Source organism: Cottoperca gobio, chromosome 1, assembly GCF_900634415.1.
Source record: "Cottoperca gobio chromosome 1, fCotGob3.1, whole genome shotgun sequence".
In the NCBI taxonomy this organism is placed as follows: domain Eukaryota; kingdom Metazoa; phylum Chordata; class Actinopteri; order Perciformes; family Bovichtidae; genus Cottoperca; species Cottoperca gobio.
The window spans coordinates 1,013,612-1,157,790 of record NC_041355.1 but is presented as its reverse complement, the minus strand read 5'-3'; the positions used below and the strand labels follow the sequence as shown (position 1 = coordinate 1,157,790).

Here is a 144,179-nt window from a genome sequence, read left to right as displayed (position 1 = left end):
TTACAAGCGCGATCAGTAAAGACGGGAACAATAAGGCACGCACAGTAGACTCTGGTTTCTGCAACACGTGAGGGAAGAAAAACAACAATCTGTGAATCGATAGCGTAACCACAATCTTCAGACATTCCCAAGCTCATAAACTTTATTCTTGTTTCATGGCTTGAAAAAGCACCACATAAATCATGTTCTGCATCTTAGCATAGCCGCAGCCAAACCAAACTGACCTTATCTCGCATGACAGAAGTTATTTTCACCTTTAGCTGATGACTTTCTACTTCACACGGGGCATCCCTGGCTTGTACTGCAGCCAATCTTTAACTCTAATCGTAGGAGATTACATGGGGACTCTGTAGCAGCAGCATTCCTGCATGATAGAAATGCATTGCAGCGCTGGGACAAGGCCTGGGAATAGAGCCAAAGATGTTGGGTGGGGTGGGGTGCTGGCAATGATCCCAACAAAACAATTCTCATTCATTTTAACATGTTCAATCTCCTCCAACAGAGCCCAGAGCGAATCCCTCCCATAACTTTATACAGCTGTATTACAGGCACAATGACAAAGCACCGCTGTCAGACACAGTATGTTCGGAGTACAATCTGCAAAGAATGAAGGATGCAATACTTATTTTCTCATTGACTTTTAATGTATTTTGAAATCATCATGCAATGGGACTTTAAGACATTCCAAGGGCCCAATAAGTGTCATGCAACTCAGTCAACACATCAATGATCATGTCAGCTTTTATTTTGAGGAGGGAAAATGTGAAACCACAATATTGCAGTTTGGTGTTTTTTTTCCACGACAACAGCAAACAGTGTAATGACAGAGGGTTGGTCCTGGCATCATAACACCGGTCCCCGGAGAGGAGAATAGAGCCGTTATTGTCTGAGGAGACTTTAAATTATTCAGCAGGCTGCAAAGACCCCCGCCCCGTTCCTCATTGTCTCACTGTTTGTTTCTTTTCTTTCTGTGCTTTTTATTTGACTTTTTTAATTGTCAAATAAAAAAAGCCGCTCAGTTGGACACTTGAACCATATTCTACTGGCTCAATTTCCATCAGGTTTCCTGTGAATATTCATGGTTTCCAGGGGATGAATCTTGAAAGGAAAAGGTCGACAATTTGGGAAATGGGCTTATTATATTTCATTCTAGTTCTTGGCCAGATATAGTTACTTCCTGGAGTCCAAACTGCCACAGCACCAAGACATAATCTGGATATAAATACCAATATATAACATGTTAATCAGGTGCTTGTAAGGGGATGTTGTTACCTTTGGACAGAGCCATACTGGGGACTAAAAGTCAGGATACCTCAAACTCTGCTTCTTCAGTTTTGACGATTGTTTTTTAATCTGTCTCTGTGCAACACTGCATTTATCATTTAAGCAATACCTCTCTGCCTCTTCATCAAATGGAAACATTCACTCTTTCTTGCTACTTTCACTTTTTACACCTGTCTGAATAGAGCCTATAGAGGATTATTGTTCTGTAGTTGTCTAAAAGTACAAATGCAGGATGGAGATAAATGTCACAATCACATTATTTCCAACAGATTGTTGATCTGAGACTCCAGACAACAACAGCATCAAGTCATAACTGTACACAATGAGGATGGTTGAATACTTCCTTCATCTGATTTATATTATTTCTATATGGCATTAATATCAACCAGTTCTATTCAAACCTTCACAATAAAAGTCTTTGCAGCAGCATAAAGTTGCATTCTGAAAAGGTCAAAGATCCTCAGGGGACGTCACGTCAACGGACTGGAAGACGACTCACTTTGACCCACTTTTAAAGAGTTTACCCAGGGGAATTCTGGGATCAGCCGCCTCCTGCCCATAAAAAACGTCATTGTAGTCAGCGTCTTGGTTCAAAACATAGATAACATCCCTCGTCTCAGCATGTTGGTCTCGGGGTATGATTCTCAGCCTTCACATCCCCTGAGCAATCGGAGATTTTGTACACACTAGAATGAAGCAAGGGACCATTAGTTCTGTGTGTGAGAGGTCCGGGGTTCAAAAACAGCCACACAGGTGAGCTAAGGCCCGATGTTCCACTTTTTTAGTATAAATAAAGAACCTCAGATAACAGTTTATTTTTTAATTGAACCCCTCAGCTGTAACACGTACCGTCTGCTTTGTCTCATCCCCTGCCTGGATGACTGTCATTTCAGAGCAAAAACCCATAAAACTATGCAGCTGAAGTTTACAGTCCTCTCATGATGCCGTGGGGGGAACAATAAGGAGCATAACGGACCGCGGGGCTTCAAAGAGCTACCAGCACAACCAGCAATGTAATTACAAAGTGCTGCTGCTTTTAAAAGCTGTTTGATCGCTGCAGATAGCTGACGGCAAAATCAACGGAAAGCTCTCCTCCTCCACATGATGCAACGAGAGTCTGCAGTCACACTAGCAGCTTGGAGCTAAATGCTAATGGCAACATAGCATTGCAAATTCAAACGTTTCAGTCCTGACACGTGTCTGGACGTTGGACATTATTTAAAACATTGTGTTTCAGTAAACTAATAACATGAGTTTGTACCTGTGATGAACTCTTGGGCAGCAGCAACCAAGTAGTTTTGTTGCTGAATTAATTAGTTGTCAGACCAACGTGTTCATAAAGTCATTGGAGAACACTTTCTCTGGACTGTTGGATCTGTTGCTATAAGGGCAAAAAAGATTCCCCCAGTTGGTATTTAAGTATTTCTGTTCTCCCGTCAGAGGAGCCTCAACAAATCTGTGACACATTATGAGATTTAAACCAAAGCTCGCTCACCTCGGGGCTTTCAGACTGAGAGGATTTGTGTTGGTGAACCAGGGAGGTCGAGGAAACAGCACCGAGGTTTATCAGAGGGAAGTGTACGGAGGTCACGGAGAGGATGACGGGGTCGGGGGGGGGTGGGGTAGTACGACTGTCTGTCGTACTGCAAGACGATGTGTATATGTGTGTGTTTAATAACTGAGAAAATGTGATGTTGTGTACAACAGAGGTTTCCTTGGTAACCTCTGACAAGATGATGTCAGAGCAGACAGCTTTTTTTCTGCTGAAGAGGAAATTGAAGTTTTGGATCTTTTTAAAGTTTTCCTCTCCTCTGAGCTGTTGACAGGAAGGCCCAGAAGGTGAGACACTTAGTCTGTTTGGTAACCGCAGAGTCACAGGTTTGAGCCCCAAAACACTCCATCTGTATATTTCTCATAGTCATTAAATCTCATGTGCAGAGGCCAAACCAACAACGTGTTAGTCCGTCTCTCAATACCGTCAGACTTCCTGTTTGGGGCTCTCAGCTCCAAGCTCATTGGTTCCTACTGAAGACGTAAATCATTAAAAACATAAATATATAGTTTAATTTCTTTTTAAAGGCTCCGTAATTTCACAAAACAGCTGCTCACTGTAGTTTTTATACAACAAACAGGAGGAAATTGTGCGTTTGTTGGGGACTATTTTCAGTGGCGGATTAATCCACATTTGGTGCTCTGGTGAGTATTTGGTGCAGCAGGACAGTGTGTGTGGGATTGAGTCTGTAACGATACGACCAGAACACAGGGAAAGGGACTCAAACGCACAACTCAGAGACAGATCTAATATCGGCAAAATAGTCTTTACTAACAGCAAAAACAGGTGCTGTACACCGGAAGGCAGTCAGATAACAAACAAAACAGACAAGGAGTAGGTAGTCAGGTCACAGAAACAAGATCGAGGAAACCTAGAAGTCGATGGCAGGAAACACAAGGGGAAACCGCTGAATATCAACGAAGGTACGAAGGCGAACTGGCAACGAGAGACAAACAAAACCCAGACTAAATACACCAGGAAGTGTGAGGAACCAACGAGACACAGGTGGAGACACTAACGAACAGATTGGGAACACCTGGGGGCAGGAAGTAGCAACAACTGAAACTAGAGAAAACAGGTAAGTAACAAAATAAAATAGGAAGTACAAACAACAATAAACATTTAACGGAGAGCAGGAACCCTTACAGAGTGTAAATAAACTGCCATTAAAGGATAGTTCATTTACAAACAGCCGTCAGTGAAGAGAGCTTTGGTTTTTTTTAGGAAAAGCTGCTGACCACAGAGCAGCTCGATGAAAAGCAGCAGACGAGCTGGTTATTGATTTCTGAAGGTGGCAACTGTGATGTGATGGAAGTCCATCAGAGGACGCTGTCAACTATTCATAAGCTCTGGTGAGCCCACAGGCCTGAAACCTGTTCACTCTGTTTGTTTAATGACCGATTCCTTTGATTCCTAAACCTAACAAAATCCTTAGAAATTATTGATCCGAAAAGGTTTAATGAATCAGGTTCACATCACTCATGTTTGAGGGCACTGATAAATGAGCATGCACACGCACACGCACACGCACACGCACACGCACACGCACACGCACACGCACACGCACACGCACACGCACACGCACACGCACACACACACACAGTGTAGTAGTGTGGCGCCTGGTGTGTTGTGGTTATCACAGTTCAGATACAGAGGTGTGAATGACTGACAAGTGGAAGTAAGAGGCAGTTGGAAGACAAACTCCTGTGTCAGCTGTCAACATGTTTCTGCACCAACACACACACACACACACACACACACACACACACACACACACACACACACACACACACATGTCAAAACACATTTACTAACTTACAAAGATCAAGAAAATGCAAATTGCTTATTTAGATGGAATAAATAGTTTTCCAGGGAAACCAGAAACTTGTGATTGCGTCTTTAAATATTAATACGTCAATCAAATGAATAGAGTTTTACTACCAAATGTACATTTTTGGAAAACTATGCTGGCAAAGAATGGTAAAAATGTTTTAATAATGTTGTAAGATATTCTTAATTCATATTTATATCTGTTTCACCTGCACCGTAAGGACTGAATAAGTGATTTGTGGGTCGTCGAACTAACTTTTGAAAACAGTAGTCTTATGTTGTTATTTAGCCTGTCTGAGGCTTTAGCATAGTTAAATGCATTTTATATCACATATATCACATCAGAAATATAGGCCTATGTCTGTTTTAATGCATGTGGCCCTTACCTCCTCCGCCTGAAAAAAATGTTCTTTTAATACTTCTAATCTTGAGCAGTGGCTCCCAAACTGAGGCAGGCCAGTTTGGGGGGGGGGAAGGTGGTGCTGAGGCTTGGCAGGGCGGGCATGTGAGCACAGGGGGGACAGACAGACGGATTCATTTGGGGAACAATTAAGAAAAATAATAATTCAGCTTCATGACAGGAAACGTTTAGCAGCCACTGATGTGGAGAATAAGTGGACGTGTGCAGCGACTCTGCGCAGGCTGCGGAGCGTAAACACAGACTGTAACCTGCAGACTGTATCTCAAACAGTGACGGCAGCGTCAGACGATCACTGCTGCTCTGACTCACTCTCACCTCGACTCAGGCGGCTGCAGATAAGAAGAAGAGGGTTGTTTTTATTTTTTATTTAAAGCAAGACATGGGAACACAGCAGCAGACGCCTGAGTCAGGAGCGTCAAAAGCTTCTCCCTGGACTCATTCAGCCCTTTAATGAGTCTGCAGACCACAGTCTCCCACGCTGTCTCATCAGGGCATTCGGCTCACGTCATGTCTGTGAGATGTTCTTTACATCCTTCGCTTCTGTCTGGACTGTCGAGGATGCTTTTGTCTGTCAGGTGCAGCTTCACTCCAAAAATCCTCATCCAGAGAAATAAAAAGCCTTCTGGGGGTCAGTGTGTCTAAACGTTCTTTAGCCTCAACACCCTCTCACCTCAGGATCTGACTTTGTATGAAGCTATATTAGAAACAGACATTTCTTTCTTATTGTTATTCTTATGTGATTATGAATATGTTTTGTGTGTCTCTTTTGTTTGTGTGGATTTCCCTGTTGTGGGTCTTAATACAGATTCTGATCCCTTGATGTTTAAACCCTTTTGGGCGAGTAATATATTGTTATTTATATTTTGTATTTGTATATGTATTTTTGATTTGTGTGGTTTATACTTTTTATTATACTGAATATTTGATGTATTAGATTTAATATGTTCTTGTACAATAGTTGTTAAATTTTTGCCCTTTTCATAGAAACATGCTTTGTCCCCTATATATTTCTTTCTGTTAAACGTTGCTTTGTTAAATTCCATTCCATGGGAGTACAGTACATCAGTACAGTGTGTTGATCTTTTGTCTCACTTCGGGAATAAAACATAATGGGTGTTAAACTAAAATAACTATCCTACAACGATAACATACTGTACATAGTAATAATGTTTCCTTTTCACAGCTATAATTTCATCAGTATAAAAATAGAACCATGTCGTACTAACCCCTTTTATTCGCAACAGAAATATTAGTTTCATTATTATTTTTTTGTGATCAATGTCAAGTTACCGTCAATAAACTTGATATTAAAGCCAATAAAGGACTTTTAATGAAGGAAAATGTGTGATGAAAAAACATAAAAACATTATTTTGTTTATTAAAACTAAGGCTGTCCAATTAGCGCGTTAATTTCGATTAATTAATCACAGAAAAAATAATGCGACAAAAAAATTAACGCAGATTAATCGCGCTCTTCGCGATTTTGCCAACTTTGCAGCTCCGACAGCACCCCCCCTCGTACCGGAACGCCGACAGCAAATATTGATATATAGCATGTAATTAATTAGATTTTCTTTTTTTTATTGTTTGACAGCCCTAATTAAAACCAAACAATGCAACATGCAACCACACAATGTAACAGGGGATACAGTTACAGGTAGAGCTGTGCACATCAGTCTACGTCACTTCAAAGCTGCCAGCTCACTCACTGAGAACTCACTGAGGAAAATATTCAGTTATACTGAGAGTCTGCGTGACCTTCAACAGACCGACTGGCTGCTGCATCACAGCTCATCAGTTACATCTGTGACTCACACTGTGAATGTCAACCAGAACCTGAGACGGATTAGAAAAGGACTTTTATTCTTTAAGAGGAGAATTCGAGATTTTGCAAATCTATTTGCGTATAGGAGAGGGACAAGTCGTTATTTCGCAAGTTAGACAGTGTGTTAGACAATTTCTAACCTTCTATTAGACATTTTCAATTATTTTGTCACAGTTGCTACTGGAGATTTTGATATACAAACACTGGTACAGTTTACTTATAAAAGTTCAGTTGTTAATGTTTTAGGCATCACAGTAGAAAGACTTAAAACCACAGATACCATGATTCACACGTTTGAAATGTTTCTGCCCTTAACAGTCGCACCAGAAAGTGCCAAAGCAAAGTTGATCTGCACATCCCTATGAAATACAATGGGCTTTTTTACATGTGAATTATTTTTGTGCGTTCTTCTACACTACAGGCAGAGGAAATCGAGGTCGCCTGTCTGGGAGACTCTATCGACAGCGGTTTCTCTCAGAGCTTCAGCTCTCCAGATCCATATAAAGAACAACATTTATGACGACTGGAGGGAGACAAGGGGTTTCCCATGACTCTGTCAAGGTCCAGTAATGTCTTTCACACTCAATGCTGCCAAACACAGAACCTTCACTTCCATGTAATAAAGACACACCCAGTTTACACTCGACATGCAGTGCACTCCTGTTGAAGTGAAACACTGTGTTAGATATGGGAGAGGAAAGTGTCGATGCTGATAAGAAGGAAAAAGAGATGAACTGCGTCTCTTCCTTGCTGATGTCCTGCTGTGGTTACAATCCCACGATAACATGACTGTGGTCTCTCAGTGGTTAGAGCGAGGCAACACAGCCAGAGGTCAGGAGGTTCATTCCCACAGTGCTGTAAGACGCTGTGGAGGAAACCTTTCATCTAAATGGCCGTTGTTTGGGCCAGTTTGTAGCTGGAAAGTAACTTAAGCTACCCGCTGGACTGGAGGCATCTGCATCTGAAGAGTTTACAGTCCATTTTATGAAGTGGGAAAAGAGTCCAGTCTGTCCAAAAAGCTTTGAGTTTTCCTTGTTATATTTATCTTGTAGAAACCAAACCTTATCATAAACAGAAGTATCTTCCTTTGGAGTCGAGTTTTTAGCTATAAAGACAGAGTTTAAGCGGACTAGATGCAAACCACTTGTAAAAGAAGAAAGTGAGATGTGGCTTAAAAAACATAGAAAAAAAGACTCAAAGATTCTTGGATTGAGACAAAGGAGGGTAGGGTATGATTCTCACTTTGGGTGTGAGAAGTCCAGGGTTCAAATCCTGAACAAATCCCTGACATGTGCTCTTTGTCTCAAAATAACCCTTTAAATTTGGTTTAACAATAAGATATTTGTTGAACTGTAACTAACACAGTCTAGAGCAATTATAAGTGTTTTTGCAAATCTTTTTAACCCTTTTTTATAAAAATGCATCTAATCTAAAGTAAATGCTAAAGCTTCACAACCTGTGAACCTTCAAATAAACTGATTTTAATAAAGCAAGATACATAAACTATTCCCACATTTCAGACATGGACTATTAAAGCGAGTCTGAGCAGTCTGACTCTGCTCCTACTCCACAAATAAGATAAGCTACCATCAAAGATAAACTTTGTCTTTTCCAAACTGAAGTAAGAGTCGACACATTTCTCTAAACCTTTCTATAGAACTTATACAAAATGTCCAGGAGCTTAGCACAAAGACTGGAAGCAGGGGGAAACTATTAGCATTGTTCATCCAAACCGATGGCAAAAGGAGCACTACTGAACATTTTTCATTTGCTGCTTTTTCTACTGTGATAGTAATTAAAACAGAGACTTAATCTGAAGCAGTGAAGGACCTTAGTGGCTCGTTGGTCTAGGAGTGTGATTCTTGCTTAGGGTGAGAGAGGTCTGGGGTTCAAATCCCAGACGAGCCCAGTTACATTCCTTAAAATTGGTCTATTACCAAGAATTCCCTTCTGTCATTCTCCTACCTGATCCTGGGAGATGAACCAAACAACAGTTTCTAGGTCTCTGGGTTTAAATCTGCTGGCAGGCTCTCTGTTTAGAGTTTGTCTCACTGTCACCAAAACATGCAGGTTTAGGTGAACTGCAGACTATACATTGTAATCAGTATCTTGCCTCTTTCTTTATCTTGTGTTTTCTCTCCTTATTTTAGATGCCATGTTGCGACGCTAGCAAGACGCTCAAAGGAGGTTTCAGCGCTCTAATGAACCATCTGGACCGTTTCTCTCTCGTTTATGGAGTTGTGAACAATTATGGCTACAAGATGGGATCCATAAAAACAACTATAGAGCTTTATTACGACGCGTTAAAGTCTTTTCCCAAGGCTAAGTGTGTGTGTGTGTGTGTGTGTGTGTTAAGCCTTTTGGGTTTATTTTAGACACTCTCATTTGAGACAAAGAAATTGCCTCATACTCTCATAAACTAGAATGCAACATAAACTCTTTCGTCTTTCTCATCTTCTGCTTCATCTTTTCCTCAAATATAAATATTCTATGTACAAATTTTTTGGGGATCTCCATATAAACTTCTTCCAAAGATTCAGCCTGACAGAGATGTGACCAAACCTCCGGGGAGTGGCATTCATTTTGGGGCCCCCCAGAATTCCCACAGGGGACCCTGAGAGTCCCTTGAGTACAATTTGAGACAATTTTGCTTCAGTTTTTATGCATAGCACTTTGTGTCTTTTACACGCCGTTTACAGTTGGTTTTATTTAGTTGGTTTCCAGGGTTCTGAATAAACTCTGAATCTCAATTATTAAGCCAACATGGATGAAAGAAAGGAAACGATCAAAGTTGGAAGAGAAGAAAAGAAAGTTCCCAGAAAATGTAAATTTGAACGTCTACAATTTCTTGACAATCTGAGCAAACTCAGGCAATATGATATGATCAAAAGCTGCAGAACAGATACAAAATGGCACATGAGAATCAGGCTCCACTCTAGGGGTATGATTCTCGCTTCGGGTGTGAGAGGATCCCTGATTCAAATCCTGGACGAGCCCTTTGCAAGAACATATATCTCTGGCAATGTGTTTGACCAAAAAAGTACTAATACCATAAGTCATGATACCTGATTTGGTACACAATTGTCAATGAACTACATGACATACTTTACATAAATATAGTTATTAGGAGTCTGTTTGTGTCCCCCCTACTGAATGAATGTCCAATATTCTCTGTTTTAGCTCTTTGTTTGGTCTCTTCCACCTCCTGAAGCTTCTTTAGCTGCTAAATGCTTCACTTTGTTCACCAGCCAGTCGTGTGTCTGTTTGCTGCTGAGCAGGTACGGCGGCCTTTTTACAGCTTTTTCTCTTAAAACAATGCAATGAGATTGTTGAGAGTGAACCAGAACAGTGAAACTGTGCTGCACAGATAAACGATGAGCTGAAACACTTTATAAAGCCGAAGGCACATTCACTACCAGAGACACCCAACAAACTGTTATTATGAAATAACAGAAATACAGATTATAGTTTCAGTGAACTCAATTTAAATCTTATGTTAAAATGTATGTAAGTATTACATATTATTGATATGTTTTACAGTGTTTCAGTGCTGTGTCTCAGATTAAACCTGTTAGATTCATATCAGTCACGGCTCACGCGGCACTAATGGGGATTAAACCAGCAGCTTTTCATCAGTAGTGACAGGATCGACACCGTTGGCATTTAGTCTGTTTTCACAGTTCCTCTGCATACAGACCTCCTCCGGCCTGCATGTGCCTGACCGACTGCCTCTCTATTCAACCCTCCTCTAATTAATTGTAACACTGCAGTGAAAAGGCAGCTCATAATCTGATGAACAATGGCCGACAAATAGAGTGGGGAGCTCGTTCACGCTGCCAGCAGCCGCCGCGTTCAGCGGTTCGCTGCCAGCTGCAGCGACACTCAGCTTTTCAAACATCAACTCTTCTTATGAGGTGTTGAAGGACTCACACTGCCATCCGTCTGCATTGTTTCCCCTCCCTCTTCCCAAAGAAAACAGTCACTAAAGTCTCATTTGTTGCAACTTGTCCATGGCGGGCGTGGCGTTCGATGGAGCCCTTGTGTGTCGGTAAAAGGATTATGAGGACTTAATTGAGTGTGCTAATTGATGGGACAGTGAATGAGGCTGAATGGAGCTGAGGGGCAGATGTGGTGTGAAACCCCTGGCTCTTTCTAAAGAATACAAATCAGCAGCAGAGGGATCTATTCTCTTCTCTCTATAACACTCAATTATCCCTTTCACACGGCGAGCAGGGGGCCGAGCGAACAGATGGTTTGCATGCTGAGAGCTGTATGGAGGCCATCACTGCCTCTCCGGGCACCTTTTCTTAAGGAGCTCTGGGCTTTTTATTGGCTATTCATGACGCTGAAGGGTCTCAGTAGGAACAATGGACGACTTGAGCGGCCATGAATCGGAAAGAGAGCCAAGGTTTGGGTTCTGGCCCGACGAGGCGTCCGTTACGCTTGAAGCTGAAGAGAAAGGAGAATGAGGGCGGGTTCACCTGGGGAGGAGGGGGAGAGTCGGCGCACCGTCTGTCGACGATGGCCACTTGGCCACTTCAAGTCGACAACAACGATATCTTTCATCTCCAACTCCGCTCAAAGATAAAGTCCATCCTGTGTGAGCAGAAGAACTGTCTGTCTCAAGGAACTTGTAGTGCAGCATTGAACATCACTTCCCATAATACATTGCTGCAGCTAATAGTCAGCCTCAGGTGAAAGCTCTGTCCTGATTGGTTGAAGGATTTTTCCTGCAGCTGATGAAACAAAGTGCAGAGCGACCTGCAGGATTCAGGTTTTATCTTTTAGTGACGAGTGCAGATATTTGTGTTCTTTACTAAACAAATGTTTCATTTCATTCTCGGTATATATCCTACTGAACTTACATATTGTTATATATGGAAGCCCAGAGTTCATAATGTTAAAATTAAATTGTGCAATCTAATTGGTGTGTTTGCCAATTTGAAAATAAATATTTAACATTCAATGTGAATATTTAGGTGTTATGTTTTGGAGTACAGCTTCAATTATTTTGTCAATTATGTTTTCATTTCATTTTGCATTCTGCCACTCATTAAAATGTTTTCATAAATCATTTAAATTTAGTTTTATGCATGTGCACCTGCAAATTAAAAATGAAATGTCCTGCATGCTGTAGAGATAGAGAATAAAAACGACTTGGCTTGAACTTTCTGTCACTTTTACAGATCTTTTTACTGAAGTGTGGAATTAAAATCGTTATAGTTGTTTTATTGTTTTTAACTTTTAGACTTTTTGTCTGTGTGGTAAATGTAACATCCTTTTCTTTAATGATTTGATTTTAGAATGATCATTATGTAAAACAGAAACATTAAATCAACTAAATCACAAGAAGATCCTCTAGAACTGCTGACACACACACATACACACACACACACACACACACACACACGCACACGCACACACGCACACACACACACACACACACACACACACACAAGCAGCAACACTGAAGAGTCTTTTATAACTTTTATAACAGCAGCGACACAAAGGAGAGGTAGGAGGGCGCTGGACGGGTTGCGGGGTGTTTTGGGGTTGAATGGGTTGTATCAGCTCATGAATATAAGACCCTGTATTATTGCAGCCCCCCCCCCTCTACGTGCGGGCCCCCACGTTGTCCTGCATTGTTCGACAGAGGGGATTGTGAGGCGAGCTGATGGGATAAATGCCACCTGTCAGAGAGCAGAGAAAACAGGATTCAGTCAGCGTGGAGAAATGTTTAAAAGCTCTGTGTTCTCGTTATAAACCGCTAATTGACTTTTAGAGTCCGGAGGGGCCTCGAGGTGCGAGAGAGAAACAAAGAATGAAAGTCTAAAAGAAAGACAGCAGAGCTGATGAAACCTGTTGCGGGAGAAATCAGACAACAGTTAGTTATGAGCTGTTGTTTGAATGAAACATTTCTTTTTAAACTTGCAGGTTTAACATGTTAAACAGATTCAAATGAACGTGATGTCTTGTGGATGTAGTTCACATCAAGTTGAAGCACAGAAAAGATCTGAAGTGTCGGTTAAAGTAAAAGCATTGAAAGCAGCTGGAAGTAGTTGAAGAGTCAGTCGATGTGAAAGCGATGAGAGCAGTTGACATTTTAGTTGAAGTGCAAGTGCTGGAGATAGTTGAAGTTGATCTCCTGTAAGCAGTTGAAGTGGCTGTAGTTATGTCCACACTTAAAACAGTTGAAGTGTAATGCCTCTGCTACAGGATGTCTCACCTGCTCGTGGTATTTTTTATTCAATTTCTACTTTTTTTTAAATGTGATTTGAACTATTAGAGATATATATATATATATATATATATATATATATATATATATATATATATATATATATATATATATATATATATAACCGACATATTTCTACATTTTTATTTTTGGAAGATTTCTATGAAATGATGATGCTGTGTGTCGACACTGCAGAACTTTGTGGGCTGTTTTGTTTCCTTGTGTGTTCGTGGAGTAATATACTGCGGGTTTGTTTTCAGAAACTACGACTGTGGTTGGAGGCGAATTAGACCGATTAGAATTTGGTGGACAAAGGTCAAAGGTCACTGTGACCTCACAAGAACCCAAGAAGTCACATGTTGATTCTGACAATTTCACACAGAAGTCTAATTGGACAAATTAAAGAAGTTATAACATTTTGCACGGACATGGATGATGTCCGTGTTGACGGCGAGGCGGTTATTTTAATGTCTTTATGTTTAAGTGACAACAAGCCATCTGCAGTTTGTCACATCAAGGAAGACGTAAGTCATGCCACTCTAGTTATTTTTTATTAAGCTGTTTTTGTTGCACCAACAGCAGCTTTCACTGAACTCCGAGAGGAAACTTCATGAATCGTCTGAACGTTGAGCACGCTGGCACTTCTCACTGTGTTAAAGACATTTTCTATTGTTGTCATTTGTGGTCGGGTTGTTTCTGCTCAGAGGAGCCGTAACGACAGTAACAGCTCTGGACCGCAGCGTCTCTCTGTGAACTCCTTTTGTTTTAAAGGCTTGTTTTCTATTTCTGTCGCTTTTACTTCTTTTACTGTGAAAATGTGGCTTTCCTGTTTCTGTACACTACAGGCCACCGTACAGAATTAAACTGCTGGATTTATAGACACACACACACACACACACACACACACACACACACACCTTTAGTTTAGCATGCTAAAATGCAAAACTAAGATGGTGAACATGGTAAATATCATCCCTGCTAAACATCAGCATGTTAACATTGTCCTTGTTAGCATGTTAGCATTTAGCTCAAAGCTCAGTCCAAAGCAGGATTGGTTAGAGCAGTAGTTCCCAAACTTTTTCTGAAGGGCCCCCCTTTTGTAGATAAGAATATTTTCGAGCCTCCGCCCCCTGGGAGCCCTGTCACAAACTTGTCCATGTTATGCTAGCAGGGCTCAAGCCTTGCCGTGCCCCCCCTGCAATAGCTCTGCGCTCTTCCTAGGAGCCGTGCGCCCTTCCTAGGGGCCGTGCGCCCTTCCTAGGGGCCGGGGCCGTGCGCCCTTCCTAGGGGGCGTGCGCCCTTCCTAGGGGCCGTGCCCCCCACTTTGAGGATTGTTATCACTTCAGGTCAATTAGTTCTGCCAAGATATTGCTGCCTTGTCGACCTTCTCCCTCCAGGTGTGTATGGACCAAACTGTCTTTTTTTACATCTAACCTTTATTTAGAAAGGTAATCTCATCGACATCGAGTCTCAGTCTCAACAGAGGACTGGTGAAAAAACACACCAGCAATACAACAACAAGTTACAGACAGACAGGACACCCCTAGGAAGGCAAAATGTGACACAAATCATAAAAGTGATGAGTGCAAAAGTTTAAAAAACCTCGGCTAAGATCATTGTTTCATTTATTTATTTATCTATGTATTTATTTGTTTTGCAGTTTTATTTATTGTAATTATTATTTATTTAGCCTCTATTCATTATTATCACTGATACTTTACTATGTAAGCAGCATTTTCATGTATCATATTTCATAAAAGAGTAAAAGCTGAATCTGCAAAGTCACAATAACCTTAATCATAATCCTAAAGCAGCATAAACTTAAATACAGTAGCCTACATATTCTCACCTCTGACATAGATTATAGTCTTTATCAATTACCAAAGAGCGGACATTAGTGTCGGGAAAGTAAAAAACAGAAGTGTCATCATTGGTAGTTGAGTGTCCTGACACGAGGAGCTGAACCGAGCTGCAGCAGATAAAGTTATTTATAAGACTCATTAATGACACGAGCTGATGTGTTGCTACTAATTTAAATAGAATGACAAGTGTCCTCTTTATTTTTCACCGTTTCACTGACTGACATGTGGTTCACTTATTCAGAATTCACGTTGTCATGTAGCAGTTTGAGTGCTCTGTCCTTTAGCGCCCCCTGCTGTTGAACCACTGCACTTCAGACTTCACAAAGTGTCAGCTGCAGGAATCTGTTAATTTATAAAGCACATCTCAACAACAAGGCAACTCAAAGTGATTTACAAAAAGAAAACATTAAAAGCTTTAAGAAACAGATTATAAAATGACGTTTTAATTTGGCTACATTTAAAAACAGTAAAGAGCCAAGAAAACAAACAAAAACCAGCTCAAATAGAATTAGACAGGCGTGATACAGGCGCTGAGTGAGATATGAATAATTATTCAGCTCTTCATTGATTTAAAAGAAGTGAGAGATGCTACGGACCTGCAGGTTTCTCTGAGGTTGATTAGTTTGGTCTCCGGGGACAGAGAGCAGATCTCAGACCACCTGAGAGTTGCGGCTCATCATGTAGAAGATCAGAAATGAGCAGCAGCGTTCTGAATCAGCTGCAGCCGTCTCTCTCTCTTTGCATTCTGCTCGTTTGTTTACCACATAAACAAACTGCTGCTCCTCCGCTCTGTGACATTTACACATTGAATTGCTCCTGCAGCATGTGAAGTCGTCACATCACACTGGAGGCTGGATGCATAACTCTGGAGCTGCAGGATCATTTATCCAATGAGTGTTTAAATGAATCCGTCAACATTGTGTAAATGTAAATGAGATATTTCTATTGGTTGAATACTTTTCTCCAAGTAGAAATCCAAACATTCTGTAAACAGCATTTGTGTGTATGTATATAAAGTTACATTAATCCTAAAATATTTATTCCAGCACCCTTTTGCACCGTTGGCGATGATGTCACGTTACTTTTTTAAGCGCATCAAATGCAAACACACACACACACACACACACACAAAAAAACACAACATACATTTAAAGATTTATTAAAAATAAAAGAGTAGCAGATGTCATTCATGACCCAACCAACCCGACCGTAACGTATCTGCAGGGAAACAACCATCAGTACAGTTTGTTCCTTCATCTCAGTCAAATTTCTGTTACTTGATCAAAGTTACATTTTCTTCTAACTGCATCTCAGAGACTGAACGTCTCACTCGTGGTGCATTCAGGGACTCTCCAACAACTGAAACTTCAGTATTTGTTTGCAAAAACAACCCGAGTTCCACACTTTACAGTTACGCAACTGAGCAAACACCTCCCACTTATGAAGACCGTGAGAGAAAAGTCTCTGACACCAGAGATGAAGCTTCATCCAACATCAAGAACAATGGCAGCTCCACCGGCGGGCGGAGACGCTTCATGACGGTCCTTTTATCTCTCCGCAGGTTCTTCTTCAGGTGTTTTTGTGTCACTGAAAGTTCTAGTTCTGCAGCTGTCTGGGCAGCTTCCTGCGGTCCTTCCCAGCGTTCCTCTTCCTCTTCTTGCTCAGGAAGTTCTCCAGTTTGCCGCTCTTCTTAAGCTCCTGGTATTTTTCAGCCAGCTGCAGCTTCTTCTTGTCAGCTGGAAAAGAACAACAAAAGAAGAGTTGAACTGAATTCAGCTTCTGCAGATCTGACACTTGAAATTCAATCATTTGATCAAATACGCAAGATTTAAACAATCATAAGAAGTTTTCACAGATTGCATTGATGTACTTGTAAACACATTTTGACTTTGTATCAACACATGTGACACGTCCTGACACATTATCCCCCTTAACTCACATTGTTTATGTAAAATTATTCCTTTTATTTCACTACATTCTGTATATTAAAAAGGCAGGACTGCAAATTATTATTATTTTCATTTTATGATTATTCATATTAATCTTTTCGTATATAAAATGTATATAAACGTATAAAGATTCTTCTTGTTTTGTCCGACCAACATCCCAGAACCCAAATACATTCAGTTTACAATGATTGGATTCGTTGCAACCAGAGAAGGTTATAAATTACTCAAAACATTAAATATTATACAATTTTACTAAAATTGACTCCAATCCATTCTAATGGGAATTATAACTTTAAATACATTTTTCAATAACAAAAAAACTAAACGTATTCTGGATCTTAAAGCTGACAATAAAGAGTAAATAGAAAGTTTGTTCTAAGTCGTTCTTACAGTTCTTGAGGAAGAAGGGCCGGTCGCCCTGAGTGGCTCTCTCTCTCTGCTGCCTCTTGAACTGCAGCTCTCTCTCTCGCTCCTCCTCTCGGCTCTTCCTCGCTCGCTCCTGGTTCTCCTGCAGAGAGAAGTCACGGGTCAAACATGGCAATTAAGGCAATTAACAAGACGTCGTACCCGAGCAGCACTGAAGGCTGCAGGTTGTCCTCAGATACTTTACATTATGAAGAACATCAAGCTGAGAGATGTTCACAGATATAAGAAACATTTGCTGCATTTTCTCCCTTTGTAGAAGATAAATAAATACTAACAGAGAGATAAGAGTCGACTCCATGGCAACAGAAGAGACTGAAATGTGACTACGGATGGGAGTCGGTAAGATTTTAATGATATCGATTCGATTTTTTATCGATTCCTGATAAAAGCTTTTTCTCTCTCCGCCATGAAACATTATACAGCGTGCGTGTAGCGTCATTGCACATGTGTCGTAAAGCATCGATAAGAACAATCGGATCTCAACAGGAACCGATTTCCATCGATACATTTGACATATTTGTGTTTTAAGCAGCTCTGCAGGTGAAGAGAAGGTGTTTACTTAACATAAATGTACTTTATAACAGATTATTGAACTGGGTTTAAGAGGTTTAAAGTAACAGTCAGGGCATTTTATATGAGGCATCAGACTCACCATCCTCTTCAAGAGGAACTGTAGTTTCTCCTTCCTCTGGATGTTGTTGTTGTTGTTCGTCTTAGTCTTCTTCAGCTGCTTCTGGACAATCTGCAGACAAACAACACGATTACGTTCTTTTTCAGTCCAACACAGACACAGAAGTTCTAGGTTTGAACCAGCTTCTGTTCACACTGAAGCAGAACATTGTGAAGATGCAGCTCTCTCACCTCCTTCTCTCTGTGTTTGATGTCGTTAATGAATTTATACGTCATCTCAAAAATCTCCGGTTTGTATTCTCCAGACAGGTCGTCAAATCGAGGATCTCTCAACGTCTGAGTAAAAACAGAATCATTAAAGTATTTATAAGAACACAGACTCGTGTGAATCTGCAGGTTTCTTTCACTCACTGGTTTCTTGACGGAGACGACCTGACGGAGGAACGGAGCCCGTCTCTTGGCTGAAATCTCCATCGGCCTGAAAACACAAACAAACGCACTCTAAAACCCCACAAGGAGTAAATGAAAGGCGAAGCAGCCGTCTGTAGCTGAAGGCGAAGCAGCCGTCTGTAGCTGAAGGCGAAGCAGCCGTCTGTAGCTAAAGGCGAAGCAGCCGTCTGTAGCTAAAGGCGAAGCAGCCGTCTGTAGCTGAAGGCGAAGCAGCCGTCTGTAGCTAAAGGCGAAGCAGCCGTCTGTAGCTAAAGGCGAAGCAGCCGTCTGTAGCTGAAGGCGAAGCAGCCGTCTGTAGCTGAAGGCGGCGGCTGCTCACCTGTTCTTGTTCAGGCGTTTCTTTTTGCTCGACCCCTGACTCCTGTTGCTGCCGTACGCGATCTCGTTGTACACTTTGGTTCCCACTTTGTTCTGAAGCTTCATGATGTCCTCGAAGGACATGTTGGAGAGTTCTGGGAGGGGTGGAGAACAGAGGGTGTAACTTTAGTCGTGGTTACTATACGTCATTCAACGTTCCCTGCTGTGAAGTCACCGTTTCAATGTAACCAAGTACATTTACAAAAGTATTGTAGTAAAGTTCTTGTTCTTTAATAACAGTAACTTCTGCTCATCGACTTTTGTCTGACAGCTTTAGTGACTTTGCAGATTTAAATTATTCACACAAATATGAATCTACTAATCTTTTATATTATTATAGATGAAACTACGCAGCAGCATATAAAAGTAGTTTAAACGAGCTCCACCTTTACCAGCTGCAACGTTAATGCATCAATAATTATCATCATCAAGTGAACCCTCAATACTTAAATTAACAGCTGGTGTAATGTTTACTGCACGAGGTCACCGTATTAGTGTCCGACTTTCTGTGTATTAGCAGCTTTAAAGTTAATATTCTGCAGACAAACTGACCTTTCTTAACGTCGTCTCTTGTCTGGATCTCACTGCTTCCACCAGCCTCCTCTGGATCTTCATCATCCTCCTCAGAGGCTTCACTGTCACCGTCCTCCTCTTCATCCTCCTCAACCGCCCCCTCTTCTTCACCAGCCTCTGATCCCTCCTCGCCTTCCTGTTCTTTGGTACCACCATCAGACCCTTCTTCGTCTTCATCACTGAATTCTTCCTCTCCTCCGAGGTACGGCTCTCCCTCCTCTGCTCCTCCTCTCTCAGTGAGAAGAGCGAAGTTCCTCTCCACGTCGGAGTCTTCATCATCACTGCTGCTCGCCGCCATATTCTTCTTCTTTGAGACTGCCGGCTCCCGACGCTGCTTCTCTTTCCCCTTCATCTCGGTTTCTGTGGTTCTGGAAGATGCAGACAGCTGTGGGAAACAAGGGAAGAATTAATGGTGGTTTAGGACGGGAAATGCTCTTGAGCAAGATGCTTAGCTCCAGTGGTGAAATGTAACAAAGTACTTGATCAGCAGGAAGTTGACTTTTTAGAGACACGTGGTTCTCACAGGACAGAGACGCTACAAACATATGATGATCTTATAGAATATGATGCATTGATGGAGATTACACTACCAACAGGATGTAAAGGAGGGAACATTAGAACAACCTTAAACATGTACAGCAGTAACACACAACACACACATTAATGCAGCAGGAATATTAATCCAGAAGCATCACATGTACTGAACCTCACAGGGAACATCTCACTGCACAATGACTACTTTGCTAATAGGCCTACAGATGTTTACTGAAGTAATGTTTTAAATTCACCTGTTGTGTAATAATAGTACTTTTACTGGAGGTAAACGATCTGATTACTTCTTCCATGGATGTTGGCAGGTGAGTTTCTTAGCATAAATCCATGGGAATTCATGTATAAGTTAGTTAAGTTAGGTGGGTAGGCAGGTAAAAATCAACACCATGTAAATCTAAATAGAAACGACACTCATGTAGGCGTATAAACTGAGCATAAACAGAGGATCTGCGATATAGGCTACTTGTTGGCTAGTCGGCTAACTAGATTAGCTATTACTGCTAATAGCACTCCCTTTAAAAAAACACAGCATTTTGTGACTTCTTGTTGTTTCGGATGTGTAGAAACGTTTCACGTTTCAGTTTAGATACGTTAGGGTATCGACAAGAGTTACACTTGGATTCGGGCTAATTTTTTCCCAATGTTAAGGCAGATAATGTTTGGAAATATTCATGTTTTGATTTGTTAGCTTGTTCTCGCTAACGTTGTTTACCCTCATCAAGCGGTATCAACTCATGTAAAATACACGTTGTAATATAGTCACTACGTCACAAATGTACGTGCCGAATTAACAACTAGATTGCTAGGGAACGTATGAACTCCAAATTACTATTTTTATTCACAAAAAGCCTTCACTGAAAAGGAATTATTTTTTAAACCGGCAGATTGTCAATTCAGTTTGTCATGACGCCTCGCATCAGTACAGTAGCGAGAGTCCAGAAAGCGTACCGGAATGTCCTCAACATCAGGGACAGGCGACTTCATTATTATTCTACGGTGTTTGATATCAAATAAAGGTTTAATTACCTGGTTAACACGTTTGTATTAAATCCCTGTTTTGCTGAGCTCCATTATCCACGTGTGTGCACGTCAGATGCAAGTATCACTCCGGTAAGAGCCACTAAGAATTTCCGGTTTCAAAATAAATGTTTCAACGGTTTTGGACAAGATTACTGAGCAAATGTGCTGCCATTTTATCCAGACACATTTATGACACCAGTGTCTGTTGAGGTTTATTGTTATCCTATTTTCAGTTAGATATTATTTCTACACCATATATTTTTTCTACACTATTATTTTGTAGGCATAAATACTAACTTCCTGCGCGGTGCTGCCCTCTGCTGGGCAGACACAGCGATCACCGCATTAATGAACGCGGACCCGGAAGTATGTCCGGGCGTCGTAAAACGTGGGTACGTCATCATTTATCAATTACATTATATTTAGTATTATTAATATGAATCTGCAAACTAAGCTGCGACATAAATGTAGTTGAGTAAAAAGTACAATATTGGCATCCAAAATGTAGTAGAGTAGAAGTATAAAGTAGCATAAAAAGGAAATACTACCTCACAAATGTAGGCCTACTTAATAATAATATCAATAATATTAATAATAATATTACAAACTTTTCACTTTAAAAAAAAAAGCTTACAAATGGCCTTACAGACATAATAACAGAAAACACACAGTGCAATTACAAACTTAAATGCAGTCAAGAAATAGAAACATGCATAAAAGACAATGAATAGAAATCTTAACAATAGCCTAAATAAATGAATAAAAGCATACAACAAAAAGAACCTCTTACAAGTCTTTAAAATATATATATATATATATATATATATATATATATATATATATATATATATATATATATATATATTTAATGGTTTTAAAAGAGAACTCTGAGGTAGCTTTTCTGATTCCCAATTTACTTTAAATTCAAAGATGCTTTTTTGGCATGAAAGTTTCCCAATGGAAGGTTATTTCACAATTGTGGAGCACTTACAGCAAATGCCCAGTTTAAGTGCAGTATTTCAGTTATTGTATCCCACCTACATACCAACACTGGGAGGGAGTAGATAAAAAACACCTATTGATTTTTAAATAATCAATAATTCATTTGGAATATTCACCAGTTCCTGCAGAGGTCGCTGTTAGCAACAGAACAAGACACACACGCACACACACACACACACACACACACACACACACACACACACACACACACACACACACACACACACACACACACACACACACACTTAGAAATGAGGAGGAGTTTATTCCCGTTGCCAGGAGATCCTGGTCACGAGCTGCATCAAATTGGACATATTAAAACCGGAATATGGATAACAAGTCCTTCAAAATAAAAGCGGCCAAACCATGATATTTTTAAAGTAATAATACAAGTATGATAGTGGTAAAAACTAACAGACAAACAAGTAAAGCCACACTGGTGAACTCGGAAACCTGTCCAGGAATGCCAAATACATGTTCAGACTGGGGACTGGGGTGTGTGTGAATGGCTTTGCTTATAAGAGTATTTTTTAACACTTTTTTTACTTAAGTAAAATAATTGAATGCTTCTTCCACCACTGCTGTAGTTATTATTAATATTCTAAAGATAATAATGTTGTTTATAATAATAATAATAATAATAATAATAATAATAATACAATTGTATCTATGTTTTTATTATTATTGATCAGTTTGAATCACCAAATCAGAGATATATTTGGTGATTCAAAGATCTGGAATTGGGCTGAGCAATATATTGATATTATATCGATGTCGTGATATGAAACTAGATATCGTCTTAGATTTTGGTTATGAGAATATCGTAATAATATTATTGTCTTTTCCTGGTTTTAAAGGCTGCATTACAGTAAAGTGATGTAATTTTCTGAAATGTGTTTTATTATTAAGTCATTATATCCACACTAGTAATGATTATTGATCAAAAATATCCTTGTGTAAACAGTCAACCCTACTACATCGTTGCAATATCGATGGAGGTGTATGGTCAAAAATGACCCTAATCTGGAACCAAGCTACTTTGGTCCTACAAATGATGCTTTTATTCTGACATCTCGTACCGGAAGTGTTGTTTCCCTCGCCAGCGGAGCCCCGGCTGGTTACCGGTCTGCGTTGATTGAATGGTTGTGATCCAAACACGCTCACACAGTCAGACGGATCTTGGATGTTGAGCATGATTACCGCTCAGCAGGAGAGCTGCTCCAGCCCGCTGCGCTTTGTGTTCCTGCTCCCTGCAGAGAAACTACCACAGATTTATTTCTAGACGGTGTTTCCTGCAGCCTCATGCCAAGCTTCTCCGAAAGCATCCTTTTTTCTTCCTCTTCCTCTTCTTCCTCTTCTCTCCAGAGGGATTGGACCTGCAGACAAGAGAGGAAAGGCCCGCTGGGTCACTGCAACAGGTCGAGGAGGAGCTGAAATCTAAAAAAAAATAAAAAAAAATAATAATAATAATAATAATAATAATAATAACAATAATAATAATAATAATAATGATAATAATAATAATGATAAATGTGGTGTGACTGAGGGGCAGAGGAGACACAGAGCGCAGAGGAGCGGGATGCTTTAATGGTTTCAGCTGCAGTCTGGATGCGACAGAGAGGAAAACTGCCAGCATGATGCCGGTGAGTGTAACAACTCAATTTAACATTTGTATTTATCCACTCATGTGTTTTTTCATCTGTAACTATGGCTATAGAAACTGGCACCATCCTCATTAATACCATGCACGTGCAGTAACCTATTTATATATTGAGATTTCCTCTGTGCAAAGCAGAATCCCTTTATTTTACAAGGTGAAACGTCTTTTAATGGGTCAAATACATGAATACAGTCCTGTAAAGGCTTTCTAGTGATTTAAGAGGTTTAATCCCTGACTGAAGTGAACTAATGAACGCTTTAGTGATAATGTTGTGTGGTCATTTACATTATCTGCATATAATTGTAATGGGGCAATATTGTGTTATCAAAGTGTTCATGTGTGTAGCTGCCCTTTAGAGCACTGAGGTCATGTCCTCTGATTAATGTTCACATGGTGGTGATTTATAGGCTGATTTCAGGGGTTTTAGACTCAGTTTACTGAACATTAAACCTTTTTTATTGAAATAAAATAAAACAGAAAATATAGTTGGACATTAGAATAACTAATAATAATAATAATAATAATAATAATAATAATAATAATAATAATAATAATATATTTAGCTGTATCTCTGTTTTATGGGCATTATAAGGCGCTTATATATATATATATATATATATATATATATATATATATATATATATATATATATATATATATATATATATATATATATATAATTAAAGTTAAAGTTATCCACAACTACCAAATGTGTTTCATTGTTTTCACTTTTCCCCATAAAAACTGAAGGTCACAAAAAACACCAACATAAAAATAAGAAAAACTGACAAACTACGTACTAAACTTCACAGAAACTGCAACAAGTAAAGACAAATAACTTTCTGTCTGAGACACAACATGAACAACTCATCTTCCCAGAGTCCCGAGCAGCCAGAGAGGAACATTTCAGATGTTCAATGACAGATTTAATGTGACGTGCACAAAGAATGGAGCTTCCTTTTACTTCATTTCATCCCAAAGCACTTCTCTATCGTGCAGTTAAACGGGGGATAAACATGTCGTCCTGGATCAATAACTTGAGAGTGATCGCAGCAGTTGGCACGAGATAAAGACCTGAGAGGGAAACGGCTTTGTGCCGGTGACCTGCAGGGACTGAAACCTCGTCGTCAGACTAACACATGTCACGAGCAGACGCTCTGAGATCAGCTGCGTGTTTATCAGCACTAATAATAGAACGGCAGCATCGGGCCATTGTCTTCACTTTGTGTGGAGGTGCTCGTCTGGTTTAAAGGGGAAAGCATGAGTTTGACCTTTTCATCCGCAGTGCTGCCAAATCCACCGTTTTACTGCGTGTGAACAGTTTGACCTTTTAGTTTAAGTCTTCGTCACACTCTTCTCTCTGCCCGGGTCTCTAATGATGCCAAAACATGGCTACAGAATAATTTCTCTTTTTTTACAATAATCCTCACTGGAACAACAACGAGGCGTAAAGAAGTCTTGAGCTAAAGTTGTAAATGAGAACAAACTCAAGTAAAACTTCCCGTAAAAACTCCACTTAAAGTTTTTTCCTGTTGATTTTTGTTTCCTCTTTGCACGACTTCCACCTGAACCCCGACCAGTCGTCTCTGCACAGGCCTGTCGCGATAACTTGTTTTTGTTTGACGATATATTGTCCCAGAAATAAATGCGAAAAAACAATATTATTGTCTATAACAGAAAGCAGAAGGCTGGTGTTATTCAAAGTATTATTCCGTCTCTAAATACCGTCTAACTTCCTGTCTGTGGCTCTACGCCTCAAGCTCATTGGTTCCTACTGAAGACGTAAAGCTTTAACACAAATATATAGTTATAACAGGAAATACTGCATTTGTTGGGGACTATATTCAGCGGCGGATTAATCCACACTCTAGTGAGTGTTTGGTGAAGCAGGACTGTGTGTGTGTGTGTGTGTGTGTGTGTGTGTGTGTGTGTGTGTGTGTGTGTGTGTGTGTGTGTGTGTGTGTGTGTGTGTGTGTGTGTGTGTGTGTGTGTGTGTGTGTGTGTGTGTGTGTGGGAACATGTCAGAGCAGCAGTGGAGCTCACTGATGTGTTTTAATAGTTTCTGGTGCTTTAAGTCTCAGAGGAAATAAATCAGCTGTGATACACACTCAGTACTTATTAGTGGATACATTCAATGTTGGTTTCAGTCTGAACATGGGATTAGTTGACAAGAAGAAAAATATTGAATACCCTCAGACTTATCCTTTAAGCTCTGACCCCAGTCACGGAGGGCAGAGCTCCAGAGGAAACGCTGTTCAAACATCTTAGCGTCCAGTCCAGTGATTTGTATTCAGCTGTCTTCAGAGGTTTTTTAAAAGATAATCATACGACTGTACTTTATAAACGCTTTGTCCAGACCGAACGTTAAAAGGTCTGGCTTCAACTTTTGGTCAGAATAAGTGTTTAGAAGTACGAATGTGCGGATTCTTGTGACTGAAACCACACGGTCACTGTGTAAAACAGAGACCGGTCACATCGCCGCAACACAGCATGTAAAGAGTTTGGTCACACCAACACCTATAACGCCACACTTACACCCCAAAGTCGTTGCAGCAAATTGAATCTGTCTGAAGAGGCTTAAACATGTGAAACACTTAAAGTCAGTGTCAGATACCTGGGGCTGTAACGATCCATCGATCCCGATGTATCGATACAAAGTGAAAACCTCGATACACATCATCTTTAAGATACGCTTTTATTTTGAAATTCCCATGGCAATCCTATTGTAGTTGCTTTTTGCGAGTTGATATGAAGTGATTGTGTTAACTTGGCACATGATGCCGTCTCGTATCGATCGCAGGCCCCTCAATTCAATCAAATGGAAATCGTATCTTGGCAGAAAATATCGTATTGTTATCCAAAGAATGGAAACCTGTGACTGACATGCTTACAGAGAACACTTAAACGTGTGTTATTCAGCTGCATGTATCATCAGTTATCTTTCCTGTGCGTGTCAAACGATAAAAGAGGAACATGATGAGATGTAGGAGGAAGGTCTGTTTGAGGAAGCTGAGCGCTGAGCTTCTCTTCCCAGCATTCACCTTATTGTTATTCAGACAGTAGTGTGTGACATCCACACAATGACTGACATTCAGAGGGCTGTGAGAAGCTCTGACAATAGATTTCATTTTAATTCCCACCTTAAATGTGTCTAAAAATGAAGGTGAAAGTGGTGCAGATCGTTCAGCCTGTGTCTCCAACAGCTAATCGATCCCTAAATGTTCCATCCGAGCTTCCTTTAAAACGTGGCGCACCCTGATCATTATTCTACATCCTCATCATCTTGCAGGCAGTGGAGCTCGCCTTGCTGCTTGGTAACTGTTGCCACAGTGACCAGAAACGCACACACACACACACACACACACACACACTCACACACACACGCTGTTCAAGGTCATGTGGGAACAGGAATTTGTCAGTACTCCTCAGGAATAAGGAACGTGTTTCGTGTTCTTTTACATTATCAGCCTGATGCTGACATTTATGTCTCAACACTGACGTCAAAATCAGATGTTTTGTTCCGGTGTTCGGGATGTTTGTGAGGACGTTGTACTCGGCAGAAAACGCAGGGCAGTGTCCTGGATCCTGACCCCTGGTGGGGCGTCACAAAGTGCTGTCACACCGTAACCTGTGCTGGTTTGATTCAAAGGAGCTCTGGTGTGTTTCCTGTTTGGTGTTCAGCATGTTGTGAGAGCTGAGGTTCAAACTGTGGTGTCGACCAAACGACATGGATTGTCCCGGTCATTTTTACTGTACATGAAGCGCCTTTGTTTTGTGATTATTCAAGATATACACAAGGTCCATTCAGCCGTAATCTATTGTCACCTCTCAGTCTGTGTATCTGCACGTTAACGGCTCTGAGTTAACGTGTTAAGGAGCCGGTGTAAATATAAAACGCACCAGAGCAAAAGAACCAAACTCCAGGTGTGAAGGCGACCTCGGCTCGGCTTGACAGGCTCCACTATACTTACGCATGTTAGCGTGGTAACGTGTTATGTTGTCAGACGGCTGGCGTCTCCCTTAGAGATAGGGTGAGAAGCTCAGCCATCAGGAGAGACTCGGAGTAGAGCCGCTGCTCCTTTACGTTGAAAGGAGCCAGTTGAGGTGGTTCATCTAGTAAGGAGCCACCTGGGCGCCTCCCTAGGGAGGTGTTCCAGGCACGTCCAGCTGGGAGGAGACCCCGGGGAAGACCCAGGACTCGGTGGAGAGATTATATCTCCTCACTGGGAACGCCTCGGGATCCCCCAGTCGGAGCTGGAGGATGTGGCCCGGAGAAGGGAAGTTTGTTCCTTACTGGAGCTGCTGCCCCCGCGACCCGATCCCGGATAAGCGGTAGACGATGGATGGATGGATGGAACTGGTTGTAATTAACAAACTACTGCAGTTATGTAACAAGAGCAAAGAAGGTAAATTAAGGGATTATTTCTGTGGTGTGGTTGAAAGGCTGGCAGTGTGAAACCAGATTGGATTAATTTGTGAAATGCTTCTAAATCGTCCCGTTCTGCAGCTTTAATCTGTTTAGCAGTAACATCTAACACGTCAGTGGGATGTGGTCGTGATGACGGGAACTTGTCCGCTTGGTTTAAATGTCATGAGAAAAGACGGCGGGGGAAGCTGGCTGTTGGTCAGTTGGTTAATTGGTTTTCATCGGTGGCCTCTTAGTGAACCCTGAAGAGTTTGTTCCACAATGACGACTCGGGGCTAATTAGCGACGAGGAAAATATGCGTGAATGGTCCCAACATGCAATTTTAACACCCGTCAATCAATCGATCAGAAAAGGTTTCGGAGCTCAGTGTCAACAGTAGACCCATCCTGTGTTGATGTTGTTGACTGTGGTAGTATCCTGAGCAGCAGGCAGGGTTTGGGCTGTGTGTGTGTGTGTGTGTGTGTGTGTGTGTGTGTGTGTGTGTGTGTGTGTGTGTGTGTGTGTGTGTGTGGTGTGTGTGTGTGTGTGTGTGTGTGTGTGTGTGTGTGTGGTGTGTGTGTGTGTGTGTGTGTGTGTGTGTGTGTCGTTAATCCAATATTGGTGTGTCACGTGATGCTGTCGGCCATATGGCTCCAGCCGTCCACGCCGCCCTACTAAACATTTGGGCTGTGACCTACAGCGTGCCAGCTGCCACCACGTTTCCCCCCCGAGCAGAAATAGAACCAGACACACCAGGACTGAATGAAAACATTTATTATTTATTTTATAAACAATATAATTCATATTTTTAGCCAATTAATTTGTGTTGCCTTCTTTTCACATTAGTTCTTATTGTTTTTCTCAAGTCTGATTTAAGTCTTCAGTTTAATAATTTAAATAAGATGAAATAGAAAAAGTAGTAAAGTCACAGTAAAGTTATTAATAGCAACAGAGCGTACACCGGACTGATGATGCAATTAAGAAATTCAAATATCACTATTACGGATTCTAATAACGTTCTAAATCTTTTCCTCCTGATTACTGATTGTTCTGAAACTTTGTCGTTGTAACTCTAAAATGACATTAGAGCGATATAGTTTCAATACTCGTGTTGATACAAAACCTAAAATTAATTTCCGATACCAAAACAATAAAATAAATTCGACATCCTACTTTGAATAATATAAAAACATATTTGTCTACTGAATTATTATTATTATATTATATATATATATATATATATATATATAATTATTAATTGTATTATTATATATATATATATATATATATATATATATATTAATTGTTATTATATTATTTATTTTTATATATATATAATTTTCTATAACTGTCAGAACAGCACTTTGAATGGTAAATAAAAAAAGTGCTATATAAATGCTACAAAGATTACAAACAATAATAAAACGCCAGATAATTAAATCGTGCCCCTAAAAAGAGGCATCGACCAGTTTAAACTGCTGGTGTTTGTCTGATTAGGAAGCGGCTCCATGTTGATGAAACCCTCGTTGTTTTGAAGACGCTGTTGATGTTTTTCAGACAGAAGAAGGTTCATTAATTTCCTCCCTCACAGTAGAGGGGTGTTGTCGGCTGGTTGATGGTATTAAGCTGCGTGATGCTGCGCTAATTCCTGACTGGATTAAGAGCCGCAGGAGTTTAACGAGGCCTCGGCCTGTTGACTGACAGACAGAGAGACAGAGAGACAGACAGAGAGACAGACAGAGAGACAGACAGAGAGACAGACAGACAGACACGCACGCAGACACACAGACACAGACAGACTGACTGACTCTCAGGTGTGCAGTCATGACTTTTATTGCAGCTTCCTGTTGTTGTTGTTATTAAAGCAAAGTTAAAGGGCCACTCTGTAGGCTGGATTAAGAATGTGCACGTCATCTCCCTTTACAGTGAGCCAGATACCTGCTGTACGGAGGCCTCTGCACGATATCGTTATTATATCAATATCGTGATAATGTTGGCACCATAAATGTATATAGTATACATGGTTGGCACATTAACATTATAATATTAGCACATGGTAATGTATCATGTTAGTAGTTTAGCTATTTTGCTCTAATTCCCTCAAAGCCAAGTTCAAAAATGTTACATAGTCATAAAAGAATAGTCCACAACTGTCTTGTATAAGTTTCTGATATTGACCTTCATGGTTTTACTTTTATCGGCCTAAATTCATTTGTGTTTTACGTTTTTAATGAACAAGATTGAAGGTTTTTAAATATTATTTTTGTAGTCCAAAGAACCATCTCAAGGTTATTTGCTGATCCTGGCTTGAGCCCGACGAGGTGTCACTAAAGGGTGTCGACCTCATGACTTGAACTATGACCTCTGACCCCAACATTTACACCGTGTGTACAATTAGCACATTAGCCTGTAGCTAGCTGTTTCTGTATGATAATGTCTTATATCGGACATTCAACGCGATATTTTACGTTCAGACTTTGGACGTTTTAGCTTTCTGAATTTAGAGACGGTTTCAGTTTAGCGTCAGAAGAGGAAGATATTGTGATCCTAAGTGTTCACTCAGTTGTGTCATCTCAGCTTTGTGAAAAACAAAATACGGCTGTTTTTTGGTGCCACGTTGACATTCTGTCCCCTCTTTCCTGAGTATAAACACTTTTTAGTTTTTTACACCACAGACACCTTCAGACATATTTTGGTTCTGAAACCAGCCTCACTGACGACAGGAGGCCTCACTCCCCCTCCCTGTCGTCGTCCTGAGGGACAGACAGCCTCCCCTCTCCGGGCTCTGATTGGCTGCGGTGTTTCCTGGTCGACCTCGGTTCGGTGACTGACGGCAGTGACCCACTTCATCCTCATGAACCTGAAGGAAGATAGCGTTGCTCTAATTTTCCTTCAGAGCTGCATGTAGGACGGCTCATTAATCTCTCTCACTTAGAGTCTCTATTCATTCATTTATTTTTAATGGAGGAGACACTAAAGAGATTTCTTCATCGCTGATTTTCTGTTGAACTACATTTATTAAGTTCTGCTGTCCGCTGTGGCTGCCTGACGCAGTGACTATTACCTTCATAAACCTCCCAGAGTAACACAAGCATTTATTCTGCTGTTTCAGCTTCTATGATGGCGTCTCTGTGTTCTCCATCCCAAATTCTCTCTGCCAGGTTCACACTCTATCTGCTGCCTCCAGGTGAGGGAATATATTCCCAGAAATACAACAAATCATCTCCAATTCTTCCTCCGCCATTATTCTGTCGAGCACGAGAGTTAAATATATCAATGGATGGATTCCCTGCAGGATTACTTTAAATAACTTTGGTCTTTGGTCGTCTGACTTTTCATTTGTCACCGTCATGAGACTCTTTTTGAGTTGGTATTTAAATTAAATGCACAGTAACTTGATTACTTGTTCGGAGAGGGTTAATATGTGGTTTTAAGTTGCTCTTTAATTTAGTTGTTGCCCTGGAATTCTTTCCACACTATAAACGTTTTGTAGATACTTAGTTTTCTGACAATGTATTCATTGTGGTGGAATGAAAATAGATTGTTAGTTTTTGGGCTGGTAGATGGAAGCACCTCAAAGACTTGATTGAGAACAGAAGGAGCCGAATGCACAAAATAAAATCCAACGAGTCACTTTCACATCTTTAGAAGCCATGAAGGACATTTTACACGACCCTGTGGAACACCAGCGTTTGTCTCGTGATGGCAGGAAGCATTTTGATCTGTTTTCTACCACAAATCCTTGTATTTATTCACCAATGCATAGGAAGTACCTGCTTTGTGTTTGACTCCAAACAGATCTTTTATACACGAGCTTCGTTCCAACCTGAGCCGGCAACATCTGCATTTACATTAAGCTGTCAGTTTCAGAAAGGTCAAAGAAAGCTGCTTATTTTTTCACATTAGACCACGTGGAACGAAGTGAAGGCGGAGACGAGGGCTGAGTCCAGCTCAGGACTCTCGGGTTGACGTTTAAGAGAGCATGTACGTGCAGCTCAACTTCCTCCGACGAGCCTTTGAGCAGATCATCGCTCAGCGCCTCCCTCCCCGGATAAATAGAATATACAAAGGCTGGAAAACACTGAGCGCTGCCTCCATGCAGGTTGGTGGGCTGTGGGAGGCGATCTGGCTCTGGGCCTGACGGCAGACACCCTGCTGGAGTAACAGATGGCCCAATGCATCATGGGAGTTATGTCCACAAATATCTATTATAGTCTTAAATGGCACAGGAAGCTGCCATAAAGGTGAAGAAGGCCGGTTGAGCGTGTCACATCACACACGGGTTTAACTCTCGTGTGTGTGTGTGTGTGTGTGTGTGTGTGTGTGTGTGTGTGTGTGTGTGTGTGTGTGTGTGTGTGTGTGTGTGTGTGTGTGTGTGTGTGTGTGTGTGTGTGTGTGTGTGTGGTATTTTACTGACTGACATAACAGGAGAAAATCAACTTTTTTCGAGCTCAATTTGTTTGATTCGTCTGTCTCAGCAACACACTCTTGCGAGATCTGGCAACACAGAGCGCTAACGTTAGCCAAACTGTCATAATGTTAAGCTAATGCTTGTGAACGTCCTAGCAAACTAATTGTCATAATGCTAATTAGACCCCGCCCACTTAGAAGACAGAAAGTGTAAACCATTTCATATCATTAGTGCCGCTTGTAATACGTCATCTTTTGAGAAAATGCTGAGGACATGACGTCAGTGTTGGAAATACTCGAACAGACATTCCCCTGAAGTTATCCAATGAATATATATTCTCACTCTTTGTCTTTGTAGATGTTCCTCACCGTGTACCTCAGCAACAACGACCAGCACTTCAGCGAGGTTCCCATCATGCCGGAGACGCTGTGCAGAGATGTGGTGGAGCTCTGCAAGGAGCCGGGCGAGGCCGACTGCTACCTGGCCGAGATATGGAGAGGCTCTGGTGAGTTTCCCAAAATAAATCCTCCAACTCTAAAACAGTGAGCGCTGAAGACGAAATACATGTTTGTACCTGAAGCCATAAGTACACATACATCAAGATCACAACTTATTGCGTCTATGTTGTGTTTTTTAACGAATCAGAACATGCCGTTGGAGAAGGGGAGCGGATGTTGGAGATGTTGCAGCGATGGGGGCAGCAGAGGGGGGAGGTCCGCTACCTCCTGCGTCACCAGAGGGCTCCAGGACGAGAGTCAGGTAAGAAACACCTGCTCCAACACCGCCGGGGTTCAACACTCGCAGCGGGATGTCATGTCGATGTATTTTCTCCTCACACATGAAAAGAAGCAGCTGGTGACTCCATGTGTGTCCGTGAAGGGACGTCTACATTCCTCCACAGGACAACAGTGGGTAGTTCACAGAGATAAACTCTGCAGTGCAGGGGAGCCGGGCCGTCCAGAGACACGGTGAAGGGAGGAAAGAGGAAAGAGACACATACTGTACTGTTGAAAAGTTTGTAATCTCGTGACACAACAGCTTGATTGTGTACAGTCAGATGTCTGAGAGGACTTCTCTATATATGTAGTCTTTCATGCTTTAGGTTGTTGAATGTCCTCTTTACAGATAGATGTTGTTTTGTACATGGAGAACAAAACGCTGTGCGATGGTTCCACCTGACTGACACTGAAGGACAGAGAGAGACAAAGATCCCTCTGAGCAACAGTTCAGTAAGAAGAAACTGGAAGCTGAACATCAACATGTGTGCAGATTCACACAGGAACTACTTCCTGTTTCAGTGTCAGGATCACAGTAAAGCCTCTAACAAGCAGGAACTAACAGGCAACGTGTTGCTTTATCAACATGTTCTTCAACCTTCACAATAAAAGGTTAGTCTAGTGTCAGCACTGCTGGAGCTGCATCAGGGAGCATCAGCTGAACTCTGGACGGACACGTCACAGTTCAAACCTTCAGTCTCACACTGAGTCGACTGCAGAGAAGAGAAACACACAGACTGAACATTTAGAGCCTGAACGCACCGTCGTGGTTCAGTAATGATCCAGGGTCTCCTACACTTTCATCAACTGGAAAACTGATTTCAAATCCAAGTTCAACAGCATCCTCCTCTGTCGTGCAGCGCTGTGGGGACGTCCACTAAATGGACTAATTTGAGTCATTGAATTCTTCTTTTGGGGCCAAAACTAATTTCAAATGCAAATATTACATTTATTGTCTGACTTCTGCAGTTTTTATCTCTGTTAGAAGAGCCGTTATTGAAGGAAAGAACATCAATACGACAGACGATTCTAACATTTTGAACGGTTGTATGTACATCGACAGCACACAGTAACGCTCATCATCAACCTACAATCATATGAACAGTCTCCAGTTATGCGGAGATCAGATTTACGCAATATCAGCCTCATAATACCCCGACGTGACAGACATGTGGCATCAAGAGGTGCGGCTGTTGTAGTTGAAGACAAACAAAGCAGCATCTGGCCCACCTCACAACGTCCTTCGGCAACATCTTCAGTGACTGTATGGAGCGTTCACTGCACAAGTTTAAACGCAGCAAAGTAAAGGAGGGTTTGTGTTGGTGCTGTCTGGGAGCTGGCAGCTCCTCTCACAACACCTCTGTAAGTCCTGGACGTTGTGATAAACGACCAGCTGTGATTGGTCGAGGTCAAACGCGTAATCTTCCTTTTCTCTCGGCCAAGTCGCAAGCAAGACTTCCTGACTGTGATCTCCGTCTCTCACTCCGTGTTGTGCAGCTTTGGAGAGATGCACCAGTTCATCTGGCTGTAATGAATTCCTGCTTGCACTGTGATCTGAGTGTAATTGCTCTTTTATAGTTTCTTATTTGTATATACGTTCTTCTGTGTATCTGTGCTTATTTATGTCCTTGTGCTGCTGCAACTACTTCATTTATCCTCTGGGGCGTCCTCTTATGTTCAATAGGTGAAGATGTTACAGTCTCTCAGCTACAAATTTAACAAGATAAGACACTGCAGCTCCTAACAGGAAATGCATTAAAGCCACAACTTAACCTTTTTAAGTAACTTTAAAAGGGATTCCATAATAATATAGTACCTTCATCTCTCCTTATGTGTAGAGATTTGGTAGCTGCAAAACTGTGTGACATATTTATCTTAAGTTGTTGCTGAGAAACTGCAAACTAATCTTTTTTAAAAGTGCTTGTTATGAGTTATGAGTTATGAGTCATCATTTAGAGGAAAGTGAGACATTTTTACAAACACAGAGACAACAAACATAGTTATGAAATGTGACAGACTGGGAAAATCACTGAGAACACTTAGTATAAATACTTCAGTCTACCGCCTTCAATAATCCAGGAGTTCTTTCTGTGCATGTCAAGGTATTGTTGCCATATGGTGCAGATCAACAGCAGGATTGTCTGTCCAGTAATGGAGGAGTTTGAGTGTGTTAGTACAGTAGATGACGAACTGTAATCAGCTTAAGGGGGACTGGAATTGTTATTTTGGTGGATCGTAATGTGTTTTTATTTCCCTCCTAAAAACAAGGAAATCCTCTGTGAGGTTTTTGTCTGCTGACAATCAGATTATTTTCAACCCAGATAGTTACAAAAGTCTGATTTCTAAATACTGTAAAACCGCTGCATTAAAAAAGCATTACCTCAGAGGATAAGGCTGGTATTATCCTATATTTTAAGTCAATAAATCCCATGAAAAGACTCAAACCAACAATGTGACAGTCCGTCTCTCAATACCTTCTGGAGATGTAAAGCTTTAAAAACACAAATATAAAGTTAGATGTTTTAAAAATAAAAAAGGCTCAGTAATTCCCTTAAACAGCTGCTCACTGTAGTAGCAAAGCAACAGGAGGAAATAGTGGATTTGTTGGGGATTAATCCACATTTGTTTCTGTGGAAATGAATGTCAGAATGAATCATAAAAACCTTTCTGACCTGTGCTTTCCAGGAACAGGAACATCTTTCTGGTCAGATATTTTTAGCCCAAATGAAAAGCTTTTTGTTTTGTCCTTGTTGAGCTGCAAGAAGTTCAGTTCTCCAGGGACGAGGAGCGGTGTCGCTCTGTGTCATCAGGCGTAGGTATGATAACAGAAGTCGTTTACAAAACCAGTTGATGGGAACTTCATTACTTCTGCATGTATTTGGTCATAAACCAAAGCGTTGGACCAATAAACATTTTCACCTGATGGTGGCGCCAGATGAAAAGTGAGATTATTACTATTAATAATTAGGGGGCCGTTGATATCTGTACCAACTTTCACTGCAATCTATCAAGTAGTTTAGAAGGAATTTCAGTCTGAACCGACCGACACCACCATCCATACAGAGAATGTAAAATTAGCATCAACGCTAACTGTGTTTCCTTGTCCAGGTGGATCCAGAGCTGCAGATCAGATGACGAAGAGGAACCAGGTGAAAGCTTCTGTGGAGAGATGTCTGGAGAACGGGGTGAGATGTTTTTATTTAAAGTTTTTGTGGAAGAAGATCAGTTTATGTGCGTCCAGAACGGGGACGTGTTTAGCCTAGCTTAGCACAAACACTGGAAGCAGAGGGAAACTGTTAGCCTAGCTGCATGAACAGAGAAGCAAAATCCACTTTCCAACAACTCCAAGTCTGTCTGATTTACATATTGTATGTTGTTTATAAATATTAAACATGTGTGGAATTATTAAAAGGACACATGGTAGTTTTAGCAGCGGTTAGCATCGGAGCTGTTGCTGGATTGATTATTAACTCGCTAACTAACAAGGTTCATTTTTCAAGGCTGCACCGTCTGCATCGCTGAAAGTTTGTTTATGTAGATTTGAAGGTGAACTCAGACTGTGTGCGTGTGTGTGTGTGTTGCAGGTCTCAGGTTCTCGTCTGGACTTGACCCTGAGCGACCTGCAGGATCTGGCAACCCGACAGCAGCAGCAGATTAATGCCCAGCAGCAGCTTCTGGCCTCCAAGGTACGAAACACCCAACACTACTGCTACACTGCTAATAATAATAATAATAATAATAGTAATAATAATAATAAATTGTATTTATAAAGCGCCTTTCAAAGCTAAAAGGAATTTCAAGGCACTGCTCATGCCAATAATGGAATGATGCAGGAATGAGTCCCATAAAATACGTCAGTAAATACCCGACTCGTGAATGTCTCAGAGGACACTTTGTATAAATTAAGCTCATCCCGGACTTAAGTGCCTCTCCGCTCTATGCATTCACTAAAAAGAAAAAAAGATGTATTAACTGACTGAGTGGGTTTGCTGGGTGTTTGCAGGAGCAGCGGCTGATTTACCTGAAGCTGCACGATCAGCGGCAGCAGCAGCAGCAGGAGACGTCTGAACAGGAGCGACTGCAGCAGCTCAGAGAGAACGCACACAACCAGGAGGCCAAACTGCGCCGGGTCCGGGCCATCAGGGGCCAGGTGGAGCAGAAACGCCTCAGCAACAGCAAACTAGGTCAGTGTGACGGAGGAATGAGAGAACATTTCGCCGGGTTTCTATGTTAAAGTCACAGTTTTGTATGAAACATTAACCGATCACTGTCTTCTTTAAGAGTTACTGAAAACACACATTTGGCAGAAAAGGGGTGAAGCTTTGGTGGGATGAATTTATTTATTAATATTTTAAAGTAAATACAACTTTGTGTTCTGACTATATTTCCGAATTGAAGTTGAGGGTTTTCTTATTCATCTTAAGACACATAGATCATATCTTTTTTTAAGGCTTTTTAGCCTTAATAAATATGTTTTTCAGGAGCAGAAGTGACGTGAAATGCTCCAGAAACTTAAACCGTTTGTATTAAATAAACTACACTAAACCGGAGTCACAGTATTGCTTTTCATTTGTGAGTGTTTGCAAGGTCTTTCCTTTTTGCAAATGCATTCGAGGGAGGATTTTAAAAATAAGAGGATTCAGTGAAAATATAAATGCACATTAGAGAGCAAGCCAACTATAATTACATATATTTATATAGCACTTTGCAAAACAACACTCTGCACTTTCGTCTTCTTTTGTTAAACGAAGAGTTTCATAGAAAAACATTCCTCAAAATAAGATATCCAAAAAGGTTGTGTCTTGGTATCAATACTGAAACCCATGTATCATATGTAGTATGTGCAGTATATTCACCCACTCCTCTTATTCATACGTGGCTGTGCTCCTGTGTTTGTGTCAGTGGAGGAGATCGAGCAGATGACCGGTATGTTCCAGCAGAAGCAGAGGGAGCTGCTGGTGGCTGTGTCGAGGGTGGAGGAGCTGAGCGACCAGCTGGATACGCTGAGGAGCAACAGACTGGAGCCTCCGCTTCCTCTTCCTCATTACCACAACACTTCCTCCACAGCTGAACTGGAGCGCCTCTACAAAGAGCTGCAGGTGAGACCTCAGTTAAAGATGTGAAACTCTCCTAAATCATCAGTACAAATAACACACTCATTGTGGCTGAAACTAATTTTCTCGATTTTAAAGGAGCAGTGTGTAGATTTAGTGGCATCTAGCAGTGAGGTTGCAGATTGAGCTGAATAACCCAATAACTTGGCGTCTAACAAGCTTACAAGACAGCGACAAGCCTGTGTAGCTAGTTTGAACTTAGCAGGAAGGCTAACGCTAACTATCTAATGTAGACTTTTGCAATAGCTTCCTCCCTTACTGGTTTCTCACTGCGCTCCATCCCTGCCCTTGCAGCTGAGGAACAAGCTGAACCAGGATCAGAGCGGTAGGCTGCAGCAGCAGAGAGACAGCCTGAACAAGAGGAACCTGGAGGTGGCAGCGATGGACCGGCGGCTGGCCGAGCTCCGGCAGCGGCTCTGGAAGAAGAAGGCAGCTCTGCAGCAGAAGGAAAACCTGCCGGTGAGCGCACACTAACGACCACAAGAACTTTATTTTCTAGAGAGATTCAGTTGATCGTTTATACTGCAGCGACTTGTAATGAGTGTCAAATCAGGATGAGGCTCATTTGTTAAATTGGCTTCAAGTAACTAATGTATTAACTTTTTATCAGCGGTGGAGGAAAGTATTCAGATAATCAGGATAAATGTATAAAGTATTAAAAGTAGAAAAATGTCCCAGAAACACACAGGCAGCGGCAAAAAAAAAATGTTTCTGCTGCCGGGAGGCGTGTTCATGTGTTTCAGGCGGGAAGTCGCATATATATAATTATTACCCCAACTTTTAGTTTGACTGATGAAGATATCAAGATATGAAATCATTAGATTATTATTCCTCGTGCATTAATATAAAAGCAGGATTTTACTGTTGGTGGAGGTGGAGCTCAATTTAAAGTATTAACTAATTACTTTCATTATAGATTAATCTGCTGATTGTTTGGTTTGTAAAAATAATAAGAAATGGCGTCACAATCACCCAGAGCCCAAAGTGACACCTTCTCAATGTTCCCGACCTCAACATTATTACTAATAAATTACAACCAATATTTGCCAATCATTTTTTTGTCAATCAACTAATTAATTAATCGACTAATCGTTTCAGCTTAACTTTTAAATCTTCATATGTTTTGTGCGCAATAATCTTAACTTGTAAAGTAACTAAGGCGGTCAGATGAATGTAGTAAAATATATAATATTTCCCTCTGAGATGTAGCGGAGTAGAATTAGAAAGTGAAATATTCAAGTAAAGTACAAGTATGTAAAATTAGTACTTGAGTAAATGTTCTTAGTTACATTCCACCGTCGTCAAGTTTTTCCTGAGAAGTTTTGGTTCCAGCGTGATTCTGGTAAAGTTATTTTTAAGTTAGTTAAACATTATACTTAACACCGACCATAATGTCTGCAGCTCTCTGATATTTCCTTTCCTTCCAGATGGCTTCAGACGGAGTGGCCCCTCAGCACGGCGTGGGCTCCAGAGTGGCGGCGGTGGGACCGTACATCCAGTCGTCTTCCACAACAAGCTCTCAGGGGCCTCCGGTGCCGGCCCGCCACGAGGTTCTGGTGAAGCCAGCGTACCCGGACGGCACTGCCACCCTACCAATGCCCGACTCCTCCCTGAAGCCTCCTCCCAGACCAGCCAAACCAGCCTCAGGTACGGAACCGAAAGTCAGAATAGACAGAAAAAGGATATTTAATTTAATCTAAAACTAAATGTCCACGCATACTTCTGACAGATGTGTACCTACAATGTATTATACAAGGTTCTCTGCTCTTCACAGGTTTTGCCACATCGAAAATAACCAAACTCGCCGACTGGAGCGGCTCATTTTCTGAGTCCAGTGGAGGTTACAGCCACGCCTCCACCCTGCCTCGCATGTCCAGCCTCAGCTGCCACAACTCGGGTAAGTTAGAGTACATTTACTCAAGTACTGTGCTTAAGTACACATTTGGAGTACTTGTACTACTGTATTTACTTTATACTTCTACTCCTCTACATTCATCTGACAGCTTTAGTTACTTGTCACAGTTTCCCCTTCCTGTCCAGTGTGAAGCCTGTATCTCCAGATGTGTCGAGTGTTTGTGATAAACTGTGTGATGAAGTGTTCCTTTATGTGTTGAGAAGATTCTCCTCCTCCTCCAGATAAATAAAGTGTTTAAAAAGCCTCTTGGATCAGCTGTAAAATGCATCGTCACAAAGCTGAAAACAGGCTGTTTTTGTGAGGAGCTCATGAAAAGTAGACTTTTTAGAAACAGAGACAGAGACGCTACAAACATATGATGATCTTATAGAATATGATGCATTGATGAGATTAAACTACCAACAGGATGTAAAGGAGGGGACATTAGAACAACCTTAAACATGTACAGCAGTAAAACACAACACGCACATTAATGCAGCAGGAATATTAATCCAGAAGCATCACATGTAATAAACACTGACAGGGAACATCTCACTGCACATACTTTAACTACATTTAACTGATAATACTCACATACTGTTTTGAATGCATTGCATTTACTTGTAGTGGAGTATTTTCACAGTGTGGTACTAATACTTTTACTTCAGTAAAGGATCTCAGTACACGGTAGAACACGTTGGTGATGATCTCTGATCCCTCTTGTAGGAGTTAAGACCCTCATAGATCAGAAGAGTCTCTCCGGGTCTGACATCCCGCCTCCTGTTCCCTCACGGACCAATCACATCACTGACAATCAGGTAACGTTGGACTTTCACTTCCATTCCTTACTATCACAAACTTTGTGTTCATACTGTACTTTTTACTCGGTATATTAAGTACTTTTACTTAAGTAAAGTATCTGAGTACGTCTTCCCCTACTTATTTCAGTTCATGTTAGTAAAGAATATGTGATTGCTTCGTTTTCTATACATTACCGTCGGCCTGGTATCTGTTTTATTGATCTCCACTGAGTGTTAGTTCTTTATTTCCGTGTTAACTCTGTATTTCACCTTTTTAGCCTTCTGGTAAAGGTTTTTCAAAGATGGCGGCGCCACCTCCAGTTCCCAGTAAGCCCAAACCCTTCTCCTCATCCGGCCCGCCAACCTTCTCCAAGTCCCCCTACAGCACCGGGACCTTCCCTGGTAAGGTGCGGCAGGTCGGGGGCCACGTCAGGGCTGCGGGGGGCCTCTCCAGCCACAGCCACACGCTCCCTCTGCCCAGCAAGCAGGAGAGTCCACCAGCCGCCGCCGTGCGACCGTACACCCCCGACCTCTCGGAGGCCCCCGCCCCTCTACTGCAGAAGCCTCAGACTCTGGCGGCTTCGTACATCTACTCCATGTACACACAACAGGGGAAGGGCTACCAGCCGAGCGGCCAAGGCACGCTGCCCCGCAGCCAGCCCCGAGGTGAAGCACCAACACAGCAGTCACTGTTAATACTCTCAGTTATAACTTGGACCTCATAAGTTCACACGGCTATCAACGCACAACAAATTAAGATTTTCATATAACATGGGATGGAATAGCGATGGCCGTATGTTTCTTTACAAATGTGAATTTCTTTCATTTTTAACAAAGAATGTCTTGAAACCTTTATCGTCACAAAAATCGTATAACATTTTTGCTCTGGTTTTTGGAGGTTGAAGTTCTTTATGATTTGATTGAACCTGGAGGCTGAAGACTGCAGGTCCATCAAAATTGTGGCACCTTACATTTATTTATTTATTATATAATTATAAATAAATCTTCATCCATCCGTCCATCGTCTACCGCTTATCCAGGGGTTGGTTCGCGGGGGCAGCAGCTCCAGTAAGGAATCCCAAACTTCTCTTCTCCGGGCCACATCCGCCTGCTTCAACTGGGGGATCCCGAGGCGTTCCCAGGCCAGTGAGGAGATATAATCTCTCCACCGAGTCCTGGGTCTTCCCCGGGGTCTCTTCCCAGCTGGGTGTGCCTGGAACACCTCCCTAGTGAGGCGGCCAGGTGGCATCCTTACTAGATGCCCGAACCACCTCAACTGGCTCCTTTCAATGCAAAGGAGCAGCGGCTCTACTCCGAGTATCTCACGGATGGCTGAGCTTCTCACCCTATCTCTAAGGGAGACGCCAGCTACCCGCCTGAGAAAACCCATTTCGGCCGCTTGTACTCGTGATCTCATTCTTTCGGTCATGACTCAGCCTTCATGACCATAGGTGAGGGTAGGAACGAAGATCGCCCGGAAGTTCGAGAGCTTTGCCTTCTGGCTCAGCTCTCTTTTCGTCACAACGGTGCGGTAAAGCGAATGTAATACCGCTCCCGCTTGCTCCGATCCTCCGGCAAATCTCTCGCCCTCACTCGCGAACAAGACCCCAAAGTACTTGAACTTCTTCACTTGGGGTAAGGGCTCATTCCCTACCTGGAGTAGGCAATCCACCGGTTTCCTGCTGAGAGCCATGTCCTCAAATTTTGAGATGCTGATCCTCATCCCAACCGCTTCACACTCGGCTGCGAACCGATCCAGTGACTGCTGAAGGTCACAGACCGATGACGCCATCAGGACCACATCATCTGCAAACAGCGATGAGATCCTCAGGCCACCGAACTGCAACCCCTCTCCTCCACGACTACGCCTCGATATCCTGTCGAGTCCTAAGCGCAGCCCTGGCGGAGGCCAACATTCACTAGGAACGAGTCCGACTTACTGCAGAGTATCCGGACACAACTCTCGCTTTGGGCGTACAGGGATTGGATGGCCCTCAGAAGTGACCCCCTCACCCCATACTCCCGCAGCACCTCCCACAGTATCACCCGGGGGACCCGGTCATACGCCTTCTCCAGATCCACAAAACACATGTAGACCGGTTGGGCGTACTCCCAGGCCCCCTCCAGGATCCTTGTGAGAGTGAAGAGTTGGTCCGTTGTTCCACGACCAGGACGGAATCCGCATTGTTCCTCTTCAATCAGAGGTTCGACTATCGGCCGAACCCTCCTTTCCAGCACCTTGGAGTAGACTTTACCAGGGAGGATGAGAAGTGTGATACCCCTGTAGTTGGCACACACTCTCTGGTCCCCCTTTTTGAATAGGGGAACCACCACCCCGGTCTGCCTCCCCCTAGGCACTGTCCCAGACTTCCATGCAATGTTGACGAGGCGTGTCAACCAAGACAGCCCCTCAACACCCAAAGCCTTCAGCATTTCTGGACGGATCTCATCAACCCCTGCGGCTTTGCCACTGTGGACTTGTTTGACTACCTCAGTGACTTCCAACAGGGAAATTGACAATGGTCCCCCATCAGCTTCCAGCTCTGCCTCTACCATAGAGGGCGTGTAAATCTTCATCAGGTGGAGGATTAATGTTTTCGGGTCTCCATACGTCCCATTCTCGTTAGCGCGATATCTCAGGAACGCCTGGAGCGAATTTCTTGAAATTTGGCACAAACATCCACTTGGACTCGATAATAAACTAAATTAGAATTTGGTGGTCAAAAGTTACTGTGGCCTTAACTCATACGCTAATTATGACAAATTCACACACATGTCAAATAGAATAAAAGGATGAAATGATGCAACTTCACTGGTCTGTTTCTACACTTTGATTAGTTATCTCTTTCCTTAAGATTAAGTCCCCATTAGTAACTATTACAACTACTGCCACTCCTCCGAATGTTAAACTATTGTGATTATTTTCTCCCAACTAGCAGTTTGAAAGCTCAAATATATTTACTTTTATACAAGATTAGAAAAAGCAGAAAATCTTCATATTGTAGAAGCTGGAAGCAGGGAATGTTTTCGGTTGAAAAATGATAATTATTGACTAATCGTTGCAGCTGTTAGTTTGTTTTATCGCTGCCTCTGACTTCATGTGTCTCCCCCCTCACAGTTTATGGGAAGCCCGTCCTCCAGGCCAGTGGGGGGCAGCAGTGTGTTGCCTCAGACATCATGATCTCTGGGTCTTGCATATCGGACGGGATCGAGGCCGAGAACAGTTTCGAAGGTGTCGGCGCGGAGACGGCAGAACGTGCCAACCCACGGCCGCTCAGCCCCACCAAGCTCCTCCCCTTCCTGTCCAACCCTCACAGGAACCCCAGCGACGCCGACCTGGAGGCCCTGCGCCGCCGGCTGCACCATGCCCCCCGGCCCCTGAAGAAACGAAGCTCCATCACGGAGCCCGAGGGCCCGGCGGGTCCCAACATCCAAAAGCTGCTCTACCAGAAAACCACTCTGGCTGCTATGGAAACCATCCCCATGGAGACAGTCGGTCCAGCGGGGACGTATGTCCAGCCTCACGAGGACGGGATGAGTGCTGCGGATTTTATGTCCAGGGTCGACGACAGCCAGCTGCTCGCTGAGAGCCCAGAGAACAGCCTGACCCCGCCCCCTCTGCCCCCCCGCTCGCCCATCACTGACCCCACCTCTTGCCGCTCGCTGCCCCTCCCTCTGGAGGACAAGGAAGAAGCGGAGGTGTGTCTGCCCGCCTCAGTCCCCCTGGAGTTCCCCCCCTACCCACCCCCTCCTTACCCGACCTGCGGTGAGGGGGATCTGGGAGATGATGCCGCCAACCTGCAGCCGCCGGAGGTCACAGGACAGGTCCCCGCGCCCCCGGTGAGACTTATCTGTGTAACACTTCACAGGGGACAACAGCACATAGACCACTTCACCTGAATGATGATTTTTATTTTCTCCCTCTCTCAGGGTAAGAGGTCGATCCTCCGTAAACCCGGCTCGGAGAGGAATCGATCACAGCATACGGGTCAAGTTCAACCCTCTGGCCCTGCTGCTGGACTCGTCTCTGGAGGGCGAGTACGACCTCGTCCAGAGAGTCATCTACGACGTGAGTCACAGCAACTCATACATACATCTGTAATATTGGACATTTTAACATAAGTTTACAAACATTTTATTCTTATTTCTTTCCACGTATAACTTACTCATCAACTGCCTTTTTTTATATATTTAAATAGCTGCAGCTGCATGTGAGAGTTATGAAATGTTGATTTTTGGTTAGTACATTAATACTGTATATAAATGAGCTGTTAATTTATTATTTATTGGGTTTTCTGGTACCATCGAATGTGACGTTTAAAATCTGATTTTATTTGAAGTTTTAGTTTAAGCATTACAGCTTAAAATCTACTGAATGTTGCCTTGAAATGCTTGAAACCAGCATCTTGAATCCAGATTACATGAAAAATAAAATGTGATCACACATCCATCCTGCAGGTGGACGACCCCAGCATGCCGAACGATGAGGGCATCACCGCGCTGCACAACGCCGTCTGTGCCGGCCACACGGAGATCGTAAAGTTTCTGGTTCAGTTTGGTGTCAATGCCAACGCTGCCGATAGCGACGGCTGGTGAGTTTGAATCAGAGCAACATCACTGTCCAGTTGTGGGAGATGATCCAGACGTCTGGTTTTGAACAATCCTTTCTTCCTTCGTCTCTCCTCGTCTCCAGGACTCCCCTGCACTGCGCTGCCTCCTGTAACAATGTTCAGGTCTGTAAGTTCCTGGTGGAATCGGGGACGGCAGTGTTCGCCACCACATACAGCGACATGCAGACGGCTGCCGACAAATGTGAGGAGATGGAGGACGGCTACGCCCAGTGCTCCCAGTTCCTCTACGGTGAGACCAAACGCAACGGATCTGCATAATGGTTATTTAAAATGTTAACACCAAACTGAACGGGACGGGGAAGCAGCAAAAAGTTCATCAGTTTAAGTGTACATTATATTTTGAATATTTTCACCACTCTACCTTTCCATGACACGGCTCTTTCTATCGGGAAGCTAAAGCCTTTATCTAGGCCAGGGATGGGCAACTTTGAGGATAGGGAGGGCCACAAAAAATGTGTCCTCACTACCAGAGGGCCACTTTGTGACCATGCACTTCCATCAGTAGGATACTATAACCCCATCATTTAAATAGCGACTAATTTAATGAAAATAACTAAATATATACAGACAATAAATGTTTATTGCCTGTACCTTTTAGGTACTTGGCGCCGCTCGAGTGGCAGCCTGTTACAGCAGCTCCTACTCACCGCTGAGTAGTTTCTATTTTATCGTGCTTTTTAGTACTTATATTTTTTACATGCGATGTAATGTAGGCATAGATGACAGCTTTAGTGCCCTGTCAGAAAGGGCTGTCTGACAGCAAGGTAAAGCGTTCAAAATATATTCTAAATATAGCGTTGCAGGTGGGCCTTTTAATAAGTTCTGCTTCTGCCCCCGTCCACAGCAGTACACTGCTTTGCTTCTGCGATGATACTCATGTCTGTTTCTCCAAACTGGGGGCGTGCCAAGAAGTACCTCATACAACCCCACTTCATATAAATGTGAATTACCCCTTTAAGGAGCTCTCATGAGTTCTAAGTAAAGATTTCAGGGGTCATTGGAGAGTCCCATGGAAATAATGAGGGAGCACACAGAAGTTCCTGTGGAGAGTGTTTAGTTGTGGATATAAAACAGTTTCAGGCTCCTTAAGAGGTTTTACAGGTTTAACTTTGACACACTTGTTACAATTATGGTCTGATTGAAATAATACACTTTAATTGTCGTTTTTCATCCACGCTATCTGATTTTGTTGCGATGACCCAGTTTTCTAAATGGTTCTTCTTCTTCTGTGTTTGTGTCCCGGCAGGCGTTCAGGAGAAGATGGGCGTGATGAACCGCGGCGTGGTGTACGCCTTGTGGGACTATGAGCCTCAGAGCGACGACGAGCTCGGCTTCATCGAGGGCGACTGCATGACGGTGCTGAGACGGGAGGACGATGTGGAGACGGAGTGGTGGTGGGCGAGATGTGGAGACCATGAGGGCTACATCCCCCGCAACCTGCTGGGGGTGAGTAATTTCTGGATTTAATACCTTTTATGGTGGATAACGTGCAAAGTTATGGTAACTTTACAGTCTCGTAATTTCTCATACATTTTCTAGGATGTTTCCTGGAAATAACTGTGTGATTAAGCACTAATTATGGGAAACATGCACCACATTAGCAATGGTTGATCATGCTATTTATAGGCCTCCTGACAAAGTATTAACTTAATTCTCTCAACGTTTCTTTTCATTTTCTGTGTGTGCACACGGCCCTGCTGTCTTTTTACCTGCTAATTATGTGACACAAACTGACACAAGCTTCTGTTTATGAATACAATGGGATTCATCATTATAAGAACACGGGTACGAACAATCTGTGGTTTAAGAACACGCCATGAATCTGACTTTTTCTTAAGATCCTTTTCAAGAACAAATTTAAGAACTTGGTTAGATGTTGGGAAATGAGGCCATTGTTCTGTGGACAGTAGATAATCATGCTGCTACACTTATACACAGATATCCATTTAATCCTTTTAAACCTTAAAATATTAATTTGTTAGAGACTTTATTTTTTATTTGTATGAAATTGTAATTATTGGGGAAAGGTTAAACTACCAGTTAAAATGAATGAGCAGCAATTAAACTCCATTTTCCCTTTTTAAATATTACTAAATAACATATTTTTCCAGAACCGTCCGTAGAAATCACAGTTACACTTCCTTTCTAGGACAATATTAATAAGTAAAGTGTTGAAATGAGCTGCTACAGTCTTCATTTATATTTAAAAATGTATAAGATGCAGTATGATTTCATGCCCTGTCCATTGATCTCTATGGGGAATTGAAATCGACCCAGTTTCTTCCAGTTGTCCCTAAAATCTCGTCTGTGTTAATCCGGTTTAAAAGCAGCTCTGAGAATCCTGTTGCTCAACCTTGTTATGTAAGAAGTTTCAGTATTGCTGTGTTATCTTGATGGTTATTTAACGGGAACTCCTTTCCCTTTTATTTCCCAGCTGTATCTGAGGATCAAGCCGCGGCAGAGGAGCCTGGCTTAACCGACGACTGACGAATCCTTCGAAAGACCAACATGTTGTGAGAAGGAGTTTAAAACCTCTGGACTCGAGGTTTTTGTTAAAAAAAGAAAAACAGAGACAGATGTTTTCTGAACTGCCGTTGAGCCTGTTTGGTTTTACAACCTCAGCACAAAGAATGTCGCAATGAACTGCCGAAGAGACGCAAGAAGAAACAATAGCCCGTCTGCATCCTGTGGTGAAATGAACAGATTATCACTTTACCAAAATGTATCTGCAGATATTTGCCAATGAGTCACATCTGTGGGATTTTAGTCTCCGACAGCCGTCCTGGGGCCTCAGTGAGCCTCAAAAGCTAAATGTGAGAATAACTTTGGGTTCATCTTGTATTTTATTTTTTTCTCATTTAAGATTTAATCTTTATTTTATTGTGTAGCGACAGTTGACATAAAGACAACATGCAACAAATGTCTCAAAGGGACATGGCGTTTGAAACACACAGGCACTATTTTAATTATTTAAGAATTTAAAGGTACAATCCCTTGATTTAGTTACAGCATCCACGAGTTTCACCAAACGAAGCAAATATTGGAATTATAACGCAAATTTAAAGAAGTGTTATACCAGCTACAGCCTTTGATCTGTAGGTCCTTCATTAAGTGTTGGTATTGTACAGAACCCCAAAGTCCCAAAAAATATGTTTTGTGTGTGTGTGTGTGTGTGTGCGTGTGCGTGCGTGCACGAGCACAAGATTACGTGTGTGAACAAGACAATTACTTACTAACACGTTAATGACTTGAGGGAACAAGAGAAAACTTGAGGGAACAAAATAGTAACTATTGCCGACAACATATTGACTTAGCAGGATAATAAATTGTGCATACAAGATTTTAACAAACAAAACAATGTTTGTTTCTTTGGGGCTCTGTAGTACAGATTATTTATCAGGTCATTTTTGGGGAGTTCTTTTTAAATATATTATTTAAAAATAAATTGTAGCCAGTTTTTGTTGTGGACTTTTGCAGATTTTTATCAAATCCAGCGAGGACCGGCTCAGCTCGGTGTGAACAGGCTGCCATTTGTTCATGTTAGTTTGATATTTATGTCATTAATGTTCCTCAAACACATACAAGATCTGTGTTGAGGAAAAGCATTTGTTTTGAAATAGTATGAAAGGTTTTAGGGTTTGTTTAAACAAATAATTGTTGCTATAAAAGTTTATTAACAAGAGTTTGTCATTTGTTTATGATTAACAAGTTTAGTCATAAATTAACTAAATATAGATTTTAATTCTGATCACATATCCGTCTTCTTTTTTTTTTAAACGGGACTTCGTTACAAACCCCTGAAATGTGGAAGCTCGGTATTTTTCTCATATACCGGTAATTATTACATTTTCCAAAATAAAAGCCTGATCAGCTCAAATCAAGTCCAAAGCTTTAAATCAGAGGATGCAGGCTAACCGTCTCCATTCGCTTTCAGTCTTTGTGCTAAGCTAAGCTAAACACATCTCTGTTCTGGACACATGAAACTGAAGTCTTCATGTCTGACTCTGGGGAAGATGGAGAGCAGGATGCTTTTTTTTCAAAATAAAATAAAATTATCATCTTTCGAAAATAGAAAAAATATAAAGAAATAACAGAAGGAAAATATTTCAGTCGTGTCGTTTCAATGGTTTATTTATTAGTTAGAGGGACAGTCAGGAAAAACAAACTGATAAATCCACTCTTTTGTGTTCAGCTGTTTGTGTTGGACAGTTGTCTCACATTTTGACCTCGTAGCTCAGAGTCCACGTCTTCATGGTTCTGCAGAATCAGCCGATGCAGATCAACACTTCAGATCTCCCCGCTGGCTTCAACACACATGCAGAATCCGAATACAAAGTGCAAAGTCAACAGTAACTCCATTTGAACAGAAAGCAGTTTCAAATGCTACACAGGAGCCATGGAAAGTACATTCGATATTTAGTTTTACAATTGCACAGAACCTCCCGAAAAAATAAAATCAACACTGGATATATTATTTTACACTTTAAAATAAAAGATTAGAGTTTTTTCTGCCAGTCAAAGAGCATGCAGGTTATGTTTTGCTGCAATAAGCTGCCTGGTACATCGAACCTACTGAACGTGAACGGATCGTCCAAAACAAACTGGAAACCAAGATGCAAATAGTCCAAACATAGTCATTTGTAAATGCAGATATTGAATGTACAAAAGCAACTTGAGTTAAAAGAGCTGAACAGACGGCATGAATCTTAACAAAGTGAACATAAGGCGGTAATGAGGGAATAAAAGAGGAAACGTCATCTGGGTTCTGTATTCGGCGAGTCTTTAAGTGATGCAGAGCCACACTGACTGGATAGAATGATTCCTCATAATGAATAAAAGTGAATAAAGTGCAAAAGAACGGAGCGTAATTCAATGAGCGAGTAGGAGTTTTCAGATTGTGGTATACAAATGATATACTTCTTCCCCAAATCCCATCAGTCTGAAATCCTGTCGTATGTTTGGAGCCCCGCAGGTGTCAAGAGTCATTTTGTTTTAACTTGTGCACACGAGTCATTAATGCTCTCAAATGAATAAATCACACACACACACACACACACACAAGTGCAAAGAAGGAGCACAGCAACATTCCTTTTGTGTAGTCGTGAAATACAGTTCACTGAAGAGACGTGTTTGTCGCACTGACGGCACACTGCACTGCATCTTTGGAGCAGTTTAAACTCCGGCAGAGCAGCTTTATATTAAACTGGATGGTGTAACACACTTAAAATGACAGCGTCCTCCATTTTGGACTCTGGATCTCCGTTTCTCGCACTGTCCAGATGGATTTCTATTTGTCGTTGGTGAAATTTCATCAACATTGAAGTGAAAATTTAAAATCTGAAGTATATCGACATGTTTCTCTCCAAAGTCATAACAAAATGTTCAGTGAATTCATCGTCAGAACAATTAGCTGATTATTAATTGACTTAAAACGTAATCCTAAAAACTCCAATCAGTCTCCGGTTTAAGTTCCTCCTCGTGAGCATGTGCTGCTTTTCACTGCTTCAGATGATTGTAAGCTGAACTTCTTTGGGGTTTTTTTTAGACAAAAGACATTTAAAAGTATTTAACAGATTAATAAATAATGAAAATAAACATTACAGTGAATGTAGCGGTATAAAAACTGTATTTCCTGAACCTACATTAGCTTGGTGCTGATTAGAGAGCTTCTCGTTAGTCCGCACAAACAGTCTGAAAATGACCCCTGACGCCCACCGTGCTCCGTGGGTTTGAAGTTTATGGGCTGAAACATGCAAAGCCACCATTATGGTCCAACATTTTTGATGAGAAGATACTTCAGAAAAGAAACTGCAACTCTTCCTGTAAACGTTCCTCCTCAAATCCACCCCGGAAATAATCCTGATGTCTTCTCATGACGGCCGCACGAGAAAAAGGAGCCTCTTAAATCAACCAGTGGCACCACATCACAGTACGCGTCCAGGCTTAAATCCACTGAGGTCAGCCAGCTTTAACTCAAGACATGAACATCTGCTGGGAGGAAGATGATAACGGTGATGGACTCTCCGACAGCGGAGCGGAGGACACAAGAATAGATCCAGGAAGGGAGGATTAATACGGCGTCATGTGGCGGGGGAGTAAAGCCAATCAGAGAAGCTTCAATGACGTCTGACTGTTCAGTTCTCACAGGGAGCTTAACGTCTGTCAGATGAAGGTCTTTAATGCTCCTGCAGGTTCTGGTCGTGGTTCTGGTTCTGGTCGTGGTTCTGGGAGGGGGGCAGCAGGCGTGTGACGTGGCCGATGCCTTTGGTGACGCCCTCCCTGAAGAGAAGCTTGGCGCCCAGTCGCAGGTACTCGGGATGTTTGATGAAGCAGAAGCGAACCACGGCTCTCTCACCTGTACGCAGCTCGTCCTGCAGCAGAGAGAGAGGAGGTCAGTTACATAAAGCAGCCACAAGATGGCGATCACATACTTTGTATCATCTATAGGCCGACCTTCCCATGAAGGCACTCCACAGTGGCCGTCTGCCTGACGTTGCCCACGTGCACGGTGACCTGTGACCCCCGGCGGAAGGTCTTGGCGTGGAAGAGCAGAACGATGGCGGCTTCAAACTGACAGCAGATGGTCGGGTTCATCTTGGGACTGACCATTACCATGCCCTGCACCAGCCAATCACACATCACTGTTAGTAATAACTTACAGAAACAATAGTCTACCTTCTCTTCTCTCACTCTCAAACACACACACACACACACACACACACACACACACACACACGTCATAAAATATGACGTCATCACAGGACATCCAGAGCTTCCTTTGGAAACCTCAGAAGAAGCTTGACATTTGTTAGTAGATTTTAAAGTTTCTTTAGGTCATGTGACCTCTGACCTTGCGCAGCAGCGAGCGGTCAAAGTTCCCCAGAGCCAGCGTGGCGGCCTGTCCGGCCCTCAGCACCCTGCAGGCCGAGCGGTTCCTCTGGATACTTCCCACCTTCAGACGCAGGAAGCGCCCCTCGTCAGTTGGACCGACCACCAGCCTCTCGCCCTCTCTGCACACGCCACTGAAATACACATGGTCAGTGTTATTACTGCAAATACACTCGTCTGTTAGTTCTGGAGGTGTGACGTGTTCAGCGGACCCTCGCCGCTCGGTGAACGTTGTTCATTTGGACATACCACCCACGCTGCAACGATACAAAGCCGGTTGAAAATCGCCGAAGTAATTCTTTAAAATAATAAACATTTTGGAGCAATTTCCAAAAACCTTGTATGATCTGTAGTGTTTTCACCTGTACAGAGTTCCTCCCACCACAGTCCCAACATCAGGAACTGAGTAGATCTCATCCACCTGTAAACACACACACACACACACACACACACACACACACACACACACACACACACACACAGGAAATCTTCAGGCCAGGTAAAATTGTTCTTTTATTGCTATTAAAACATTTGTATCTCTTGTTCTGTCGACTACATTTGTGCGTGCGTGCATGCGTGTGTGTGTGTGTGTGTGTGTGTGTACCTGGAACTCGGTGAGCTGCTGCATCAGCTCCTCCTGCTCTTTGCTGTTGCTCAGTGGAGGAAGGATGTTCAAGAAAACCTTGAGCAGGTCCAGACTCTCTCCAGACACACTGGACAGGGTGAAGATGGGCGTGATGCTGCACACACACAGAGGACATTTTAATACTAATACTTTGTCCACTGTGGATGTTATAATCTCTTTGTGAGTACCTGCAGCAGGTAACCTGTGCTTTTCTCTACCTTCTGTGTTTTTTTTATCTGGACCCTATTTATTATCAGCAGTATTAGTATTATTAGCAGTATTAGTATTATTAGCAGTATTAGTAGTATTAGTATAGTATTATTAGCAGTATTAGTATTATTAGCAGTATTAGTAGTATTTCTACCCACCATGCAGACTGAGTGAACTGCTGTGCGGCCGTCACGGCGTCGTCGGGGTTGGACACCACCATCGGCACCTTGTTGCAGCCCGGCTGCTTCAGGACTCGCTCCAGCTGCCGGACGGTTCTCTCCACTGTGCCGCGGGAGCACAGGTCCACTTTACTGACCACGATGAAGATGGGAACTTTCAGAGCCATGGCCAGGCCCAGGTGCTCCCGGGTCGTGCCGGCTGGACGGAGGAGAGCGGGAACACTGTGAGCATGCTGACATCAAAATAAAAGACTTCATTACCCAGAAACCATCTGGCAGGTACCAGGAGAGAATCACACACGAACAGTGTTTTTATATTTCTAGTTGGGATTCTTTCCCCCCTCAGTTTTATTACTTATCATATTTGTGTGCTTGTATTCTATTTGCCGTATAAAATCAACATCTTACAGTATTTCACGAGAGAAATCTAAAGATTTCTTCTCTTAAATGAACTCTCGGATTGAAACCAAAGACACAAATTATAATAAAGTTTTATAACAGGGTTTATGTAAAGTTCAGTTTATAAGTGTATGACTTTTAAGAACGAGATCACGGGTACAAGCCGTCGAAATGTGTTTTCTCAGACGGGTGGCGTCTCCCTTAGAGATAGGGTGAGAAGCTCAGCCATCAGGAGAGACTCGGAGTAGAGCTGCTGCTCCTTTACGTTGAAAGGAGCCAGTTGAGGTGGTTCATCTAGTAAGGATGCCACCTGGGCGCCTCCCTAGGGAGGTGTTCCAGGCACGTCCAGCTGGGAGGAGACCCCGGGGAAGACCCAGGACTCGGTGGAGAGATTATATCTCCTCACTGGGAACGCCTCAGGATCCCCCAGTCGGAGCTGGAGGATGTGGCCCGGAGAAGGGAAGATGGGGGTTCCTTACTGGAGCTGCTGCCCCCGCGACCCGACCCCGGATAAGCGGTAGACGATGGATGGATGGACTTTTAAGACCTCTTTAGCGCCACATAGAATGTAGTTTATACCGTCAAAGTGTCAAAGTATGATTGAAATCCAGTCGGGACGATATGACCTAGAATGATTTTTAATATGATATCACGTCAGAACTTCCCAGCAGCTTATTACAAACCTCTCTAATGATATAATTAATAATAATAATAATAATAATTAATAAATATAATGCCACCTGGCCCTGTGGGATAAAATGCATGTATTAACTAATTAAAAATGATTTGTTTAAAATCGAGTGCTTACTTTATGGTGCTTTATGGTAATAATGGATGAACAGGATGGAATGAAACGATTAGTCCACTAACTGAAAAGTAATCACACCTTTTATATATATATATATATATATATATATTACGCACATATCCTAAAACCTGTTGATATCCAAGTCTTTCCTATTGTTTAAAAAATATATGTTTTTGTCCTTCCAACCAGAAATGTGGCTTTTTCTTCTGGACATGAGTCTCTGATCGGTTTGTGTCCAACGCGCAGAGATGGCCGTGTGTTGCAAACTGTGGGTAAAAACCTCGATTGAGACACATATCGCGATATACACGTCCAACGAATGCTCCTAAACCCGAAAATGCTACATTCTGAATAAGAGCTAATGGAACATGCTGTTATTCATATTCGGATAAAGAGTGGAATATTAATGAGCATGTAGTCGACTGTGTACTAATATACCAGGACCCGACCAGGAGCCAGAACATCTCACATTACACATAGTGATCAAGGTTCGGATATTGTTGCTTCTTGTATGTAACCTTTGGCTGCAGCTCACCGATGCCGGTGTTGGCGCTCACCACCAGCATGGCGAAGTCGGGGCAGTAGCTGGTGAGGCCGAAGATGGTCGTCTTCAGGTACTTGTGGTGTCCGGCCAGATCGATGAAGGTGATCATCTTGGAGGAGCTCTCACAGATCTCCTCGGCCGTCCGAGACTCGCTGTAGTTCACAACCTGCAGCGGCAGACGGATACGGTTATTTGAAACTCCCAAATATTTGACAGAAAAATATATTGAGCAGAAACTCAATAGTATTGAGTTTGAAGAAAAAAGGAAAAACATAAAGTACGCATTTACTGCAGCGCTACTGTAAATATATATATATATATACATATATATACATACATATATATATATAACTAAAATATAAATGAAACATCCTCTCTCTGCGTCATCAGTGCGCTCACCTCTCCTTTGCTGTTGAAGCCGAGTATCTCGAAGCTGATGCTGGAGGTGCGTCCGGTCTGGATCTCGTGCAGATGTCTGAAGAGGTTGAGCCGCGCTCGGCCTCGCCCGTTGTCCAGCTCGCCCTGCGTCAGGACGCCGAGCAGGGTCGACTTCCCTGAGTCCACGTTCCCCAGAACCGCCACCCGCAAGTCCAGGAACTGTCCCAGTCCAAAACAACATGACGGAGGAGAGGGATCATAGTCTACTCTCTACTAGAGGCCTGCTGCTGCCTGCAGGTGAGGTACATTTGAGGTGAGGTTGTGGTCTTAGGACATTTTCAGACTCAGGTGTGGACCAAAACAAGCGCATCGAGACCCTTTAAAGGAGGTGGTACGGTCACAAAAGAATTCTGGAGCAGGTGGTTTGTGACAGGAACATGATCTGACCTCTGCAGGCCGACTCTGCAAGTCTGAGCTAAACTGCTCTAGTATCCAGGTGAGCAGTGCATGCTGGGATGCAGGTGATTCCAATAGTTACTTGCAATAGAAGCTCGCTGAAAAATAATATGATGTCTGACTTGGACTAGCTTTTATTTGGGCAAACAGGAACTTCTTCCTTTGTTTACTTTCTCACTCACTTCCAGACACATCCAACCAATGAGAGGCGAGAACGTTCTCACCTGGTTTTTAATGCAACTCATCCGCTGATCAGACCGGAGCAAACTCACTAAAGGTTTGAAAACCACAACCTGGAGGACAGACTCACCTGCTGGTCATCGGGAACTTTTCGAACCAGGACTTCTGCGATTTTACGAGCATTTCTGTCCAAGTCGTAGTCCACCTCCCTCTCTCGGAGGAGAGTGATGTCGGCACCGACTCTGATGAGACACGAAAGGTCAAATCTGATAAGATTTTTTTATTGCCATATTTCAGCACAGCAGTAGCTTTGGTTAAATTCTCTCACTCAGCTGCCTGAGAGTCTTTCTGCAGGTTTGGGTCCTGCATCCTCCTCTGTTATAACAGCTGACGGTGTAACATCACCTGCTGCAGGCTGTAATATAATCATGTCACATGACTGTCACATGACTGGCACTTAAAGGAGCGTATATTATGCTAATGACCACAGCTCAAGAAACATTCATGAGCAGGTGGTGTTCATCAGGCTGAGACGAGAGTTTAGTGAATCAGACTTGAAACACAAACAGGAAAATGTTCTTGCATGAGGACTAATGCTTCTCTAATGTTTAAAGTTTACAAAAATCCTTTTAAATGTATACATTTTAAGGATCTGATACACTCTCACACCAGGTAACCTACTTCTCTGCCATCCTCTTTAAGGTCTTGAGCGAGGCCTTCATGTCGGCGTCTGTCAGGCCGACCAGCAGGCCGTTGTCTTCCACTCCGATCTGGTAGACGGCCTCACCGCGGCCCTCCTGCAGACGCCACTTCAGCTGCGTGGCGAGATGCTCGAAGCGATACTGAGTGGGATTAACCAGCTTCAACTACAACAGCAGCAGAGAGAGATACATGATGGTACAGCAGGTAAATATCCACAGAGCACGACCCAAACGGGACTTTTAATTTAATCTAAATGTAAGATTACAAAACATTTGGAACAATAAACTTCCTTGTAAATAAGAGACTGATTGATATATTCACATGTAGGGCTGCAACAAGCGATTATTTTCATTATCGATCAATCTGCGGACTATTTTCTCCATTTATTGATTAATGGTTTTGTCTATAAAATATCATAAAATAGTGAAAAATGCCCCTTAGAATTCCCAATAGCCCAAGGTGACGTCTCCAAATGTCTTGTAAATATCGAATATTGATATTGATGTGGGCCTCAAATATCTCTGATATTATTCTGGCTATAAATTATATTAAACACAAATGTAACAAAAATGTAACAAACTAGTACAATAACATTCACATAAATAAAGAAGAAAAAAATGTTTAATCTGACAATAAATGCAATTGCAGCATAAGGAATAATAATAATAATAATAATAATAATAATAATAATAATAATAATAATAATAATAATAATAATATTTAAAATGCCACGACACTAAAGTGTTTAATGGATTTGGGTCAATACATGTGTTATATATTGATGGAGAGATGTCGGTCCAGACAAAAGTGTTGCTGAAGATGCTTATACAGCTGTAGCACTAACAGATTTAATGCTCTGCAACAGCAGCAGCTGTTACTGTCTTGTTAAGATAAGAAAGTCTATAAACTGAGATGACAGAGGCACAAAGTCTGTTGTGGTTTTTATGAAGGCTAATAAAGTATAGATGAGGCTACCAAGACGTCTATCAGAGGGCAGCGATCACTGTTGAGCGAGACAAGAGTCACACCATGAGCTTAAATCAAATTGAAGTGGTAATAGTAAAAATCAAATGGAATAGAAGTTAAAATTAAAAGTAATATTCAACCAGAATGAATCTGTCCCCTAAACACCATCTTTACATTCTCTCAGAGAGGAATTAGAACAGTTAGAAAATATGCATTCAGAAAATTCTGCAGTTCATATTTTAGTGTGAAAAAAACTGCAATACACTAAATGAAGAGTTAGTTACCTTGTACTCAATGTTCCCTTCTTCAGCCTGGAAACAGAGGAAAGAAAGAAGTCAGATGAGGATACTTAACAGATTAATGTTGAAAAGACTGGACTTTGTATACAGCTAAAAGTAAATGTCCAAATACTTTAATGTACTTTATGTCTGATTCTGTTATACAACAGTGTTTCTGCCAGTTTTGTGTCAACAGTTTGTGTTTGACTGGTGTGCACAGAGCCCGGGCCTCAACCCCAGCCGACGATTTTGGGATGAACTTGAATGCAGACCGAGAGCCTCTGAACAGTCGGTGGCTTTTAGGTCATAGCACACAGTGATGTGAGATAACATTAAATCACCCACCTCTTTATTACACCTGAGAATTAAGGTGAGTTGTGCATCCAGGGACTTTAAAAAGTGTTTCTTAACTGTGACATGACATCTTTCTAAATAAGCAACATTCATATTTGCTGAAAGTATAGTATAGTAGTAATAATATAGTAAGTTAAAGGTTTTCTATCTCAGACAGATGTTAAATATCACTGGGGTGAATGAGAAAATGTTTTTAGCTAACCAGCTGTAAGCAGTGACATTAAGCCCATTTCTGACGAGGAGAAAATATCAACCTAATTTCATTAACTTTTTACGCAATTTAAAGTTGGTTTTGATAAAGGAAAAGTTCATTTAAACTTAATGCTTTATTTGGACCTTTTCCTATATCGAAAACATGAACTTGTCTGTTCGGCATACAGTAAATTGCTTGACTGTTTACACAACTGTTGACCCTGCAATTCTAGAGTTCTTCCACTGACCAAAACTTCAACCAGCGGTAGCTTAAAGTGTTAAGGTTGGAAGCTAGAAATAGTAAACAAAACAGTGTTTTTTGTTTCTGAATCATATGCCGAATTATTAATTGGTCTTTATTATTACAGAAAATACATTGAGTCAACTTCTATGACCTCTTTGCCTTAACCATTCAGACATACATATTTAGAATTTGCAGATATTTGAGTGCAGTTCAGCGTGACGTTTTCTCCAGACGAGAGAACAGCAGCTATTAACGCTATGGGCTCCTGTATAAAGTCTAGCTCACAATAACAGTATTACCAATCCACGCCATGTTATATACATTTTATTGATGTGGTATAGAATAAATGTTTCAGTTATTAGCTTGAAACTAGCTAGGGTTTGCGGCAGCACCACTAGCTAGCTTGCTAGTTTAGCGGGCTGGGATGTCCCGTTAATCCCCGGGCTAAAGGACGGTAGCTACCTCCGGTGGGAAATACGGTGGTGGTGTTTTGTTGTTCCTGTTGTTCTTTTTATTCCGTCTTTTCCTGCCTCGTTTGCCTCTTCTCGTTCGCGACTTTTTCGACGTTTTCTTCCCGGTATTGCCCTGTCCGTGTCTGCTGTGTCCGGGCGACACTGCACCACTCTCGGATAAATCCACCATCGCTGAGGTCAGAATGTCACCGGCCGCACGAAACTTGAGATCACCGGGAGCAATCTGAACTCACGGTAATGAAATAACATGTAATAATAATGATAAAGCTCCTATTTCTAACATCTCATCTACCAAAACACACGGCCTGCCTGCGTAAAGACCTTCAGCGGAGGATGCTCTCTCCTCAGCATCATACGCTGTCGAGTCTGCTTCACTAAACACCATACAGCTTCCGGATACAACTTTCAAAATAAATCCACCAGCAGGTTTAGCAATTAGGAGAAAGGTTTACATTTCAAAGTAAAAGTACAACAGTCACTGAGATTAGTTTGCTCTGGTAAAAGACTACATTTCTAAACCACCATAAACATTCCTGAAGACTTTATTCCTGCAATTATTCCACAATAAGTTATTTTTTCTGTGTGAATGTCTGATCATGAACCACGTAATTGATTCTTCCACCTTGATGGAACATAAATTACTCATAAACTTCACTTTAGGATTATGTACGTTATTTAATCAATGCAAAAGAAAACAAGCAAGAGACAACACATCATTGAAAGACTGAGATGAATAACTACAGAAATGCATGTTAGACCAGTGGCTCCCAAACTTTCTGTGGCCAAGGCACACCAAAGACCAAGCCAAAACCTCAAGGCACACCTGTATTCATATTCGTGAAAAATCCCCTCTCTAACACATAGTATCACTGTTATCACTCTGTGAATTTGTTTTTAGCCTAGTCCTTGTAAACTAGCTATTCTCCTTCACACTAGCAGAGAGACTTTGATGTTTAACACTCTAATATTTCCCACCATGCGCAAATGGCTAAAACTATTGTTTTATTTATATTTAGGAAAAAACATATAAGACCTATTGTTTCTATATTGTGAAATAAGTGTTTAGGACAAAGTACCGTTAAAGTACAGTGTTTTGTGTTCATTATGCAACATAGTTGTCACGGTGTGGTAAAGGTGAGGACCCAAAAGCAGAATGCAGGACGAGGATTTAACCAAAAGCGAGCTTTATTAAAAAAAAGCCGAATCTAGAATACATGAGTTGGATCAAGGGGTGGGGGAAGACTCTGGACAGACCTGGTAAACCCAAACGGGTAGTGCGGGTGAACTGGGAACGTCTGGAGGAAGCCCCTGTCCTGGGGATCTTTAACTCACACCTCCGGCGGAGCTTTTCAGCCATCCCTGTGGAGGTTGGGGGCATTGAACCTGAGTGGGCGATGTTCAAAACCTCTATTGCTGAAGCTGCGGTGATGAGCTGTGGTCTCAAGGTCTTAGGTGCCTCAAGGGGCGGTAACCCTCGAACACCGTGGTGGACCCCGGTGGTCAGGGAAGCCGTCCGACTGAAGAAGGAGTCCTTCCGGGTTATGTTATCCGGGAGGACTCCGGAAACAGTTGCAGGGTATCGAAGGACTAGAAGGGCGGCAGCTTCTGCCGTGTCAGAGGCAAAGCAGCGGGTGTGGGAGAAGTTCGGAGAAGCTATGGAGAAGGACTTTCGGTCGGCACCAAGGTGCTTCTGGAAAACCATCCGGCACCTCAGGAGGGGGAAGCGAGGAACCATCCAAGCTGTGTACAGCAAGGGTGGGACCCTGCTGACTTCAACTGAGAAGGTTATCGGCCGCTGGAAGGAGCACTGAGGAACTCCTGAATCCGACTAACACGCCCTCTATGGTTGAGGCAGAGCTGGAAGCTGATGGGGGATCATCGTCAATTTCCCTGATGGAAGTCACTGAGGTAGTCAAACAACTCCACAGTGGCAAAGCCGCAGGGGTTGATGAGATCCGTCCAGAAATGCTGAAGGCTTTGGGTGTTGAGGGGCTGTCTTGGTTGACACGCCTCGTCAACATTGCGTGGAAGTCTGGGACAGTGCCTAGGGGTTGGCAGACCGGGGTGGTGGTTCCCCTATTTAAAAAGGGGGACCAGAGAGTGTGTGCCAACTACAGGGGTATCACACTTCTCAGCCTCCCTGGTAAAGTCTACTCCAAGGTACTGGAAAGGAGGGTTCGGCCGGTAGTCGAACCTCTGATTGAAGAGGAACAATGCGGATTCCGTCCTGGTCGTGGAACAACAGACCAACTCTTTACTCTTGCAAGGATCCTGGAGGGGGCCTGGGAGTACGCCCATCCGGTCTACATGTGTTTTGTGGATCTGGAGAAGGCGCATGACCAGGTCCCCCGGGTGATACTGTGGGAGGTGCTGCGGGAGTATGGGGTGAGGGGGTCACTTTTGAGGGCCATCCAATCCCTGTACGCCCAAAGCGAGAGTTGTGTCCGGATACTCGGCAGTAAGTCGGACTCGTTTCCCGTGAATGTTGGCCTCCGCCAGGGCTGCGCTTTATCACCAATCCTGTTCGTGATTTTCATGGATAGGATATCGAGGCGTAGTCGTGGAGGAGAGGGGTTGCAGTTCGGTGACCTGAGGATCTCATCGCTGCTCTTTGCAGATGATGTGGTCCTTATGGCATCATCGGTCTGTGACCTTCAACACTCACTGGATCGGTTCGCAGCCGAGTGTGCAGCGGTTGGGATGAGGATCAGCACCTCCAAATCTGAGGCCATGGCTCTCAGCAGGAAACCGGTGGATTGCCTACTCCGGGTAGGGAATGAGCCATTACCCCAAGTGAAGGAGTTCAAGTACCTCGGGGTCTTGTTCGCGAGTGAGGGGACAATGGAGCGAGAGATTGGCCGGAGAATCGGCGCAGCGGGGGCGGTATTACAGTCACTTTACCGCACCGTTGTGACGAAAAGAGAGCTGAGCCAGAAGGCAAAGCTCTCAATATACCGGTCGATCTTCGTTCCAACCCTCACCTATGGTTATGAAGCCTGGGTCATGACCGAAAGAACGAGATTGCGGGTACAAGCTGCCAAAATGGGTTTTCTCAGGCGGGTGGCTGGCGTCTCCCTTAGAGATAGGGTGAGAAGCTCAGCCATCCGGGAGAGACTTGGAGTAGAGCCGCTGCTCCTTTACGTTGAAAGGAGCCAGTTGAGGTGGTTCATCTAGTAAGGATACCACCTGGGCCCCTCCCTAGGGAAGTGTTCCAGGCACGCCACTTTGTGTGGTGTGGTGTCAGTTCAGGTGTTCAGGATTACTACACAGATGTGGAAATGAATGTACATTTAAAATAATTTCTATATCTTGACGAGTTGTTTTGATCATAAAGTAAAATACTATATTTTTCAGTTCTAGATACCTGTGACTAAATGTTTTGTGCCTTTGTAGACACACTTTGATGTGTACGTTGTACACATGTGTAAATGATACAGGACTGTCTCAGAAAATTAGAATATTGTGATAAAGTTCTTTATTTTCTGTAATGCAATTAAAAAAACAAAAATGTCATGCATTCTGGATTCATTACAAATCAACTGAAATATTGCAAGCCTTTTATTATTTTAATATTGCTGATTATGGCTTACAGCTTAAGAAAACTCAAAAATCCTATCTCAAAAAATTAGAATATCATGAAAAAGTATACTAGTAGGGTGTTCAACGAATCACTTGAATCGTCTAATTAACTTGAAACACCTGCAAGGGTTTCCTGAGCCTTGAAAAACACTCAGCTTGGTTCAGTAAACTAAATCACAAGTATGGGGAAGACTGCTGATCTGACTGCTGTCCAGAGGACCATCATTGACACCCTCCATCAGGAGGGTAAGACACAAAAATAAATTTCTCAAAGAGCAAGCTGTGCACAGAGTGCAGTTTCAAAGCACATCCACAAAAAGTCTGTTGGAAGGGGGAAATGTGGCAGGAAACGCTGCACAACCAAGAGAGATGACCGCAGCCTTAACAGCATTGTGAAGAAGAGTCGCTTCCAGAATTTGGGGGAGCTTCAAAGACAGTGGACTGAAGCTGGAGTCCAGGTATCAAAAGCCACTGTTCACAGACGTGTCCGGGAAATGGGCTACAATAGCCGTATTCCCATGGTCAAGCCACTTCTGAACTCAAGACAACGGAAGAAGCGTCTGACTTGGACTATGGAAAAGAAGCACTGGACAGTTGCAAAGTGGTCCAAAGTCCTCTTTTCAGACGAAAGCAAGTTTTGTATTTCATTTGGAAGTCAAGGCGCCAGAGTCTGGAGAAAGGCTGGAGAGGAGCAAAATCCAAGTTGCTTGAAATCCAGTGTGAAGTTCCCACAGTCAGCGATGGTTTGGGGAGCCATGTCAGCTGCTGGTGTTGGTCCACTGTGTTTCATCAAGCCCAGAGTAAATGCAGCTGTGTACCAAGAGATTTTAGAGCACTACATGCTTCCGTCTGCTGAAAAGCTCTATGGAGATGAGGAATTCATTTTCCAGCATGATCTGGCACCTGCCCACAGTGCCAAAACCACCAGTAACTGGTGTACTGACCATGGCATTACTGTCCTCGATTGGCCTGCCAATTCCCCTGACCTGAACCCCATAGAGAATATGTGGGGTATTGTGAAGAAGAAGCTGAAAGACACCAGACCCAACAATGCTAATGAGCTAAAGGCCGCTATTGAAGCATCCTGGGCATCCATAACACCTCAGCAATGCCACAGGCTGATTGCCTCCATGCCACGCCGCATTGATGCAGTAATCCGTGCAAAAGGATTCCCAACCAAGTACTGAGTGCATTAATGGACATTTTCAAATGTTTGATTTTGTTTTGCTGTTATAAATCTTTTTTTTTACTTGGTCTGAGGAACTATTCTAATTTTTTGAGATAGGATTTTTGAGTTTTCTTAAGCTGTAAGCCATAATCAGCAATATTAAAATAATAAAAGGCTTGCAATATTTCAGTTGATTTGTAATGAATCCAGAATGCATGACATTTTTGTTTTTTTAATTGCATTACAGAAAATAAAGAACTTTATCACAATATTCTAATTTTCTGAGACAGTCCTGTATACTGAGGCATAATATTGTTGAGTATTCAGGTTGTTCATAATGTTTTGTAAAAATATAGTTAACTAAATGTGAATATTTTCAGAATGTACTTGTACTTTTTGCACTAAAACAAAGGGGAACATTTGGAGATGTCATTATTTACAGGTTATTATGCTGTGATTTTACTGGTCCGGCCCACTTGTGATCAAATTGGGCTGCATGTGGCCCCTGAATTAAAATGAGTTTGACACCCCTGGTCTAGGAGTTCTGAAAAAGTTACAATCGTTGGAACAGAGTTCAACAAGTGGAGCGAGCTCACCAGCGTTAAGCCAGATTTCTGACACCAGTAAGAAATAAGCAAGAGGATAAAAGTCTTATTGGATATGGATCTTGCGTTGATGAGAGCCACTTTGACTGGGATATCAGTATAATCCGACAACAGCTTGCACCACAGAGGGCGGCGATTCCAGAGACTACACTGCCACGCTTCACAGAGAGCTTTGGAGCCCGCATCGTTGAGGTCTGGTGTCTGTGTCTGGGATAATCAGCCGGAGAAGGGCATACCTGATCTGACAGGAGTGCCTTAGAATGGAATGTGATTTTTAAATTGATGGTTTGAATTCTCATTCTTCCACTTTTTCTACTGCAGATGTAATTTTGGAAGTCTTCTTCTTTGTTGTTTTTTTCAAAGTTCATCCCCACCCCTCGTCCCATTCTCTAATAAAAAGTATTAAATCAATCTACGCTCTGAGAGGACTAGAAAGCCTCTCAACCAGCGGTGCTGGTCTACTAGTTAGTTCCCATTAATGATGCTGGACCATCAGCATATTGTTGCTGGTGAAGCTGAATTACCATTTTGGATAATTACACATATATATACACATATTGTACAAATGCACAAATGTACATAAATATGCAGCCAGTACTTACATGGCCCGTGTAGTTGTAACTTCTTTGATTGTGTATTTCTATATATAAAATAACTGAAATACAAGAGAACTGAAATAGAAATTAGGCGAGAGATATAAAGGAGATCTTTAAGGGAAGTAAATACATTTATTGTAATTACTTGGCATGAAATACAACACATACCATTATCTCCATGTTCATACAAATGCATTTACAAAAAAAATTAAAACTGAAAAAACAAATAAGAAAATATTAATGAACGTTAACATTTGATTTGTGAACATTTTTCTAAAGTCACAATGTTTGCGGCATTTAGAAATAAATTACTTGACAGCATCTCTTCAAGACAATGTTTACACACATTCATTATTTACAAACCGTAAAATGTGATGCACCATTCTACCTTGGTAACTAACATGTGTGATATGAATACGTTCTCTTTAAGCTTCTATATCTTCTGGCCTTTCCAGCAATATGTTCTGTCACAGTCGGTCTTCAAACAATGTGCAGCAGTATAACACATTATATTAACAGTGTTGCTACAATCATCCATGCTCGAGTGTCATCGTTGTTCAATTAAAACATTGCATACAATGCAGTAACATTCATCTGGTTAACAGTTTGTTCATCATTGTCAGTTACATTAACTTTCCCCTTAAAAAGGTCCAGTGTGTAGGATTTAGTGGCATCTAGCGGTGAGGTGCAGTTGCAACTAACTGAATACTCCTCCGCTCACCCCCTTTTGCAAGCGTTGAGAGAACCTACAGTTGTGTCAAACTCCTTTTAGTTCCTCCTGTTACTCTTTAATCTCTGGACCCTCTGTGCTGCAGTGATGCAGCTTTTCCCCCATGTGTGTTCTCATGTGGACTTTAAATCTATCACTACGCTGGAATTCCTTTTTGCATGTTTCACAGAAATATAGCTTCTCACCTGTGTGTGTTCTCATGTGGACTTTAAATCTATCACTACGCTGGAATTTCTTTTTGCATGTTTTACAAGAATATGGCTTCTCACCTGTGTGGATTCTTATATGACGGTTCAATTCTGATCTAGTCGGGAATCCATTCCCACATATTTTGCAAGAATATGGCCTCTCACCTGTGTGACTCATCATGTGGACTTTCAAGGCTTCATTACGCTGGAATTTCTTTTTGCATGTTTCACAAAAATATAGCTTCTCACCTGAGTGGATTCTCATGTGGACTTTCAATTCAACATTACGCTGGAATTTCTTTTTGCATGTTTTACAAGAATATGGCCTCTCACCTGTGTGGATTCTTATATGACGGTTCAATTCTGATCTAGTCGTGAATCCATTCCCACATATTTTGCAAGAATATGGCCTCTCACCTGTGTGACTCATCATGTGGACTTTCAAGGCTTCATTACGCTGGAATTTCTTTTTGCATGTTTCACAAAAATATAGCTTCTCACCTAAGTGGGTTGTTATATGACGGGTCAATGCTGATTTATGAGTAAATCTTTTCTCACATGTTTCACAAGAATATGGCTTCTCATCTGTGTGGGTTCTTATATGAGAGTTCAATGCTGATTTATGAGTAAATCTTTTCCCACAGGTTTCACAAGAATATGGCTTCTCATCTGTGTGGGTTCTTATATGATAGGTCAATGCTGATTTACGAGTAAATCTTTTCCCACAGGTTTTGCAAGAATATGACTTCTCACCTGTGTGGATTCTCATGTGAATTGTCAAGTGACCATTATTTATGAAAGCTTTCCCACATGTTTTGCATGCAAATGGCTTCTCACCTGTGTGGATTCTCAGATGTTTCTCTAGTAATGATTTATACTGAAAGTCTTTTCCACATGTGTCACATTTTAAAGGCTGTTTACCTGTGTGAGTATCACAGTGCATCTCTGACAGGTTAGGGTTGTCTACATTGTTACTGTGACTTGTGCTTTCGTGATGTAGACTCTGTTGATTTGGCTCTGCAGTTCTAGTTGAGCCTGAGTCTCCATGCTTGCCTCCTTTCTGATCTTGGCTCTCAGCTACATGAGAGTTGTGAGAGAGGAGCTGGTGGTCACTTTCCTCATCAGTAGGAGTCAACATAAAGGTATCAGTCTCCTGCTTCAGTACAAGCTGCTCTCCCTCCTGACTGGTGCAGAGTTCCTCCTGCTCCTCTTTAATCTGTGGAGGCTCTGGGTCCTCTTGGTCCAGACTGGAGTTCCTCTCCTGAATACAGAGCTGCTGGTCAGAGAGGACCTCCTCCTCCTTACAGACATGTTGCTGTGGGAGCTCTGGAGGGACAGAGAACAAAAGGAATAGGATACTACTGCAGACATGCGAGCAAATTAGTACCAGTAACGTAATCTATTAAAACACATGGGGTTAAATATACATACAATTCCTCCGTTTTGTGTTATTACGTTTTACTCACCTATCCTGTGTAACTTTATTTCCGGTTTCCAAACGACATCCAGCAGTCTGCGCTGACGATGGATCTCTGCCTCGTACTCGACGACAGCTTCTGGAAAACTCTGAATATTTCTTCAGCAGCAGCATTTAGTCGCTCGTTGACAAACTCTCTCAAACATTCAACTGAAGACATTGTTGCTTAACTAGAAGTCAAATATTCATCGTCTCCCTGCTAGTTTCATACATCCAGAGAGCTGAGCTAACGCTAGTAGTGCCTGTACTGTTTACTTCCGCTGCACGGCTTCTTCTTCTTCTGCGTTGGTTTTTTACGGTGGGTGGCAACCAGCGTTCAGATGAATTACCGCCACCTCCTGTGTTGGAGGGTGGACTAGAATCATCTATCCCTTTAAAATGAAAGAAAGAAGAAGAATACACTTCACTGTAAATTAAATTCTTTCAAATATTGGACTAGTCTCCCTAACCCAATGTCCAAACATGTTTAAGACTCAGTTATTTCCCTCCAAGCTTCCTGATTTCTCTTTTTAGTGTTTCTCGTTCTCAACAGTATTTTTGAAAGTGAGAAATGACATGCTCCACTGATTCCTCTACTTGACAGTGCTCACCTAACCCTGAGGGAGGTTTCCTTATGAAGTGCAGTGTTTCATTAAGTCTGGTATGTCCTACTCTCAGCCTTGTTAAGCTGTTGTCCTCTTTAGTGCTCCTTCTAGCTGTAATGCGTAAAGTTGTCGTCCTGTGTTTCCTGTATCCCCACCTGTGTATTCCTTTAGCTTCAGATGTACTGAGTGCAATGTCCATGATTTCTTTATGTTTCAAAGCATGTTTGGCTAATGTGTCCACAATTTCCTTAAGGGAGAAGTAATGGCATTTCACCCATCTCAACCTGTAGAGCAGACACTGGAGTAGTTTAGCCTCTTAAGGGGTGGGGGACTTTACTCAAAAATACGAAAAATACCTACAAATGAAATACCCAAAGTATATTATAAGCTGCTCTTCAACCATTTGCACCAGATGCATGATTTTGGTCTTATTCAAAAGATAACTCTCTTATTGTTCTTGCAAAACATTGATTAATCGATCCAAGTGTTTCTGGCACTGAGTAATAGTGGTCTGAATTCTGTCGCTGGCTCTCAAATCCCCATAGTGGCTGTGTCTGCCCCATGACCACTGAAGTTCATAAAAATCTATGGTTAACAGAAGAGGAGTTATACATGAAAACCTAATAAAAATAAACACCACCGCTGCAAAAGTGCAACTAAATCGAAAAATTAAATGTGGGCTCTTAAACATCAGATCTTTATCAACGAAAGCTGGATTGGTAAATTATTTAATATCAGATAATAAGATTGATTTATTTTGTCTCACTGAAACCTGGCTGAGACATGAAGAATATGTCAGTCTAAATGAATCCACTCCTCCTGGTCAAATCCTCCATGACAGCCAAAGTCATTCTTGGAGTTCCGCAGGGTTCTGTACTTGGACCGATTCTATTCACCTGTTATAAGGAACCACTCTGTAAACTTTCATTGTTATGCGGATGATACCCAATTATATCTATCAATTAAACCAGACGAAACTAATCAATTGGCTAAACTTCAAGCTTATCTTAACTTAAGGAAAAAACTGAAGTTATTATACTTGGCCCTAAACGCCTCCGAAACGCATTTTCTAATGACATAGAAGCTCTGGATGGCATTAATTTGGCTTCCAGCACCACTGTAAGGAATCTTGGTGTCATCTTTGATCAGGATCTGTCTTTTAACTCCCACATAAAACAAATCTCAAGGACTGCCTTCTTTCATCTACGTAACATTGCAAAAATAAGACACATCCTGTCTCAAAATGATGCAGAAAAACTAGTCCATGCATTTGTTACTTCAAGGCTGGATTACTGCAACTCATTGTTATCAGGTTGTCCCAAAAAGTCGCTTAAGACGCTTCAATTGATCCAAAATGCAGTGGCACGTGTATTGACAAGAACAAGGAAACGGGATCATATTACTACTGTATTAGCTGCTCTGCACTGGCTCGCAGTAAAATCCTTCTCCTGAGTTACAAAGCAATTAATGGTCAGGCTCCAGCATATCTTAAAGCTCTCATAGTACCTTATAAACCAACTAGAGCATTGCGTTCCCAGACTGCAGGGTTACTTGTAGTTCCTAGAGTCTCTAAGAGTACAATGGGAGCCAGAGCCTTCAGCTATCAAGCTCCTCTCAAGTGAAACCAGCTTCCAGTTTGTGTTCGGGAGGCAGACACCCTCTCCACATTTAAGAGTAGGCTAAAGACTTTCCTTTTTGATAAAGTTTATAGTTAGGGCTGGCTCAGGTTTGCCTTGGATCAGCCCCTAGTTATGCTGCTATAGGCTTAGACTGCCGGGGATACCTCCCTGCTCTCCTCCTTCTCTTCCTCTCTCCTCCCCTCCCTCTCTTCTTCTCCCTCTCTATCTGTATGCATTTATGTAAATGTATGTTACTAACTCATCATCCGGGGTATCATCCCCTGAGTTTCTGTGTCTCATGTGGCAGGTTGCCACTGATAAAGTTTACGTCAGGATCATGAATCGTGGCTGCGCCTGCTGCCCTGGTCCTGCTGGACACCGGGAAGCCTTTTTGACATTTTCCTGGATTCATCCATACTTTCTATTTTTCAACACAACATCATTCTCTGTCAAATGTTGTATTTGTACTATGTTGTTTATCCTGTACATACGACATCTATTGCACGTCTGTCCGTCCTGGGAGAGGGATCCCTCCTCAGTTGCGCTCCCTGAGGTTTCTTCCATTTTTCCCCCTTTAATTATGGGGTTCCTTTTAGGAAGTTTTTCCTTGTGCGATGCAAGGGTCTAAGAACAGAGGGTGTCGTAACCTGTACAGTCTGTAAAGCACACTGAGACAAATGTATAATTTGAGATATTGGGCTATATAAATACATTTGATTTGATTTGTATTGAGAAGGTGTTTGATGGTGTTGTGGAAGTTTTCCTGCTTTACTCTGGAGAGATGTATATAAAGTCAAATAAATGTTGATAGAGACAGAGTTGTCTTTGTGCATTTATTTGAGATCTCAAAGGCACCAGTTCTACAGAATACAACGTAGTCTGTAGGAGGGCCCAGGTTGGAAGAAAACACATAGGCATTTTATACAATTTGGTTTGGAGACGAGGTGATGAAAAACCACAGGTGACCGGGCCAAACTGCCCTTTGATGCTTGTAAGGTAATAGTTATGTATCACTCAATATTCTGTCTCAGTGAGTTAATCAGTTTGATCAGGATTTGGCTGTGTCCTGTCTTTTGTTAGTTAATCAGTCTAATCAGGATGAGTCTGTCTTGTATTAACATGAAATGGCAGTTGGCCCTGGTTTGATCTAACCGACACTCCTATGTTAGCATCAAATGGCAGTTGGCTTGTTTAGCATAGGAAACTTGTACATAATTAAACAGTAGACATTTAAATTGCTATTACAATGGGGTAAAAGGGCTAATACAGGGTTTTTAGAAGATGATACTTACCTCCCAAAAAGGGGTATCCTGTAACAACGTCAGGATGATATTGAGGACTTAGTGTTACCCCAGACACTTGCAATTATGGATCTAGGCCATTCAGTTCCGTGGGCAGGACACATGGCATTTCTTAAAACATTGCGAAGAGTTGGTAACCGTTTTGCTTGGCCAGGCATGTACATACAACTTTCCGAGTTTTGCAACACTTGCAACACTTGTGAAATCGTAGCCAAAACCCCGTTACAGCCAGTAACGGGGTTTACTCCAGTTGTTCTCCCGGGTAGGAATAGCCAGAGAGGTACTCACTGACTGCAGGTCCAACTTCCTGTCCAAACTATTGCAACAGGTGTATCAGCTGCTAGGAGTAAAGGGCATTAAATCCACCCCTTATCATCCCCAAACGGACGGACTCGTAGAGTATTACAATCAAACTCTAAAGAGCATGTTGCGCAAGTTCATGTCTCAGTCAGGCTCCGACTGGGACCAGTGGTTGCCGTACCTTCACTTTGCCTATCGGGAGATGCCACAAGCTTCAACTGGGTTCTCACCATTTATGGACTTTCTCACAGCTTTATGGACGGCAGACTACAGAGACTACTGGGAGGATTCAAAGCCATCAGGTGAAACCATTGTGTCATGTGGTGAAGAGGAGAGAGCGTTTGGAGAAGATGGCTGCTCTTGCAAAAGAGAACATGGCAACCGCTCAAAAGACACAGAAAACATGGTACGACCAGAAGGCGAGAGAAAGAGTGTTTCAATCCTGACAGCAGGTGCTGTTGCTGCTTAATTCCAGTGAAAGCAAGCTGCTGGCAAAATGGCAGGGCCCTTATGAAATCACAAAACGGATTGGAGTGGTCACGTATGAAATCCATATGCCAGATCGGGGTAAGAAACATCAGACATTCCATGTTAACCTGCTGAAGGAGTTCCAGGTTTCCTCCAGAGCCAGTTTCCCATCAGCTTTTCGTCCAACCAGTGGAAGTGGAGGAGGTGGAGGAGCAGTTTTTCCCGACCAGCATAGCAGAGCCACGTCCAGTGGATGTAACGCACCTCCCATCTGTACAGCAGGAGGAGATGAAAGATCTCATGGACTCAGAGCTGTTTCAAGAGAGGCCAGGTTTCACCAATCTTGTCCAGCATCAAATATACCTCAAAGATACAGTGCCCAGCCCGGAAGAGGAGCTACCGCATTCCTGAGTGGTTAGTGCTGGCCTTGAAGAAAGAGATTGACTTGATGCTGGATATGGGAATCATTGAGGTGTCCAAAAGTGAATGGTGCAGTCCAGTTGTGTTGGTGCCAAAGAAAGACGGCTCCTTAAGATTCTGCATCGACTTCAGGTACCTTAACAGCATCTCGAAATTTGATCCATATCCGATGCCAAGAATTGAGAAGTTGCTGGAGAGGGTCGGAAGAGCAAAGTTCATCAGTACTTTGGATCTGAGCAAAGGGTACTGGCAGGTGGCATTAGCACCGGAGGCCAAGCAGCTGACTGCCTTTACCACACCTTATGGATTATTCCAGTTCAGGGTGATGCCATTCTTCATGGTGCGCCTGCAACATTCCAGAGGCTCATGGACCAGGTCTTGTGGGAGGTTTCAGCATTCTTAGCAGCATTCCTGGACGATGTGGTGATCTTCAGCCAAACTTGGGAAAAACATATGTCCCACCTGCGACAGGTCCTCCATCACATCAGGGCTGCTGGGCTGACCATCAACCCCCGTAAGTGTGTCTTTGCCAAGAGAAAAGCAGAATACCTGGGATACATCATTGCAGACAGAGTGATCCGGCCGCAACTAAGTAAGGTGAAAGCGATTACCTCTTACCCCATACCAACCACGTAGTAAGGGGTGAAGTCCTTCCTGGAGCTCGTTGGCTGGTATCGCAAATGCATCCCTCAGATGTCAGAACGAGCAGCTGTCTTGACCGACCTCACAAAGGCATCCGCACCAGCAAAAGTTCGCTGGAATGAGGACTGCGACAGAGCCTTCAAGGACTTGATGCAAGCGATTAGGAGCAAGTCAGTCCTTCACAGCCCCGATTTTGATCAGCCGTTCACCCTTCAGACAGATGCCTCCGGGGTAGGCCTTGGAGCTGTGCTGTTGCAGGAGGTTGAAGGTGAGCTGAAACCGGTTGTGTTCCTTAGTCGGAAGCTGCTAGACAGGGAGACTCGGTACTCTACGAATGAAAAGGAGTGCTTAGCGATGAAGTGGGCCATCAATTCCCTGAGATACTACCCTGGAGACGGATCATCGAGCTCTCCAGTGGCTGCACAAAATGAAAGATGCAAACATGCGTATCGCTGGATGGTACCTTGCCTTGTAGCCGTACAACTTCACTGTTAAGTACCGGCCAGGGAAGTCCAACCCGGTAGCCGACTCCAGGGGAGAGGGAAAAGGAAATGCAACGAAGGTGATCGTGATTCATATTATGCACAGACGCGTGTATTAATTTGTTTAACCCTTTAACACCGAATGTGTCGGCGACGACACATTTTGCAAGCAGAATTTTGGATTACCATAATTATGTCAAAGTTTGCGCAATCGAAGAAATTTCAACGGTTTCTGAAGACTGAGACTCTGCGCTTTACAGCATATATCGACTCATTACGGTAACTTCACTTACGGCCCTCCCATTAGGTTATTATGCTGTGATTTTACTGGTCCGGCCCACTTGAGATCAAATTGGGCTGCATGTGGCCCCTGAACTAAAATGAGTTTGACACCCCTGGTCTAGGAGTTCTGAAAATGTTACAATCGTTGGAACAGAGTTCAACAAGTGGAGCGAGCTCACCAGTGTTAAGCCAGATTTCTGTCACCAGTAAGAAATAAGCAAGAGGATAAAAGTCTCATTGGATATGGATCTTGCGTTGATGAGAGCCACTTTGACTGGGATATCAGTATAATCCGACAACAGCTTGCACCACAGAGGGCGGCGATTCCAGAGACTGCACTGCCACGCCTCACAGAGAGCTTTGGAGCCCGCATCGTTGAGGTCTGGTGTCTGTGTCTGGGATAATCAGCCGGAGAAGGGCATACCTGATCTCACAGGAGTGCCTTAGAATGGAATGTGATTTTTAAATTGATGGTTTGAATTCTCATTCTTCCACTTTTTCTACTGCAGATGTAATTTTGGATGTCTTCTTCTTTGTTGTTTTTTTCAAAGTTCATCCCCACCCCTCGTCCCATTCTCTAATAAAAAGTATTAAATCAATGTACGCTCTGAGAGGACTAGAAAGCCTCTCAACCAGCGGTGCTGGTCTACCAGCTAGTTCCCATTAATGATGCTGGTCCATCAGCATATTGTTGCTGGTGAAGCTGAATTACCATTTTAGCTCATTTCTCTGTACATAAATATGCAGCCAGTACTTACATGGCCCGTGTAGTTGTAACTTCTTTGATTGTGTATTTCGATGTATAAAATAACTGAAATACAAGAGAACTGAAATAGAATTTAGGCGAGAGATATAAAGGAGATCTTAAAGGGAAGGAAATTCATTTATTGTAATTACTTGGCATGAAATACAACACATACCATTATCTCCATGTTCATACAAATGCATTTACAAAAAAAAAAAAAACTGAATAAGAAAATATTAATGAACGTTAACATTTGATTTGTGTATATTTTTCTAGTCACAATTTATTTGCGGCATTTAGAAAGAAATTATTTGATAGCGTCTCTTCAAGACAATGTATGTCATCGTTGTTCAATTAAAACGTTGCATACAATGCAGTAACATTCATCTTTTCAACAGTTTGTTCATCATTGTCAGTTACATTAAACTTTCCCCTTAAAAAGGTCCAGTGTGTAGAACTTAGTGGCATCTAGCGGTGAGGTTGCAGGTGCAACTAACTGAATACTCCTCCGCTCACCTCCTTTTCCAAGTGTTGAGAGAACCTACAGTGGCTTCTGGTAACATAAAAACAGGAAAGACCCTTTCTAGAGCCAGAGTTAGGTTCGTCTGTTCTGGGATACTAAAGAGACAACATGGTGGTCTCAGTGGAAGAGGACACGCTCCTCATGTAGATATGAAGGGCTCATTCTAATCTAATGAAAACACAACGATTCTTAGTTTCAGGTGATTATAGACAAAAGAAAACATAGTTATGAATACTATATTCTATTTCTGCCAATAGATCCCCTGAATCCTAAAGCTGAGTTCTCCTGCTCGCGGAGCCGTGCAGGAACTGCCTGCATGTACCAGTATGCATTACACACGAGCTTCTGAAGCCCAGCATCCCACCAGCCATGTCCTCTATCACGGCTGCATTTACACCTGTACGTTCAGGTGATCAAGCACTATCCCATTGCAATCCAATAACCCAAAACAGACGGACAATCTTCCTCTAACGAAGAAATAACCTCAGTGAGCTCATTGCTGAGGTAGTGTGTAGAAATAGTGTATGATCCAACACTTATTACAGAGTGTAACCCTGAAGTCAGGAGTGTCAAACTCCTTTTAGTTCCTCCTGTTACTCTTTAATCTCTGGACCCTCTGTGCTGCAGTGATGCAGCTTTTCCCCCCATGTGTGTTCTCATGTGGACTTTCAAGGTACTATTACGCTGGAATTTCTTTTTGCATGTTTTACAAGAATATGGCCTCTCACCTGTGTGGGTTCTCATGTGGGCTTTCAAGTTATCATTACGCTGGAATTTCTTTTTGCATGTTTTACAAGAATATGGCTTCTCACCTGTGTGGATTCTTATATGATGGTCCAATGTTGATTTATGAGTAAATCCATTCCCACATATTTTGCAAGAATATGGCTTTTCACCTGTGTGGGTTCTCATGTGGATTACCAAGTGACCATTATTTATGAAAGCTCTCTCACATGTTTTGCATGCAAACGGCTTCTCACCTGTGTGGGTTCTTATATGATGGTTCAATGCTGATTTAGTCGTGAATCCATTCCCACATATTTTGCAAGAATATGGCTTTTCACCTGTGTGGGTTCTCATGTGGATTACCAAGTGAGCATTATTTCTGAAAGCTCTCTCACATGTTTTGCATGCAAACGGCTTCTCACCTGTGTGGATTCTCATATGATGGTTCAATGCTGATTTAGTTGTGAATCCATTCCCACATATTTCGCAAGAATATGGCCTCTCACCTGTGTGACTCATCATGTGGACTTTCAAGGCATCATTACGCTGGAATTTCTTTTTGCATGTTTCACAAAAATATAGCTTCTCACCTGTGTGGGTTCTTATATGAGAGTCCAATGCTGATTTAGTCCTAAATCCTTTCCCACATATTTTGCAAGAATATGGCTTCTCACCTGTATGGGTTCTCATGTGGATTACCAAGTGACCATTATCTCTGAAAGCTCTCCCACATGTTTTGCATGCAAACGGCTTCTCACCTGTGTGGATTCTCGTGTGGATTGTCAAGTATCTATTATTTATGAAAGCTTTCCCACATGTTTTGCATGCAAACTGGCTTCTCACCTGTGTGGATTCTCAGATGTTTCTCTAGTAATGATTTATACTGAAAGTCTTTTCCACATGTGTCACATTTTAAAGGCTGTTTACCTGTGTGAGTATCACAGTGCATCTCTGACAGGTGAGGGTTGTCTACATTGTTACTGTGACTTGTGCTTTCGTGATGTAGACTCTGTTGATTTGGCTCTGCAGTTCTAGTTGAGTCCTGAGTCTCCATGCTTGCCTCCTTTCTGATCTTGGCTCTCAGCTACATGAGAGTTGTGAGAGAGGAGCTGGTGGTCACTTTCCTCATCAGTAGGAGTCAACATAAAGGTATCCTGTCTCCTGCTTCAGTACAAGCTGCTCTCCCTCCTGACTGGTGCAGAGTTCCTCCTGCTCCTCTTTAATCTGTGGAGGCTCTGGGTCCTCTTGGTCCAGACTGGAGTTCCTCTCCTGAATACAGAGCTGCTGGTCAGAGAGGACCTCCTCCTCCTTACAGACATGTTGCTGTGGGAGCTCTGGAGGGACAGAGAACAAAAGGAATAGGATACTACTGCAGACATGCGAGCAAATTAGTACCAGTAACGTAATCTATTAAAACACATGGGGTTAAATATACATACAATTCCTCCGTTTTGTGTTATTACATTTTACATCACCTATCCTGTGTAACTTTATTTCGGGTTTCCAAACGACATCCAGCAGTCTGCGCTGACGATGGATCTCTGCCTCGTACTCGACGACAGCTTCTTGGAAAACTCTGAATATTTCTTCAGCAGCAGCATTTAGTCGCTCGTTGACAAACTCTCTCAAACACTCAACTGAAGACATTGTTGCTTAACTAGAAGTTAAAATATTCATCCACGCAACGACTACAACATCGTCTCCCTGCTAGTTTCATACATCCAGAGAGCTGAGCTAACGCTAAGTAGTGCCTGTACTGTTTACTTCCGCTGCATGGCTTCTTCGTTGGTTTTACTGCGGGTGGCAATCAGCGTTAAGATGAATTACCGCCATCTACTGTGTTGGGGGTGGGCAATTAATTTTCACAAGGGGCCACATGAGAAACCCGAGCTGTGTTGGAGGGCCGAATCAACAATAAATAGAACTTAATTCTGCTCAATATTAATACTCTCCCATTTTAAAAAGCAGTACATTACATATTTTGATTAGCTGCGACTGGTAATCAAAAGAATAAGGATATTCTTTTCCAATAAATATATGAAATTGTGGAGTGGATCAAATAGTAAAATACTCCTAGAGAAGTAATAAACAGTAAAAACAATCATTACATCATTATTTTATTTTTAACATGTTAATCTTCACAAACCAATACTGAAAAGGTGTTTTACAGTAGGTAAAGATAAGCAATGAATCAACTTTATACAAAAAGCAATAAGTGCTTTTGATGCTTTTCAGTTCACTTTACTTGTTCAGTGAGAAAAATCCAGTCTGTCTTGGGCTTGAACAAGTGCACTGAAATCTGGTTGAATGTCTGAGGTGGATATGCGCAGGACAGCTGACAGGTGATCATCAGTGATAGAGGATCTTTATCTGGATTTGTTGAACTTCGTTACTGAGTGTCTGTTCACATATGTAGGTAGATCCAAAGAGGACCAGAATCTTCTGAGCATGTCTCCTCATGTGTAGAAAGTTCTCCTCTTTCAGGGAAGAATACAACTCAGGCAGTGAGACTGACCTAAAGTGCTCTGACAGAAGTGTGTCAGACTGCAGGACAATTGGTTCAAGCTGAACATCACTGGGTGCATCATCCACATTGCATGTAAATGGGGAAAAATCATGTGCATTTCATTCTCAACTGTTTTAAAGTCTTGAAAATGCCTCCAAAACTCACCATGTAGTGCTTCTAACATGGATGAGTACCTGTGGAGGTGATCAGTGTGGCTTTCCTTCAGTGTTGGTAAGTGGATGAGAATGTTGTCCTCCATTTGGCTTGAGAGAAAGCCTTTACTGCGCTGTACATTTCATGCGCAAAAAGGCCCTTGCATTGCAGTTTGACATTTAGTTCATTCATTAGTGCAGTCACATCTACAGTAAAACCAAGGTCTGCCATCCAGTCTGCATCTGAAAGCTGTAGGACTTTTGCTTTCTTCACACAGAAGTCTTGAATCTCTTCTCTTAGGTCCCACACTCTTTGCCCAGGCTGAGCCACCTGACAGCGGCGTGGTAGCCTATGTCACGATGTTCAGTCTCATTTTCCTCCAAAAGTGCAACAAACTGTCTGTGAGTCAATGTTCTTGCCCTGATGAAGTTAACTATTTTAGTTACAACAACATGGTTAATTTTTAGAACTGACTTACACAACACTTCCTGATGTATAATACAATGCAAAAATACCAATTTCTGTTCAGGGTTCATTTCTGTTACTTTATACTACATTCTCTACAAAGTCCGACATTTTTCCCCGTCAGATTGGACAACCATCCGTCAGTCACGCCTGCCAGCTTGTCCCATTTCAGTCCCAACTTGTTCTCACATGCATTTACCTCCGTGAACAAATCACTCTCTGTTGTTGTCCCTTTCATTGACTGCATGGCTGCTCAAATGCCTCCTTTTTCTCAGTGCATATGAGTGCTGCAGAATCCACCAAACACTCCTTCATAAACTCTGTCAGAAAACGGTTTACTTTTTCTAGCGATTTTGTGGGATAAGACATAACTTGTGTTGACAGCTGCATCTCTGGATGTGCAATGTTTTGTAAAAAGTCCTTGTTGGTTTTGCAGTTTAGCTAGCAAAGCACCCGACTCCTTTTCCCGCTCTTCATCAGACAAGTTCTTGAACGGCGACTCAAATTGTAATCCTTGAACACAGCGACCTGCGCACCACAAACTAAGCACATGGCTTAATCTTTGACTTCTGTAAATTGTGAAGTAAATAACTCCTGATTGTATTAATTCACACTTGATGATTATCACATGTATTTGTCCATCTCAATCAATATGTATTTTTGCACAAAATGTATTACTGCACAACATGTATAATGAGCACTATATTAATTATGAATGTAAAACACGTCGGGTACGTTTCTCTTCATGATAGTTTCAGGTCTACAAATCATCTCGTCACAATGCTGCTCTCCAAGGGACATGACCGCGCCAACGTGGACCAATGAGGAGAGGCTACACCCATATGAATAGAACTAGGCAAATTGATGTTGTGAATTTTGTACACTTCCCGCTTTACCAACAGACAGCTAACTGGATCTTTATTGATTCGGCCTGTGGACTTGGTGTGCTGAAAGTGTCCTCTGCTGAGAGTATTATCGAAATGCTATTATCATCACTTTAAATAAATACTATCTTGAACATTCAGAAGTTTGCTGGATTGATTTGAAAGGCAGTCATAGCGTCCTCAGAACTCCAAACCCCACAAAACCTGGTGACCCCGACGTGATTTCTTGAACAAAAGGACGACTGCAAGAGAAGCCGTAGGAGTGTGTTTCCTTTGATAATTGCAATCAGGCCTGACAACAAGGTAAGCAAACCTGTTTAATACGAAATTGCATTAGCTTATAGTAGAATATTAGTACTTATAAGTATCAAAGGAAACACCCGACGACTGTCTCGTAAAAAAAAAAAACAATGCTAAGTTTGCAAATGCTGAAATTGATGTGATGATGGCTGAGTTTTGAAAATACTGCATGAAACAAAACTGTGCACAGAAGGTATTAAAAGTGAACCTGGTGTAAGAAATAAGGTTTTCGAGTAGCGCTCGATTGAATAGTGCAAGTTAAAATATCAAGGCTTTGTGAGAAAGCGCAGTCTAATCGACTGGTGGGAGTCTACGGAGGAAAAGGCCAAAGCGGCCTGTTCTGGCTAAAAAGAACATCCAGTGAATATCTGGATGTAATTACGTGGTGGAGGTTGACAAATTCCTCAGTTTTACTAGATTTATTCATCTTCCGTAGACGAGCATAGACATAGTATAAGATTAATTAAAAAGTTCGCGAAATTCGGCTGTGTGAGAGAAGGGTGAGCTTCTCTTAGCGGGGGCTATAAACCCTATTTAATCCAACGTAGACTGTATAAAACGAGTATTAATGCAGTGTGGGTTGGAAACTATTTATTGAAGGATACGTGTGTGTGTTGTTGAAAAGGAATATTGTCTGTAAGTGAATGAATTGAGGCGTTTAAGCCAAGCGAACTTAGTGCTAATGGCTATATAGCCCAGGGAGCCTGACTGAAGCTAAAAAGGAGCTAGCGCTCATTGGTTGATACATTTATGTTTCATCAGCTCATAGATTTCCTGTTCCAGCTCTTTGATGAAAGCTTCGGCCTGTTTTTCTGTTGTTTTCTGCTTCTCCTTAATCGTGTCGATGAGCTCGTCCAGTCCTCTCTCAACAGACTCCATTAAGAGCAGTGAAGACCTGAACACCTTCTGCCACCTCTCTGTCTGCATCTTTGTTACTGAGGATCGACAGAGTGTTTGATCTCCTGGATCTTCAGTTCGTCTCTTCTGGATCATCTGCTGAATGTCAGCCTCTGTCTTCCCCAGCTCATGCCTTCTTTCCTTCATATTCTTCTTTCAGAGGAACAACATCATGCATCTTGTGGTCTAAAACAGTAGCAGAGCATGCAGACACATGTCTGGTCGGTCTTACAGAACAGCTCCAGAGGTTTATCGTGCTTCATACACATCCTGTCTTCCATATTCTCCACAGGGTCGATCAGCTGATGTCTTTTCAGGCCTTGACGATTGTGAGATGAGGCTCCAGGTGAGTCTCACAGTAGGAGGTCAGACAATGACAATTGACAATCCACATGAGAACCCACACAGATGAGAAGCCATATTCTTGCAAAATATGTGGGAATGGATTTACTCATAAATCAACATTTGACTCTCATATAAGAACCCACACAGGTGAGAAGCCATATTCTTGTAAAACATGCAAAAAGAAATTCCAGCGTAATGGTACCTTGAAAGTCCACATGAGAACACACATGGGGGGAAAAGCTGCATCACTGCAGCACAGAGGGTCCAGAGATTAAAGAGTAACAGGAGGAACTAAAAGGAGTTTGACACTCCTGACTTCATGGTAACACTCTGTAATAAGTGTTGGATCACACACTATTTCTAAACACTACCTCAGCAATGAGGTCACTGAGGTTATTTCTTCGTTAGAGGAAGATTGACCGTCTGTTTTGGGTTATTGGATTGCAATGGGATAGTGCTTGATCACTTGAACGTACAAGTGTAAATGCAGCAGAGATAGAGGACATGGCTGGTGTCCTCTATGGCTGGCTGCACTGGCAAAGACAACCAAGAAGACAGCACACGTGGTGATGTGCCATCCACTCAAAGTAAACACTACGCATGGAGTAGTGGCTTTTCTGAACTCACAAGCTTTCACTTTTTCACCAGTCAGGAAAATACAAATTGAAGAAGTGCTGACTAAACCACACATCACATATGTGGCAGAGACAATTAACATGGCAACAGGACTAAATAAAAAAAAAACATGACTCTCATGACAAATTATTTGTCTAAACAGTGAGAGAGAAGGAGAGCTTACATTGGAGAGCATTAAAGAAATGCAGAAACAAGCGGGTGTATATGAACAAACACAATGGGTTCAAAAGGGTGCCACCCAGGGAGAAGGAATTTGTAGAGCACATGATGGCAGGCTAGTGGCACCAGCTAAATTATGCCACATGCTGATAAAACAAGCCCATGGCCCTACACATGTTGGAAAATTAAGAACAACAAGGGATATTGAAGTATAATGGTGGCATCCATACATGAAAGAGATGGTGGAAAATTTTATGACAGAGTGTGACACTTGCAATCATTTTAATGACAAACAAACATACAGGTGTCCGATGGGTCGGTTTCCAGTTCCAGACACTCCATTTAAGGAGATACAGTATATCTCAAAAGTGAGTACACCCTTTAGATTTTTGCAAATATTCTGTTATATCCTTTCAGGGGATAACATTATCCTACTGAAACTTTGATATAACTTAAAGTAGTCAGTGTGCTGCTTGAATAACAGTATAGATTTATTGTCCTTTGAAAATTACTCAGTACACAGCTGTTAATGTCTAAACAGCTGGCAACAAAAGTGAGTACACCCCATAGTGAACATGTCTAAATTGTGCCCAAAGTGTCAATATTTTGTGTGACCACCATTGTTATCTAGCACTGCTTTAACCCTCCTGGGCATGGAATTCACCAGAGCTGCACAGGTTGCTTCTGGAATCTTCTTCCACTCCTCCACGACGACATCACGGAGCGCACGGATGTTGGACACCTTGCACTCCTCCACCTTCCTCTTGAGGATGCCCCACATGTGCTCAATTGGGTTTAGGTCTGGAGACATACTTGGCCAGTCCATCACCTTAACCTTCAGCTTCTTCAGCAAGGCCGTTGTCATCTTGGAGGTGTGTTTAGGGTCATTATCATGTTGGAAAACTGCCCTACGGCCCAGTTTCCGAAGAGAGGGGATCATGCTCTGCGGCAGGATGTCACAGTATATATTGGAATTCATGTGTCCCTCAATGAAATGCAGCTCCCCAGTGCCGGCAGCACTCATGCAGCCCCAGACCATGATGCTGCCACCACCATGCTTGACTGTAGGCAAAACACATTTGTCTTGGTACTCCTCACCAGGGTGCCGCCACACACGCCGGACACCATCTGACCCAAACAGGTTTATTTTGGTCTCATCAGACCACAGGACATGGTTCCAGTAACTCATGTTCTTGGATTCATTGTCTTCAGCAAACTGTTTGCGGGCTTTCTTATGCATCGGTTTCAGAAGGGGCTTCTGTCTGGGGCGACCGCCATACAAACCGATTTGATGCAGTGTGCGGCGTATGGTCTGGGCACTGACAGGCTGACATCCCACTTCTGCAACCTCTGCAGCAATGCTGGAAGCACTCGCACGTCTATTTTTGGAAACCAACCTCTGGATATGACGCTGAGCACGTGGACTCAACTTCTTTGGTCGACCCTGGCGAGGCCTGTTCCGAGTGGAACCTGTCCTGGAAAACCGCTGTATGATCTTAGCCACTGTGCTGCAACTCATTTTCATGGTGTTGGCAATCTTCTTATAGCCAAGGCCATCTTTGTGAAGCGCAATAATCCTTTTTTTCAGCCGCTCAGAGAGTTCCTTGCCATGAGGTGCCATGTTGTCCAGCATTCAGAGAGAATTGTGCCCAAAACACCAAATTTAACAGCCCTGCTTATCATTTACACCTGAATCCTTGTAACACTAACGAGTCACATGACACCAGGGCGGGAAAACAACATCATTGGGCACAATTAGCACATGTTCACTATGGGGTGTACTCACTTTTGTTGCCAGCTGTTTAGACATTAACAGCTGTGTACTGAGTAATTTTCAAAGGACAATAAATCTATACTGTTATTCAAGCAGCACACCGACTACTTTAAGTTATATCAAAGTTTCAGTAGGATAATGTTATCCCCTGAAAGGATATAACAGAATATTTGCAAAAATCTAAAGGGTGTACTCACTTTTGAGATATACTGTATGTATTGACTATACAGACATGGGAGCATACAATGTTGTAAGAGGATTCAGATATATCCTGGTAATGGTTGATCGTTTCACCAAGTGGATTGAAGCCATCCCCTGCAAAAAAGAGGATGCCAACTCTGTAATCAAATGGTTAAAGAAGGAACTCATACCAAGGTATGGAGTACTACGCTGCATAAGATCAGATAATGGGATACATTTCACCAGCCATAAGCTTGTAGAAGTAGAGAAATATTTTGGCATAACACAAAATTTTGGTTCAATCTACCATCCGGCATCACAGGGTTTGGTAGAACGTGCAAATCAAACACTCAAAAGAAAAATTGCTAAAGAATGTTATGGTAACAAGTTAAAGTGGGTAGATGCTTTACCCTTGGCACTCATGTCCATGAGATCCTCACAAAGCAATCAAACACATTTTTCTCCACATGAGCTGTTAACCGGTTGACCAATGCCTGGCCCTCCAACAGAAGGAGGGCATGAGCCAGTGTTAGATCTATGGCAAATTGAAGTGATGAATATGTCAGGGAACTGACTAAAATCATTGGAGTTTTGTCTACACAGGTGCAAGCAGCAGCAGAGATACCTGAGGGACCATCAGAGACTCCTGTTGGACCAGGTGATTGGGTAAGGCTCAAGGTCCACAAAAGAAAGTGATCTGAACCTAGGTGGACAGGACCGTGGGAGGTGATTGAACACACTTCACACGCGTTCCGGGTAAAAGGTAAAACAGGAGCTAATTGGCATCACCTCACACCTTGTGTACCCGCACCGGCGCCTTCTCGCTCATTAGCAGAAGTTAGACAAGAGATGTACCTGTTAGAAAAAAACACCAATGAATAATTATATTGTGAGTCTAGAAGAAGCATCAGAGGGCAAATTGTCCTTAGATTATCCCCACTTTACACCTGTTACGATTACTTGCATGTCCATTTAAGTAAGCAGATAAAACCAGTTAACATTAATCGAAATAGACAAGAAAATTAAAAGAATATTTCTCTGTGGGGAAGCACTTCGGTGTTAGCTGGGTTAGCATTGCTTGCAATCCTTGTAGTACTCCCCTTGGCATGGTGGGAGTTTGGGCCACATGAATCATGTAAAGAACCAGACGATCTAACAACTAAACAATTCCAAAATTTCACCCTACTGATGAAACGCATGAAACGCATGAAACTCATGAAACGTGACGAAGCCGTAGATATTAAGGAAGGTGGAATTACTGTTACATAGTACACGATCAGCTGCACTTTGTCGCTCCCCTCTGTGAATATGGCGTAAGGCATTGCCATAATATCCTAAATTTCCCTCGGGATGAATAAAGTATCTATCTATCTATCTACCTATCTATAATACAGGTGTGAAAAGACAAAAGGCATGAAAAAGCCTTTATGATATTATTTCTTAGGTGGAAGTAGCAGGATTTAATGAGATTGTTGGCATGTGGTTCAAAGTTCAGTTGAGAATCAAATGTGATACCTGGCTGAAGATTTTATATTGGTTTTCAGTATCACTTTTTATCTTGTCAATAAACATATTCAAGACTTGAAATGTTTACACTTTCACTATTTCTCACTGTGTAGATGTGTCAGCTGCCAGCAATCTGCTGTCTGAAGACCAGTTTCTGTGCTCCATCTGTCTGGATGTGGTCACTGATCCAGTCACCACATAATGTGGGCACAACTTCTGCAAAAACTGCAACAATGCACACTGGAATACCAATTACCAGTACCTGTGTCCCATATGTAAAAAGGTTTTCAACACAAGACCTGAGCTCCATGTCAACACTTTCATCTCTGAGATGGTTGTTCAGTTCAGACAGTCAGCTCAACAGAAAGCCAGCAGCAGCAGCTGCTCACAGCAACAAGTTGCCACACCAGGAGAACTTAGCTGTGACGTCTGCACTGGAACCAGACTGAAGGCCCAGCCTCATATGACAGTGTCAAGCCTGAAAAGACATCCGCTGATCAACCCTGTGGAGAATCTGGAAGACAGGATGTGTACGAAGGACGACCAGACATGTGTCTGCATGCTCTGCTCTGTTTTAGATCACAAGATGCATGATGTTATTCCTCTGAAAGAAGAATATGAAGGAAAGAAGGCCGAGCTTGGGAAGACAGAGGTTAAAGTTCAGCAGATGATCCAGAAGAGACGACTGAAGATTCAGGAGATCAAACAGTCAGCAAAGCGTAGTAAGGAAAATGCGCACATGGAGATAGCAGAAGGTGTTCGGGTCTTCACTTCTCTTATGGAGTCTGTTGAGAGAGGCCTGATTGAGCTCATCAAAACAATAGAAGAGAAGCAGAGAACGACACAGAAACAGGCGGAAGCTTTCATCAAAGAGCTGGAACAGGAAATAGCTGATCTGATGAAGCGAAGCGCTGAGGTGGAGGCGAAGCGCTGAGGTGGAGCACCTCTCACACTCTGAAGACCACCTACATCTTGTCCAAAATGTCGAGTCCCTAAACATCCAACACACATGTAAGACAATCAAATGTTTGTGTATCAGGGCTAAATGTCATCTACAAGTGTATACTAGAGGGAAGAGGGGGTATTGCATGTTCCTGAGGGAAGGGGTGAGTAAGAGAGGGCAAAAAACCTGGTCGCCAAAAAGTGCTGAGACAGGCAAATATGTTACCCCCACCGAGGGGATAAACACATGTAAGGCCAGAAAAAGTCACACCAAACGTTCAGGAATGAGACAGGAGTGGTTTCATTGTCTGACGAGTTTGATGCACTAAACATGACTATAAAAGAGGAGACCCAAACTAAAATAAGGGCTCTTTTTTCCAGGCTAGCACATCCTGGGTTAAACTGTTCTCTGTGGCTGATGATGCTGACAGGTGGCCTATTTGCTTTATTTTGTCACAAATAAACATCACATTGGGCTCTGAGTGCTTATGTTCTGTGACCTCAGACCTGAGTGGGTATGTTTGGTCAAAAACGTTGTGCTTTGTCTCATAGTGGCGTTTCACATCACCACTTTAATGAGCACCACGGTCTCTGAGCATATGACACACTGTTTTTGTGCTCCCAGTGGGAAGGATGAACATGATTGAGTCTGTCCATTCTGGATTGAAAGCTCTGTTGACTTGAGCGCCATGAGTAGTTATTTTTTCTCTCCCCGTCTGCCGCTCGCTCGTCTCTTCGTCAGTGTTTCTCTCCCTTTCTCCGTCTTCTCTCCCTGTATCGCTAACTCGTCTTTCCGTTTGTCACTCGCCTCTCATCTGTCTGTATTGATTGATGATATTCAAATGAAAAGATCCACTGTCATATAACAGAACAAAATACATACTGTATTCTGTGGCAATTTTCAATGTCAACATTTTGCACTATATTCAATATCCCATTTAACCCCATTTAAGCCCATTGTTTATTTCAACACACAGCATCATGACAAACTCATCTGAGAAGAATTTATTTACACACCAAACTTCATTCAAACAGATTTAGTCCCTTTTCAGATTACAGTTTTTTTATCCCCTTCCTGTCCAGTGTAAACCATGTATCTCCAGATTTTAAATGTTTGTGACAAAATGTTCCTCCTTCTTCAGCTAAATAAAGTGTTTAAAAGCTGAAAACAGGCTGTTTTTCTGAGGAGCTCGTGAAAAGTTTAATATTTAGAGACACGTGGTTCTCACAGGACAGAGACGTTACACACATATGTTGATTTTATAGAATATGATGCATTGATGGAGATTAAACTAGTTCAAATTAAGCACAACCAAAGTATAATCAACATACACTTTATTGAAGCAGAAATATTTATCCAAAAACATCAGATATAATAAAACACTGACAGGGAACATTTTACTGCACAAGGAATACTTTTCCTTTTCATATTTTAAGTACATTTTGCTGATAACTCTTACATATTTCTATTTAAGGTTTTGAATGCAGGACTTTTACTTGTAGTGGAGTATTTATGATCCCTTCGATCCCCTCTCCTCCCGAGACCCCTTCGCTCCCTCTCCTCTCCGGACCCTATACATTCAGGAAATACATGTTTATTTAAAGTATATATTACTTGTACAGACATGTTTATAAGATTTATGTATTTTATTTGATGAGTTATTATCATCAATATATTTGACGATGGATGAGTTGTGTGGCTTTTGTTTCCCCCGACGAGGACTTCCTTGCGATGGCAGAGTCGGGAAACATGTCCGCGACACTGTGACTGAAATCATCGCAGAAGCTGAAGGTGCAAAGCATCGACATCTTTTCCTCAGCTTTGGTCACTTGGCCTGCCCCCGACACAGTTCTTGTCACACATGAAGTCATTGACAGTGTATGTTTTGTGCCTCTTGACGTGCTTGTGCTTGTGCTTGGACGATTTTTCTTGCTGGCAAACATCGCTTATTCCGCTGTGTGCGATGCTAACATCTGAATGGCACACTATACAAAAAGCACGAGTTTGCCCGACTCTGCTTTTATTAAATAAGGGAAGATCTCCTCTCATTTGGCCAGGTTCTTACATAAAGTATTAACTTGTTTGGCAGGTACAACTGCGTCTCCATTTATCTCCCGGTCACTTTGACTCTCATCCATATGTTTTCGTCTTCTTCTGTATTATTGTTCCTGTTTTCTTCCTCTGTGTGTTTACTCGCAGATAACGTTTTTCAGTTAAAGTTAAACATAATACTGCCATCTGCTCTATCGGAGGCCACCTTATACTTTTTTTAATTAGGCCTATTGTTTTTTTCTGAAAGGTTAACAATACGGGATAATTACGGGAAAATATTTAAACGGGAAAAAATCGGGATAGAAGTAAAAATACGGGATAATCCCAGGAAAAACAGGAGGGTTGACAGGTATGGTGAAGTGTATAATTCTTCTTCTTTCTTCTTCTTTTTATTAAGGGGATAGATGATTCTAGTCCACCCTCCAACACAGTAGATGGCGGTAATTCATCTGAACGCTGGTTGCCACCCGCCGTAAAACCAACGAAGAAGAAGAAGAAGAAGAAAAAGAAGAAGAAGAAGAAGAAGAAGCCATGCAGCGGAAGTAAACAGAACAGGCACTATTAGCGTTAGCTCAGCTCTCTGGATGTATGAAACTAGCAGTGAGACGAGGTTGTAGTCGTTGCGTGGATGAATATTTGACTTCTAGTTAAGCAACAATGTCTTCAGTTGAGGTTTTGAGAGAGTTTGTCAACGAGCGACTAAATGCTGCTGCTGAAGAAATATTCGGAGTTTTCCAAGAAGCTGTCGTCGAGTACGAGGCAGAGATCCATCGTCAGCGCAGACTGCTGGATGTCGTTTGGAAACCGGAAATAAAGTTACACAGGATAGGTGAGTAAAACGTAATAACACAAAACGGAGGAATTGTATGTATATTTAACCCCATGTGTGTTAATAGATTACGTTACTGGTACTAATTTGCTCGCATGTCTGCAGTAGTATCCTATTCCTTTTGTTCTCTGTCCCTCCAGAGCTCCCACAGCAACATGTCTGTAAGGAGGAGGAGGTCCTCTCTGACCAGCAGCTCTGTATTCAGGAGAGGAACTCCAGTCTGGACCAAGAGGACCCAGAGCCTCCACAGATTAAAGAGGAGCAGGAGGAACTCTGCACCAGTCAGGAGGGAGAGCAGCTTGTACTGAAGCAGGAGACTGATACCTTTATGTTGACTCCTACTGATGAGGAAAGTGACCACCAGCTCCTCTCTCACAACTCGCATGTAGCTGAGAGCCAAGATCAGAAAGGAGGCAAGCATGGAGACTCAGGCTCAACTAGAACTGCAGAGCCAAATCAACAGAGTCTACATCACGAAAGCACAAGTCACAGTAACAATGTAGACAACCCTAACCTGTCAGAGATGCACTGTGATACTCACACAGGTAAACAGCCTTTCAAATGTGACACATGTGGAAAATACTTTAAGTATAAAGCATCACTAGAGAGACATATGAGAACCCACACAGGTGAGAGGCCATTTGCATGCAAAACATGTGGGAGAGCTTTCAGAAATAGTGGTCACTTGGTACGCCACATGAGAATCCACACAGGTGAGAAGCCATATTCTTGCAAAACATGTGGGAGAGCTTTCAGAAATAGTGGTAACTTGACAAACCACATGAGAACCCATACAAGTGAGAAGTCATATTCCTGCAAAACATGCAAAAAGAAATTCCAGCGTAATGATACCTTGAAAGTCCACATGAGAATCCACACAGATGAGAAGTCCTATTCCTGCAAAACATGCAAAAAGAAATTCCAGCGTAATGATGCCTTGAAAGTCCACATGAGAATCCACACAGATGTGAAGTCATATTCCTGCAAAACATGCAAAAAGAAATTCCAGCGTAATGATCAATTAAAAGTCCACATGATGAGCCACACAGGTGAGAAGCCATATTCTTGCAAAACATGTGGGAAAAGATTTACTCAGAATTCAACATTGGACTGTCATCTGAGAACCCACACAGGTGAGAAGCCATATTCTTGTAAAACATGTGGGAAAAGATTTTCTCAGAATTCAACATTGGACTGTCATCTGAGAACCCACACAGGTGAGAAGCCATATTCTTGTAAAACATGTGGGAAAAGATTTACTCAGATTTCAGCATTGACCTACCATACAAGAATCCACACAGATGAAAAGCCATATTCCTGCAAAACATGTGGGAAAAGATTTACTCAGAATTCAACATTGGACTGTCATCTGAGAACTCACACAGGTGAGAAGCCATATTCTTGTAAAACATGCAAAAAGAAATTCCAGCGTAATGATAACTTGAAAGTCCACATGAGAACCCACACAGGTGAGAAGCCATATTCTTGTAAAACATGCAAAAAGAAATTCCGCTCTAATTGTAACTTGAAAGTCCACATGAGAACACACATGGGGGAAAAGCTGCATCACTGCAGCACAGAGGGTCCAGAGATTAAAGAGGAACAGGAGGAACTAAAAGAAGTTTGACACTCCTGACTTCAGGGTTACACTCTGTAATAAGTGTTGGATCATACACTATTTCTACACACTACCTCAGCAATGAGGTCACTGAGGTTATTTCTTCGGTAGAGGAAGATTGTCCGTCTGTTTTGGGTTATTGGATTGCAATGGGATAGTGCTTGATCACCTGAATGTACAGGTGTAAATGCAGCTGTGATGGAGGACATGGCTGGTGGGATGCTGGGCTTCAGAAGCTCGTGTGTAATGCATAGTGGTACATGCAGGCAGTTCCTGCACGGCTCCACAAGCAGGAGAACTCAGCTTTAGGATTCAGGGGATCTATTGGCAGAAATAGAATATAGTATTCATAACTATGTTTTCTTTTGTCTATCATCACCTGAAACTAAGAATTAATGTGTTTTCATAAGATTAGGATGAGCCCTTCATATCTACATGAAGAGATGCTATCAAGTAATTTCTTTCTAAATGCTGTAAATAAATTGTGACTTTAGAAAAATGTAAACCAATCATGTTCATGAATATTTTCTTATTTGTTTTTTCAGTTTTAATTGTTTTTGTAAATGCATTTGTATGAACATGGAGATAATGGTATGTGTTGTATTTCATGCCAAGTAATTACAATAAATGTATTGACTTCCCTTAAAGATCTCCTTTATATCTCTCGCCTAATTTCTATTTCAGTTCTCTTGTATTTTTGTATTATAAGTTATTTTATACATCGAAATACACAATCAAAGCAGTTACAACTACACGGGCCATATAAGTACTGGCTGTATATTTATGTACATTTGTGCATTTGTACAATATGTGTATATATATGTGTAATTATCCAAAATGGTAATTCAGCTTCACCAGCAAGAGCATGCTGATGGACCAGCATCATTAATGGGAACTAGCTGGTAGACCAACACCGCTGGTTGAGAGGCTTTCTAGTCCTCTCAGAGCGTACATTGATGTAATACTTTTTATTAGAGAATAGGACGAGGGGTGTGGATGAACTTTGAAAACATTTTTTGATTTGGATGCAAACTGCCTTTGAAAAAAAACAAAGAAGAAGACATCCAAGGGTTAGGGTTAGGGTTACAGGGTCCTGAGTAGCAGCCAATTTCAGGATGTCATTTAAGTGCTTGTGTGTGAACAAAGGGCAGCGATGAGATCCTCAGGCCACTGAACTGCAACCCCTCTCCTTCACGATTACGCCTCGATATCCTGTCCATGAAAATCACGAACAGGATTGGTGAAAAAGCGCAGCCCTGGCGGAGGCCAACATTCACTGGGAACAAGTCCGACTTACTGCCGAGTATCCGGACACAACTCTCGCTTTGGGCGTACAGGGATTGGATGGCCCTCAGAAGTGACCCCCTCACCCCATACTCCTGCAGCACCTCCCACAGTATCACCCGGGGGACCCGGTCATACGCCTTCTCCAGATCGACAAAACACATGTAGACCGGATGGGCATACTCCCAGGCCCCCTCCAGGATCCTTGCAAGAGTAAAGAGTTGGTCTGTTGTTCCACGACCAGGACGGAATCCGCATTGTTCCTCTTCAATCAGAGGTTCGACTACCGGCCGAACCCTCCTTTCCAGTACCTTGGAGTAGACTTTACCAGGGAGGCTGAGAAGTGTGATACCCCTGTAGTTGGCACACACTCTCTTGTCCCCCTTTTTGAATAAGGGAACCACCACCCCGGTCTGCCACCCCCTAGGCACTGTCCCAGACTTCCACGCAATGTTGACGAGGCGTGTCAACAAGACAGCCCCTCAACACCCAAAGCCTTCATTATTTCTGGACGGATCTCATCAACCCCTGCGGCTTTGCCACTGTGGAGTTGTTTGACTACCTCAGTGACTTCCAACAGGGAAATTGACGATGATCCCCCATCAGCTTCCAGCTCTGCCTCTACCATAGAGGGCGTGTTAGTCGGATTCAGGAGTTCCTCAAAGTGCTCCTTCCACCACCCGATAACCTTCTCAGTCAAAGTCAGTAGTGTCCCACCCTTGCTGTACACAGCTTGGATGGTTCCCCGCTTCCCCCGCCGGATGGTTTTCCAGAAGCACCTTGGTGCCGACCGAAAGTCCTTCTCTATAGCTTCTCCAAACTTCTCCCACACCCGCTGCTTTGCCTCTGACACAGCAGAGGCTGCCGCCCTTCTAGTCCTTCGGTACCCTGCAACTGTTTCCGGAGTCCTCCCGGATAACATAACCCGGAAGGACTCCTTCTTCAGTCGGACGGCTTCCCTGACCACCGGGGTCCACCACGGTGTTCGAGGGTTACCGCCCCTTGAGGCACCTAAGACCTTGAGACCACAGCTCATCACCGCAGCTTCAGCAATAGAGGTTTTGAACATCAGCCACTCAGGGTCAATGCCCCCAATCTCCACAGGGATGTCTGAAAAGCTTTCACGGAGGTATGAGTTGAAGATCTCCAGGACAGGAGCTTCCTCCAATTGTTCCCAGTTCACCCGTACTACCCGTTTGGGCTTACCAGGTCTGTCCAGAGTCTTCCCCAACACCTTGATCCAACTCACCACCAGATGGTGATTAGTTGCCGCCCATCTCTTCACCAGAGTGTCCAAAACATGCGGCCTCAGATCAGATGATACGATTACAAAATCGATCATTGACCTTTGGCCTAGGGTGCTCTGGTACCACATACACTCATGAGCATCCTTATGTTCCAACATGGTGTTTGTTATGGCCATTCCATGACTAGAACAGAAGTCCAACAACAAACGACCGTTCGGGTTTAGATCAGGGAAGCCGTTCCTCCCAATCACGCCTCTCCAGGTGTCTCCATCGTTTCCCACATGTGCGTTGAAGTCTCCCAGCAAGACTACGGAGTCCCCTACTGGAGCCCCCTGCAGGGCTCCATTCAGGGTATCCAAGAAGGCCAAATACTCCGAACTGCGGTTTGCGGCATAGGCACAAACAACAGTCAGAGTTTTGCACCCCATAACCCGAAGGCGTAGGGAGGCGACCCTCTCGTCCACCGGGGTGAACTCCAACGTAGCGGTGCTCAGCCGGGGACTTGTGAGTATCCCCACACCCGCCTGACGCCTCACACCTTGGGCATAGGTAAGCCCCACCAGATCCAACTGATAGCGCTCCACCTCCCGCACTAGTTCCGGCTCCTTCCCCCACAGAGAGGTGACGTTCCACGTCCCCAGGGCCAGCCTCTGCTGCTCGCGCATCTTTCCTGAGTACATCCACGTATGTTATTGCGGGACGCCCTCGTGATTGGTGCCCGTGTGTTGGCTCCCACAGCACAAGTTTGCTGATTGATAGCCTCATTCTCCTGGCCGCTGTTTTCTCGCCCACCCTTAGCGCCCCCCCATACAAGTGCATGTTGGTGACATGTTCATCCTTGTTGATGCCAAGTACCACACGCAGCCTTCTCATGTAGCACCCATCTAGGGATTTCTGCAGGGTGGGCTTCAGGGTCCAGTATTCACTGCCATACAGGAGAACAGACTCCATTGTTGCATGGAAGAAGCTTAGTTTCATTTGTCGGGGGAGGTTGGAGTTCAACACACAGGTCATGCCGTTCAGGGCCCTCCATGCTCACTTTAAGGTCTTGCTCGGACGAGTTGACCCACGAGCCCAGGTATTTGAAATCATTGACTTCCTTTAGAGCAGTGCCTCCTGTTGTTTTTAGAGGTGGATGGTCCAGGGGGATGTTATATGTTATGAATCCGGTTTTCCTTGGCGCACTCTGTCTCCGCTCTGCCCAGGAGTTCCTGTGCTTGCTCTACACGGTCAGAGAGCAGACTGATGTCATCCGCATAGTCCAGGTCCGTTAGAACTAGAACGGGGTGTCGTCTCAACCTCCTCTGTGTTATTGTGAGGCCGAGTTCTAGCTACCGTCCACTGATGGCCTTCCTGAGCGCATAGTCTAGGACTATGATGAAGAGGAAGGGGGCAAGGGTGTCCCCTTGCAACACCCCAGCCAGGATGTCAAACTCTTCACTGTTGCCATCTGGGGTTACCACCTTTCCTCTTGTACCCTTAGACATGTCCCCTATGGCCCGGAGTAAATTGGAAGGGACACAATAGGCCTTCACAATATCAGGATATTCAATCGCCGGTAATGAATCTAAATCCTCAATATAATCAGACGCCTTTAGCGTGTACGGGTCAAGGCCTTCAAATTTGGACTTTTTCTCTGAATCTTGTCTTTGCAGAGGACTCCAGAGAGTCAAAATACGTTGAAGAAGTCGGAGTTGTATTGTTGTAGTTGTTCGCTTTAGACGCCATTTTTGATTTGTATATCATCCAACATGGCGTCGCACGCATACGTCACACAGATTTGTCACGTGATTTCACACGAAGAATACTTACATTTAAAAGTATATCCATTTGCCGTTACTGCTGGGTCGAGGGGCGCCATTTCTCATCGTAAAAAAACTTCTCTGAGGCCGTGAAGGATACATCAGATGTATCCTCCAAATCCGGCAAAAGAAGGTCGCATTTGCTGTGACGTAATCGGTCTACAAATGCGTCCTCCGAAGGCTGCAGCCCCTGAATTGAGAAACAGCTTTTCCTCAACCCTCCGCCGTCCCAAAGCTCTCACAGGCGGTCAGTCTCACAGCAGCCTCGCGCAGCAGCTGCAGTGAGAGCAGAGAATCCACCAACACTCTCTCCCGTCCAGACTGCAATCGCGAATGCGCAAAGCCGCCGCTAATGTAAATGTCTCTTCACTGTCACACTAAAATAAATCACTCCATTTGACTCACACAGCCTCAGTCACTTACTCACCTCATCCACTGTGTGTGTGCCTCTCTGTGACATAAGATAAACATCTAGCTAGCTAGCTCACCATGTCTAACTGTATAACTCAATAATACAGAAAGGAGTGGGAATTAAACCCTCAATTCAAAGGCTGATTGAAGCCGTTTATTGGAGGTGATACACGGGCATACTGCCTGTATTGTAAGGCTGATTTCTACGCCAAACTTTGTGATATAAAAAAAACACGACAACTCAAAAGGCAAAGCCTTATAACAGTTCTACCCAAAGCAAGCTGCCATTAATGTGTAAAGAAATTGACAAACTTATAAAATTAAAAAACAAGAATTAACAGAAGAAAGTTTGTTTGTAGTTCTAAACAAATTTAGGGTATTTTTTTGTCACTTTTTGTCTCTCCCACGTTATTCCTCTCCTACAGCGTCCATTATGTAGGGTTTAAAAGTTCTGAGGACACTATGACTGCCTTTCAATTCAATCCAGCAAACTTCTGAATGTTCAAGATAATATTTATTTAAATTGATGATAACAGCATTTTGATAATACTCTCAGCTGAGGGCACTTTCTACAACTCCAAGTCCACAGACCGAATTAATAAAAACCCAGTTAACTGTCTATTGGATTAGCAGAGTGTCTACAAAATTCTCATAAACAAAAAAGGGTGTAGTCTCTTCCCATTGGTCCATGTTGGCGCGGTCACGCCCCTTGGAGAGCAGCGTTATGACGAGATGATTGTAGACATGTAACTTTTTAAAGGAGAAGCGTACCTGATGTGTTTTACATTCATAACTAATATAGTTCTCATTATACATGTTGTGCAGAAATATATGTGCAGAAATACATATTGTGCAGAAATAAATTTTGTGCAAAAATACATCTTGATTGAGGTGGACAAATACATGTGATAATCATCAAGTGTGAATTAATACAATCAGGAGTTATTTACTTCACAATTACAACTACATGCAAATGATCAATTATTCAAAATAGGTGATGACGTCATTTAGCGACTTCGAGCGACTTTTAGGACAGCCAATAGCTACTTTCCTTACTGACGAGTTAGCAACACTGGCTGCAGCCCTTGAATTGAGACACAGCTAGAACACACCAGGAAGTGGGAGAGGAGACACAGGTGGAGACACTAACGCAGTGGTTCCCAAACTTTCTATGGCCAAGAAACAACCAAGTATCATTGTTATCACTCTGTGAATTTGTTTTTAGCCTAGTCCCTGTAGCTATTCTTCAATAAAGTGTATGGTGATTATACTTTGGTTGTGCTTATTTGAACTCCTTTGTATCCTGTTAGCTAGTGTAATCTACAGCATTGCATCATATCACATCATCTCTGTCCTGTGAGAACCACGTGTCTCTAAATATTAAACTTTTCATGAGTTCCTCAGAAAAACAGCCTGTTTTCAGTTTTGTGACGATGCATTTTACAGCTGATCCAAGAGGCTTTTGAAACACTTTATTTAGCTGAAGAAGGAGGAACATTTTGTCAAAAACATTTAAAATCAACATATCTGGAGATACATGGTTTACACTGGACAGGAAGTGGAGGAAAAACTGTAATCTGAAAAGGGACTAAAGCTGTTTGAATGAAGTTTTGTGTGTTGTAAAGAGATTCTTCCCAAGTGTGACGACATCGGGATAAATGGGTTATTGATTATACTGCAAAATGTTGACATTGAAAATTGCCAGTGAATACATTATGTATTTTGTTCTGTTAAATGACAGTGGATCTTTTCATTTGAATATCATCAGTCTAAAGCTGTTTTATTGACAGGAGAGATGATCAGAGGGGCAGCGTTTTTACCCCCTTTATTTGTACAGGGACTGAAGAATGGGAAGCGTATGGATGGATGGATGGATGGGAGGCACCACGTAGCTTCTTCGGGCTGTGCCCGACCGGGCTCCCTGGCAATCCCGGCCACCAGGCACTCGCTGTCGGGCCCTCCCTCTCGGGCCTTCCCTCTCGGCCTAGCTCCAGACGGGGGCCCAGGGCAGGATCTCTCCTTTCCTTTCCCTCTGTTTCATGAAGTCGTTTTGAACCATTCTTAGACAGGCCCCTCGCCCATTTGCCTACCAGGAGATCTTGTAATTGATCTGTATAATGATAAGCTTTATTTGTATAGCACTTTTCATACAAGAATTGCAGCCCAAAGTGCTTCACAGCAAAAACATAACAATTAGTACAAGGACAGAATAAGAGCATTTACAGTACAATAATCACAGTGTAGATGTAAATGAGTCTGAAGTACCATTATAAAAATAGTCGAATTAAAATAGTATAAAATAGCAGATAAAATAGCAGATAAAATAGCAGATAAAATAGCAGATGAAATAACAGATAAAATAGTATAAAATAGCAGATAAAATTGCAGAATTAAAATAATATGATATAGCAGAATTACATTTGTATAAAAATAGCTGAATTAAAATAGCAGCCTTTACACATTCTTTGACATTTTCATAAACCCTTTGTCTGTACTTTCATCTATATTTGTCTTTGAAAATAATCCACATACTGTCTTCCTATCCCTGTTCTCTGCTCCCTTCTCCCATAACATAAATTGTCTTTTATGTTCTTCCATTGTTTTCAACGCTTCAGATTTAATCTTTCTCTTTGACATTACTTTTCCTCTTGCTCTCTCAACCTTACTTTTAACTTTCTTACTTCCTCAACACTAAATGATCCTCCTTTAGGAAAACCAAGCTTAAAAATGTATGAAATCATTTAAATTAGTTTAAAGTGGCTAAGATAAAAGTATATAAAATATCACCATTAAAAGGCTAAAGTAAAGAGATATGTTTTTAGCTTACTTTTGAAGATATTGAGCGAGCTTGCCTCCCTAATGTCTGCAGGTAAAGTGTTCCATAGCTTTGGTGCATAATTGATAAAGGCTGCATCCCCAATTTTCTTTTGGATGTTTCTGGGAACATTTAATAAACCAGTAGTGGATGATCGTAATGTTCTTGGGGGCACATAGTTTATTAGAGAGTTGGCAGTGTAACTTGGTGCGGTTCCGTTTAGGGCTTTGTATATAAGAAGGAGGACCTTAAAATCAATTCTAAAAGTTACTGGAAGCCAGTGTAGAGTGGCTAACACTGGACTGATGTGGTCTCTCCTCTTGGTTCTAGTCAGCAGCCTCGCTGCAGCGTTTTGGATGAGCTGAAGTCTCTCCGTTGTTGTTTTTGGGAGGCCGGTAAAGAGTGCATTACAGTAATCGAGCCGGCTTGAAATAAAAGCATGGATTAGTTCTTCAGCATCCTTTTGATTTATAAATTGTCTGATTTTAGCTATATTTCTAAGGTGGAAGAATGATGTTTTTGTCACCTTGTTTATGTGGGATTTAAAGCTTAGATCTGAGTCTATGATAACACCAAGACTTGTAACTTCAGGTTTAATCAAAGGAGTAAGTTTCCCCATGTTATTCACCATCATCTCTCTTTTTGTTGCAGGACCTACTAGTAGGATTTCAGTTTTCTTCTCATTTAATTTTAAGAAATGATTGCTCATCCATTTATTTATTGCTGACAGACAGGTGGTGATGGAGTTAATAGGTGTAGTATCATTTGGTTCAGCAGAGATGTACAGTTTTGTGTCATCCACGTAGCTATGGAAGCACACATTGTGTTCTCTAATGATATCCCCCAGTGGTAGCATGTATAGGGAGAACAGTCTTTAGCAAGGGTTTTATAAAGGTTTTGAAGACATCTGGGAAGATGCCCGTGAGAAGAGACGTGTTTATAATATGTAGGAGGTGACTTGATATGCTGTCGAATATCCGCTTAACCCTTTAACACCGAATGTGTTGGCGACGACACATTTTTCAAGCAAAACTTTGGATTACCGTAATTATGTCAACGTTTGCGCAATCACAAAAAATTCAACGGTTTCTGAAAGCTGAGACTCTTACGGTAACTTCACTTACGGCCCTCCCGGAAGCCCACGAAAACAGCGCCTTTGTTCTGAGCGAATACACACCCAGCGCTGGAGAGACACAAACAACACCGCGGAGATATAGAGCCGGAAAACAGTGGATTTAATTAAAATGGAAGCTACACGGTATGTAAATCAACACTTGTATTGCGTGGTGACTTGTTTAGAACAGTGTACCAAGTCTGTAATGTTGTACTAGGTGTGTAATTGTACTTTATATGCGTAAATGTGCGCGTCTTCTTCAAGTAGCCTGCGTCCTAGCAGAGGCTGTGTGCAGGCTGGAGCTGGAGAGGAGGAGGTGTCACCAGAGATCACGAGGTGTCACTAGAGATCACGAGGTGTCACCAGAGATCACATTTAGGCCTGTAGAGGGAGCTGGATGATCTGGTGATGCTGTCAGACACAGAAGCCCCTCACCACACCACACCACAAGATGACAGACTGAGGCAGAGCCCGATGATGGACCCCAAATGTCCAACCCCTTCTCGATATGGGAAACCCAGCACCAGGTGACATTTATTCCCACTTTGATGCTGCAGTTTTCAAACTCCTCTGTGAATACACAAACAAGAATGCAGACAAAAGCCTGGAGAGAGGAAAGTTAATCTGGACTGAAATAACTCCAGAAGAAATGAAGAAGTCCACAGGCATGTTGCTGTACATGTCAGTATTGGACCTGCAGAAAGATAAGCAACTTTTGGTGTAAGCAAACCATTTGCCACTGTCATGTCCCCAGACTGTACAGGACAGTTCATGGCCATTTGATCTAATCTTCATATGAGTGACCAGGAGAAAACAGGAGCAACAGGAACAGTCACTGGCAGTACCACCAAGACCTCTGCATGTGAAGGGACACTCAGAGAGGAGAGAATTACCCTGTGTGGGGAAAAACGCCTGGACATATTTTCCATGTTATGGCCTGTTTTTGCAGATGTAAGAGTAAAAGACTCAAAACCTTTACTGGAAATAGTTGTATACATTTCAAACTTCAAATGTAACATGTTAAATCTCTTATTCATGTACAATTGTGTTTTTTGTTCACTAAACCACTAAACTCAAATTCCGCTTTTGTGTTTCTCTTCATTTTAAACTGTTATTACACTCTCATAACATGCAATAAATTGTAAATGACTGCCAGATATGGAAAGTTCCAGGTATTGTTGGAAAATGGGCAAAGACACTTACTCACAGGACATTTTCTGACCTTTTTATAGTCAAAATAAGCTAAAAAGTCCAGGCAAAAATGTTGAGGCTTTTTAGGCTTAGGTGTTAAAGGGTTAAAGAATGCTGTAGGTATTGGATCAACACAAGAGGTGGAGTAGTTACATTCCATCACAGTTTTATGAAGCTCAGTTAATGTGATGCAGGTGAATGTTCCCATGGTTACATCGCAATGTTTGCAGATGTTCTCTGTGTCTGCATCATAAGTGATGCTGGCTCTGATTGAAGTTATTTTATTATTGAGGAATAATGCGAGTTCTTCACACTTTGATACAGAGGACTGCGGAGGGGTGGGGGCAGTGTTCAGTAGTAGGTTAATAGTCGAGAATAGTATTCTAGAATTTCCAACATTCTCTGTGATAATCTTAGAAAAGTAATCCTTTCTTGCCAGCTGCATTGCTTTACCATAGGCAGCCATGGATTCTTTATAGATATCATAGTTAACTGTGAGCTTAGTTTTCCACCATCTTCGTTCAGCTTCTCTACAAGCTACAATGTTTAGATTTTCAACCATGAGATTTAAGGAGCAGTCTGAGCATGGCTCTCATGATGTTAGAGAATGTTTCCTCTGCTGTGTCATCTAGTATTCTTTTTTTGACCACTGTCTCTCTTTTGGTCTTTGTTAAGAGTAGGTTAGCATCAAAAAACACACAGTGATGGTCAGATATTGGTAATTCGATTACTGAGACCTTATCGATGTCCAGCCTTGTCGTTATCACTAAGTCTAGCGTGTTACCATGCTGATGAGTGGGTTCACTGATATTTTGTTTTAGATCATAGCTGTCTAGTAACTTTTCAAGTTCAATAGTCTTGGGATCATTCTTCTTATTTACGTGAATATTTAGATTATTCTTTCACATCTAGTGATGCTGAGTGAAATCAGCTCTGAGAATTCCTCTAGAAATAGTGCTGAATATTTTGGTGGCCCGTACAATGTGATGATGAGCAAAGATCATTCTGCTTTGAGCTCAATAGCAAGATATTCAAATGATCTAAATTCACCCAGGTCAATGTCATCACATACAAGCGACAATGATAAGATAGCGGCAATCCCTCCACCTTTCCTATTTTGCCTGATAGTATTTATAGTTTGGAGGACACGTCTCAGTCAGTGTTGCCACACCAGTAATGTTGTTTAACCAGGTCTCAACTAGAAACATATAGTCCAAGTCCTTTTGAACTATCATATCATTAATCAAAAAAGATTTGTTAGCCAGTGATCTGACATTCAGAAGAGCCACTTTCAGCTGCAGGGAGTCTGTGACAGGAGTCAAAGCCGGTCCTGGCTGTGCACTGATATATCTAAGATAACCAGACGCAGTGCGTGCTGAGCGCTGATTATTTAGTCTGGTAGTAGTCAAGACAGGAATGGCATAACCAGTTTGGGGGGGGTTGATGTCCTTGAGTGTCCATGAGCAGGCTTTTGGCATAAGCCGAGGGGGAGGTGCGGGGGACGTCTGAGAGGGGGGAGAAGAATGGGGGATGATGGTGGGGTATGATGGTTTTGAGCGGGGGGTTATTTGAGGTGTCAGTTTAAGACCACCTTTCACCAATTTGTTCATCCTGTCGCTAAAAGGGAGGAAGGGAGAGGAAGATGAGGAAGAGGGGGAGGGGAGGGGGTAGGGTGTCTCAGTGCTACTCCACAAAATTTCAACTTCATCTATGTCTGTCGGTGGAGTTGAGGGACTGGGGTCCTTGGTGTGCAGGCTTATTGTGGCTGATGCTGCAGCAAGGTCACTCGCTCCAGTTGTTTGGACGTCATCATGGTGGTTATCTGGTGGTGTGGGGGATGGTGTCTCCTTGCATTTAGCCAAAGTCGGGTGGCTAATGGCGTGATCTATATTGGAAGCGAACAATTTTTCTCCAGATCTGTTGAGAGAAAGTCCATTTCTTCCAAAAAGGCCTCTACGCTGCCAGAACAGATTGAAGTTGTCAATAAAGTTCACTTTGTGCAGGGGACAGGCAACTGATAGCCACCTGCTGAGCCCCAACATTCTGCTAAAACGATTCACTCCTGACCTGGCTGGTGGGATGGGACCACTGATGTGTGTTTCAATGTCTTTAGAGCCTACAACTTTTAGCAGTTCAGTAAAGTCACGTTTTAGTGTTTCCGTTTCTCCCCTTGAGATATCATTATTCCCCGCATGAATAATAACCTTGTTCACATATTTGTGGACAGACAGCTTTTCTGGGAGTTTTTCTGTTATGTCACAGATCATTTCATTAGGGGAGCAGTATGTGTTGGTATCTTTCTTACCATTAATGTTAATGCCTGATACAGTAGAGTCGCCGATAATTAGCGTTGCTAGCTCAGTGATCTGTGGTCCTCTGTTCGGCGCACATCCTCGATCCGCTGTTTGCTCAGTGATCCGCTGATCGTCCTCAGTCAGCTTCTACGGTCCTCTGCGTCTCGTTTTGCCCGAACGGCGCAGGACTGACAGGCGAGCTGGGTCCTCCAGCGGGAGCCAGACTCGGTTTGTAGCGGTAGGAATCTGTTTTCCAGCTGTAGACACATCAGTGGTGGCGGGGCATTCCTTGCCGTGCTCACTGCTACAATCCACGGTTGCGCAGCGGGGGTTGATGTGAGCCGTTGCTGGTATGATGGCAGCGGGGGCCAGTCTCTTTCTGTCAAGTCGGGTTCTTCTAGTTTGTTAGGGGTGGCTTTAAGTCCTGCTCCACGCTTGTTCCAGACGTGACTGTTCTCCGGGGCAAGCTGTAGCTTCACCTTTGGGGTCCATTGTATTGTTGTATCCTTCTCTTCTAGATGAAATATCTTTGCCTGAAGTATTGCAATCTTCTGTAGATGTCCACGGCAGTCCGTGCAGGGGGGCATATCCGTGAAAATTAAATTAATATTAGCAGAAAGATGCAAGCAGAGGTAAGCAGGGGCAAGAGGGGAAGACCAAGCAGAGAAGCATCCGCACAGCGAGAAAGCAGGAAGTAATATAAGTATAAGGTAGTATAAGATCATTTCCATAATCTATTTGTGAAAATCAGCACGTATGCACGTCCGCGCAGATATATTCTCTAATTAACAGGTGTACTCTGTATACTTTGTCAGTTCATTAGGTCCATTAAAAAGTGTGTGCGGGGCATCCAACAGTAATACGCCTCTACTCGGCGCCACATGCGCCATGTCTAAAGGGGCATTTGTAATAATGCTTATAATCAGTTATTTCTTCGTGAGCTCTTTGTGACACCAAATAATGTAAATATAACAGTTGCCAAGGATTACTACATCTCTATTCTTTTCTGTATTTCAGAAAGATTCAATTACATGGTAGAATCAATCCTGCTCCTGGTAGGGTCCCAAGGCAAATTGGTCTCAGGCGAGGGGCCACACTAAGTATGGTTCAAAGCGACTTCATGAAACAGAGTGAAAGAGACCCTGCCCGGAGGAAGCCCAGAGCCCCCATCTGGAGCCAGGCCCAGAGGGAGGGCCCGACAGCGAGCGCCTGTTGGCCGGGTTTGCCACAGAGCCCGGTTGGGCACAGCCAGAAGAAGCTACATGGTGCCTCCCATCAATCCATCCTGTGGGCCCACCACTCATGGGAAAAAAAAAGTATATATATATATACTCACAAATGAGCGCATTGGAGTTCACCCCGGTGGACGGGAGGGTCGCCTCCCTATGTCTTCGGGTTATCGGGGGGGAAACTCCTATGCCCCAAACAGCAGTTCGGAGTATTCGGCCTTCTTGCAGAACCTGAATAGAGCCCTGTAGGGGGCTCCAGTAGGGGACTCCGTAGTCTTGCTGGGAGACTTCAACGCGCACGTGGGAAACGATGGAGACACCTCGAGAGGCGTGATCGGGAGGAACGACCTCCCTGATCTAAACCGAACAGTTATTTGTTGTTGGACTTCTGTGCTAGTCATGGAATGGCCATAACAAACACCATGTTGGAACATAAGGATGCTTATAAGTGTATGTGGTACCAGAGCACCCTAGGCCAAAGGTCAATGATCTAGTACGCATTGACATGTATAATTTCATGTGACGGCGCTGCGCGTTTGTTTGTGTCCACTGTGTTTAAACACGCGGTGTTCTAATGTTTATAATGTTTATACATTTATTATAAGGATATGTGGGTTGTGGTGTGATAAGGATTACTGACATTCATGATTGAGTTTGATTTATTAAAGATAAGATGTAACTGATAGCAGTGGCGGGCCGTCAGGGCCAGCAAGGCCTTCTCTGCTGGCCTGGTATATTGAGAGCTTTGCCTTCTGGCTCAGCTCTCTTTTCGTCACAATGGTGCGGTAAAGTGACTGTAATACCGCCCCCGCTGCTCCGATTCTCCGGCCAATCTCTCGCTCCATTGTCCCCTCACTCGCGAACAAGACCCCGAGGTACTTGAACTCCTTCACTTGGGGTAATGGCTCATTCCCTACCCGGAGTAGGCAATCCACCGGTTTCCTGCTGAGAGCCACGGCCTCAGATTTGGAGGTGCTGATCCTCATCCCAACCGCTGCACACTCGGCTGCGAACCGATCCAGTGACTGTTGAAGGTCACAGACCGATGATGCCATAAGGACCACATCATCTGCAAAGAGCAGCGATGAGATCCTCAGGTCACCGAACTGCAACCCCTCTCCTCCACGACTACGCCTCGATATCCTATCCATGAAAATCACGAACAGGATTGATGATAAAGAGCAGCCCTGGCGGAGGCCAACATTCACGGGAAAAGAGTCCGACTTACTGCCGAGTATCCGGACACAACTCTCGCTTTGGGCGTACAGGGATTGGATGGCCCTCAAAAGTGACCCCCTCACCCCATACTCCCGCAGCACCTCCCACAGTATCACCCGGGGGACTCGGTCATACGCCTTCTCCAGATCCACAAAACACATGTAGACCGGATGGGCGTACTCCCAGGCCCCCTCCAGGATCCTTGCAAGAGTAAAGAGTTGGTCGGTTGTTCCACGACCAGGACGGAATCCGCATTGTTCCTCTTCAATCAGAGGTTCGACTACCGGCCGAACCCTCCTTTCCAGTACCTTGGAGTAGACTTTACCAGGGACACTGAGAAGTGTGATACCCCTGTAATTGGCACACACTCTCTGGTCCCCCTTTTTAAATAGGGGAACCACCACCCCGGTCTGCCAACCCCTAGGCACTGTCCCAGACTTCCACGCAATATTGACGAGGCGTGTCAACCAAGACAGCCCCTCAACACCCAAAGCCTTCAGCATTTCTGGACGGATCTCATCAACCCCTGCGGCTTTGCCACTGTGGAGTTGTTTGACTACCTCAGTGACTTCCATCAGGGAAATTGACGATGATCCCCCATCAGCTTCCAGCTCTGCCTCAACCATAGAGGGCGTGTTAGTCGGATTCAGGAGTTCCTCAAAGTGCTCCTTCCAGCGTCCATGTCTGTATAGTCAATACATATCTCTTTGAATGGTGCGTCTGGCACTGGAAAACGACCCATAGGACACTTGTATGTTCTTTTATTGTTAAATTTACAACAGGTATCACATTCTGTTACAAAGTTTTCAACCATCTCTTTCATAAATGGGTGCCACCATTCTACCTCTATGTCCCTTGTTGTTCTTAGTTTCCAACATGCGTGGGGACATGGGCTTGTTTGATCAACAGGTGACATAGTTTAGCTGGTGCCACGAGTCTGCCATCATGAATTCTCCAGATTCCTTCAGTCTTGGTGGCTCCCTTATGAGCCCATTGATTATGCACATAGACTCCTGCTTGTGCTTGCATTTCTTTGATGCTCTCCAAAGTGAGTTGCTCTTGATTTTCACTGTTCAAACAAATAATTTGCTGAGTGTAGCCGCCTGCTACTTTAGCTGCCTTGTCTGCTGCATCATTTCCTTTTGCCACTGCTGTATCAGTTTTCTGATGACCTTTGCATTTCATTATAGCAACATGTGATGGCAGCAGTGCCGCTTTCAGTAGGGCTCTTAGTGCTTCAGCATGTTTGACAGGATTTTTGGATGAAGTCAGGAAACCTCTTCTCATCCACTGGGGGCCGTCAATATGGACAGCGCCATATGCATAAGCAGAGTCTGTGTATACATTTATTCTCTGGCCTTCTCCGTGTTTCAATGCTTGTGTTAACGCGACTATTTCTGCAAGTTGTGCAGAGGCTGGCTGTGGAATGATGTGTACTTCCAAAGTTTGTGTGTTTTCTCCACTTTGTTGCACTACAGCATCTCCTTTGTAGCAGCAGTCATCACTGTATAGAATTTTATCTGGATTATTCAATGGTTCGGTTTCCAAATCTGATCTAATTTTAAGATCTTGTTGTGAGACAAATGCATGTCATGTGGGTCATGGTTTTCTGAATTCAGTCCTGTTGCCATGTTGATTGTCCCTGCCACATATGTGATGTGGGGCTTAGTTAGTGTTTCTTCTATCTTTACTTTTCTGACTGGAGAAAAAGTGAACGCTTGTGAGTTTAGAAACGCCACTACACCATGTGTAGTGTTTACTTTGAGAGGGTGGCACATCACCACATGTGCAGTCTTTTGAATTGGCTTTGCTAGAGCAGCCAGGTGTCTTGCACAACCTGTTTGTCCTTGTTCAACATTGTCCAATTTTGAGCTGTGGTACATCAGTACATGTCTTTCTCCCCCTTTTTTCTGAAACAGGAATCCATTTACCATCCCTCCTGTTTCAGAAACATCCAAATGAAAATCATCATTGTAGTCTGGGGAGCATAGATGTGCAGCTTGTCCCAAGGCTTGTTTAGTCTTAGTAACTGAACCTATATGCAGAGAGAGGCATTTGGTGAGTGTTGGGAGGATTTCTTTCTCTTCCTCTACCAAAACCTTGCTGTCCTCTTCCTCCTGCAGGACCTTGCTGTCCTCTTCCTCCTCTTCCATAGGTGGGATATCCTCCTCCTCTACTGTTAGGGAATCCTCCTCTTCCTTGGTAGGAGTTTCCTCCTCCTTGTTGCCCATACTGGTAGCAATCTTTGACCCAGTGAGATGCGCTTCCACAATTAAAGCATCCCTGTGGTGGAGCTCTTTCATAATTTCTGTAGCGGTTGTTACCCCCTCTCCATGCTCCTCTGTTTGGTACTTGCCATGGAGGTCCATTCTGAGGAACTTGTTGCTGTGTATGAGTCTGTATTGTCGTTTCTGGGAATTCTTCAGCATCGTACTGACCCATTAACATCTGTCTCTTCTCCTTCTTATTTCTTGAAGCCTCAGTGTCTTTCTCAGCCATTTGAGCCTTTGCCAATCTTCTGGTGATTGTCAGATGTTCTTCTTCCTTCTGCACTTCTGTTTGCCTGTGTTGCTCGTCATGATGCACAAGGTGCTCTCTCCAAAGTGCATTAGGCATTGTGTCTAGTCCCACCACACTCTTCAGACAGTTTTGGACATGAGTAGATAGAGCCTTTATCACAGCATTTCTCCACAACATGGTAGCTGATACAGAGGAGTCATGTCTTTCTCCAGTGCTGTCTAACCAGACGCCTTCGCTTCTCTTCAGGAAAGCATGCATTTCTTCATCGTTTCCTTTCTTTAGGCCTGTCACTGCTGTCATGCTGCGGGTGGTGGGAAAAGCGTCTCTCATAGCATCCCAGTAATGATTCCTGTGAGGATCGAAGGATTTTTCATCGTCCTCGTCATTGCATCCAGCGGTGAGATCCATGTCTCGCATCCTCTTTTTTCCTTCCAGTCTGCCCATGAGAGTCCTCAAATCTCCTACACCCACACGGTCTCCTGCTGTGTATTTCTCAAATTTATTAATCCATTTCTGTCCTCCTGAGGTGAGGGGAGGCAGTTTGGCCACCAAACTCTCCAAATCACGATGACTCCAAGCGTGGTATATCATGTGTCCTCCTGGTGTTGCCATGAGTAGCATCTGTTGTGCTGCTTTTTGCTCTTCTATCTTCTTTCTGGTTCTAGTCGAAATTGACTGTTCTTTAATTTTCAGTCGTCCTTCTACAAAGTATGTCTTGAAGTCACTATTTTCTTCTGGGAAAATCGTGCTGAGACTCCTTTCAGAATTCCTTGAGCTTCTTCCAGCTTGTTCAAATTCTTCTTCATCCTCATCAGTTTTATCTTCTTCATACTCTGGTCCCTCCTCGCTTGTTGCTTCTTCCTCCAGTTTTTCCAGGGCTGTCATAGCCCGTTCTTTGGCGTGTACCATCATGTTTGATCATTTCTTCCCTTCTTATTGCATCTTCTTTGCGTCTTTCATCCATTCGTACTGCTTCAGCTATCAGTATTTGCTGTTTGTTTGAAATGATGTAATCATGGGAAACTGAGTATGAATCTGGGGTGCGTAGTACCTCTTTATGTGGATTTGGAGCAGGGTGAGCAGCAAAATGAGAGGGAGAGTGGGCGTTGAGTAGCTTTTCCTCTAATTTTTCCTCGAGTAGTTGGACATGTTTCATCAGGTGCTCTAGTCGTTTCTCTGTTTCTCCCTCCTCTACTTCCAGACATCCTCCCTTTATGCCCATCACGGGTGCCTGTATTGGAGTGGGATTAACAGGATTGTGACTGGGTGCGTATGCTGGAGGGGCGGAGGCTTGTGTCAAATCTGGGTAGAGTTGAGGTGTAGGCTGGATAAGTGTAGTTTCTTCATGTTTGGTGCCTTTTTCTTCTTCTTTTGCTTCCCTGATTATACAATTGTCTCAGGTGCGGTCTGAGGTTTGTTCTTGAAGAGTAGAAGGAGATGCATAGCTCTGGATTTTCTGTTTGCAGCTTTCAATGCGGCTTTCTTTGCAGCTCCAAATCTTTGTTTTTCTCCTGTCTTCTCCCATGCTGCCATCTTTTGTTGATATTCGCCATTTTAAAAGTCGTAAACTGCCCTTCTTTGGTCCTCATTTGGACCTGGTTGATCATCAGTTGGAAACAGTCCTCTTTCTTGCCATGCGAGTAGTAGCTTTTCTGTCTTTGCTCGAACCTTCTTTCTTTCACTCGGTTTGGTGCAGGCATCCAATCCTTGGTACATTTGTTCTTTGTACCGAGCTGTGGACACAACCTTGACTTGCTTTGAGCTTTCAGATGGATCCATCATGTTGAAAATTTGAAATTCCTCAAATGTTGTTCAGTCAGTGGAGATACTCAAAATTCAAATAAGAAATCAAAAATGTTTAAAGTTCAAAATTAATTGAGCGAAAAATAAAATTAGAAATCAAGAATGTTTAAAGTTTAAATCTAAAATAGAAATTGGAAGTGTAAATCTGCTAAGTTTAAATCTGAAATCAGAAATAAAAAGAAAACATGGAAATCAAAACCATAAAATGTAAATCTGAAATATAAGTATAATCAAAGTTAAATCAAAGGCAGGACTTATTCAAACTTTTTCTCCAATGGGCAATTTATGACAATTATTATAATTGGTACATTATCATTGTACTCTTAGTAGTTATTTGAATTTTGGGTGTAAATTCAATTTTGTCCACCAGATGGAGGCATATATCCACAACAAGAGATTCAAAGTTCAACTTAAGTTTACTCGGTCAAAGTTCAATAGTTCAGGAAACCAAAAAACGTTTTACTCCTTGTGGAGAATTTACGGAATTACAAAAACAGGAAATGGACTACAAGTCAAATCAATGAAACTACAATTTTTTTTCTTGCGCCGTTGTCCCTTTTGAACTCCTAGTGGAGAACTTACTGTATTACAAAAACAGGAAATGGACTACAAATCAAATCAATGAAACTACTTTTGCAGGGAGCACATTCCTTAGTAGGAGTACATTCCCTGGAGCTTTGTATTTGTTACTCTTTATCAATACACAAATTCTTCGTTTTAATTCCCACCCCAAATGTTTTCAGCGTGAGACTCAAGGTTCTGTTTGTTCCGAGATACTTTCCACAGTCCAACAACTTCTTGCCGTTTTTACACGCTCGAATTGCTGGCCTTGTTAAGCACTCGTACCAAGCAGTTCCTTCTGGTGAGACTTTTCAACTTTTAACAACACCAACACCTTCCCGTGATTCCCCTTTATCTATCGATAGTCAAACAGTCAGTTTGCACGGTTAATTCTTCCGCTTCAAACGTAAATGTATCACCAAACAAGCATTAGCTCCACGTTAGCTTCAGGCGGGCGTCCGGAGCTGTATAGCTGTTAGCTCTAAAATAGCTTGACTTTAACGCCTCAATTCTTTCACTTACAAACAACATTGCTTTTCAACAACTCACACACACATTCATCAACATATAGTTTCCAAACCACACTGCATTGATACTCGTTTTATGCCGTTATCGTTGGATTAAATAGGGTTTTATAGCCCCCGCTAAGAGAAGCTCACTCTTCTCTCACACAGCCGAATTCCGCGATCTTTTTAAACCACTTCAAAATGCTTTACTTACTTTAATTATGTGTCTATGGTCGTCTACGAAAGATGAATAAATATATAGTGAGACAATGGGGAATTCGTCAACCTCCACCACGCAGTCACATCAAAATATTCACTGTTAAGGCTCTCTCTTTTCATCCAGAACAGGCCGCTTTGGTCTTTTCCTCCACAGACTCCCACCAGTCGCTCAGACTGCGCTTTCTCCCAAAGACATGATATTTTAACTTACACTATTAAATCGAGCGCTACTCGAAAACCTTATTTCTTACACTGGAGTCACTTTTAAAACCTTTTCTGTGCACAGTTTCATGTAGTATTTTTCAAAACTTAGTCACCATCACTTTATCATATGCAAACTTAGCATGGGTAATTTATTTTATGAGACAGCTTTCAGGGTGTGTTCTTTGATACTTACAAGTACTATTATCCTACAGTAATCTAATGCAATTTCGTTTAAAACAGGTTTGCTCACCTTTTCTTTTGTCAGGCCTGTTGTAAGTATCAATAGAACGTTCTCCTCTGGCTTCTCTTCCAGTCGCCCTCGTGTCCAGAACTTTCAGATCATCACGTCGGGGTCACCAGGTTTTGTTGGGTTTGGAAGCCCAAAGGGCGCTGTGATTGCCTTTCAAATTAATCCAGTAAACTTCTAGATGATCAAGATACTTATTTATTTAAAGTGATGACAGCATTTCAAAAATACCCTCAGCCGAGGACACTTTCACACACCAAGTCCACAGTCCGAATCAATAAAGAGCCAGTTAGCTGTCTGTTGGTAAAAGTGAAAGTGGTACAAAAACATCATAAACATGTTGCTATATTCTCTACAGAAGGGTGTCGTCAGTCTCTCATTGGTCCATGTTGGCGCGGTTATGCCCCTTGGTGGGCAGTCTTGTTGTGACGAGATGGAGGTAGACCTGAAACTCTTTGAAGAGAACCTACAGTGCTTCACATTCATAACTAATATAGTGCTCATTATACATTTGTGCAGAAATACATGTTGTGCAATAATACATTTTGATTGAGGTGGACGAGTACATGTGATAATCATTAAGTGTGACACAATACAATCAGGAGTTTATTTACTTCACACGAGCAAAATTAAGATTTGGCTTTGGAGCATCAAACCACCGTAAATCGAGGGGAAGATGCTGGAGATGTGGTTTGTGGACAGACAACAGCTGCTCCCATTATATAAAAAAAAAAAAAAAAAAAAAAAGATATGAGCCATACAAGACGAGCAAAGGAAATTTCAAGAAAAGTGGACAGAGGAATTTGTATTTGTCCTCCACGAGTCAAACCCTTTGTGCTTAATGTGCAAACAAACCCACTCTGGTTTCAAGCGAAGTCATTTGGAGCCGCATTTCTAAACAACACATCCAAACTTCAACAAAATTTACAACATCATCCCAGTATTAAGATAATCCTGCTTTTATTGAATGCATTGGTTGGCTGCATTGCATATTGTCTGTTCTGGGTGGAATGACAGATTAATAAACAGACATGCTTTTTATGACTGGATGTTGCTTTTCATACTTTGCGGTAAAAGTGGCTCTCCTATTGACTTTGTCATATCAATGCGGCTCTCATGTAAAAAGTAGTGAAGACCACTGATCTAGATGGTACAAATGGCACAATATTTCTGTAGTGACAAATACCGAAGTATTCAGCACAGCAGCAGAACTAATAGTATTGACAGTGACATGCAGATTAGAAAAAAGACAAAGTTGTAAATATCTACACTGACAGGAACTATGCATTTTCAACATTAGATGCATTTGCTCAACAGTGGAAGAATAGTGGTATGGTAACATCAACTAACAAACCTATTAAACATCACACTCTAATAAGAAGATATATTAGAAGCGTTACAACTGCCAAATTATATTGCTGAATGTAAATGCACGACACATATGACAGGAACTGATCCAGTTTCAGTAGGCAACAGAAAAGCAGACGAGGAAGCCAAGAAGGCAGCACAATCACAGAGTGAAGTTAAGCAACATACATGTGTAAATGAGAAGACAGACACACCAGAACACATAGACAGAGAGATATTGAAAGATATGCAGAATGCAGCTACAAAGTCAGAAAAAGCTGTTAGGACTAAGAATAATTGCATAGAGGACAAAGATGACATTTGGAAGAGTACTTGACCAGAGAAGAAATTAGTATTACCAAGAATATTTATATTTATTTATATCAATGTGCATGTATTTGAGCCATGATATAGATCATGTCTCAACAGGAGGGATGGGTACATTGATAAAATATATATTCATAGCATTTGGCTTTTCAAACTACATACACCATTTTGTTTAGCATGTACAATATGTACAAAGGGAAACTTTCGTCCCCAAACAGGCCAAATGCCGACTCCAGAATATCCATTTCAACACATATGCATGGATTTTATAGAACTAAATAAATGTGGAGGTAGGAAATATTGTTTAACAATATTAGACACATATACTAAATGGGTTGAAGTATTTCCAACACATAGCAGCAGATGCTATGACAGTAGCTAAAGTGTTTACAACTAAATGAAATGTAAAATAAGGTAATGTTAGTAAAGATTCCGATGTTGAAAATCCTAAAGAAGTGACATCGTGATGAAGGAGCTGAACAAAAGCAAGCTAGATAAAGACAGCGTCTGTTTCAAGAACATTTTGATTTTAATTTACGAGATGTAAATGTATGTATTGATGCATTTTTGTAATTAATTGTTATACTTAGTATAAACAGGAGGGTTATGATGGGAAAAATACAGATACAGTGTTCAGCCACAGCAGGAGACAGGAGATGAACTGCACCTGAACTGTAGATCAATCAAAGCAGTTGATTGATCAGCACATCTGTTATTTACTGTAAACAAGTAATAAACCAAGGACAACCAGATCTGAATAGGTTTGTTCCTTTTGTCCCAGGTTTGCCAGTCCCCTCTTGCTCCCTGTTTGTAAGGTTCGCTGGAACCGACAGACCTGAACCCAAAAGCATGACACAAAGACGGGCAGAATATAATCTAGTTCACTTTACTCAGTAATCCCAGCAGGGTCAAATACCGGTAAATCGGTCCAAAAGGCAAACAAATCCAGTAAGGAGCAGGCAGAAGAATCGGAGTCCAGAAACAGGCAGGCAGGGACAAAACGGGCAGGTCAGGAAAACAGGTAAACTAGACGATAACTGAAGAACTTGGCAGGAAAACACAAGACAATCTGGCAGGTAACAAGTAGGAGAGAACTGGTATATATATCCTCTGAGATAACTAATGAGGGAATGAGAAGCAGGTGAGGAGATGGGCTGTGGAAACCAGGTGAGGGGAATACGTTGATTGCAGGCAGGGAGGATGAACCAGGATTTGAAATGATAAGAGAATTACTGACAAGGTAAAACCAAATAAAACCAAACTAATAGTGGGTGGAACACGTGACTCAGTACGTAGTGACAGAACCATCCTACGGTCAGCTGAAATTGGTTAAAATAAAAACACCCTGACAACCTCCTGGCCTATCAAACTCTTCTCTCTTCCTCTATTTCTGAAACAAAAAGCGCTTTCTTCCAACAAAAAATGTAATTGTCTTTCTCCAACCCTACTCTCCTTCCCTCCTACCATCTCACTTTGTCAACTGCTTTGTAAAATAAATAGATGACATCCGCTCTTTGCGCATTTTCCAACTTGCCAACTGACATCAGCTGCTCACCTTCCACATCACTTCCCCCCACTCTAACTTTTTTCTCCCCCCTCTCTCCTAATGAAATTCTAACCCTTGTTACCCCTGCCCGCCCTACCACCTGCCCTCTGGTCTCCTCTCACCTTCACCAGTCTATGGCTCCTGACCTTCTTTGTTTTCTCACCCATCTCATCAACACTTCCTTAACAACTGGTTGCTTTCCAAAGAATCTTAAAGAGGCAAGAGTGAAGCCTCTCCTAAAGAAACCCACACTCGACCCTTCTGAAGTGAACAACTACAGACCTGTCTCTCTTCTCCCATTTCTTTCCAAAACACTTGAACGTGAAGTCTTTAATCAACTCTTGTCTTACCTTCACCAAAACAACCTTCTTAATCCGCACCAATCTGGTTTCAAAGCAGGTCACTCAACTGAGACTGCCCTCCTCGCTGTCACTGAGGAACTTCACACTGCTAGATCAGCCTCCCTCTCCTCTGGTGTCATCCTTCTGGACCTTTCTGCTGCGTTCAAAACAGTGAACCACCAGATTCTCCTATACACCCTCCCTGCTCAAATCCTACCTACAGGACTTACATACAGCACATACAGGGTAACTTGGAGAGGGTCTCTGTCGGACCCTCGTCAACTCACCACTGGGGTTCCTCAGGGCTCCGTCCTGGGTTCCCTCCTCTTTTCTCTGTACACCAACTTACTCAGCTCTGTCATTCACTCTCAAGGCTTCTCCTACCACAGCTACGCAGATGACACTCAACTGATTCGGTCTTTTCTCAGATCTGAAACCCAGGTGGAGGCACGGATCTCGGCATGTTTGGCGGACATCTCTCAGTGGATGGCCGCACACCAATTAAAACTCAACCTTGACAAGACCGAACAGCTTTTCCTTCTGGAGTTGTATCCTCACGATTGTTTGCACTTATTCTAAGTCGCTTTGGAAAAAAGAATCAGCTAAATTAACTGTAATGTATCAAATATAACAGCACAATGATCTGACAGACAAGCATAAATTATTTCCATATTGCAGATCAGAAAACCAGACGATAACACAAGGTCAACTGAGGGCCTAGGTTGTGAGAAGGTCCGGTGAAAAGCAGCGCAAGATTTAAAGATGCATGAATTCACTTACAAGAGGCTTAGCAGGACTGCAGACCTGAATATTAAAATCTCCAAGAATCAGAAGTCGATCAAAGTTGGGCATAGTGTTCAAGATCGCTACCGTGATAAACCACTCTCTCCAGTCTGGTCATGTTCCATCCCCTTTAAAAACTGCTGTCATCAAACCACTCTTCAAAAAAACGACCTTAGACCCAGATGTCACAGACCCATCTCCAAACCTGCCATTTCTATCGAAGGTGCTGGAAAAAGTAGTTGCCACTCAGATTCAGGACCATCTCAACTTCAATAACCTCTTTGAAAAATTCCAGTCTGGTTTCTGCCCTGGCCACAGTACAGAAACTGCCCTGGTTAGGGTCACCAACTATCTGCTGATGACAGCTGATGCTGGATCTCCATCTCTCCTCAGCATCCTGGATCTAATTGTAGCATTTGATACCGTTGACATCCTCCTCCACCGTCTTCACTCCACAATCGGACTCTCTCACTCGGCCCTAAACTGGTTCACCTCATATCTCACCGGGAGGACTGAGCACGTCACCTTGGGAGTGGCAACATCACAAACAGAGTCACGTCACCTGTGGTATCCCTCAAGGATCTGTCCTCGGCCCCACTCTTTTCACCATCTACATGTCCCCCCTTGGTCGTGTCATCAACCGGCATGGAATATTGTTCCATTGCTATGCTGATTTCACATAACTCTACATCAGAACTAACCCAACCCCCTCTGCACCTGTGCCATCATCCACATTAACCACCTGCCTGGAGGAGATAAAGGCGTGGATGAAGCACAACTTCCTCCAATTAAACAGCTCTAAAACCAAAGCCCTTCTAGTTGGCACCCAACATCAGGTCTAGTCATCCTCCATAACCTGCATCACCAATCTGGGTGTTAAAATGGATCCTGCACATCCTCCACATCAGACAAACATGCAAGAACTCCTACCACCTCAAAAACATTGCTAAACTCCACCCCACACTCACTCTTTCAGATGCTGAAAAGCTTGTCCATGCCTTTGTCTCCTCCAGACTTGACTACTGCAACGCACTTCTCATTGGGATTCCTGGCAAAAACATCAAGAAGCTGCAATACATCCAGAACAACGCTGCTAGGATCCTGATGAGAGTGTGAAAGTACAAACACATCACACCCATCCTCAAATCACTGCACTGGCTCCCGGTCTCACTCAGGATTGACTATAAAATCTCCCTTTAAACCCATCAGTGCATTCACGGAAATGCTCCCTCCTACCTCCGAGAACTGCTCACCCCACAAACCTCCACAAGAAACCTTTGTTCTGTAAAGGCAAACCTCCTCCATCCCCCAGGACCAAGCTCAAAACCATGGGAGATCGAGCCTTCTGTTCCGCTGCTCCAAGACTGTGGAATGATCTCCCTGAACATCTGAGGACACCATAGACTGTGGATACTTTTAAAACAGGCCTAAAAACCCATCTTTTTAACAGAGCTTTTTGCTAGACTTTGACTATCCATCTGTTGCCTTGTCTGTCTACCTAATGTTTTTAAATGTATATTCTGCTTCATTATTTTTACTCTGTAGCACTTTGAGTTTTGATTATTCAAATGAAAAGTGCACTTATAAATACAATTTGTTATTATTATTATTATTATTATTAAGAGGAAGACAGCAAATTGAGTGACAAAGTCTTATGTATTTTTGGTGGACGATACACAAGAGACATTAAGAGGGGATTGACGCAACTTGCTTTAATTAATTGCATCTCGAAGGTTGGTAAATGATCAGCGTTCAGTATGCAACTGTTAAAATGTTTCTTTAACACAGCGGCTAGGCCCCCCGCCGAGGCTGGAGGGTCTAGGAGTTCTGAAAAAGTTAAAATCGTTGGAACAGAGTTCAACAAGTGGAGCGAGCTCACCAGTGTTAAGCCAGATTTCTGTCACCAGTAAGAAAATAAGAAAGAGGACAAAAGTCTTATTGGATATGGATCTTGCGTTGATGAGAGCCACTTTGACTGGGATATCAGTATAATCCGACAACAGCTTGCACCACAGAGGGCGGAGATTCCAGAGACTACACCGCCACACTTCACAGAGAGCTTTGCGGGGAGTCCGCATCGCTGAGGTCTGGTGTCCGTGTCTGGGATAATCAGCCGGAGAAAGGCATACCTGGTCTCACAGGAGTGCCTTAGAATGGAATGTGATTTTTAAATTGATGGTTTGAATTCTCATTCTTCCACTTTTTCTACTGCAGATGTCATTTTGGATGTCTTCTTCTTTGTTGTTTTTCAAAGGCTGTTTGCATCCAAAAAAAATAATCAAAGTTCATCAAAGTAATCAAAGTATTACATCAATCTACGCTCTGAGAGGACTAGAAAGCCTCTCAACCAGCGGTGCTGGTCTACTAGTTAGTTCCCATTAAGGATGCTGGTCCATCAGCATATTGTTGCTGGTGAAGCTGAATTACCATTTTAGCTCATTTCTCTGTACATAAATATGCAGCCAGTACTTACATGGCCCGTGTAGTTGTAACTTCTTTGATTGTGTATTTCTATATATAAAATAACTGAAATACAAGAGAACTGAAATAGAAATTAGGCGAGAGATATAAAGGAGATCTTTAAGGGAAGTAAATTCATTTATTGTAATTACTTGGCATGAAATACAACACATACCATTATCTCCATGTTCATACAAATGCATTTACAAAAACAATTAAAACTGAAAAAACCAATAAGAAAATATTAATGAACGTTAACATTTGATTGGTGAACATTTTTCTAAAAGCTTCTATATCTTCTGGTCTTTCCAGCAGTATGTTCTGTCACAGTCTTCAAACAATGTGCAGCAGAATAACACATTATATTAACAGTGTTGCTACAATCATCCATGTTCAATGTCATCGTTGTTCAATTAAAACATTGCATACAATGCAGTAACATTCATCTGGTTAACAGTTTGTTCATCATTGTCAGTTACATTAACTTTCCCCTTAAAAAGGTCCAGTGTGTAGGATTTAGTGGCATCTAGCGGTGAGGTTGCAGGTGCAACTAACTGAATACTCCTCCGCTCACCTCCTTTTCCAAGCGTTGAGAGAACCTACAGTGGCTTCTGGTAACATAAAAACAGGAAAGACCCTTTCTGGAGCCAGAGTTAGGTTTGTCTGTTCTGGGATACTAAAGAGGCAACATGGTGGTCTCAGTGGAAGAGGACACGCTCCTCATGTAGATATGAAGGGCCCATTCTAATTTAATGAAAACACAACGATTCTTAGTTTCAGGTGATTATAGACGAAAGAAAACATAGTTATGAATACTATATTCCATTTCTGCCAATAGATCCCCCTGAATCCTAAAGCTGAGTTCTCCTGCTCGCGGAGCCGTGCAGGGACTGCCTGCATGTACCAGTATGCATTACACACGAGCTTCTGAAGCCCAGCATCCCACCAGCCATGTCCTCTATCACAGCTGCATTTACACCTGTACGTTCAGGTGATCAAGCACTATCCCATTGCAATCCAATAACCCAAAACAGACGGACAATCTTCCTCTAACGAAGAAATAACCTCAGTGACCTCATTGCTGAGGTAGTGTGTAGAAATAGTGTGTGATCCAACACTTATTACAGAGTGTAACCCTGAAGTCAGGAGTGTCAAACTCCTTTTAGTTCCTCCTGTTACTCTTTAATCTCTGGACCCTCTGTGCTGCAGTGATGCAGCTTTTCCCCCCCATGTGTGTTCTCATGTGGCTTTTCAAGTGACTATTACGCCGGAATTTCTTTTTGCATGTTTCACAAGAATATGGCCTCTCACCTGTGTGGGTTCTTGTATGGTAGGTCAATGTTGAAATCTGAGTAAATCCATTCCCACATATTTTGCAAGAATATGGCCTCTCACCTGTGTGGGTTCTCATGTGGAGCACCAAGTTACCATTATCTCTGAAAGCTCTCTCACATGTTTTGCATGCAAACGGCTTCTCACCTGTGTGGATTCTTATATGAGATTTCAATGTTGATTTCTGAGTAAATCCTTTCCCACATGTTTTGCAAGAATATGGCTTTTCACCTGTGTGGGTTCTCAGATGTTTCTCTAGTAATGATTTAATCTTAAAGTCTTTTCCACACGTGTCACATTTGAAAGGCTGTTTACCTGTGTGAGTATCACAGTGCATCTCTGACAGGTGAGGGTTGTCTACATTGTTACTGTGACTTGTGCTTTCGTGATGTAGACTCTGTTGATTTGGCTCTGCAGTTCTAGTTGAGCCTGAGTCTCCATGCTTGCCTCCTTTCTGATCTTGGCTCTCAGCTACATGAGAGTTGTGAGAGAGGAGCTGGTGGTCACTTTCCTCATCAGTAGGAGTCAACATAAAGGTATCAGTCTCCTGCTTCAGTACAAGCTGCTCTCCCTCCTGACTGGTGCAGAGTTCCTCCTGCTCCTCTTTAATCTGTGGAGGCTCTGGGTCCTCTTGGTCCAGACTGGAGTTCCTCTCCTGAATACAGAGCTGCTGGTCAGAGAGGACCTCCTCCTCCTTACAGACATGTTGCTGTGGGAGCTCTGGAGGGACAGAGAACAAAAGGAATAGGATACTACTGCAGACATGCGAGCAAATTAGTACCAGTAACGTAATCTATTAAAACACATGGGGTTAAATATACATACAATTCCTCCGTTTTGTGTTATTACGTTTTACACACCTATCCTGTGTAACTTTATTTCCGGTTTCCAAACGACATCCAGCAGTCTGCGCTGACGATGGATCTCTGCCTCGTACTCGACGACAGCTTCTTGGAAAACTCCGAATATTTCTTCAGCAACAGCATTTAGTCGCTCGTTGACAAACTCTCTCAAACACTCAACTGAAGACATTGTTGCTTAACTAAGAAGTCAAATATTAATCCACGCAACAACTACAACATCGTCTCCCTGCTAGTTTCATACATCCAGAGAACTGAGCTAACGCTAGTAGTGCCTGTACTGTTTACTTCCACTGCACGGCTTTTCTTCTTCTTCTTCGTTGGTTATACTGGCGGGTTGTAACCAGCGTTCAGATGAATTACTGCCACCTCCTGTGTTGGAGGGTGGACTAGAATCATCTATCCCTTTAAAAAAAAAAGAAGAAAGAAGAAGAATACACTTCACTGTAAATTAAATTATATTGATAAACTCAGTTTCTTTCAAATATTGGACTAGTCTCCCTAACCCAATGTCCAATACATGTTTAAGACTCAGTTCTTTCCCTCCAAGCTTCCTGATTTCTCTTTTTAGTGTTTCTCGTTCTCAACAGTATTTTTGAAAGTGAGAAATGACATGCTCCACTGATTCCTCTACTTGACAGTGCTCACCTAACCCTGAGGGAGGTTTCCTTATGAAGTGCAGTGTTTCATTAAGTCTGGTATGTCCTACTCTCAGCCTTGTTAAGCTGTTCTCCTCTTTAGTGCTCCTTCCTAGCTGTCCTCACTGTGAACACTTCTCACTGTAATGCGTAAAGTTGTCGTCCTGTGTTTCCTGTATCCCAACTGTGTTGCCACTCCTCAATGATGCTTCTGTTGATTTTTACGTTAGCTTCAAATGTACTGAGTGCAATGTCCATGATTTATTTATGTTTCAGAGCATTTTTGGCTAATGTGTCCACAAGTTCCTTAAAGGAGAAGTATCTTTGTAGTTAGACTAGTTGGTTAAAAATGAGTTGCCAGACGTTTTGGCATCGTTTTTAACTATGCAACAACATATTATGCTATAAACTCAGATTATCATTTTTAAACCGAATATAAAATGTACAGTAACTACAACATTAAGCTAAAAACTAAGACACAGAGGGAGTTAGCTAACACTATATTAGGTAAATGGCCATCATTAGCCTCAGGTGACTCTAAATTCACTAGTTTACAAAGCTCTCTTTATTATATGAAAAATATAAATGATGATGAACTGACATCTTCTCCAAGGAGGTTATGTTTTTGGTTCGATTTGTTTGTTTTTGTCTGCAAGATTATGGAAAAACTACTGTCCCAATTTTCATGAAACTTGGTAGAAAAGTATTGTTATTATTATTCAAGAAGGATTTATTTTGTACATAAGATTTATTAATTTAGAAAAGGGATTATTTAATTTAGAAAATGACCTATCAATGAATGGAAATGAATGATGGAACAAAGAAAATGATTGAATGATTATTATAATCAGAAACATATTATCAAACAATATAACACAGTATAATTTTGTATTACTTGATTACTAAAAATGTCAGCTCAAAATTGTCTGCGAGCCATCTTGTGTCATCGAAAGAGCCATAGGTTCCCGACACCTGGGTTAAAATATAAGACCTCTCAATATTAACAAGACCAGCACAACACCACCAATAACTACGTATGATCTCAATGCTAAAACATATATGAATTTACACATTTCTGAAAATGTCACCAAAAATTAAACATTATAGAAATCTTAAAGGTAGCTGTTAAGGTAGGGGCTGTTGTTTTGGACTGCATTAGATTGTACAGGTGTGCCCAATAAAGTGGCCTCTAAATGTAATCCTACCATAACCTGTTCTCAGGTAAAGCCTCTGGGCTACTTTGCCACATCACATCACCAGCTTAATTAACTATAATTCATTAATCAACTGGAATTCATTCATTCGTTAATTACACTATAATGTGAAAAATGTATGTTTTCAAAACATCTCAACCTTGTGCAGGAATTACACAGTATAACATTATTAATTCAGTATTGTTGGTTGGGTTTAACTAGTTTGCTAACTTATGTTATTAGCTATTAGCAAAAGACAGTACAATATGATATTATTGGATTCCAGCAACAAATTTAGAAAAGGGATTATTTAATTTAGAAAACTACCTATCAATGAATGGAAATGAATTATCGAACAAAGAAAATGATTGAATGATTATTATAAACAGAAACATTATAAAACAATATAACAACATTTACAGTACACACAGATAAAGTTTGCTGCTGGACTTGGATGGGCTGCCACAATAAAGCCCCTGGTGTATCCTGATGCATCTTCTGGGGGGGGTCTCCAGAGTGTGTATGAGATGCCCCTCCACTGACTAAAATACATTGTGCGCCGGTGATAAAGCATGAAGGTATGCAAAATAAATCCTTCTTGAATCTTGAAATCAAGAGAGAGATCAGAGACGGAATCAGGTAAGGGAAACAGGAGCGAGGAAGCCGGGGAATCAAACACATGGGAAGAAGGGACTAACGCTGGAACTCTTGACATAAATGTACAAGACAACGAGAGACAAACAAAACACAGACTATAGCTGTGTCTCAATTGAGGTGCTGCAGCATTTGGAGGCTGCATTTGTAGAAGGATTACGTCACAGTGGCTGAGACATTTCAGAGACTCCTTCAAATGCGAACTTCTTTTGCCGGATTTGGAGGATACATCTGATGTACCTGTTGGGTTTTGAGGCCCAAAGAGCGCTGAGATAGTCTTTCAATTGAATCCAGTAAACTTGTAGTTGATCAAGATACTTATTTATTTAAAGTGATGATGACAGCAATGTCAAAAAATACCCTCAGCCGAGGACACTTTCACACACCAAGTCCACAGTCCGAATCAATAAAGAGCCAGTTAGCTGTCTGTTGGTAAAAGTGAAAGTGGTACAAAAACCATAATCATTTTGCTATAGTCTCTACAGAAGGGTGTCGTCGTCCCTCATTGGTCCATGTTGGCGCGGTTATGCCCCTTGGTGGGCCGTCTTGTAGGTGGCGAGATGGAGGTGGACCTGAAACTCTTTGAAGAGAACCTAAAGTGCTTCATTCATAACTAATATAGTACTCATTATACATTTGTGCAGAAATACATGTTGTGCAATAATACATTTAGATTGAGGTGGACGAGTGCATGTGATAATCATTAAATGTGACACAATACATTTTGATTGAGGTGTACGAGTACATGTGATAATCATTAAATGTGACACAATACAATCAGGAGTTTATTTACTTCACATACCCTTCACGGCCTCATTTGATGTCTGTGTAGTTATCCCTGTCTGCCCCAGTGTGTTTTGTCGTATTGTCATTCATGTTACGTCGTGTTCAGCTCGTGGCACAAGAAGTCGCATTCACTGGCAGTACCTGCTTCTGTTCCGGATTCTGTTGTCGGGCAGCAACAGCCTCCTGTTCCTGCTGTCGGACCGCGTCATCCTCCCGTTCCTGCTGTCGGACCGCGTCATCCTCCCGTTCCTGCTGTCGGGCCGCGTCAGCCTTCCATTCCTGCTGCCGGGTTGCGACAGTCCCATGTTCCTGCTGACGGGCCGCGAAAGACCCCCGTTCCTGCTGCCGGACCTCCGCAGACTCCCATTCCTGCTGTCGGGCCGTGTCAGCCTTCCGTTCCTGCAGCCGGTCCTCTGCCGCCTCTGCAGACCCCGGCCGTCTCCCTGTCGAATAATAGGTTTGTTCCTTTTGTCCCAGGTTTGCCAGTCCCTTCTTGCTCCCTGTTTGTGAGGTTCGCTGGAACCGACAAACCTGAACCCAAAAGCACGACACAGAGACAGGTAGAATATAATATAGTTCAGTTTACAGAAGAAGAATCGGAGTCCAGAAACAGGCAGGCAGGGTCAAAACGGGCAGGTCAGGAAAACAGGTAAACTAGACGATAACTGAAGAACTTGGCAGGAAAACACAAGACAATCTGGCAGGTAACAAGTGGGAGAGAACTGGTATATATCCTCTGAGATAACTAATGAGGGAATGAGAAGCAGGTGAGGAGATGGGCTGTGGAAACCAGGTGAGGGGAATAAGTTGATTGCAGGCAGTGAGGATGAACCAGGATTTGAAATGATAAGAGAATTACTGACAAGGTGAAACCAAATGAAAACAAACTAATAGTGGGTGGAACATGTGACTCAGTACGTGGTGACAGAACCATCCTACGGTCAGCTGAAGGAAAATGGTTGAAATAAAAACACCCTGACAACCTCCTGGCCTATCAAACTCTTCTCTCTTCCTCTATTTCTGAAACAAAAAGCGCTTTCTTCCAACAAAAAATGTAATTGTCTTTCTCCAACCCTACTCTCCTTCCCTCCTACCATCTCACTTTGTCAACTGCTTTGTAAAATAAATAGATGACATCCGCTCTTTGCGCATTTTCCAACTTGCCAACTGACATCAGCTGCTCACCTTCCACATCACTTCCCCCCACTCTAACTTTTTTCTCCCCCCTCTCTCCTAATGAAATTCTAACCCTTGTTACCCCTGCCCGCCCTACCACCTGCCCTCTGGTCTCCTCACCTTCTCCAGTCTATGGCTCCTGACCTTCTTTTCTCACCCATCTCATCAACACTTCCTTAACAACTGGTTGCTTTCCAAAGAATCTTAAAGAGGCAAGAGTGAAGCCTCTCCTAAAGAAACCCACACTCGACCCTTCTGAAGTGAACAACTACAGGCCTGTCTCTCTTCTCCCATTTCTTTCCAAAACACTTGAACGTGAAGTCTTTAAACAACTCTTGTCTTACCTTCACCAGAACAACCTTCTTAATCCGCACCAATCTGGTTTCAAAGCAGGCACTCAACTGAGACTACCCTCCTCGCTGTCACTGAGGAAATTCACACTGCTAGATCAGCCTCCCTCTCCTCTGGTGTCATCCTTCTGGACCTTTCTGCTGCGTTCAAAACAGTGAACCACCAGATTCTCCTATACACCCTCCAAGAAATGGAGGGCTCTGCTCTCTCCCTGCTCAAATCCTACCTACAGGACTGCACATACAGGGTAACTTGGAGAGGGACTCTGTCGGACCCTCGTCAACTCACCACTGGGGTTCCTCAGGGCTCCATCCTGGGTTCCCTCCTCTTTTCTCTGTACACCAATTTACTCAGCTCTGTCATTCACTCTGAAGGCTTCTCCTACCACAGCTACGCAGATGACACTCAACTGATTCGGTCTTCTCTCAGATCTGAAATCCCGGTGGAGGCTTGGATCTCGGCTTGTTTGGTGGACATCTCTCAGTGAATGGCCGCACACCAATTGAAACTCAACCTTGACAAGACCGAACAGCTTTTCCTTCTGGGGAACGGCTCTCCCATCCAAGACCTTACCATCAACATCGGCTCCTGGGTTGTTTCCCCGACTCGGACTGCAAGGAATCTGGGTGTGACACTGGACGACCAACTGTCCTTCAGTGCCAACATCGCTGCAACAACCTGCTCCTGCAGGCACACTGCAGTACAAAATCAGGAGGATACGTCCCCGACTGACTGAATGCAACGCAGGTTCTTGTCCAGGCTCTTATCATCTTATTTGGCTTATTTGAAGCTATTGTATTGATTAAAACAATTTGAAGATAATGTACTTACAAGTTTCTTGTTGTTCGGAGTTGTATCCTCATGATTGTTTGCACTTATTCTAAGTCGCTTTGGAAAAAAGCATCAGCTAAATTAACTGTAATGTATCAAATATAACAGCACAATGATCTGACAGACAAGCATCAATTATTTCCATATTGCAGATCAGAAAACCAGACGATAACACAAGGTCAACTGAGGGCCTAGGTTGTGAGAAGGTCCGGTGAAAAGCAGCGCAAGATTTAAAGATGCATGAATTCACTTACAAGAGGCTTAGCAGGACTGCAGACCTGAATATTAAAATCTCCAAGAATCAGAAGTCTATCAAAGTTGGGCATAGTGTTTAAGATCGCTACCATGATAAACCACTCTCTCCAGTCTGGTCATGTTCCATCCCCTTTAAAAACTGCTGTCATCAAACCACTCTTCAAAAAAACGGCCTTAGACCCAGATGTCCTTGCCAACTACAGACCCATCTCCAACCTGCCATTTCTATCCAAGGTGCTGGAAAAAGTAGTTGCCACTCAGATTCAGGACCATCTCAACTTCAATAACCTCTTTGAAAAATTCCAGTCTGGTTTCCGCCCTGGCCACAGTACAGAAACTGCCCTGGTTAGGGTCACCAACTATCTGCTGATGACAGCTGACGCCGGATCTCCATCTCTCCTCATCCTCCTGGATCTAACTGTAGCATCTGATACCGTTGACATCCTCCTCCACCGTCTTCACTCCACAATCGGACTCTCTCACTCGGCCCTAAACTGGTTCACCTCATATCTCACCAGGAGGACTGAGCACGTCACCTTGGGAGTGGCAACATCACAAACACAGTCACTTCACCTGTGGTATCCCTCAAGGATCTGTCCTCGGCCCCACCCTTTTCATCATTTACATATTCCCCCTTGGTCGTGTCATCAATGCATGGAATATTGTTCCATTGCTATGCTGATTACACATAAATCTACATCAGAACTAACCCAACCCCCTCTGCACCTCTGCCATCTACCACATTAACCACCTGCCTGGAGGAGATAAAGGTGTGGATGAAGCACAACTTCCTCCAATTAAACAACACTAAAACCGAAGTACTTCTAGTTGACACCCCACATCAGATCCAGTCATCCTCCATAACCTGCATCACCTTCTCCGGTCAGAACATTCCACTCTCATCAACAGTCACCAATCTGGGTGTTAAAATGGATCCTCACCTGACCTTTGAGGCCCACATCAGACAAACATGCAAGAACTCCTACCACCTCAAAAACATTGCTAAACTCCGCCCCACACTCACTCTTTCAGATGCTAAAAAGCTGGCTCCTGGTCTCACTCAGAATTGACTATATTATCTCCCTTTAAACCCATCAGTGGATTCACGGAAATGCTCCCTCCTACCTCCGAGAACTGCTCACCCCACAAACCTCCACAAGAAATCTTCTGTAAAGGCAAACCTCCTCCATCCCCCAGGACCAAGCTCGAAACCATGGGAGATCGAGCCTTCCTTTCCGCTGCTCCCAGACTGTGGAATGCTCTCCCTGAACATCTGAGGACACCATAGACTGTGGATACTTTTAAAACAGGCCTAAAAACCCATCTTTTTAACAGAGCTTTTTGCTAGACTTTGACTATCCATCTGTTGCCTTGTCTGTCTACCTAATGTTTTTAAATGTATATTCTGCTTCATTATTTTTACTTTGTAGCACTTTGAGTTTTGATTATTCAAATGAAAAGTGCACTTATAAATACAATTTGTTATTAGTATTATTATTATTATTATTATTATTATTATTATTAAGAGGAAGACAGCAAATTGAGTGACAAAGTCTTATGTATTTTTGGTGGACGATACACAAGAGACATTAAGAGGGGATTGACCCAACTTGCTTTAATTAATTGCATCTCGAAGGTTGGTAAATGATCAGCGTTCAGTATGCAGCTGTTAAAATGTTTCTTTAACACAGCGGCTAAACCCCCGCCGAGGCTGGAGGGTCTTGGAGTTCTGAAAAAGTTAAAATCGTTGGAACAGAGTTCAACAAGTGGAGCGAGCTCACCAGCGTTAAGCCAGATTTCTGTCACCAGTAAGAAAAATAAGAAAGAGGACAAAAGTCTTATTGGATATGGATCTTGCATTGATGAGAGCCACTTTGACTGGGATATCAGTATAATCCGACAACAGTTTGCACCACAGAGGGCAGCGATTCCAGAGACTACACCTGCCACACTTCACAGAGAGCTTTGCGGGGAGCCCGCATCACTGAGGTCTGGTGTCCGTGTCTGGGATAATCAGCCGGAGAAAGGCATACCTGATCTCACAGGAGTGCTTTAGAATGGAATGTGATTTTTAAATTGATGGTTTGAATTCTCCTTCTTCCACTTTTTTTTACTTCAGATGTATTTTTCAATGTCTTCTTCTTTGTTGATTTTTTCAAAGTTCATCCCCACCCCTCGTCCCATTCTCTAATAAAAAGTATTAAATCAATCTACGCTCTGAGAGGACTAGAAAGCCTCTCAACCAGCGGTGCTGGTCTACTAGTTAGTTCCCATTAATGATGCTGGTCCATCAGGCATGCTGTTGCTGGTGAAGCTGAATTACCATTTTAGCTCATTTCTCTGTACATACATATGCAGCCAGTACTTACATGGCCCGTGTAGTTGTAACTTCTTTGATTGTGTATTTCTATATATAAAATAACTGAAATACAAGAGAACTGAAATAGAAATTAGGCGAGAGATATAAAGGAGATCTTTAAGGGAAGAAAATACATTTATTGTAATTACTTGGCATGAAATACAACACATACCATTATCTCCATGTTCATACAAATGCATTTACAAAAACAATTAAAACTGAATAAAAATATATTAATGAACGTTAACATTTGATTGGTATACATTTTTTTTTAAAATCACAATATAGGCATTGAGCAAGAAATTACTTGATTGCATCTCTTCAAGACAATGTTTACACACATTCATTATTTACAAACCGTAAAATGTGATGCACCATTCTACCTTGGTAACTAACATGTGTGATATGAATACGTTCTCTTTAAGCTTCTATATCTTCTGGCCTTTCCAGCAATATGTTCTGTCACAGTCGGTCTCCAAACAATGTGCAGCAGTATAACACATTATATTAACAGTGTTGCTACAATCATCCATGCTCAGTGTCATCGTTGTTCAATTAAAAAGTTTCATACAATGCAGTAACATTCATCTGGTTAACAGTTTGTTCATCATTGTCAGTCATACATTAACTTTCCCCTTAAAAAGGTCCAGTGTGTAGCATTTAGTTATGAATACTATATTCCATTTCTGCCAATAGATCCCCCTGAATCCTAAAGCTGAGTTCTCCTGCTCGCGGAGCCGTGCAGGAACTGCCTGCATGTACCAGTATGCATTACACACGAGCTTCTGAAGCTCAGCATCCCACCAGCCATGTCCTCTATCACGGCTGGGGTTAGGGTTAGTTAATGTTGAACTGTTACTCTTTAATCTCTGGAACCTCTGTGCTGCAGTGATGCAGCTTTTCCCCCATGTGTGTTCTCATGTGGACTTTCAAGTTACAATTAGAGCGGAATTTTTTTTTGCATGTTTTACAAGAATATGGCTTCTCACCTGTGTGGGTTCTCATGTGGACTTTTAATACATCATTACGCAGGAATTTCTTTTTGCATGTTTTACAAGAATATGGCTTCTCACCTGTGTGGATTCTTATATGATGGTCCAATGTTGATTTATGAGTAAATCCATTCCCACATATTTTGCAAGAATATGGCTTTTCACCTGTGTGGATTCTCATGTGGCTTACCAAGTGACCATTATTTATGAAAGCTCTCTCACATGTTTTGCATGCAAACGGCTTCTCACCTGTGTGGGTTCTTATATGATAGGTCAATGCTGATTTATGAGTAAATCCATTCCCACATATTTTGCAAGAATATGGCCTCTCACCTGTGTGGGTTCTCATATGGATATTCAAGTGACCATTATTTCGAAAAGCTCTCTCACATGTTTTGCATGCAAACGGCTTCTCATCTGTGTGGATTCTCATATGATGGTTCAATGCTGATTTAGTCGTGAATCCATTCCCACATATTTCGCAAGAATATGGCCTCTCACCTGTGTGACTCATCATGTGGACTTTCAAGGCATCATTACGCTGGAATTTCTTTTTGCATGTTTCACAAAAATATCGCTTCTCATCTGAGTGGGTTCTTATATGAGAGTTCAATGTTGATTTCTGAGAAAATCCATTCCCACATATTTTACAAGAATATGGCTTCTCACCTGTGTGGGTTCTCATGTGGATTACCAAGTGACCATTATTTATGAAAGCTTTCCTACATGTTTTGCAAGAATATGGCTTGGCACCAGTGTGAGTTCTCAGATGTCTCTCTAGTGATGCTTTATTCTTAAAGTATTTTCCACATGTGTCACATTTTAAAGGCTGTTTACCTGTGTGAGTGTCACAGTGCATCTCTGACAGGTTAGGGTTGTCTACATTGTTACTGTGACTTGTGCTTTCGTGATGTAGACTCTGTTGATTTGGCTCTGCAGTTCTAGTTGAGTCCTGAGTCTCCATGCTTGCCTCCTTTCTGATCTTGGCTCTCAGCTACATGAGAGTTGTGAGAGAGGAGCTGGTGGTCACTTTCCTCATCAGTAGGAGTCAACATAAAGGTATCAGTCTCCTGCTTCAGTACAAGCTGCTCTCCCTCCTGACTGGTGCAGAGTTCCTCCTGCTCCTCTTTAATCTGTGGAGGCTCTGGGTCCTCTTGGTCCAGACTGGAGTTCCTCTCCTGAATACAGAGCTGCTGGTCAGAGAGGAACCTCCTCCTCCTTACAGACATGTTGCTGTGGGAGCTCTGGAGGGACAGAGAACAAAAGGAATAGGATACTACTGCAGACATGCGAGCAAATTAGTACCAGTAACGTAATCTATTAAAACACATGGGGTTAAATATACATACAATTCCTCCGTTTTGTGTTATTACGTTTTACACACCTATCCTGTGTAACTTTATTTCCGGTTTCCAAACGACATCCAGCAGTCTGCGCTGACGATGGATCTCTGCCTCGTACTCGACGACAGCTTCTTGGAAAACTCCTGAATATTTCTTCAGCAGCAGCATTTAGTCGCTCGTTGACAAACTCTCTCAAACACTCAACTGAAGACATTGTTGCTTAACTAGAAGTTAAAATATTCATCCACGCAACGACTACAACATCGTCTCACTGCTAGTTTCATACATCCAGAGAGCTGAGCTAACGCTAATAGTGCCTGTACTGTTTACTTCCGGTGCATGGCTTCTTCTTCTTCTTCGTTGGTTTTACGACGGGTGGCAATTAGCGTTAAGATGATTTACCGCCACCTACTGAGTTGGAGGGTCTAGACTAGAATCATCTATATTTCCCACCATGCGCAAATGGCTAAAACGATTGTTTTATTTATATTTAGGACAAAGCATATACGACCTATTGTTTCTATATTGTGAAATAAGTGTGTAGGACAAAGTACTGATAAAGTACAGTGTTTTGTGTTCATTATGCAACATAGTGTTAATGAAATGCAGTTGTTGTCCATTTCTGCTACACAAGAAAAACAATAAAACGTTTTGAATTTACATCAGGAAGGAAAATGCAGACAGAGACGTGGCACAAGTTTATCCTCTGTCTTGTCTTGTGAGCACCAAAATTCCCAAGATCTGATGTGCCACACTAGGTGCCACTCCATTATCATAACCTATGATTGGCTATCTATTCAGTCAGAGGAGGTTATAGTAATAGTTCAAACCAACAGTTTGACGATAGTTTATAGTTGTAATTCAGTTTTAAACCTAAGAGGCAGCAAATCGCCAGATTACTGTCACACCCAAAAATAAGGATCTGACTTTAGTTTTATTTAGATCGGAGAAGATAAAGTATGGAAGCTTTTTAAATGCCATTTCTATGGTGCCACCATGTTATGTTATAATTGGTAGGTCTATTTATTGGACGCACCACTGCTTTCGTAGATGCAATTTTCAAATTCACTAAAGATAGCCACAGCCAGCAGCCACGATTTTGGGGACCACAAATTGAGTATCACTGGCAGACACTGTAACTATTAAGGTAACATTTTACAGGACTGTTGTGACTCAAGGCAGTTAATGTATTCAGTCGTCATCACAGTTACCCTTTGAACAAATTAAACTTTTATGTGCGTTGTAACAAACATTTCGCAATGCAGACATTTTAGACAATTGGAATTCATCTAAACAATTCAGTATTTCACTCAGATTTACTCCATGTTGAATTTTTCCGTCCTCAGCTGAACCTTTTGGACAGGTTGATTGATTTTCAGCCAAGCCTGACTTCAGCCTAGAGCAATAAAAGTTAGGCTAGGTCTTACAATGTAGAGTCTGAGTCTGAGTGTTCAATTTAACTTGAACTTGAATTTAGCTGATCACAATAGTAGTTAGTATTTCCCCTTCGAAGATCATCAATGTCTACGTTTAATTCCGATCCTTCCAATAGTTTTTGAGATACTTTACCCTGGACATGGCTCAACATTAAAAAATGCGATCATTACAGCAATAGCAAAAGTCCTTTTAAATGGTGTCCCACCGATCTCAAATATCCATTAGACAAGTATGAAATGAAGCAAGTGTAACTTCCTCTTTCAGAGATAAGTTTTGTGTTACTGATTGTTGAAATAAAACTTCTAAACTGTTCTCACCAGTGTTTGGCAGCGACTCTGCTGTGTTGTTGAGAAAGACCTGAGGGACTTCGGACAGAAACACAGAGACTTTTCTCGATGGCATCTCTGCTATCGCTCTGACTGACGTCTGTCTGAGGACTGTGATGTTGACGCTCTCCTGTCTGTCCAGTGTTGCTCAACCTCTTATTGCAGCTTGTTTGTAAAATTGTATTGCCTCCTTCAGGTATGATCATAGTTTTAGTGATGTATGTGACAGAAATGAATGTAATCTTTAGGGAGCAAAGCAACGATGGACCTTGGTTTGTTACTTCTTTTATTACCAGCTGCGACAGTGAAGCTGACATGTTTTTCATCTGGTAAGGTTGTGTGTGTGTCTGTGGATTTTTGTCACAGGATGTTGGAAAGGCCGTTGAGTGTGGTAGAAGTGCCCTCTGCTGGCTGTGTGAGTATTCTGATATGTTTAAATGTCAAGGAAGTATGTTTGTATCTCAGAGGAGCAGTCTGTGTCATTTCTTTTCTGTGCACATTTGTAACTGCTTTATTATAACTGTACTGTAACATGTTGATTAGGATTATAAAGCATATGTGCTAGTCATAAAATCATGGGAAATTGATGCCCATAGTTTCTAGTAGGCTATTTAAGTAAAATATATGTTTATTTGGACATTTTTGCACCTTTTTGTATTTATTCTTGTTATAGACCACACATTCTTCACTTTTTTTAAAAACATTTGTCAAGAAGGATATATGGTCAACTCAATAAATGAAGAATCCGTGTAACGCTGCATTATTCTGAATGTTGTGTAACTTCCTGTTTATTTGGAGCTGTACGTTCTCCTCCTTCAGGGTTAGACGTGATTACTCATAACAGAAATGTTTTCTTCGTCCATATTAACATCTATACAGATCAACAGAATTATACCCACAGCCAAGTAACGTTGAAGCGTATACTCAGGGGAAAGTATACAATACTGAACAGTGGAGTCTGGCTACGGGGAGGACGGCGGCAGAACCAGCAATAAATACACTTTATTATTCAAGCTCCGTCTGCCCCGTTGTCACCTCTCCTCAGTCTCCTCCAGCTGTTCACACAACTTTTTTTAAAGCACAAACAATGAAGCGAGCAGAAACTGAGACTCTCTCTCCAGGTGAGCGACACGTGTCGCACGTGGCACTCTCGGAACACACGGCGGACTGCTACCAGCGGGCCCTTAGCCCACAGAGATTAATTTTCGGCTGGGTTTTCAATCCGCCTTTTCATCCGGTTACCACCGCAAGCCCCTCTCGTAGCCTTCCGTTATTTTCTTTTAAACAATACCTAATCAAACTCCCGCCCACTGGTCTCGTCTCTGTCCTGAAGACACTTATGGGCCACGGAAAAATTCTTTCAGCACCGGTTACGAGGAAAGGGGAGAGGGACGGGGATACGGGACCTCTTATATTATTCCTGCTAACCTTTTAATCGGTCTCGGGAGCTAGGCTCGGCCGCCTCTCTCTCTCTCTCTCTGGAGAGAACACAACCTCGCACGACTTCCCCGGACCTGCTTTTAAACTTAATCCCCTCGGATGCTCCGTCTAAGATAACCACTAGGAAAAAGGGCCTCTTATGCAAAGTCGAGAATCACAGACAACTCAGAGAAACGTTCACCGACAGTCACCATCAGATAAACATTTTCCAGCATCAAGTCAACCACAATGCAATGCAGAAAGCTCTTTAACACTTTACAAAGAAATCCAACCAGAATCCCCGAGAATTCTGGGCACTGGGCCAGTTTCGGTTTTAAGTGTCCCTATAGGTGATACAGGTTATCTCACCCGATGTGTCCTATATGGCGTGTGTACAATATTTTGGAAAAATCAGTAGTGTGTCAGCCTAGTATGGTATCTGGAGCTTACCTGCGGGGGCCACAGCGACGTCCCGCGAAAAGACTCCTCTCTCTGGGTGTCTCCGGTCCTCTCGATTGAAGAAAAGTGAAAGGAAGAACTCCGGACAAAGGCTTTCTTAAGTTTTCACAACGCTTTTATTTTCTATACGTTTAAGATTATCAAAATGTATTACAAAGAATCAAGTGACTTACTCCAAGTGTTTGGTTATTGGAAGTCCCGGTATTCAGTTCAGGTTCATGAAAGGTCAATTTGGTTTTTCTCTATTCTAGCTCCAGCGGCTAAAGTATTAAGTTTCCGTTTTCATTTCTCTTGAAAATGCAACTGGTTATTTCCAACGATCAAAACTCGTTAACAATTCTGTAACTTCATCGATCTCTAGAAGCTCTTAGTTAGTTCATTAAAATGTAATTACCCCATCAGAGTTTCATGTCTCGCTATAGTTTAAGCATCGTGATATCTTATGTCTGTCACGTCACTATTCATATGGCATGACCTTTTTGTAAATTCATAAAAAGAAGAAGAACTTAACCCATGGCATTACCATGCATAAAACATATAATCACAATTATTACAGATAAAAATATTTATCTTATTTTAGGAGTTGTTCAAATTAACGTGTACCTCCCTTCACACACCCACACACCCACACACACACACACACACACACACACACACACACACACACACACACACAGTTCCAATTAATGGAAGCAAAAGGATTATAATGAGGCGACTATGAGTACTAAAGATTCCAGTACTCTAATTTAACTTTAACACAAGTACTACTATATATCAGTACTTCAGCAAGCAAAGAAATGATAAAAGATAACATATTTAACTTTAAGATAACCTATTGGTTATTTAAGTTCATTCTATGTAATGACAAATACTTCATCCATATGTTATCCTGACCATAAATATATATATATTTTTTAATATAAATATAGTCGGCACTTATATCTTATCGGGGGTAAAACCTCTCCTTAGGCTGTACTAGCCTTTTTGTTTTTCTCAGTATTTTCTTAATTTTTTGTGCCTATTTTTGGAGTGCCTGTGCACCTTAACACTCATCGACGGATCATGCCGTCACAACAACGTAAAGAATAAACGCATGAATGTGAGTTGCACCCTTATCCACTTCTCTCTACAACGTACTCACCAAATAAGTAAGATCTTAAAGGCAAACTAAAATAACTGTATATCAGTACAATTGCATCCCCAGTCCAGTAATGTACACAGTAAAATCAATGTTAATTATCATTACATTGTTGAGCATAACAGAAACCACTAAACAAATATATTTTCTTTTGAAGACTTTGAACTCTTACAGTTCATCTTCTAACCCTGTATGTAATGTAATGTAATGTATGACACTCTGAGTGTACTAATCATGCTCATAACACAAAGGATAAAGGATGACAAATCGTATTAATAAAAACAAGTTTACACCGTGCATTACCACTGAATATGTACCTTTCTTACCATAAATGACAATACATATTTTCTTTTAATAATTGATGAGCATGTTTAGTTTGTTATTATGTCTCTAATTCATTGGCATCCTAGTACTGACTGCTTTGTCTTCATTCTGGTATGAAAACTTTGTCTGGTATATTTACATTTTAAGTATACATATTGTCGGCAATGCTTCATCATAAAAAAGATCAGCCCGTTTTTTTGACAGGAGTGATGATCAGATGGGTGGCATTATTACCACCATCATTCGTACAGGGACTGAAGAATGGGAAGAGTTTCTCAGTGAAGGAGCAGCCAGTGAAGGAGTAGATGAGAGCTGTCGCATCTATGTCATAAAAGGAGACCAGACCCTCCTCATAATCCACAAACACCCCCACCTTCTGAAGCTGAGACTTCAGAGAGAGACGGACTGACGGGGCATCAAGAGCTTTGTACTCATTTCCATTTCTCAACCATATTGACCAGTAACCCTCTTTAGGTGTCATTGTGATGAGTCCCTTCCTGTTGATCGACTCTCTGGCCACACCTAAGTTCCATTTAGGCTTCCCTTTAACCTGAACCTCAAAGTAAAATCTGCCTGAAGAGAAACTCTGCTTTCCTAAAACAAAATTATAATGAGAAAATCTCTTTGGGTTGTCTGGGAGATTCTTCTTCACATCACTATGACACACACATTTCTGATCATGAGACAGGATGAGTTCAGGATGTGCTGAATCAGGATCAAGAGTCACATCTACTGCATACTTCTGGACCCCCTTCAGTTCAGCCTCACCAAACAGCTTCTTCATCTCTTGACTGAGTGTCTCCTCCAGCTGAACCACAGCTCTCACTGCAGACCCCTCATATACAGGTGGATGGACTTTGACCCCTGTCCAGTCCTTGGTGGGTGGGGGAGCCTTCAGGGACGGGAATCTTCGGAGAAGATGGAGTTGGTCTTCAGAGCGTGAGACCTGCTCCACCTCAGTGTTTCTCTTCTTCAGATCAGATATCTCCTTTTCCAGCTCTTTGATGAAAGCTTCTGCCTGTTTCTTTGTCGTTCTCTGCTTCTCTTCTATAGTTTTGATGAGCTCAATCAGGCCTCTCTCAACAGACTCCTTCAAAGAAGTGAAGACCCGAACACCTTCTGCTAGCTCCATGTGCGCATTTTCCTCACTACGCTTTGCTGACTGTTTCATCTCCTGAATCTTCAGTCGTCTCTTCAGGATCATCTCCTTAATTGTAGTCTCTGTCTTCCCCAGCTTAACCTTCTTGTCTTCATATTCTTCTTTCAGAAGAACAACATCATGCATCTTGTGGTCTAAAGCAGAGCAAAGCATGCAAACAAATATCCGGTCGGTCTTACAGAACAGATCCAGGGGTTTATCGTGCTTTGCACATATCCTGTCTTCCAGATTCTCCACAGGGTCGATCAGCTGATGTCTTTTCAGGCCTGACATTGTCAGATGAGGCTCCAGGTGAGTCTCACAGTAGGAGGTCAGACACACCAGACAGGACTTCAGAGCCTTCAGTCTGGTTCCTAGGGCAGACATCACAGGGAACTTCTCCTGGTTTGAACACTTTTTGCTCCAACCCTCTGCTGTTGGCTTTCTTTTGAGCTGACTGTCTGAACTGAGCAACCATCTCAGAGAACAACTTGTTGACTTTCAAATCAGGTCTTGTAGTAAAAGCATGTTTACATATGGGACACAGGCAACTGTAATTAATATTCCAGTTCTGAGTGATGCAGTTTTTGCAGAAGTTGTGTCCACATGGTGTACTGACTGGATGAGTGAACACATCCAGACAGATGGAGCACCGAAACTGATCTTCAGAGAGCAGACAGCTGACAGCAGACATATCTACATGCTGAGAACAAAAGCCAAAGTATTATAAAATATTTTGTTGCACACATATTAGTATAAAAACACACGTATTTGTATCAAAAATAATAAAGTATCATTACTGCAATATTGAGAAACATTATTTTGAACTCGATGGGTATTTTCACTGAACTGAGATGTGCATTCAACAGATGTTATTGTGAAATTAAGAGTCTATAATATCCTGTTTGTTTAGAGCTGTACGTTTTGTTTTAATGCTGGTTGTTTAAACACAGTAAATGGGCATGCATGGGTGATGAAGTGATACACCTTCCAAACAGAACACAGTGGTTGTGAGTTCAATACCATTGCACTCCTGCGCAGGGTACTTTAACATGAGTTGCTCCAGGGTGCCTACACTTTTTTGGGTTGTGAGCTACTTTTAAAATGACCAAGTGATCTGTCTCTGATTGCGAAACAGAGGGGAGGAGGGAATGTGAATGCGCAAGGCAAGAAAAAAAGAAAAAACGTGAATTTCACGGGGAGCGGGGTTCTGTTGGGGGAATATATATTATATATAATATATAATATATATTTTAATGGTGCGCGATCTCCCCGCACTACCCACGACCTTTTTGGCACCCCTGCTCCAGGGAGAATGTCCCTGTGTAGTTAATTCACTGTAAGTCGCTCTGGATAAGAGCGTCTGCTAAATGACCTGTAATGTAATGTAAAAGTGAATATTATCATCGACACTCACCAGTATTTGAGTCAGTAGTTGAGAAAGTCCTGACGAACTCCGTTTAATATTTCTTCAGACACAAACACAGACGTGTCTCTACTGCAGCTCTAACAAACATTAAGTTTCGTTTAAGTTTCATTTAATGAATGTGACGTGGAAGCTCTGCAGTGTTGCTCCGCCTCTTACAGCAGTTTCCTGCTTCAGGGTTAGACATGATTATAGTTACAGACATTTTCCAAGATAAGTACAATATTTGGGGAGAACTCTACTTCTTTTATCATCTTTTTCTTACAGCCACCACAAGTTTATTTTTTTAACAAAAAAGAAGTCAATCCCGTATGCAAAAAGATATGTCTTAGAGTCTGCAAAGACCAGCAGTCCCTCTACAGCTCTGCAACAATCAGACCACAGATCAGCTGATCTGTTTGTCCTGAAATGTTTCACCTTTTCATGTCATCATGCGTTTTCTTCTTTCCTAGTTGTCGCTAAATCAGACGAGGAAGTTGAGTGGTATGTGCCTTTAATAAACTCTCCTCTCTGGTGTGTCCTGTTATACTGACATCTAGTGGCCACAGCAATTTTACAGTTTCAAAATAAAGCACTCCCACAAACAGTTTCAAAGATTTTACTGCAGTGATTCTTTACAGCAGAGTAGTTTTATTTGTCACTAAATATGTTTTTATTCACTTTATAGCATTTTTTTTTACACTGTCATGTACATGTTTAAGGAGATCTTGGTTGTGGCTTTATTCATTTTGAACATACAGTAATCCAAAATATGGTTGGTTGCATTTTTCAAATCTCCCTTAACAATCCCCCCCACCCCCCCATGTCACGCACCCACCTTCCTATGAACTCTGAACCATTGGCATAGATAAAAACAATGATATGATAGCTTATAAAGGCTTCACCTATACCCACATACAGAAATTCATACATACATGCCTGTTTATCAATTGAATTAAAGGGGTACAGTCTCATTTGGTAAATATCAAATTCAAGAAGTTAGGTCTTGATTCCAAAAATGTAAGATTTATTTAATTGTTTATACAATCCTTTTAATCATCACTATGTAAAATGAAGCTCATTAATCCAAAAGTGCAAAGATGGACAACAACCACTTTTTCCATGTCTAGCAAGAAGACCCTTTGCTCGATTATGCCACTTACTTTCATGAGTTATCAGGGCAATGCTTCTGTAATAAGACCAAATATAGGTAGTGTGCAAACACGTGACAAAACACGTGACGTATGCGTGCGACGCCATGTTGGTTGGAAAACAAATCAACAATGGCGTCTAAATCGAATAATACAACTCCGACTTCTTCAAAGTATGTTGACTCTCTGGATCCTCTGCAAAGGCAAGATTCAGAGAAAAAGTCCAAATTTACGGCCTTGACCCGTACACGCTAAAGCCGTCAGATTCTATTGAGGATTTAGATTCATTACCGCCGATTGAATATCCGGATATTGTGAACTACCTTGTGCTACAAACGTCGTGGGCAACCAACGCACAAATGAAGGCATACAAGAGCTTAGATGCTTCTAATGTCTTTGTTTCTGGCTGGGTTGGTAGTCTTCTTACCAAACCAGTCGAAGATGACAGGGTGCTCGTCCATGCCCGTGTAGATCACTCTCAAAGAGCTCGAGATACACCGCTCAAGCCGTGGTTTGTGAGTGAGAAGAGCGGCGATGTTATCCTCGCACACTGTGATTGTATGGCTGGATTAAGCGAAGCATGTTCTCACATTGGTGCTTTGCTTTTCGCAAGTGAAGTAGTCTCAAGAATAAGCCAAACAAAAACATGCACAGAAGAAAAGAACAAATGGCTGCTATCATAAAGCTTTGCCGCTTCTCCTAGTGACGAAAAGTAAGGTCTTACAGTGTTCGGGTATATCATGAGCACAAATGTTTAACGTAAACATTGAAAACATAGCTTTAGCATGAGCTCTTAATAGATATAAAGTAGACGCCACACACACGGGTGAATTGTGCTTTTTCTTCTGTTAAATCCTCACGAGTTATGTTGCTAAACCACTACGGCGTTCGGTAGACAGCAATTCATCCCTCTTCTGTGTATCGTTGTTTTTGATGACTGTAGGAAATCTAAAGAACCGTTTCTCTGGGTCACGAGTAGCGTTATGACCACAATCATACACTGCGCACACGATTGGCATTTTCTTTCAATCTTAGACGTTTAAATACAAAGAAAATTACGAAGCGTTGCAGCAACTCATACGTGAACGGCCGCAGTCTTCAACCAAAATGGCTGAATTCCGGGTTGGGAAATAAGCGTGACGTCACGTGCACACGATCTATACAAATATCTTGACGTCCATGGGTTTCTCTTTCTCGGATGATTTATGAAATTGTGTTGATTATTCTATTCTAAAAGTAGTGTATGTCTTTACAGTTCCTTTCCCTTAGTTGTATTTGAACTGAAGATTTTTAACTTCATGTACAATACTGTATCACATATGATCCAGGTATTTTATTTTGGAAGATTGTAACCGGAAGTAAAACATATTTTTGTTTTGCTAACTTGATACCAAGGAGGAAGCTGGTGCACTGAAACTTCTCCAGTTATGTACCATCTTAAATCAATGACCCCGGTTCTGTCAGGGCAGTTAGAGATCTAAATGTCCTTGTGAGGGTCTTCGGACACCGGGCTGCTGAGTTCACCGACCCGCTCTTATTTTTACAGCCACTGTTAGCTTGCGGATGCTAACTTCAGCTAGCCTGAAGCTAGCATAGCTACTAACTCGCCACACCGCAGGAGGACACACTGAGCTGGCAGAAGTCCTGCTGATTCGTGATTGTTTTTATTTCCCCACCGGTGCACCGCCAGCACAGTGAGTGATGTGGAAAGTAACTTTACAAGCGTTTGGTGTTTTGCTGTTGGCCTGGTTCTTCGGGAACTTTGTTCTAGGTTGGTTTCAACAACACAACGTAAAACCAACAACACAGCACGGCGAGCATCCGAGCAGCGCTTCAGACAGCCAGGACCAGAGCTGCTTCTGCCATGTAAGTAGCATTAAGTGAGGTCAACACGATGTTATTACGGTGTTTTTTAATTATATGTAAAAGCTTTAAACGTGGCAATACGACACGACAACAGCTACCATTCAGGAAATCTTCTAGCATTTTCTACTGTCATCTTAATTTGACGTCACTGTGTGTGTGTGTGTGTGTGTGTGTGTGTGTGTGTGTGTGTGACGCTAGCTAGCAGCAACACTCTCCATCTCTGTCCGCGTGTGAAAGTCACATTATTTCTCTCTGTTTTAATCTTATAGCCGTTATAAAATAAAAGCTAGTCTTTATATTCATCCCGTAAACTGTACACGTTGTTGGCAGATTAACGTTATCTATCAACCTTTCATTTTTCCTTTTAATTAGTGTTATTTCTCGATTTTTTTTTTAAGACTTATTAGCAGACGATTGTTTTTTACACGTCAAATAAAACTCAATTTCATGACTATGTATTTATTTAATTGTACTTTACTTATCTGCGTTAGTGCTGGTTTTACTAGCTGCCGTTTCTTCACGAAGTTTTACGCCATTTCGAGGCTTTTCAGTCAAAATAAAGAATTGGTGACGACGAGTATCAATAAAAAGAAGTTTGAATTTCCAAAATGAAACGTTTAACTTTAACTCGGATAATAATTTTTGGGCAAACTGCTGTTATTTCGATCACCGAGTAGAAAAGCGTGGTGTGCTCTGATTGGCGGAGGCAGAGCTCCCGCCCCTTGCCCTCTCGTGGGAGTTGTAGTCTTTTGCACTATAACCAACAAGCGCTTTTTACGGCGTCAGGCATGGGACAGGACTACAAACTGGGAGGGTGCCGGCAGAGAGGGGCGGGGTTTAGTGTTTGACAGCTGGTTGTTTGGAGGCGGGGCCCCAGGGGCGGTATGGGGACTGGAAGGTTGGTAATGACAGCTCAGCCCACAGACAGAGCTGCTGCTGCTGTGACATGGGCTCCAAGTTGACAGAGAGGAAGTTAATTTGAAGTTAAAACAAAGAGAACAGAAGTAGAGAAACAACTAAAGCATGCTGAGAGGGATTTGCCTCTTCCTGCCTTGTGTGGCTCTCGGTGGACTGCTGTACACAGAGGTTTGGTTTATGTGATTGTACTTTACTGAGACTTTCCATGTGTTTTTAAATGTCTGAGCGCAGCAGGAGACACAATTCTGCAATACTAGAACAAAGGTTCAAATAAGTAGGAGAGGATACGATCATAGTATGTCTTTATGTTTTAAGTACCAAAAAACTGGCTCCATATGCTTGGTCATAAATTTATATTTAATTTGGTCTCATTTATTTATTTAAAATGCTGCTTATTTAAAACCAGATTAATTTACAGATATATCATTTTCTAATGATATACTTGTATGAAAATAACTGTAACATGTACGTTGGCATTAATTGTTGATAAAATAGGAACTTCTTTGTAAAAGCTCAATTTAAAACCAATTTATTATTCAACTATCATTGGAAACTTAATTATTCACATGTATCTTGAATAGTATGCGTGTTCAATTGACCTGCTGTTAATTTAAAATAATTAATTGTAAGTCTAATTTCTTTTTCTGGTAACATTCTTGGAAATTATGAGGAAGTTACAGGCCTGTAAGATAAAAAGTGTAATTTAATACAGCAGAGTAAAACGTACATATTGGATTGTCACTTGTTTTGAAAGACGTTAACAATAACCAGCCAGTTGTTTACATAACTGGGTGAACAACACATGGGGAAAACTGATACGGTCAGTTTATGCAGCGTATCTTTTTATGCAAATAACAAATCTAAACGAGACGTGTAGAAAAACAAAGCTTTGAACAGACTGTGAAATACTACTCATTAATACATGAGGTATTGTGTTTATTTATTTAAGAGTTAATCAGTCAAGTGTTTTTATTTGTTTAAGCAAAAGCCAAAATAACTGGAATTATGTAAGAAAGAACTCACTCAATGTTGCTATGTTATTTTATTTATCATTTATGCAGGTGGGGGGGGGGGGGGGGGGGGGGGGCTCATGATGTATTATTACCTTATTTAAGATTGTTTGACAGAGAAAGGATGT

General features: G+C 42.3%; 8 protein-coding genes, 1 long non-coding RNA gene and 1 pseudogene across 13 annotated transcripts in view; 4 read left to right on the top strand and 6 right to left on the bottom strand.

The window, feature by feature from the left end:
* The first annotated feature begins 4,067 nt into the window (after window positions 1-4,067).
* Window positions 4,068-9,576, top strand: LOC115006718 (uncharacterized). Its single transcript, XR_003832107.1, has 3 exons — window positions 4,068-4,188; window positions 7,334-7,473; window positions 9,063-9,576. It is a non-coding gene; the product is annotated as an uncharacterized LOC115006718 (long non-coding RNA).
* A 6,579-nt stretch (window positions 9,577-16,155) lies between these two features.
* Window positions 16,156-21,128, bottom strand: rrp36 (ribosomal RNA processing 36). Its single transcript, XM_029428606.1, has 8 exons — window positions 20,976-21,128; window positions 19,377-19,782; window positions 18,787-18,919; window positions 18,429-18,495; window positions 18,249-18,353; window positions 18,040-18,129; window positions 17,352-17,469; window positions 16,156-16,748 (listed from the first exon to the last, which is right to left on the bottom strand). Exons 2-8 carry the CDS (start codon window positions 19,747-19,749, stop codon window positions 16,609-16,611), a joined length of 1,026 nt encoding a protein of 341 aa, XP_029284466.1. The 5' UTR covers window positions 19,750-19,782; window positions 20,976-21,128; the 3' UTR covers window positions 16,156-16,608.
* Window positions 21,129-23,064: 1,936 nt separating this feature from the next.
* LOC115025572 (apoptosis-stimulating of p53 protein 2-like) lies at window positions 23,065-50,101 on the top strand. Its single transcript, XM_029457970.1, is given in 19 exon segments — window positions 23,065-23,614; window positions 32,806-32,953; window positions 33,094-33,207; window positions 36,333-36,409; window positions 36,809-36,910; window positions 37,228-37,408; window positions 38,127-38,323; window positions 38,633-38,797; window positions 39,766-39,985; window positions 40,113-40,235; window positions 40,959-41,050; window positions 41,311-41,698; window positions 44,151-44,872; window positions 44,963-45,001; window positions 45,003-45,101; window positions 45,491-45,624; window positions 45,726-45,892; window positions 46,910-47,109; window positions 48,098-50,101. Coding segments are annotated over 19 exon segments (3,219 nt in total). The 5' UTR covers window positions 23,065-23,605; the 3' UTR covers window positions 48,140-50,101.
* Window positions 50,102-50,594: 493 nt separating this feature from the next.
* On the bottom strand, window positions 50,595-59,898 carry LOC115027221 (GTP-binding protein 2-like). The gene is made up of 12 exons (XM_029460448.1): window positions 59,529-59,898; window positions 58,283-58,309; window positions 57,012-57,196; window positions 56,461-56,572; window positions 55,716-55,913; window positions 55,308-55,482; window positions 53,545-53,764; window positions 53,156-53,291; window positions 52,914-52,972; window positions 52,514-52,685; window positions 52,117-52,281; window positions 50,595-52,034 (listed from the first exon to the last, which is right to left on the bottom strand). The coding sequence occupies exons 1-12, from the start codon at window positions 59,706-59,708 to the stop codon at window positions 51,840-51,842; spliced, it is 1,824 nt and encodes a 607-aa protein (XP_029316308.1). The 5' UTR covers window positions 59,709-59,898; the 3' UTR covers window positions 50,595-51,839.
* Window positions 59,899-65,637: 5,739 nt separating this feature from the next.
* On the bottom strand, window positions 65,638-68,042 carry LOC115006315 (zinc finger protein 420-like; annotated as a pseudogene).
* Window positions 68,043-74,917: 6,875 nt separating this feature from the next.
* Window positions 74,918-76,908, bottom strand: LOC115006452 (zinc finger protein 846-like). The gene has a single exon (XM_029428715.1). The coding sequence runs from the start codon at window positions 76,662-76,664 to the stop codon at window positions 75,849-75,851; it is 816 nt and encodes a 271-aa protein (XP_029284575.1). The 5' UTR covers window positions 76,665-76,908; the 3' UTR covers window positions 74,918-75,848.
* Window positions 76,909-89,281: 12,373 nt separating this feature from the next.
* LOC115006710 (gastrula zinc finger protein XlCGF57.1-like) lies at window positions 89,282-91,821 on the top strand. Its single transcript, XM_029429136.1, has 2 exons — window positions 89,282-89,603; window positions 89,744-91,821. Exons 1-2 carry the CDS (start codon window positions 89,432-89,434, stop codon window positions 91,228-91,230), a joined length of 1,659 nt encoding a protein of 552 aa, XP_029284996.1. The 5' UTR covers window positions 89,282-89,431; the 3' UTR covers window positions 91,231-91,821.
* A 37,465-nt stretch (window positions 91,822-129,286) lies between these two features.
* LOC115006354 (gastrula zinc finger protein XlCGF8.2DB-like) lies at window positions 129,287-131,197 on the bottom strand. The gene has a single exon (XM_029428556.1). It carries the CDS (start codon window positions 131,079-131,081, stop codon window positions 129,981-129,983), a length of 1,101 nt encoding a protein of 366 aa, XP_029284416.1. The 5' UTR covers window positions 131,082-131,197; the 3' UTR covers window positions 129,287-129,980.
* A 4,001-nt stretch (window positions 131,198-135,198) lies between these two features.
* LOC115028871 (E3 ubiquitin-protein ligase TRIM39-like) lies at window positions 135,199-139,627 on the bottom strand. The gene is given in 3 exon segments (XM_029462806.1): window positions 135,199-138,076; window positions 138,078-138,404; window positions 139,119-139,627. Coding segments are annotated over 2 exon segments (1,647 nt in total). The 5' UTR covers window positions 138,396-138,404; window positions 139,119-139,627; the 3' UTR covers window positions 135,199-136,747.
* Window positions 139,628-141,618: 1,991 nt separating this feature from the next.
* ero1b (endoplasmic reticulum oxidoreductase 1 beta) overlaps window positions 141,619-144,179 on the top strand; it is a 20,289-nt gene continuing 17,728 nt past the window's right edge. For 2 of the 5 annotated variants that reach the window (XM_029426072.1, XM_029426033.1), the window contains exon 1: window positions 141,622-142,123. In XM_029426072.1, coding sequence (XP_029281932.1) covers window positions 141,959-142,123 — 165 coding nt within the window. In that variant the 5' untranslated portion in view covers window positions 141,622-141,958. Of the gene's footprint in view, window positions 142,124-143,046; window positions 143,210-144,179 lie in introns of those variants that run through there. The other 3 variants (XR_003831834.1, XM_029426090.1, XM_029426080.1) reach the window with 3 other exon arrangements.

Bases quoted from the DNA above. Each gene is read 5' to 3' on its own strand.
- rrp36 (XM_029428606.1), bottom strand. From the start codon at position 19,749: ATGAAGGGGAAAGAGAAGCAGCGTCGGGAGCCGGCAGTCTCAAAGAAG. The intron at 18,354-18,428 runs GTGAGTGAAAGA...GTTTTTACTCAG, and splicing joins TCGTCTCCGTCAAGAAACCA to ACGTTGAGAGATCCTCGATT. The intron at 18,130-18,248 runs GTGAGAGAGCTG...GTTTGTCTGCAG, and splicing joins TCAAACACAGAGAGAAGGAG to ATTGTCCAGAAGCAGCTGAA.
- LOC115027221 (XM_029460448.1), bottom strand. From the start codon at position 59,708: ATGGTGGATTTATCCGAGAGTGGTGCAGTGTCGCCCGGACACAGCAGA. The intron at 55,914-56,460 runs GTGAGTCTGTCC...GGACTGGGACAG, and splicing joins AAGTTCCCGATGACCAGCAG to TTCCTGGACTTGCGGGTGGC. The intron at 52,282-52,513 runs GTCAGAGGTCAC...TGGCTGGTGCAG, and splicing joins ACCGCTCGCTGCTGCGCAAG to GGCATGGTAATGGTCAGTCC.
- LOC115006452 (XM_029428715.1), bottom strand. From the start codon at position 76,664: ATGAGAACCCATACAGGTGAGAAGCCATATTCTTGCAAAATATGTGGG.
- LOC115006710 (XM_029429136.1), top strand. From the start codon at position 89,432: ATGTCTTCAGTTGAGGTTTTGAGAGAGTTTGTCAACGAGCGACTAAAT. The intron at 89,604-89,743 runs GTGAGTAAAACG...CTGTCCCTCCAG, and splicing joins AATAAAGTTACACAGGATAG to AGCTCCCACAGCAACATGTC.
- LOC115006354 (XM_029428556.1), bottom strand. From the start codon at position 131,081: ATGGAGACTCAGGACTCAACTAGAACTGCAGAGCCAAATCAACAGAGT.